The sequence below is a fragment of the Tauraco erythrolophus genome, chromosome 1, assembly GCF_009769465.1.
Source record: "Tauraco erythrolophus isolate bTauEry1 chromosome 1, bTauEry1.pri, whole genome shotgun sequence".
Taxonomy (NCBI): Eukaryota; Metazoa; Chordata; class Aves; order Musophagiformes; family Musophagidae; genus Tauraco; species Tauraco erythrolophus.
In genome coordinates this window covers 73,939,832-74,083,436 of record NC_141465.1, presented here as the reverse complement: position 1 = coordinate 74,083,436, position 143,605 = coordinate 73,939,832, and the positions used below count along the sequence as shown (strand labels likewise).

Here is a 143,605-nt window from a genome sequence, read left to right as displayed (position 1 = left end):
TTATTTGGTTTTGATTATCACCTGTTCTGCAATGCAGCGCTTCTAAAGAATGTGGTTAGCAGTAGTGCCATGTGAGCTGAGGAGTTTTTCCCTGCAACAACTGCCAGCTACAAAGACTTTAAAAATAAACAAATAAGAACTGAGCTTTGCAGCATCGGACTTGTTTACAATAACGTGTCTTCTTTAGCCCATGCCTTTGTTCTAGCATTTCACAGGCTCCAGACAGTCATCTCGGTTCAGTCGGTAGCAGCTCAATCTTCAAAAAAGTCTGTCTTAACTGTGATCTAGCCAAAAGGAAAGAACAGGAGCAGAAACAAAAGATGTTGTCTACTATGAACAAGGCTTGTTGTAATTAATATGGCTCAACTTTTTGAAAAACGGGTAATTGTAACTTGCATAACTCTGTGTGGTAACACTGGCTTTCGAATATATTATTTCTGTAATATTAATTATGGTGGGTATGTCCAATATCTGTGTGAGTTAAGGCAGCTGTACCCTCTTTAGCCGCAGTCTCCTGTTGTTCCTGTCCTGAGATGCCTGCAGTGGGTGCTTGAGGCATCACTGATCTATCACTCAGATTTAGACATGATCAGTGCTGGACCCTGCATGTCCCCATCAGTAAAGGTCCTCCGCTGCTGGAAGCTGGGGCTTCCTCTTGCATCTGCGGGTTTCGGGAGACAGCAAGCAGCCTGCCCTGCCCTGCCTGTTGCTGGAGGACGTAATTCTCGCCCAGCTGTTGATCCTCCTGCTGTGCCCTTGTGAAGGTACCTATCGCAAAGGGACTTGGAGAATCTTTTTCAGGTTCTTGCTGACCAGATCCTGCGCTGTCAGGCAAGTGCTGGGGAGGTCGTGAGAGTGTTCCCATCTTGCTGATTCTGTGCCAGGTTTGCAGGTTGGTGACAAGAGCGGCTGTTCTTGTCCCCCCAGGCTGGGCCTTTTTTTAGGCATTTGTTGGTAACCTACAGTGACAGGAGGAACTGGATGCTCTTCAGGGACCACTCCAATTGGCCTCGGGGCAGTACATGGTGCTCTCATTTCTTAAACCGATATTTAAGTGCCACCAACAAAGAAATTCAATATCTTAACACTGTGAGCAGACTCATCCCACTGGAAGTCAAGTATGTGCTGAACACAGATCGTTTGGTGTCAGAGAGCACCAGGGAATGAGGATGGTCCGGACTCATGCCTGGGGCTCTGGAAGCATCCATACTAGTATGCTGTCTGTGTATAAACCCTGCTGTCTCTATCTCCTTCCTACAACTTAAAGAGGAAAGGGAACCCTTTACAAGTATCTCGCTATAGCTATATAAATTTTCTGAAACACCAAATGAAGAATTTTTTTTCTTTTTTTTTTTCTAAATGAGTTGTTACTTCTTTCTTCCCTAACCAGTGATAACTGTGAACTGGTTCAATTCAAGTACCAGGGAAAGGCAATTTGCTCTCCCAGAAAGCCTGCACATATGCAGGGTGTTTCTGTGCTTTTAGCCTCTTGGTTTGCACTAAAACTGCTCTTTTTTTTAAAAAAAAATGATGCTTCTGAATTTTGATGCTACAGAATCCCTTGGATTATAGACAGTGAGTTGAGTTTGAAAGCTGTCTAAGGGGGAGCAGGATTTATCCCCTTTTAGTGAGAGAGAAGATAAGTTTGCATTTATCTGCAAATATAAAAATGCTCTAGATGTTTACTGCGTGTCCCTGTGCAAGCTGTTAATTTAAAGCTTCCATTTTTGAAACCTCTGAGATGGGGTTCAGGGATCTCAAATAACAGGTTTACACAAACCTATCTGAGTTTGGGTGTTGTTTTTGCTCTCCTGTATCACTCACGTGGTTATGCCTGGAGCTGACAATGGAAACCTTTCATCATCTCAGCACTGAGCTTTCCTTTTATCCCTGCTACTCCTCACCTGACAAAATGGCAATGTGATATTAAGGGTCTGTCGGAAGGCAATTTGTTATCCTTACACCTGCTCACTGAGATGACATAAGAGATCGGAACGACTTGAATTGCTGTCTCACCATGGAAAGACATGCTCACAAACAAGAGTATCTAAGAGTGCTTACATGCAAAGACAATTCTGTATATTCACCAGGTGAATCTCTTTGCAGTCAGAGAAGACATTGTAAACAAATATGTCCAGACATTTGCTCTCTCCTCCTGTGCCTGGGGATGATCCCCATTAATTTCTTAGTTTAGCCCCTCCTGTCATGGCTCCAGTGCATGTAAGATTTCTCTCACTGTCTGCTGTCCCTACCCCTTTACTACTGTGCACCGAGGCTAAAGTTTGTTCTCACCTGAAAAGGCCAGCAGACAAAGCCTGTGTACTCCAATGATAAATTTTACCCAAATTATTCAGACTCTCAGTGCACATGGTACCACTCTGCAAAGTCTATCCTGATACCAAAAAATAATTTCAAAACACTGAATATTGAAGTAAAATTCACAAAAGTCTCCTGGAGAGACTGAGTTGGCAGTAAAAACAGAAACCTTGCAGCACAGCTCTAACTAGTAAGACAGTGCTGGGGGACCCTTGATGGGTGCTGTCAGTGTGAGAGGGCACAGCTTGTATTACTTTGCTAGGGTCACCAGGTCAGAGAACTGCAGGGTAAAAAATGGGAATACACTTTTCAAGCCAGAAAGTGGCACGTAGCACAAAATCAGCACGGAGTGAATCAATGCTGCCCCTGCGAGACGGCAGCGAAGCCGCCACAGGCAGCAGACGTGGTAAAAGCCTTGTGAACAAATATCAGTGCAGACTTTGGCTCTCCCCTGCCCAGAGACATCAGAGTGCCCTTGGTGCCGAGCATACTGACAGCGTTCTCCCAGACATCTTCAGGACACTAAGGGTAGGATGCAGTGGCCTAAATACAGGTGCCCAAAGCCCTCTGCGACACCTCGGTGTGTCCAGAGTAATTGTGTGGGACTGATGGAGGAGACACGGCACTGCTAGGAGACCCTCACCCTCCTGCAGCAGCAGCTGGAGTCCTGGTGGGGCACCCGAGGTTGTAAGACACCCATATTTAGGCCACTTAATCCTGCTGGTTGGGGGGGAGATGTGATTCCAGATGAGAACACCTAAATTCAGGCATCAATGTGGGAGTTTGGTTCACTCCAGTTCATGGAGATACATTCTGTGCAATGGATGAAAGCTGACATAATTAATCTCCCTAAAACCAGGATTCAGTTGCCTAAAAAAAGGTGTTTAATGCTATTTTAGGTGGTGTGGAGTATCCCGGTTGGCATCCCGTTGCTGCATCAAAAAGAACATGGGCTTCCTCCGTCTTGCGTCATGTCTGCCAACCCCGTGTCGATGTCTCATCTGCCCTGGAGTATCGAATGGCCAGAGGAGCCAATGTTAAGGGAATGGAAGACCATCTGTGCTGGTAGGGCATCTGACTCATCCTCCAGGCTCCCTTGACTGCATCAGCCAGATCTCTGCTGATTATAGTAGGAGCCAAGATACTGAATTTTAAGAGAAGTCATAAGCCTGCCTCTCCAAAATAAAGCTATCTCGCTGACAAAATCACAAAACTCGGGACACTGAAAGCCTCCTTTTATCGACAGTTCGATGATTTATGGGTGCAACTGTCTCTTACGTCCCAAGACGGCAGTCCAGCTTACAGGCTGATGGTTATTTTTAAGTCAGTTTTTTCACAGTCCCTCCTGTTGCAACTGAACATCCGGTATGAAGAGGCTTAAGCATCCCCTGTTGCCTAGAGAGGGTGCCACAGATGTGTTCAAGTAGGCATTCAGCAGCAAAGTATGACATGATGCAAGGGGTAGACTTAAACTTAGGTCTTCCCCTTGCAAGGTGAAATAGGTGGGAAAGTGTTCTCCTTGGGAAATCCACCAAGTGTTGTGCTTGGACAAAAGCATTTGGATTTGACTAATTGTAACTATGGCCAGCAGCTGATGAGAAGGGGATTTTACCATGGAAACAGAGCTACAGGGTAGATTTTGCCAGAACCAAGCAGCAGATTAGGGTGGGATTCACAGGATATGCATTTTGGACTTAGCTACCCAAGTGAGGCTTACAATTCCCGTTTGTGATCTAGACCTTTTTTCTGTCTGTGTCAACCCTTGGGAGAAACAACAGGTAAAATGAGATGGAAAGTATGTCTTCTAAATCAGTAAATTGAAAAGGATTCTCTTCCCAGAAGAAAACATTCTCTTTCCTCCCGTCTTCTCTTCTTGGGGAAGATATCTAGGTAAACTTAGAAAGGTTTAACAGCCACAGAAAATCTGCGTAGTTAATAGGATTGGCTTTAATTTTGCCTACTAACTAGCAGCTGTACTCGTTGTCCATGTAATAGTCTAACCATGATGTAGCATAATTTCCTAGAAGTCTCAGAAAATTGGGTTGCAATTGCTTGTAGAAGGCTATTCTTCTAGCCCAGGCAGGAGCAACTATACCTACACCATTTGTGCCAGTTTATCTAACCCGCTTTTCAAGACCACCTAAGAGGTGCAGTCTTCATTTTACTAAGGTATGTGATGAGCAGTGCATTGCAGATGCAGGGCCTGGGTGCAAGGGTGAGAGCAGGTTTGTACGGTTTGTTTTTGTGCAGCCAGTGGTTGAAGTCCCAAGCCAGAAGATCACTCAGCTGTAGCACAGTCATTAAGGGCATTCCAGATCCCATTGAATCTAATAAGATTAAATGGGAAAATGTACAGAAGCACTTTGCTGAGTGACACCTGCAAATGTCATGGAATCATGAAATGGTTTGGGTTGGAAGGGACCTTAAAGGATCACCTAGTTCCAACTCCCCTGCCATGGGCAGGGACACCTTCCACTAGATCAGGTTGCTCAAAGCCTCATCCAATCTGGCCTTGAACACCTCCAGGGATGGGGCATCCACAACTCCTCTGGGCAACCTATTCCAGTGTCTCATTATCCTCATTGTAAAAAATTTCTTCCTTAGATCTACTCAAAATATCCCCTCTTTCAGTTTAAAGCCATTGCCCCTTGTCCTATCACTACATGCCCTTGTCAAAAGTCCCTCTCCATCTTTCTTGTAGGCCCCCTTTAAGTACTGGAAGACTGTTACAAGATCTCCCTGGAGCCTTCTCTTCTCCCGGCTGAACTCTCAGCCTGTCTTCATAGCAGAGGTGCTCCAGCCCTCAGATCATCTTCGTGGCCCTCCTCTAGACTCACACCAACAGCTCCATGTCCTTCTTATGTTGGGAATAATATACATGCTCATACTTCGAGCTCACGCTCAAATACATACAAATGTGTTTAAGCATGAGCTGGGATTACTTGCCACCTTACTGTTATCACTTGATGCCTCGCTAGACTGAGACTCACATGGCAAGAAATTGCTCCAGCCCCTTATGAGCCAACAAGTCTCACAGGAACAGTGAGAGCTGAGTGTCCTCTAAGTTAAACTGTGCTTCTTAGTGAGATTACGGACCAAATACTCATTTAAAAAGAATAAATATCATAGGTAGACAGATACGCTGCTCTACTCCCACCCTCACTAAAATTTCAAAACTATTTCTAAACTGAAAAGTGTGTATGTCACCCAGGGGTGCAGACATCTATGCTGACAGAGGACTACATGGAAGGAACTTCTGCTTTGGCATGGTGTTTTCTTTTCCAAACCACATCAGTCTGAAGACCGGACAAGAATGTACTCACTCTTCTAACCTGGAATGAGATCCTGCAAATGGAGCTATATCCAGCAAAGTTTTATAGACTCAGAATTATCTCTAGCATCTCTGCAGGAAACATGAGAAAGGACATTCTCTCTCTGTGGTTTAAGATGTTGCTAATGAGGGTAAGGTTGCCTCCACTACCTCTTGTTGACTCCCGCATGCACAGCCAAGCTATTCCATCATTTCAAGCCCTCCGCTTCAACAGTGAACTGCTAAGGGCTCTTTTCTAAAGGCTACCATCTAATGGGTCTCATGTGCTGCAGTACACCTCTAAAAGCAAGACGACTTCCCTAAGGGCGTTCTCTGTGGCACCTGCCACTCTTCTTCTGCAGAAAGCTGTATCACCAGTTAGCGTGTTGTCTGAGTAGAAAACGTGTCTCAAACGTTTCCCTGCTGCTTGACTGACGGGAGAACTTGGGACCAGTTAGTCATTGCCTCAGTTCTTGGTGATAACATGCATCTTCAAAGAGCAATGCTGGCATGACTATTTCTAGGGCTGCAGCACAGCTCTTTTCAGTCAGCTGCTATCCGGGACCAGGACAGCAATAGCCAAAGCCATCAGAGTCAACTGGAAGTAGTCAAAGCAGCATAAAATCCCTTGGGGAAAAAAATAGCACTTTCAATTTTTTGAAATGATTGATAAAATGAATATAGTCTCAGTTGAAGGAGACAGTTTCTGCAAACATACTACTTAACTCCCAGAGTTTTAAAGATTTACTTCTGCGCTTCTAATTTAACGTCTGGTTATGCTACTCTGAATAGGAGACCTGCTTCTGTGCTCAGAAGCTTCTTTAATAAGGATCTTTGATTTGTTGGTTTTAAATTACTGTTCACAAAAAAAATCAAAACTCTGCTACTAAGAAATATGTAATAAACAGCAGAGGAAAAGTATGCATACAGCTAAGCTTGTTGTGTGTAATATTTATGTTTTTGTTTAAATTCACCAGTGAGTAATAGTGACCTATTATTTAGGAGGATGCCTTGCCAGTGTTTGCTAATCACTTTTTCCAACAGATATCTTGCATGGTTCTACAAATTTTAGGTCAATCTTCAGGTTCAGTGCAAGGCAATATCCTGAAAGAAAAATGTCTTTGGCAGTTTGCGATCAGCAACTTGAATTACAGCCTTGGTACTCCAAGCATCACGTTGTTTCATTTAAGAAGCATGACCACATGTTTGCAAAGCGCGGACTGGTTTTTTATTTCATTGCAGAAGCCAAGTTAGAAATCACAAAGATAGCATGATAGCAACAGCCTGCCTCATCTAGAGGAGGAAAAATCAGAAACTAACTGTTAAGTATAAGAGGGAAATAAAGATACATAATATATGCAATGCTTTATATAATACTAGTTATAACATTGGGCTGATGATTGTTTAACAAGAGAGCTTCTGTGCTTGTTCCATTGCTCCAATCTCTGAATACAAATGTGGTATTCATTTTTTCCATTGTGAGTACTAATTCTTACCAATTTATTGGAAGCATTTAAATGACTGGTGTCCCCAGTCTTGAGAAAGGTCCCTTTGATATAATTTGGGCTCTTCAGCATTGCTGAAAGGTGGGACGGAAGAGAAGCAAAGGCCAGGGGCTGGCTTGCTTTCTGTCCCCATTGGTGATATGGAGGACGAGGCTATAACCTTGCACACTCTGCCCTTGCTGCCAGAGCTCACCTTGGCTGAGCATGTGAGGTTAACCCAAATGGTGCCCAGCATGTGCAGGGAGAACCTGCTCTGGTTATTAATTCAGAGGAACAGTGACAGGAGCTGAACGCAAAGCAACAGGCCTTTTGGCAGGACCAATATAAATCAGGAGGAAGCATTCAGGAAATCCTTCCTCCGTTGCCCCTCACCAGACAAGGCAGTGTTGGGCAGAGGGACACCTGGACGGGGCTCGAGCCAGCTAACACAAACCTTGTGGTGTGTGCCAGGTGAGGAGCTGCCCAAGCACAGAAGAGGGAGAGGTGAGCTTTCCTGGTCCTGGTCTCCTGCCATGCTACCCAGAGCCAGACAGGATATTTCTGAACTGCTGTCTTCAAGGCCTAATTAGCTCAGGCTTGGTTTCAACTGAGCCATGAGACCCTCCTGAATCAAGCATCACAACACCGATCACTCGATCCTAGGTCTGACCTACTCAACCCTCTGTGGGGTGGGAGGGAATAGCCTGCACGGGCACCTGAGCTGCTTCCCAGTAGGTCAAGCGGTTCTCCAGGAGGGGGGCCACCAGCAAGCCAGGGATTGGGAAGCTTGGCATCGTAGCACCCACCTGCTCACCCACCTCCACATCAAGAAGTGGACACCCTCAAGGCAGACGTCCAGCAGCAACCCGCCACCACAAGGAGAAGGTTTTACTCCTCACCACTGTCCCTACCTCCCCAGCCAGCTCCCAGGCTTTAGGTGACCCTGGCACGCTCTGGCTGTGACACCACTGAGCTTTGTAACCCTCACTCACAGAAGGGGGTCTTCTCATGCTGGAAAAGGTTTGCGTGTGCCACAGTGGCCAACCATTGATCGAGTGAGGGCAAGGAGACAGTGGCATTGCATGGTGCAAAGTGGTGGGAAGAGGAACAGAAGTGAAGGAAGAGGAGCAACATTCTCGCTTCCATTCACCATCCTGTGCTGGCACAGAGACTCCCACCCTGCCAAGAATCCTATAGCTAACTCGTTTAAAGAAGTTTAATTGGATATTTGCACACTAGGAATGAAGCCTGTGTTTTGAGGGCTTGTCATCTGCAGGTGTGCTGCAGCCCCTTTTCCAGCCAGATTCAGGAGTATCCAGATCCAGCACATTTGCGTTGTACATGAAGAGCAATGGAGATGTTGAGAAGTCATAGAACGGTTTGGATTGGAAGGGAATTTAAAGATCATCTAGTTCCAACCCTCCTGCCATGGGCAAGGACGCCTTCCACTACATCAGGTTACTCAAAGTCTCATCCAGCCACCTCTCTTGCTCGTGTTTTCCCCATCCTCCTTCTTACCATGCTGTGTTTCCAGGACACTCTCCTCACTTCTTGGCTAGAAAAGTCCACTGGCACTGTTTCACGTGAGCAAAGACTCCTTTCATAGAAATAGGAGCTTTTCTAATCTTGTCCTCTCCCTGCTTTAAAGACCTGCATTTAGACCTCTGACCATGTGCCTAATTAGTTGTCGTGGCTATTATGGCATTTCTTGTTCAAGAGGCCACCTTTTCTGCTGGGCTGCTGGACCAGGGAGAGAAGCAGTCACACCACTTACCCAGGCACCTCTGTCAGGTGGCTTGAGAATCCAGGCACCAGGACTATTGGTTTCTTACGGAAAGAGAACTGTGGTTCTCTGATGGAAAGCCATGACCAAGAACTAGTCTAAATGTAATTTAAACACATCTAAGAAGTGCCCAAGTGCACTACTTACTGCATCTACAATGTAGCATGGCCTCAGCAGACCAGAGACTCTGGCCCTTCCAAACCAGCTGAATTGGCACCAAAGCAATTGCATTATTTATTTTCACCTTTCTACTGTCAGTTACTTTCTCTTATTGACTCAAGTCTACTGTTGAGTTTTCCACAGTGAGGACCATGTCTGTTTGCCTGTAAAGCACTCAGCACAATGTGCTTTCGATGGCTGGATGTCCTTTCATCCCATGCAGTCGCAGATGTCCCATCTGGACAGGGATTTCACCACCTTCACACAGGGAAGGAGAGTAGGGAGGCCATTAATCTTTTGAATTACAGACTTTAATATACATGCACTGTAATGTCTCTGATTCAAAGCTGCCTAGCGCAATCAGACATGTTTCTGCAGGAATGGAAACACAATCCTGTTTGTCAGAATGAACTTCACTATACAAACTAAGCCTCCTAATTCAATGATTTTATTTCACTAAGCACCCCAAATTCTAATTCAATAAAGTTCATGGTGGTACAGATCTGGTTTATCACTCGGGCATGTGTAGCTTCAAGCATCAAGTAACACGTGGCATGCTGAAGTTATGGATGTGCTTAAGAGTTTATGTTTGACTTCGCACCCCAGCAGCAAACTCCTTTGGATCTGATGTGGATGTGATGTGGTTCTAAGTAACCTCTCCTTCAGTTAAATATGGCCTGGAAAGCAGCTGTTTAATAAGCTGTGTATGCATTTAGGAGTCTTCATATTTAAGATTGCCCCATATTTTCAAAGAGCCTGGGAGTGTTTATTGCTATCAGAGGGTGCAACTCTTCACAAGTAATTGGTCTTGTAACCTGGAGCTTCCCAGCCTCCCTCAGCAACTTTTCCTAAAGCCCTTTGTCTTTACTGTATAGGAGGATCCTGAAAGTGTCGGGAATGACCTGTTCCCTTATCTCAGTGCGTTTGAGATGTATCATCCCCCTGGAACAGCCCTGCTACCCCATTCAATGACTATACATACACCTAAGAGAAGTTAAGTTTAGGTTGAAAGATATATATCCATATGTGTGTACATGGACTCTACGCACATTTCTTTAAAAAAAGACCTCACAAAGCCTTTGACATACGTATATTTAAAAACCTGCAGTGAGCTTTCTGAACCTAGGTGAACACATCTCACTTTAAGCACTCCCAAACTCATCTAGATCTTTAACTCTGCAGCTGGATCCCCGTGCCACCAGGAAATATGCTGAAGATGGACACCTGACATGGCCGGACACCTGACACGGCCAGGCACTCTCAGGCCAGCGCTCCCCTGATTCTGCTCCCCACACCTCTGAGGAAAGAGGAAATACCCTGGCATGGTCCTTCCCCAGGAAACTGAAACCTGAAGTCAGAAGCACACATTACAGCCCTGCCGTTGCCTCAACTACCGATCCGTCGGGATGGTGCCAGAGCGTTGCCTCTGATATCTGTCACAGTGTCAGAGCTGTTAACATCCAATTACAGGGAAAAATGAGCTTTGCAACCAAGGGAGAAACTGATGCTGCCTCTCTGTTGTCCTCAGAGATTTTTGTTCCTATGAAATAAATAAAATGACTGTGAGATGTGTTTCCACTACATTGAAAACGAGGGCTTCTTTTAACGTGTAGCTATTCTTCCAAAGTACAAGGGACATTATATACGGAAAGATTTTTCTGATGTATGAGAGTGGGAAAATCTAACTGTCTAGCACTATCAAAGACTAAAGTTATCTTGATCAATATCTGAGACCTCCCTATGTTTCAGAAACACAATTTACCTTTCTCCATTTTTATTCTCTTCAATTTACATGTCCATTGGCATAGTTTTTTGTTCTTGCGGTTTTCAGGGTCCATGGCGAGCTCTTACGTGTCTTAAAAGGGCTGATGCAGAGAATGACACCAGATATTACCCTCTGCACATCAGTATTTAGGATCTCCCTGCCTCTGTGGGGATTAGGTTACTGGTGAGCAAGAAGGCCTTCATGGTCAAAAATACCCAGGGGACAGTCCACTTCCCGGCTTTCCATAATAAGCAGCAATGAAAGAAAAGCTGCAGACCTAGCTGCTCTCTTCACTTTCTCGCACAGGTTTGGGGTGTCCCTGCCTCGGAGAGCTGCAAGTTCCTTCCCTTGTCCCAGGAGGAGCTGGGAGACTCTCTGTCTTTAGACACTCTCCCCAAGAGTGACGGAGGCTGAGCTGGCTCTTTGCAACCCTTTGAGGTGGTGAAGCATCACCTGTGGGGCCAGGCTGGTCCCACTGCTCCCATCACCCCACAGCAAGCTGATGCAGAAAACAGAGTGAGCAGGAAACTAACTCCATAGGGGCAAAGCAAGGAATAATTTTCTTTACCTTTTTGCCCATTCAGTTCCCTGAATGCAACAAAACTTTTGATGGGAGCATCGCAAAGCAACTCGTTGAAGGAATACAGGAGACAGCAGGAGGAGGGCTGGGCAGATATTGATGGAGGAAGGAGCGAGGTTAAAGGGAGTATAACCTCTCATGTCCACCTTTAGTGGGATGTGGACATCTTGTCTCATAGTGGGGGCCAAACCACATGCTTGTCACTTCTGGCAGTGAAAAGAAAATGGAAAGAAGATGAACCTTTGAAGACTTGCTTTAGTAAGGTCCGGCCCTGCTCACGGCCTGTCCATGATCTCGCTGCCTGGTCCTCAGGAGGATGCAGGCATTCTCTCCCGCGACTGAAACAAAGACAAAACCAGCCATCATCTCTTCCCCTGCAGCCTAGCTCAGATGCCTCTAGGCATGCCGGCGCTGCCTCCTGCTGCCAAAAGGACTATCTCCTCTCCTGACGGACTGGTAATGGCACTTTGGGCTGCTGAGGACAAGACGGTGGTGCCCACTTGCCCAGAAAAGGAGACTCAGTCCAGGGAATGGGAGCTGTGAGGCACAACCCAGCTGGGTGTTTGTGGGTATCTCTCTGCTGCCTGAAGAGACACCTGGGCACAGCCACAAGGGAGGTAACCTCCAACATTCCCAGCACTGCCTTCCTTGCCCTTCCCGCAGGCACCAGGCAGTTTCTTGATCATATCCAGGCATCAATTAAGGCTCACCACTCTGCTGGGCTGAGCAGCCTCAAATGACTGTTTGGGACATCGTGACAGTGGAGTGAGAGGCTCCTCAAGAGCGAGCCATTGCAAGCAGTTAGGGAAGCAGGTTCTGAGAAGAGCTTTGTGCTGCACCCAGACCACCCCTGGCTCAAATACAGCCTCAGACGGGGTCTCGTATCAACAGAGTAAACTCCCTGACCTGCCCACTTCTTGCTGACAGAGCTGCCTCGTGCAACATGCCTACAAATGCTACGTGCATCAAGCACGGCCTGAGGAGCATATCTAAAAAATCCTGTTCCCCAGGGGACATAGATCTTGAAGCATCTGAATGCTAAAAGCAAGGAGGACACTGCTGCCCTTCCCAGATGCAGGTGTTTTCCGAGGTTACTTGTGAGCCCCATGGCAGGCACGCAGAAGTGCTGCCCTCACCTCCACAGCATTAGCCATGCACGTTCAGCCTAAGCTGTGCACCAGATGCCTTCCATAAACGTCATGTCCCTCGCACAAAGACTTATTTATTGATATGTTGTGGACTGATTGATCTCAAAGGACCGGGACGTCAGGGACATACACAATATGTGTTTCTGTCCCGTGGATGTGCCTTCAAGCTCATTACCCTAAGCGCTGGTGGTAAGCTTCCCGCGGCAGCACGGCGTTCAGCCCAGGCTTCAGACCCTGCCCCACAAATGAACAAAATGGCTCAAGCTGAGCTCCGCGCCGCAATGTTTTACCGGTTTGATGCCACCGACCCAGAAGTGGTTTTGACAGGCTTATCTGAAATGAGTACCTCAGGCTGTTTTTGCAGCACCGCTGCTCTTTCCCTTCTGATGGATGTTTTGATGGGGATTTCTGCCATCTGGAGAATATCTGGAGCAGAATTTTCTGAAGGGAGCAGCTGACCAGCAAGAGATCTAGCCGTCCTCAAAGCCATCATGTGAGATTTTTCACAGGATGCCACAGAGGGCACCGAAATCAGCAAGATCACAGGTTTTCCAGGCATGGATTCCCAGTCACCCTACCTGTAACTATTAACATAAGCATTACTTCACAGTGAATGAACTCTACCCGCTCCCCTTGTAGAGACATGGCATAAGAGTCCTGCAACATTTAATACTATTTACGCTCTCAAAATAGGGCTTTAACGAGGCTTAAATGCTGAGTTTGTGCTACATCTTCCAGAAAGAAGTTTATTTCATCCTGCAGGCCTAATATTTATGAGCTTGAAAGCAACTCTCGTATAAGTAAAAAAAAAAAAGTGGTTTTACATGTGCATAAGCATATCTGCATTTTTTTGTGGGTATTCCCATGTGCTGGCATTTGAAAATGCACCGCATGAAGTTTCCAGCCAAAGATTAAATGGTATAACTATAAACATGAGGAGACTTGTTGTTTTTTTTCTGCAATATTTTATTGTCTGCAACAAGCACAACATTAGCTCTGCAAATGAAGAATGTAGCCCACCAATGTGTACATACTGCAAGTCTCCAACTGTACCCACAGTGCACAGGAGAGAAAGTGTTACCAATGATCCCTGTGATCCCTTGAGGCTCAAGATGCTCTAACCAGTCCCTGTGACTTGGAAAATCCTTTTATCAATTGCCTGCAGGTTAGTCAAGACTTGCCTGCTGTCATATAAATGGTGTAATTAATGTACATGTATCTTCCAAAGATGTAGTCTTATTTTTACAGCTGCTTTGGGACTAGAAAAAGTAAACTGGAAAATGGAAGACCTTTTTTATTAGTATTTCTGTCATTTTCTTCCATTGCTTTTCTCAGCAGTTTTTCACCATCTCTACAATGAAGATGGAAGAAGCCTACGATTACTATGCTCCCGCAGTTCTGGCTAAGACAGGAACTCAGTAGGCTCCAGGAGAACCATGTACTTCAGCCTGCAGAGCCAGGATGAACACCTAACCTGCAATACATATTAGCTTTACCACCACAGCTACTACTTTGGTGGCTTCAGAGCTTCTGCTGCTGAACCAATATCCCGTGGTACATGCAAGTACAGCAAAGGCCAAGCTGCCTGCATTTAGTATGAGAAACTGTTAGCACAAGTAAAACATGACTAAACCTTCCTGAAGTTGATTAAAAAAAAAAAAAAAAAGCCACAGCTACTGGATGATTTAAGGTTCTCCAAGAAGAACAGAAAGAAAGAAGGAAAAATTGAGGAAGTGACCTTGGAAAGGTAAAGAAAGGGATGTAACTGCTGGAGGGGAAAAAGCAACACTTGATGTATTTGAGGTACTATCAGCCTCAAACAATAAACTAGAAAACTTGTAAAAGGTGGCCAGAACAAGAACCCATAAGCACAGGAACTTAAAGGAGCCAATCTTCATGAAACTGTGAAGTCTCTGTCTTCAGGTTCCCTGCAGGCTCTTGGGTGTTTAGCCGGCAGACTGGTGATGAGACCTCAGCAGGGTCTGCAAGTCACCACTCAGATTCAGACAGTTATGAGAGTTCCCAGTAGAGCGGGCTGGCCGAAGAGACACTCAGCTGCTGATTGTTCAGCTAGCCAGTTTCACCACTTTGGTAACAAACAACACTGAGACATACCTGAGAGATGACGATGTGGCATTTCTGACCACTCTGCTACCCTGAAACGCAGAGGTGGGTCTGCAAGGGTTGAATAATGGTAGAGTTGCAGAAAACAAACTCTAGAACCCTCCACCAAAACAAATCAGAAAGAGGACAGAGAGAGGTCAGTCCAGGAAAGAGAAGGCCCCAAAATGGCATGTGGCATCCTCCAACTTCTTCTGGATGGATTCACCTGTAGTTATCTGAGACCCCTGCTTGGTTTTAAGTCAACACAATCTGTTCAGGCCAAGCCACTCCCTGTGCCCACAAACTGCCAATTTGCGGAAAATTTGCCTACCCTGCCAAAAGAAAGGAGAAACATTCTGGGGAGTAGCTGAATAAAGACAGTGTGAAACTGTCATTATTAAACATTGTCAGTATTAAACATTATGAGACAGTATCCAGTATTATGCAGGCAAGCCCTGGGACTGGGACTTTGCACATAAATACTTTGTCATATGAACATTTATTTTAATGTGCACTAACCTGCACTGTGTGTGCAAATAGAAAACAAGCAATTCGTTTCAAAAGAAGATAGGTAGTTGCTTGCACACTCCCCTAAGCAGAGGGTAGGAGGACAAACATCTGATGATAATCTTTAATATAGGTACAACATGGAAGAGAGAGGGCTGAAGGGACTAAATAGATTACCTGCTATGGCTGTACTGGCAGAGCCTCTTCCTCCTCCTATTTGGGGCTGTGTCAATGCAAACACAGTGACAGCTGCCATAATGTCATCTTAAAAGTTCTCAACAGCTACCACAGCAAATGTCACACAACTTTGCACTGGCAGGGATAAGACTAGAAGACATAGCTGGCTTCTGATTCTCTAATTTCCTAGGAAAACACCCTACCGCTTACAAGATATTTAACCGCAGTGATGTCAAATCACCTATTGACATACATTTCTGCTGCATCTCCTTCTGTGGGATCCCACTAATATATATGAAAAGAAAGATTTTATGTATTTTAATAGATTGATGCATTAATGTAAAACTGATAAAAAAATCATTATTTTCTTCCAACTCTTATTTGACAAATCAACTGACCGATCGCACCAATCAACTAAGCTAACCTCCTTTGCTGACACAGGTTCATACCTGACTTCTGGTTTAGATGATAGGGTACAGACCACATGACGGTCTATAATATCAGCATTTAGATAAGGCCAAGAGCTCAAAGTGAACCGAGCATCCAAGAGAATGACAGGGTAAAAAACACGACTGATCACCTGGGACTGATCTGGCCACAGTACAACACTGGGCTGAATCTGATCTTGATCCAAACCGAGGGCTGATAGATCTCCCTTAATCTGGAAGTGATTCATTTTCTTAAGGGTCAAAATTGTAAACTCACTGCCCAGAAACCCTGCAGTTATTCCATCTGGAAAACAAACAAACAAACAAACAACCCACAAAATACAGAAGAAAAAAAGGTCAAAGGGAGCAAATATTCCCTTTGGAGTTATAGAATTGGAAGGACTGAAAGCAGCAATAAAACTACAAAACAAATAGCAGCATAAGTTCTATCCTGCAGATGATTTTTCCTTAGGTCCCCTTTTCACCATCCCTCTCATCAGCTCTGCCCCGTCCATTGCACTGTAAAGCACAAGGCCAAAACTTCACCGTGTGCACCAGCACAACCTGGCAAAGGTGTGACACAGTTTGCCAAGGCTGCCTTCTTCTGACTTTGTCACCAATTTGCCTCTTGACTCCAGGGACAGTGTGCCTGATGTCATTGCTCAGACATCCTCCGCCTGATTTGCTGCCATTGGCAAAGACCTACAAATTCCATATGGAAACAAGTCCTCCAACTTCTGAGTATAATGTTACTCTCCTTAGCATTTTCCCAGAAGGCTAAAGTGCGATGAGCTTTTTTTTTTTCAGTTGTTTTTCAGCTAATGTGATTAATTGCAGAACAGACATGTGAGAGATCTGTGATCTTAGATCCAATCTCCAAAGTAAATCATTGGGCTTTGCTTGTTGAAGTAACCAGGTGATTAAAGCAAGGCTGTGTGTCCCAAAGTTCAAAGGTTAAAACTGGGACGACCAGTCCCACATAAATAAAAGTCATGTGATGCTACAGGATCTTTGAAGTACTCACTGTTGATGAAATCCTGTGCTTCATCTTTCTTCTGAACTTATTCATGTCATATAATCTATTGATTTACAAGTGCTGAGAAAAAGAAGTGCCAAACACATCTGAGGCTAAAAGCTGTCATGTGGACTCCAGCTATTTGTTGCCCCTGCAGCATCTCATGGAAGATTTTCCACTTGGCGCTAAATGAGTCCTTGTAAAAGGAAGGTAGATATTGTGAAATGCAACCCATAACTTCAAGTGGAGGCCAGGATATTTGACATGGTTAACTTAATGTAGCAAGAAGCTCAGAGAAGAAATAGGTCAGGACGCATTTCATGGTGTATCAGAAAAGCTCTTATGAGGCTCAGCTTTATTTAAAATCTGAACTTTAAATGAGCCACACGCACACATGTACAACGTGAGTGTTACTACCTCTCAATCGTCCACCAAAGGTCTTGGGAGTCTGGGGAGGTCCTTGCTGACTGCCAGCTAGGCAATGTTATTCCAATCTACAAAAAGGGCACGAGGGAAGACCCAGGGAAATACAGACCTGTTAGTCTGATCCGTTCCCGGAAAAATTACAGAGATGATTATACTGCGTATTATTGAAAGGCATGTAAAGGACAATGCAATCATCAGGCACAGACAACATGGGTTTGCAAAGGGAAAGTCCTGTGTAGTTAATTTGATATCCTTCTATGATAAGGTCCGCTGCCTAGTGGATGAAAGGAAGGCGGTAAGTGCAGTTTTTCTGGATTTTAGTAAGGCTTTTGATACTGTCCCTCACAAGCATCCTTCTGGACAAGTTGTCCAGCTGTGGGATGAGGGGCTTCATGGTGTGCTGGGTGAAGAACAGGTTGAAGGGCAGAGCTCAAAGGGTTGTAGTGAATGGAGCTACATGTGACTGGTGACCGGTTACCAGCGGTGTTCCTCAGGGTTCAATCCTAGGCCCAGTCCCGTTGAATATCTTTACCAATGATCTGGATGCAGGAGTTGAATGCACCATTAGCAAGTTTGCTGAAGATAATAAACTGGGAGGTGCTGTTGACTCTCTCGAGGGCCAGGAGACCTTGCAGAAGGATCTAGATAGATTGGAGCATTGGGCTCTGATTAATGGGATTAAATTTAACAAGTCAAAATGATGGATTCTGCACCTAGGATGGAGTAACACCTGGCACAAAGATGGACTGGGAGAGGAGGGGCTGGAGAGCAGCCCTGCAGAAAGGGATCTGGGGGTGCTGGTCGGCAACAGGCTCAAAGGGAGTCAGCAGTGTGCCCTGGCAGCCAAGAGGGCAAACCACAACCTGGGGTGCATCAAACACAGTATAACCAGCTGGTAAAAAGGGGTGATTATCCCACTGTTTTCAGCGTTGGTACAGCCTCACCTTGAGTGCTGTGTGCAGTTGTGGGCCTCACAATTTAAGAAAGATGTGAAGGTCCTTGAATGTGTCCAGAGGAGGATTACAAAGCTGGTAAAAGGGCTGGAAGGCACGTCCTGTGAGGAGCAGCTAAGGACTTTGGGCTTGTCTAGTTTGGAGAAAAGGAGGCTGAGGGGTGACCTCATTGCTCTCTGCAGCTTCCTGAGGAGGGGAAATGGAGAGGGAGGTGCTGCTCTCTTCTCCCTGGGATCCAGTGATAGGATGTGTGGGAATGATTCAAAGCTGCACCAGAGGAGGTTTAGACTGGACATGAGGAAGCATTTTTTTACCAAGAGGGTTGTCAAACAGTGGAACAGGCTTTCTAGAGAGGAGGTGGATGACCCAAGCCTGTCAGTGTTTAAGAGGCATTTGGACAATGCCCTTAATAATATGCTCTAATTTAGTCAGCCCTGGATTGGTCAGGCAGTTGGCCTAGGTGACTATTTTAAGACCCTTCCAACTGAAATAGTTTATTAGACTATCAAACTGTTCTGTTATATATGTCGATTTATGACAATGTGTAAATTAAAAGAGGAAAATGCGAAGCCAGTAACTAGACTTTTCAGTTTAACTTCAGTTCCTAGCCACTATTAAAGCAAATACACACTCTTTGTGTAAACTGGAATCTATTTAAAGATGAACAGTATCCAGAATGGATTTGCTAAGTTGTGTCAAACCAAATTATTTTTCCTCCTACTCCAACGTAGCACATTTTGTGAACAGCAGTAGATGTTGACTTCAGTAAACTTTGCCACTGCTTCTTTCTATCAGACTAGAGAATCACAATATAAATTACACTTTGAAGAGCAAACGTGCAAAGCCAGAAAACACTTCTCAGTGATGCAAGTCATATCCTATCGGAACAGAAAACAAATCAAAGAGAGTTCCACGCGCTCCTTTCTGGAACTCACTATGTTTAGAAATATCTTGGATTATAGAGTAGATAATCTACTTCTTAAATGTACAGGTAATATGAGACCGAGAGGGATTACTGAAATGCTTTGGAGAACAGGGTTAGAAGGCGAACGTCTGCATAAATGAAAGAAATGACCTGGAGGAATCATAGCTGAGGAAGGTATGACAGACATCTGCAGAGCCTCAGGGTTACTCTGCAGTTACCCATGCTCTGACAAGTTACGGATAAGCAAAGGGCTTCATTTTCTAATTTGTGGTAATTTGTGTGAGTTAAAGGTAAAGAGAGGCACAATGTCATTTTCTGCATCTTAGAATGAATCAATTTATTAATGGAAGTGAAAATGGCCCAGGATGCCATTGCAAAATGCACCAAGTTCCTGTTATTTAAGGGCTGTAACACGGTGTTTATGATTATAAATAGCAGTAGTCTCCAGATAAGTAACTCGCTTGGATGACTGACAACGTGACTGCAGAGGGTATCAGTTTTTTGAACTGCGAATTAGAGTCTCAGATCTTAAAATAATGTTCACAATAAAGGTAATCCTAGCAGTGGCAATAACGTTCTTTACCACCCCTAACCATGCTAATCTTTTGAAGAAGCAACAGACAGAAACAGAGTGAGACTTCAGAGCGAAAACACACATGGAATTGAGTTAAGCATTCAAAAATGTACGAACATGCCAAAACTATTAATTCTTCCCTTGCAGCAATGGGAGCAGAAAGGTTTGTTCCACTGGCTCCTGGCCAGGTCGGTTCACGATCAGCCAAGGGGAGAGAATAGCCAGAGGGACCTCCTGCCAGCAGTCCCCGGTGCAGTCCCAGCACACGAACGAATTGTAACAGCTGCCACTGGAAAACAAAGTGGTTGCATTTATCAAGAACAATGAGGGAATACAAAATCCCTAACAAAGACCTTGAGAAATGTATCGCATCCAAAGTTGCAATCCAGAAGGACGCATTCCTCTTCAACATCTTTGTCGGTGAAGTGGACAGTGGTATGGAGTGCACCCTCAGCAAGTTCGCCGATGACACCAAGCTGTGCGGTGCCGTCGACATGCTGGAAGGGAGGGATGCCATCCAGAGGGACCTCGACAGGCTGGAGAGATGGGCCTGTGTCAACCTTATGAAGTTCAACCAGGCCAAATGCAAGGTCCTACATCTGGGTCGTGGCAATCCCAGGCACAAATACAGACTGGGTGGTGAATGGATCAAGAGCAGCCCTGAGGAGAAGGACTTGGGAGTACTGGTGGACGAGAAGCTCAATATGAGCCGGCAATGTGCTCTTGCGGCCCAGAAGGCCAACCGCATCCTGGGCTGCATCAAGAGGAGCGTGGCCAGCAGGTCGAGAGAGGTGATTCTTCCCCTCTACTCTGCCCTCGTGAGACCTCACCTGGAGTACTGCGTCCAGTTCTGGAGCCCCCAACATAAGAAGGACATGGACTAGTTGGAGAGGGTCCAGAGGAGGGCCACGAAGATGATAAGAGGGCTGGAGCACCTTTCCTATGAGGATAGGCTGAAAGAGTTGGGGCTGTTCAGCCTGGAGAAGAGGAGGCTCTGGGGTGACCTTATAGCGGTCTTCCAGTACCCCAAGGGGGCCTACAAGAAAGATGGGGAGAGGCTGTTCAGGAGGGCCAGTTGTGATAGGACAAGGGGTAATGGTTTTAAAATAGAGGGAGGTAGATTCAGATTGAATATTAGGAAAAAATTTTTTACCATGAGAGTCGTAGAACACTGGAACAGGTTGCCCAGAGAGGTGGTGGATGCTCCATCCCTGGAGACGTTCAAGGCCCGGTTGGACGAGGCCCTGAGCAACCTGATCTAGTTGGAGATATCCCTGTTCCTTGCAGGGGGGTTGGACTAGATGACCTTTGAAGGTCCCTTCCAGCCCTAACCATTCTATGATTCTATGATTCTATGATTATGATGACACCTTACTTAATTAAAGTAGGGGCCTTCCATTTAGCACCACAATTACAAAGCCAGAAACATTCCCAAAGAATCTCGTGCAGTTTGAAAGGGAGAGAAAGTTTTTATGCATTGCACGCTTGTTACCCTACATTAACCGTGCTCCCAGAGTCTGTGACCAAAATGATGCTACAAAAGACACCAGTTCTCTGTACAGGTCATAGTTTCACAAAAATCAATATCTAACAAATACACATTACAGTGTGTTACTGGTACATTACAGTAAGAATAGGCTAATTAACGATGGATGGACACTACGAGAAAGCTGAGATCACAGGAAAAACTAGAATTAAAAAAAATTATACTGTTATCAATGTCAAATGAACAAATATCCTAATAAATACATTTTATCAGCCTAAATTACAGAATTACCACTGATAGAAATGGTTTCAGTTTGGTTTGAGTAATTCACCTTCTGATTAGCCTTAGGTCCCAAGGCAAGTTACAGCCAAGACAGTTTCTGACCTCGCTGGTGATCGACATCTGTATCTGCAGAATGTGAGCATCTGGCTTGCTCTTTCACCCTGCTCAGAGAAAGTTGTCCAATGCAAACGTCTGACTTCTCTGGTTCATCGTAAAGACATGGAGATTTACACATGCCATGCTAAAATCCTATACTTTTCTGCACGATATACAGGTTCTGCTTATCGCCTGCCCATCTCTTCCTCCTTCACAGAGGACCTCAAAATCTTTCCAGATGACACAATAGTTAAAATGAGTCAGTGTTATGGATATCACCACGTTTTAACTTAGGAAACTATGCTGGCTAATCAAACAATAGTTTGCTGATCACTTTCAGAAAATGAATAAATGTGCTTTTGATACCTGTGCACATAGCATGTGCATGTGTTGCTGTGTATCCACATCCTCAGGAAAAGAAAAAATGAAGGGTCTTGGTCACGAGTTTCTAATTTAGAGTGAGAGCTGAACTTTTCAAACAAGTTGTGTATGTCTCCAGTCTAAAACAAAAAAAATATTTTGATGGTCTTTTATTAAGAAGTTTGAGAAAAGAAAAAGATGGTCTGTCACTGATCTACACATGCCTTTCATCCTTTAGTTATGTTTTTTTTTTTTTATTTTGCACTGAAACACAGAAAAAAAAAACATATTATGTTATACTTCTATAATTATTTTTATGCATTTTTCTAGCTAAATTATTCCAACACAAGATCAGTGGGAAAGGTCATCCCTGTTGTTCCTGTTGCGTACAAATCTAAGTCTCTGGTATGAAAAGCTATATTTGTAATCCAGGGAAAAGAACAGGGATTGTCTGGTGTGCTACCAAAAGTTAACAGGTCCCAAGTTTAAATTGGAGATAATGTCATTCTTTGATAAACAACATTGTTTCTTCAAACTCAGCTGTCTTTGGCATATCAAATCTGTCAGAGGTGCTTACAGCAGTGTATAGGTTATTACAACACACAACATATATTCTCGCTGAGACATATCAAATCACATGCCTTCCATAATTTTCATATTTGATAACAAATTTAGATTATCATGTACCATATACTGTTTTCAGACTAAACTTCTATTTCCAGAAGTGATGTAAGGTTAAAGTTATAAAATGATGCCATGCATCTAAAAACCGTGTTTTCTTAGATGATTAATTAAAAACATTCATTCAAAAGTTCAGATAAGATTTATAATCAGTATTTTCAAAGGTGGGAGCTTAAACTTACACTCTTAATTCCTATTCAAGCACGTAAAGAAAAATATGATTTGCAATGACTCTTGGCAGTGAATACTTCTGGATTTCAGAAGAGTACTCAGCACACTTGAAAATCAATGAGAATCTAGTTAGAAGTCATCCTAAAACCATTTTGAGTAGCTAGATATGAGAATTGCCTCATGTTGCAAATTAAAACCCAATTAATTCACATTTTAATCAACGTATTTTATTACATATGCAGAAATTAATAAAACCAGAATTTAGCCATCAAAAAAAATACATCCATGAGCTGGAATCTAATACATACATTTATATCTAAAGTTCCAAGCTTCTGACATATTAGCAGTACTTGGGCCACTATAAAGGACCCTTATCTTCCAGAAGGAAAGCTATTGCAGAAAAGTATGGTAAAAATAGACTGGTCTGACCCTATTCCCATGGACCAGAGGATTAAAGAAGAACAGAGTCTCTCCTTCCTCTGCACATTCACACGTTCATTTGCATTGCTCAGGACTCTACCAGGTATTAGCTAGCCTGTCTCAAATGTGCTTACGCAGAGAAGAGTTTTAAGTATTGAAAGGAGACTGAGGCTAAGAAAATGAACTGAAAAAAACAGGAAGTAAACTGGTAGCAGCTTGCTGTATGCAGAAAACACAACAAAATAGTTTGTCAGTGAGAAGAGGTTAAACATGGATAGATTTAATAGGATACATGTTCCAGAAGGCCTGCTCTGGAAACAGCATGTGAATAACCAAAAGCAGAAGAAATACAGGAGGTGGACTAAAGAGGGAGACAATGCAAAAATCAGACCAAGAAAGAAGTAACACAGCACCAAAAATACGAACTATGTAGCAGAGAACATAAGCATCCATTAAGTATACAAAAGAAAGCAATGAAGAAGAAAAAATCGAAAATTAGTACAAAGTTTTCCTTAACTTTCTCTCTTCTTTCTCGCATTCCTTTGCTCTGAATTGAGGTTGAGGCTGGAGGTTGTAACTGCTTCAAGGATAACAAACCTTCTCCGTCCTCTTTTGCTAAGTATCTCATTTACAAAGGCTTAATTGGTGTTAGGTATTAACTGGAATAGCATCATCTCCACCCAAGATAAGTTCATCTGCCATTACTCTGAAGCATTTTCGTTCCCCTAGTGTGTTGCATTCCCTGAATGTGTATGGCTCCAGGAGCTGCTGCCTCAGCACCGTCCGCAGCTCCGCTCCCAGCGAGCTGAAACACGCACAGCTCACACAGGCTGGCGGGTCCCTTTCACTCAGCTTCACGCCCCCACATCTCGCTTTAGCTTCCTGTCTTTTTCCACTTGATTACAGCTAAACTTCTCCACTTCTGTCCTTAACATTTTATGGTAATAAGGCCGAGGCTGGGATATTGCCTGTGAAGCTGGCAGACCTCAGACGGCAGGGTGGTCACTGAGAAAGCGGGTACATCCCAGCGTCCCTGCGGGGTCTGCTTCTCAGAGGGCTGCAGTATTTGGATTCCAGTGTTGGACCATAGTGATGGAGAGACACTTGGAACACAAGCCAAAGCACGTTTATTTTCCAGCAGGTGAACATGTGAAAAACAAGTTCTACTTGGTGATGGCATCTTCAATCAGCTAAGTAACAGGGTATCCTCATTTATATATGTTTCATACACTGATAATGGAAGAAAACATGACCTCTGGCTAAATACCTTGCTACAGAAGATTTTAGAAACTGTTTTTTTTGACATTATTTGTGACATACTCAGTATATAAGTACCATAAAGCATTGTTGTAGATCATTGGTGGAGTCTTCCATCAGTTAAAGGCTGTTTATTGAACACACCAGTTTTCCTATTGTGCAATAAAGCACAGCCCAAGGGATAGCTGTTTTTCACCACGTAGTCTGTCTCTCCCGTTCGTGTGCACCACGTAGACACAGTGCGCCGGCAGCTGCCAGAAAAATTACCGGATGCCGCTCTGGACACCCAACTCACAGTAAGGATCATATCCGTACTCCTCGAAGTCAGCAGGAACCTGTTTTTCCAACCAACTGCTAAGCAATTGTCTTTATTTCTCCTGAATTATCACTAGCCATCTGCGTTTGCCACATGCGGTCGAATGAAAACTAAGGGGAGCGGCGTGAGCTCCCCAAACAGCGTCATTCAGACTTCATTAACTCAGCGACCAAATAACCACCATTTTTGAAATTCCCTCTCTAGCCCCTACGATTATTACGACGTGTTTCTCCTTGACAGACCAACAGCTTTTTAACAAAAATAGCTACCGGAGCCCGACGGCCGGGCTATCTGCACGCCCCGCCGCCGAGCTACAGCCCCATCCCTCGACGGCCGCCATCTTGCGCGTCCTCCCCGCCTCCCGTTGCGGGCCGACTGCCTGACCCCGCCCTTCGGGGCGGGGCTTCGCACACTTGCGGCCAATCAAGCACCGCGGCAGCCAGCCCGCCCCGCCCCCCCGGGAGGCACCTTCCAGGGGCGGGGCGGTGATGGGGCGGGGCGGCGATGGGGCGGGGCGGCTGTCAGTCGCGTGACGTCACGAGGCCGGGAGCGGCCATGAGCGGGCAGGCGGAGGTATGGCTGCCCGTTATCTTCGCTCCCCTGGGAGTGCTGAACTCAGTTGCTCCCTCACCCGCGGAGGAGGCCGGCGCTTCCGCGTGTCTCACAGGCCGAGCAGCGGGCCGCTCACCTCGGCCGCGGGCTGCCGAGGGGTCCGTGAGGGCCCAGGCCCGTGGGGGAGCCCCGCGGGGTTACGGGCACCCGCGGCTGGGGGCGGCCCCGGGCTGCGCTGGGGCGGCGGCAGCGCTTGCTGCGGCTGACGGCGGAGCAACCGCCTGGAGGGTCCCTGTGCCTGTTCTGTCTTTAGACATGGAAGCTCCTGCAGCCCCGGGCGACTGCCTTTCCCCTCTGAGGAGCCTCCAGAGCTGGGGAGGGGCGGTAGAGAGGTCCCCTCTGTGTCCCCCCCGGCAGTGCTGTCCCTTCTGCCTTCCCAGGAGAGGTGTAAAGATGGCTTACACCCACTTCAGCTGGGGAGAGGCTGTTCAGGCAGCTCTGCGAGGCCGCTGACAACCCCCTTTCCCTTGGCACTTCCCTCTGTAGTGTTACCCAACAAAAAAGGGGTTAACTTGGACCACTGCCAAGGAGAGCCTTTGGGAGGCAGCGATGGCAAGAAATAAGTGTTCCATCCCTGCCCCGGGGTGTTTCCCTTTTTGCTTTCAGAAGCTGCAGCACGTACAGGTGCACACGTGCTGTCCGGTCCCCTTTCGTTCTGCTCAACATCAGCTGGTCGTGTGTCCTGTTCACCTCCTCCAGATGTCTGTCACGACTGGAGGCCCTCTGCCAGCCTGACACTGGCTTTGTCGGAACCTGGGATCACTCTCTTCTGTCCTTGGGGAAAGTTCAGGCTTTGAGTATATGCAGGCTGCTGCTCCACTGAGTGGTTTCCACTGTCTAACTCGGAAATGTTTACTGGGCTCTGTCTTCATGTCTTATTTCTGTGGCTTAGGCTGCTAGTAAGAAACTAAGTGCCTTGCTTATCTTAGAATATAAATTACACAAATACATCAAATATGTCTTGTGACATCTACCATCAGTTATTATTGAACATTTAATGGAAAAAAGTAATTCCTGTGGGGTTTTTATTGTAGTTGTGTGTAATGTCTAAAACTAGTGTATTCAAATCCATTTTTCGTGATACTCTGGTTTGGTCTTTTCCCTATGTCATGAAGCTTGTACATGGATCCTGCAGTTACAGGATTAAATAGTTGCTGCCAGCATGGAGTTCTTTTAATCCTATGTACCTCATATGGTTCTACAAACCCAAAGTGATTTGTTGTAACTATTTAGGGGCTTCCTTAAATCTTTTATTTAATAATGTCTGTGAGAGATGGGAGATAAAAATACTTTTTCCACTGTAGGAAACTAATTATAGAAGAGTTCATATCTCCTATTTATTTTTAAGTCATTGTGGAAGACTTAATACTCAAGTCAATTATGGCAGCTTGCTCTTGAATAGCTAGATATAGATATGTAGAGAAGGTATTTCATTTTATGCCTTAAAGCATCCTTTGAAGCTAGAGATGCTTCATTTTCTAATGGAGAAAATAAGGTATGGAGTGCCCATTATTGCATGGAAAATTTTTGAGCCAGAGGTAGAGTTAATAATTTAGTACTCTTAAGCAAAATGGAAAGGGGACTTGCAATTTTGGTTTCTTTCTTAATTGTCTAATTTTTCTTCATCATAATGTATAGATTGGAATCATGCTGCTTTTTTTTTTTTTTCTTTTTTAATTATATTGGGGTTTGTTTCATTTCTAGGTTAAAGTGAAAATACCTTTTGGAAACAAATACCTTGATGCTGTCTTTTCTGTCCCAGAGAAGAAATCAACATATGGAGTGATTCTTACCCATGGAGCTGGAGGAGATATGAATTTCCCTCACTTAGTGTCTTTGGCAGCCTATCTTGCATGCCATGGAGTTCTGTGCCTGCGGTTTACTTGTAAAGGCCTTAACATTGCTTATAGGACTAAGGCCTTCAAAACAGTTGTGGTAAGAAATGACCAAATTCTGCCAAAGCTTAGATCCATGGGTGTTGTCTTCTGGGTTTCTTAAATTATGTCCAGAGATTAGTCAAGCAACAGTTGGAAAATTAGAAGTGATGTTAGCTAGATGGAGCACTGTCTGTGAACAGAAACAACAGGAGCAATTTTTGTATGGGCGGTAGCTGGAACAGCTGCAGCAAGTATGTGGGTTTGAGTTCAGGGAGAGAAAGAAAAGCTTGAGAAAAGGATGTGAAGAAAGCAAGGGTCTGTTGTGGGAAAACTTACAGCTTGAAAAAAATGGAAATATTTAGGATGGAAACAAGACGTAGGTGTTCAGGGAGGGCTTGGGGAGGGGGATTAAGGGATACAGCATTTGGAGCAGTTTTGAGAGGAAAGAAGCTGAGCTGGGAATTGGGCTGGGTCTCTGAGGGTTGGCAGCTGGGAGAACAAGACTTTGGGGAAAGAGCAAGGGACTCTCGGTTGCAGGAGGAGTTGAAGCAGAAGAGATTTGGAGCAGCATATGAGAGCCTTAGAACCTAAATAGTCTTTGATTTCAATGTGTTTCTGCTGCTGCGACATTAATTAAAATGTTCTTGTGTACCTAGATTTCATTAAAATGAGCAACCTTTTGTTACAGTATCTTCCCATTCTGGAGCGCGTAGGAAGGAGTGGAAATTTTCTTCTGATTACCCAGCTACTTTTACTGGGGCATGGGAAGGTAGCATGAGCACTTTGCACTGAGCATCAGATATTTTTATAGGGGAACTAAGTCCAGTTCTGAAGGAATTCATTTGTATGATGTCTTTATGATTATATGTACATTAATTCGAAATTAGACTTTGCTAGCTTTAATGTGGATATGCTCTCTGTTCTTTTTTGTAGAAGCATAATGTTGTTAGTGAGTTTATATTAATATATTGCTGTGTAAAGGTAATTTAAAGGCCTCTGCTAAGATAGCATCTGATTAGTTGTCTCCTAAAAACTGAAAAATCTGTTGCTGAATCTTATCTTTTGTCAGACATAACTGATTGTGTCTTGAACTTTTATTTGGAAATACTTGATCTCAGTGAAGGGCGTTTTTGCTACTTTGTTTTGCTTTTTCATGGGCCAAGAGTGTGCATGCGGTCTGTTACTATAACTAAGTTAGAATCATAGAATCATAGAATGGTTAGGGCTGGAAGAGACCTTCAAAGGTCATCTAGTCCAACCCCCCTGCAAGGAACAGGGAAAAAAAAGTTGATATACAATAATCATTTACGTTTTGGTCACTTGATAGGGCATCTGATATTTTAGACTTGCTGAGAGCTAATGTGAAATTACTTAATGTTTATTATGTTGCTTTGTTGCTGCAAAATGTTATGAAAGCATTTGTGTGAAAAACAAGAGAGTACCTGCTATGTATCTGTTCTTTGTTAATCTGCAGTGCTGAAAGAGCTTCCTGTTTTGTGTTTAGTAGCTACAAACAAAAAAGTCCCCAGTCTCTCAGCTGTCTTAATTCTGACTTGTAATGTTTCTCTTTATCTTATTTCTTTAGGAATACTTAAAGCTTTCTGATGATTATAAACTTTCGGGTGTCTTCCTTGCAGGTATTGTTTTAGTATCCATAATTTTCTTTCTCATACTGCCTCTAACGTTACCAGCCTGTAATTACTCCGGTTTTCAACTCTCCCACTTTGGTAAGACGTGAATGAACAGATGTGGATGACAGGTTTCAGTCTGAGGTGGGCACTGAAAGCTTGCTGTCTAATGTGGGAACAAGCTGAATGAACTCTGACTAGTCAGTATTTCCTGGGGAGAGCAATCCAGCTCTCTGCTGGGAGCTACCTCCTTGTAGGTGGTGGGTGTGTGGGGCGGGCGTGCAGCTCGGCTCTCTCATGGCTGGTGTGAGCAGCGCCGCTGCTCAGGTCGCAAATGGGACATCCAGCCTGCAGCTGTCACCAGATTCTCTCGGGAGCATGGCTGTCGAGACCTCTTCACCTTCCTCATGGTGCCACAGATCTCGCTCCAGAAGGAGGAAGGAAATAGATAGATAGACCATGTTTTCCAAGTACTTTGGGAGAAAATGTCCTTGTCACTTTTAAGTGACAGGGCACAAGTTCTCTGATAGTCCATGTGTACTTTTTAACTGTGGGTCATGAAGAATTCTGGTTACTGGTAAATGGCAAACCATTTTCCCAAAGCAGCTTTTGGTAGATAAAACCTAGTGGCAGATAGAAAATGAGTAATATTATGTGGAAAAGGGAAGTAGATGGGTGTGATTAGGAATAACTTGATACGGGAAACCCTGAATGCTCTCTGACTAAGCGAAACCAAATCTGCGTTGATGCAAGCTAATCCCACTGGAATCAGCCACTTCTAACGCTCCATTACAGAGCATTGTCAGCTCATGTGCTTCTTCTTTGAGGAGACACTTTGATACACTCTTGCTGTTACTGCCTGACCTCAGGCTACAAGTTCACAGTTTATTTTTTTTTTCCCCTCTACTTTTACTTTTAGGCTGAAGTTTGAGGTGAGCATAAACACTTACTGGATTTGTTTTGGGAGTAAGGAGTGTAAAATTTTGGTTTTAATTTGAGCACATTAAGGTTGCATGAAAAAAAAAAAAGACAGTAATAATATTGGTATCTGGAATTTTGAGGGTCTGGAGCATAGGACCTTCCTCCAGGATGGGCTGTTGTTACTTCTAGTATTGCAAAGGATCCCTTTCCATTTTTTTTTCCTTTTTTAAGTGGGGATGTGAAATCATAATATAACCAGACAAATATTTTAGCAGAAAATATTGAAATTAGGATTATTATTTTTCACAAAGCAGATGAATGAAAGCATCCCTGCCATTTTGTACTATTTAGTGTTATGTTGAAATACACTCAGTTGGATTGGTTTTAGGAGTTGTTTACTTGAACACGATGTAGATGATGTGACAGCAGATACACTTTTTTCCTTTATTTTAACATGGGAGAAAGGCCGTTCCATGGGCTCACGAGCTGCTGCCTCTGTGATACGTCACCTTAGCCAGGAGGATGATGATGACTTCATTCAAGGTCTAGTATGTTTATCTTACCCGTTGCATCGACCAAACCTTCAGTCCAAGCTCCGGGATGAAGATTTATTATTTATCAGGTGCCCGGTGCTGTTTGTCTCAGGATCAGCAGATGAGATGTGTGAAAAAGTGAGTACCCCATAAATCCTGCTGTGAAGGGGCAGCATGGAGGAGCAGGAATGAGTCTGAGTGATGTCTGTACTGGTGTACACAGCTGTGACTTTGATTAACAGCCTTTCTAAATATATATCTATCTTCTGAAGGAAGCCTCAGGTAGGAAACTTCAACGGAAGAAAGGAAACCTGGGGGTGCTTTCTTTTGCTGCTGAAAACTTCTGGATCATGTTTGATCGTCCGCTTTAGCAAACTCATCTTTGGGGAACTAAAATACTGCTGATTTAGATGTTTTGTCTTTTTTGGATAGGATTGTACAAACTAAAAGTGGCCTGTTCAAGGAGTGAGTTATTTGCTGTTCTGTTTTAACCATTTCAGGTTACAAAACATGAACACTGTGCTGTGCTTCTAATTTCACATTCATCACATTTTCATGACAGATTCTTGTAGCGAAGCAGCTCTACCCGCAAGTCACACTTCTGTGGTAGAAAGTGGTACTTTTGTAGAGATGGAAACAGGTGGGCAGAGATGAGAACACAGAGGGTTTCTGCCTTGTTTTCTTGCAAATAGGTATCTTTCATTCCTGAACTGCTCTGCTTGAATTTGGGACTGTGTGCAATTAGCATTTTCCATGCTTGGACAGTTTCTAAGGAGTCATAATGTTTTCATGAGGAGTTGTCACCAAAATAAGCCAGGCTAGAAACCAGCAGATCTTTGGCGTGCCCTTGTAATGGGAAAAACATTAAGACTTTCCGGGCTGGTTCTTAGATCTGTTTGCTGAGAAAGCTGAACGGAGTCAAAGCTAGTCTCTAGAGAAATATGTTGGTACTCTAGTGGCAGAGTACCAATATATTTTTGTAGACAAATCTGACATTTTATGGGTAGCACTACCCTCTGGCAATGAAACTGGATTCCTTCATCAGAGTGAGGAAGGAGCCTGCACAGGGCTGTGACCTTTGCGGTTTTTGAAGTTCTAATTTTCTGCTGTTCTGTGTTTGAGTGAGGCCAAACCTTTGAGCAAATGCCATTACTGGAGACACTGTCATCTCATCTTTTCTATCAACATGTTTTTAATGTGTAGCCGGATCCATTTGGGTTTTAAGAGCTCCCTGTTGTGTGTTGCACTGGCAAACCGAGAGACATTGGTGAGTTGCACAGTCTGTAGCAGCTGATTCTCTTAACTTTTTCATTCTTATTTTCTCTGCAGCGATTGCTTGAAGGTGTGGTAAGCAAAATGAAGGCCCCTAAAAAAATCCACTGGATTGATAAAGCAAACCATGGGATGGCAGTCAAAGGACGAACAGCAGATGATGTCATGGAAGAAATAAATACACAAGTTTTTTCTTGGCTTAGAGAGAATATTGAACTGGAACCCAAATGATTTGCAGTGCTTAAGCAGTATCTTCATTTAGCTTTCCCCAAGTGCAGCAAATTAGAGTTTCTTACTTCTGAGAGATGTATTTTTTAAAAACAGATATTCAGAAGTCTAAGTTTAAATGCAAGTAAAACTTTTTTTGTGTGAATGAAAAGAATTATGCAAAACAATAAAACTTTTTAAAGGAAGGACAGAAAATGTACCAAATATTTCATAGCATGGCAGCATTCTTTTCTGTATTTCTGTGCGCATAACTGTATATAACACGTAGTGCTCTGCGTTAGCAAGTGAATGCTTTTGACTGATATTTGACGTAATACACTGGAAAGAATCTATTTTGACAGCAAATCTTTAGATGCGTTTCGTTTCTGAGTGTATTACTGATGCTATATGTACTTGTTTGAAATTAACACCTGCTGATTTGTAGAATTCTGCGAGCACAGCCCCTGAGGCTGGCCACCACGGGTTGTACTGCTCTGCCTTGGTGCCGTATGGTGGCATTCCAATGTGCTTCAAAGCCTGTGATGCAGGTAGGGGAATCTCTTGTCATTTACAATGACACTGCCCTAAGGAGCCAAATTTTCAGCCTGTGTGAGGAGGAGGAGGAGGGGCACAGGTATGGGCATGTGGTGATGCAAGCAGGGTTGTGGACCAGGACCAAAGAACATGAGTCACAGTTTGGAAAAGTGACCCTCCAGCAACTTCCCTTGTGTAAAGGACTGGTCACGCAGGCCCTTTGGAGAGACTTATTAAATAAAAACTGATGAAAGATGAATTGTGTTTATAGTGGTGGAAGAACTCCTGGGGGAGGAAGCAGTTCTGCCTCTGGCATGACATGTTGTACAAGGCTTCTGTCAGGAGGGCTCCGAAGAGGCATGTGAGGGGTGTGGGGGGGAGAGTTACAACACTTAGCTGTTCTTTTTTGCAGAATACGCTTGTGAATAGACTCACACGCATGAGTAAAAAGTACCTGCATCTCCAAGGTATCTCAGGACAGTAACACATGACTGATACAAACATGGGGTTTATTTTTAAAAAAAACTACAAAAATGTTTTTGAACAAGGCACCTACTACATGATAAAAAGGAAACAGGAGGTGCTTGTTTTTCTTCCATACATAGATCATGATACAGTAAACTTCATAAAATCCACTGACATTATCCATTGGCATTCGAATCCAAATTTTTCTTTCCTTAAGAAGGCATTCTGAATGTAGGTAAACATTCAAAAAATTATTTTCTTTCTTTCTGTCAGAGTTCATCTTTGGCCTGCAGTCGAGAAAGAAGAAACATTTTTCAGCTAATTGGAAACCCAATTTTTAACTGTCTGGTCTTGCAAATACACAAAGAAACGTTTCTGAGTTCAACAGACGTTAATGCTCTGGTAACCGACACTGTGGGGTGTTGATCAAGGGCTGTTCCAGTTTGGTCGAGGAAGAGCTGAAGACAGCCAGCACTTTACATTTCACAGTGTTTTTACTCTACCTGTTTTCTGTGGCAAGTACATGGAAAAAGGTCATCATCAGGCTGCTGCACCTTCTCCATCCCATCCCTGATTTTTGGCTCGCTCACTTGCAAGCTGGCATATTCCTAGTTTTGTTTTTTTTTAAAAAAAGGAAGGTATTGTTAATTCATAAGCTTGTTAAGATTGTACATGTGGTTGTAAATGCTGCACCAACTCAGCTGAGTAATTAATTCCGTAAAAACTCGGGGGCTACACAATCTGTTACTCCATACTGCGTCACAGAGAGGGTAAGCAGATACCTAACTGTAGGCAGGAGCCCCTTTGGGTGCCTCACTGGAGTTCTGACATCTTGGTGCTAATGCACAGATATTTTCAGCTGTGACTCACAGGGTGTACGTCTGATGTGGAATTCTTGCAGGTCAGATCAAGGTTTACGGGATCCAATGGCTTCTCTCAAACCACCAGCATAGTCTTAAGGGGTTTCATAGGAAATAACTGCCTGCAATGTTGTTTATAAACCAAATGAAGGTCTTAATTGCTGCTGCTTGCTTTGTGGCTGCGAGGACTGGACTGGCCAATTTGCAGCAGCTCCATTGCCCTGAATTCGTTCTGTGGGATTTCTATTTTTGTGATAGTAGCTGTTAAAAAATACTAACCTGGAAAAGTTTGAAATAGTAACAAAAACGTGATCTCCCATGAGATTGTTTCTTGCAAATTCTTGTCCAGATTTAGCAATATTTTTTGCCTGTCAAAGAGAAGAAAAGTTTTTGTAAATTCTGAAAAAAATAGTAGTTATTTCAGGATGCCAGCATTGGTTCTAGAGTTAAGTTTACTGTTGACAGTTTTATACTAAACTTACTTATTTTTATTTAAGCATTCTTAATCTTAAAAGTAAGGCATTCTTCTGAAAATACTCTTACTTTTTCCAAAGTTCAATTTAATGTCAAATCAAGGGTAGTATTATCTATTTTTTAAAAAGTGGGGTTTTTTATTTGTAGAGTTGATGACAAGAATTTCTAAGTCCTTCTAATAGATTTCTTTTAAAGAAATGCACGTTTTGCTCTCCGTTGTCTAGAAACATTGCTGAGTACTTCTAAATGGATATTTACCTCCTCATCGTGCTCTTTTGCCCACTGTAGTTTTTCTAGTAGATCACTCAGGTCACTTTTAAATGGAATATAATGTTTCCATGGCTGCAGATCGTTATAAAAATGCTCATAGTAGATGGAATCTTGCTTTAGCACCACACTGTTTCCTGCTAGTAGATAAGGCAATCTGTACGCTGCCACTGTGCCATCAATATTAATTTGGTATTTATACTGGAAAGAAAATGACCGTAAGTTATTAACAGAAGATCCAAGTAGGTTGGTTAGGTTACATTATTCCGAGGGCATTGGTATTACTGACTTGCCGAAAATTGAGAAATGTAGGATTGGCTAGGCAAGCATCAATGTTTAAGTAGATTTTATTATTTAGTTTGGAATTCATCGCAGTGCAGGGTACACAGAGATGCCCTCTTCATCAGTTAAGTTCTCCGGAAATTCTTAGACGCTCATCCTCGGATGTGAGGGTAGATGTGCCACTTCATCCACTGATTTTCCCACTATGTTAGTTATGTTAGTAGTCCTGATCGCTGAATCAGGAAAAAGAAATAAAAAGGAACTTGGAGTTATATAGATTACACAAGGTTCTACAGAACCTTTAGATGTAAATCAAACATTATTATCCTCAGCGTTAAGAGCTACATGGCAGTTAATCCCACTGGAGGGATGCCTATTCCTGCTTGTTGGTGGTGGTGGTGTGCTGAAAAACTAAAAATCACTTTCTTATCAATAATATATACAAAGTTATTTGATAATGGAAAACACTGAAAATATGTTTCCATATGAAAAATGGTTAGTGGCTTACCTTAAAAAAATCAAAAAATGAAATGTGCTTAACAATGGGGCCATAGAGGCTTTCATCATGTTTAAAAAAAAAGAAGTTTGTGAAAGCAGCATCTATGATCTCTGGGTACTTTCTGCTCAGTTTTACAAGTTCAAGCCTCTCTTTGCGGCTGTCACGTCCTCTCCAGAATGCTGTGGTATTCTTGTCTTCCCATGACGGGCCAGTGTTTGCTTGAACTGACATCATATCCAGACTGACTCTGGAGGAGAAAGAAGTGATTCAATAGTGAAGCCAACTGGAAATCATTTAAAGTGCAATTACTTAAAGGAATTTACAGTACCAGTAGGCAAATACCAAGGACGAAAGTAAGTCACGAGCACACCCGTATATGTATTGTGTCAGTATTTTCACAGTGATAAAAATAGATAAGGAAAACACCACAGTGTGTGTGAAGTAGTTTCTGTCAGATGTCATGGGAAAAAGTGGCTAAAAGTAGATGTGATTGCCAGAAAAATGAAGGTGATCCAGGGTAATGCAACAACTGATAACGATGATGACGCAGTCACGATAGTCCAAAGCAAGGTTTTTATGTAACTTAAGCTTAATAAAACATATTTCACTTCCTTTGCTAAATTAAAACACACAAATTGGGGAGGGCAAAAGGGAGCAAATTTAGGAAAAGTCTTGCTAATAAAGACAGGGAACCTGTCCTGAACGCAGTGAAATGATGAACAGGTTCAAAGTGGGTAACAAAGATCTCCTAGAAGCCGGCTTTGCAGCATTTCGAGACAGCAACAGAGCAGTTACGAGGGCCAGTTATCATCAGTGGGAGATGGCAGGTCCCAGGTTGAGAGTTCTGGCTACGCTGGGCTTTAAAAGGTACAGAAAAAAGCCTCTAGGGAAAAAAACAGACCTGGACAGTTGTAAACATGTTCATGGGTTGGGGGAACAAGGCAGACAAAGAAAATACCTACCCTCGAAACATTCCATCTAAGTGCTGTTTTCAGTGACTTCACCATGTTTAGATTAATTTTAATTTTTTAAATGAAACAGTGAAGTATTTTAATATATGTCATTTATCTTAGCATTAACCAAGACACGTATATTATGCACGATATTGATTACGCAGTTATTGCCTACCTGTTGGGTGCCAATGTCTCAATGAACAAATATAGTAAAACAGCATTAATACACTGCCAATACAAGTATCTTTTTGGAAGATCATTCACTGTGCATTTTGTTAAAATTTTAAGCAACTTCTTACCGTCCCATAGTCTCCAAAACTGAGTCTGTTAAGTCATATGTTGGCATGACAATGTCTTTTGACTCACTGGACCCACACCACGAGAAAATGGGGTGCAGGTTCTGAGGGGACTTCTTTTTCTCCAGAGGCCAGTCACCCAAATTAACAAAAAACTCTACGTCTGGCATTTTCACCTAAACAGAAGTAAAGTAGGCACAAAAGCATTTTAATACAAAGCAGTATTCTTCTGCTGGCATCCTGCATTTTGAAAACAACCTCACTAAGAGAAAAAAACAGCCAGGTCTCTAATATACTTGGTGTACCTGTAATAAATAGTTAAAAGTTTAGAAACATGCTAGAAGTACTGACACCACAGAGTAAAGCCTACAAGATAAATATTTTTTTTTTTAAGATTTTGCACAAAGTCACATAAATGCACTCTTTTTTTTTTTTTTTTTTTTTTTTACAGGCTAGGAACACCCGAGTTTAGAGGATGGTTTCTTGTTATGGTCTCCATGATTGGCCACACAATCTTTGTACCAGGCTAGCACTGGGATCTAGTAAGCAATTGTATAGTTTTAAGGTAAACTGAACCACCTTGTTGACTGCACAGAAAATTGCTGTTGGGTAGCAAATAGGTTTTCTGTGACATCAGTGAACTGGTTTGCCCTCTGTCTGCATGATGACTAAATCCAACAGAAAAGAAGTAACAGAAATGAACAGCCACGATGGGAAGACCACGTTTAGTCGGCAGTGGGGTTAATTACTAAGCATAACATCCTCAGTTATTTAAAAATAATCTGAAATCACCATCGCAGCCAAAAAGCAAGCAAAATACTGTTGATGGACATGAAACACTGTAACATCAGGACAGAGGGCATAATTTTGCTGCTATATGAAACTTTGATGCACCCCCAGGCATCTACTATGCCAGGGACGGAGCAGCTGCCTTGTGAAGAGAAACTGAGAACAGTGGGACGCTTCAATTTGCAGAGCAGAAGGCTGAAGGTGACATATGGTTGAGTTTTACAGAACCCTGAAGGCATGTGTAATGTCAGTGCAGAACTGATGTTGTATCTGTTCTTAGGTCATCCTCTCCATTACATTAATATTTTTAAAATATGAATTTCCACTACATGCCGCTCAGTTGCCTCTTTCAGAGCAAAAGAATCCTAGTCCAACTAGCTTGTCTTTGCATGCCCAAACAGCCTCCTTGCTGGGCAGTTCTTTTTAAGAAAGTGAAATGAGAATGGCACCCTTTTCACAACATAGGCGTGTCACAAGTTTTACACTGTGACATAATCTTTTTTCCTTTTGTTTTTGCCTCCCTCCTTGATAAGTCTTAATCGGTTATTTGACTATTACAAAAATCTGAGTGTTATACTGGCATTTTTGGAAAACTGTTGGAATATCTCCAAGATCTCTGTCCTGACTACTAACAAATAATTTAGAGATCATGATTATGTGTCTGTCATTAGGATGTTTTGTTCAAGTGTTATCATCAACTATCTTAATACCTACATGCGGAAGTATCTTTTCTGAAGAAAGAACAATTATGAATGTAATTCTCAAATTAAAATATACATATACATGTAAAAGTAGAGTTTAAACATATTGCTGACTCATCATATATACACATACATGTATATGCATTTTTCCTCTCAAACCCTGTATTCTTCAGATTAGAATGACTGGTCACAGGCTAAGATTTCAGGATTCTTCTGTGGCCCAAATAGGTTTCATTAAGTTTCTAACTGAGTTTATCTTTCTGGACAGAGAAGTTAATAATTTACTAAATATCAAACACCCTCCTAAACGGTTGAAGACATGCTTTTCTAACTTGATACCATGGGAAAATCTTTGGCAGAGACATCCAGAAATTCTGAAGAGAGAGACCCAAAGCAGTACTGCTTGTTTTCAGCATACAGATGGCCAGAACAGGTGTCACCGACAACCTTCATTGCAGAAGTTTGGGTTTGGCTACACATTCTTATCTTCAGCGCTGAACTTTGTTGGTACAGTGCCACCCAATGGTTACAACGCATATAGAAAAGCTACAAAATATATTTTATCTATGTCAATGGCAGAATCATTTGACAGGTTACATCTTCTTCTCCAACTCAATGGATCTATTGTCTTTCAGTGACGCTGCCTTACAGAAATTCCTGCAGTATTTAATGAAGATGAGACAAATTGTGTTTTCTAGATCTGTAAACAGTTTCTGTCCTTGGAGTTAGCAAATCTTTTCCAATATTTAGCCTAAGTATCTTTGATGCAATTTAATTCCATTATTTCTTGTCCAGTACTACTGGCACCGAGAACAGCTCACTCCATCTTCCATAATTAATTAAAGGCCACATTCGTGACTCCCCTTAGACACTGTCAGATCAAACAATGCTCACTTAAATTAAATCTTCGTTTGTATGTCTAGTCATTCTGACCACTTTCCTGTGCAATGTCAGTAACTGAACAATCTTTCTTGAAGCGTGACACCCAAAGGCAGACACAGTAGCATAACTCATCCATTACTAATCCTGAGTACAGTGGAAAGGTTACTTTGCATTTCTTTCATGTGTTTGTTCTGTTAATGTGTGTGTTTAACTTTTCGCAACAGCATGCCACTGCTGACTCGTGTTAAATTTGTGACACTGTGACCTTCACACATATCTGCAGAAAATAACCGCTCACTCCCTGTTTTGAGTAGGTGCCATAACTATATGACTTATCCAGCCTTTGTGTAGTATCCTGCCCTTGTTGCTTTCTTTTATCCATTTTTCCATTTTCTCTTATTTGTTAAAAGAATTTTTAATTATGATGCTGTACCATGAGGTGCTTGCAGGTTCTTTGATTTTTGTTACCTGAAAAGTCAATACGCATATTCTCTAGCCCATCATTCAGTCAAAACACAACTAAGGTATCAAATGGGTCTGAACCTAGGGCAAATCACTGAAGAATACATTTGTGACACCTTTCGCCTCTCTGGAGACATTGGCAACTATTTAAGTAAGGCTTTCCAAGCAGGTTACAGTAGTTTCTTCTTGGTAAAGTTCTCCATCTTGTTCATGAGAACATTGTGAGACTTACCCTCAAAAGCCTAACTAAAATTAAGATACTTGACATTCATACAGGAAGCCTATTATCTTTTTATAGAAAGAAATTATATAGTTATGACTTTATTTTATTTATAGTTATGACATCTGAAGGCGGCCTACAAGAAAGCTGGAGAGGGGCTTTTTAGAAAGGCATGTAGTGATAGGACAAGGGGCAATGGCTTTAAACTGAAAGAGGGCAGATTTAGATTAGATATAAGGAAGACATTTTTTACACTGAGGGTGGTGAGGCACTGGAACAGGTTGCCCAGAGAAGTTGTGGATGCCCCATCCCTGGAAGTGTTCAAGGCCAGGTTGGATGAGGCTTTGAGCAACCTGGTGTAGTGGAGGGTGTCCCTGCCCATGGCAGGGGCGTTGGAACTAGATGATCTTTGAGGTCCCTTCCAACTGAAACCATTCTATGATTCTATTTTTTTATGATAAATCCATGTTGTTTCATATCAATCACCTTATCTTTCAGCTGCTTATAAATAATCTGTTTATTTTTTATTAGATTTTAAAGGATTTTTTTTTTTAGGTGAACAACTCCATACTTCAGAAGCTCCTGTCTCTCTTTCATTTTTAAAAGACAAAGTGCTTTGTCTTTTCACAGTCAAAAATAGGTATTAACTCAGAAATCGTCATAATTCTCTTACTACTCTCTTTACATAATAATTACATATTTGTGCGTCCTGAAACTTCAGCCCTGATATATTCTATCACTATGCGCATAATGTCAGCTTTTTCCAAAGCTTCCCTAGGAAAGAGCCTGTGTGGTGCTTTTTGCTTGTACATGAAAGGAGTTTCCCCACATGCTACCTGTTGGGCTTTTGGGGCTCTTTCTCAATCCTTCCCATCTTGTTTTTGACATCTGGAATTTAATGGAGAATGATATATGTTCCCTGTTTTTTTCAGTCACCCTGTAAAATGTACTAGCAGAGACAGAATTTTCTATTAGATGCTACAAGATGATTTACTCAATAGAAAAAAAAAAACACGCACATGTTCTGTCCAAATCTATCAATTCTCCTATAAAACCCTGCTATTCAATTAACATTTCTGATACTCCCTACACTGATCAGATAGCCTTCTAGAACATACCAACTTCAAACAAGGAAATTCCGTCTGATCTTCCCATTACTAATCAAGGAGCAAGAAGGGCTTTTTAACAGAAATAGCAACAAATATGCTGAAGTGTATTTGTTAACCCCAGGCTTCTTTAAATTAGGACATACAGAATAAATGACTGTATAGAAGTACTCACTTTTCTTGTCAAAGAAAGCAGTATGGCATCCATGAAAATTCTGAAGCCAACATGTTCCCCGTACGTCTTTATATAAACCTGAAAGTAAACAAAGGTTTCACTGGGCTGGTGTTTTCTTTTCAGAGAATAGCTGGCACAATTTGGAGCTCTTTTAATCACTTAGTAAGTAACTAGTCACACAGACTCTACGGCTGTACAGATTTTCAAATCAGCTGGGAAGCTTTAGAAACCTCATCTCTCTATCTCATCACAGAAAAGTGGCCACAAAAAGGGACAAACTTTGCTTGTTTTTGCAGACGTTTTAGGTCTGTCTCATGGGAATAGAAACTGGTTGCCTGTTTCTGTTGTGTTCCATTGTTCTCATTTCCATATGAAACTCTACTGAAGTCAGTACAATTTTGTTAAAAAGAATTGTAGCTCTGATCCTCAGTGGAGGTAAAAGTGGTGTTTCTTTACCGTAGAATTATGCACAACGTAATTTATTGATGCATGTCAAATTAGATGATCGTGACACTCCACAGCAATATTGCTCAGAAAACAGGAAACAGAATTATCGTTTAAGAGACTTGGGTCTGTGCCCAGTACTCATATTGATTGCTTGGAAAGTAATTTGCCTTCGCTGTGCTTCAGTTGCTACGTGGACAAAAGCACTTTACAAAGTAAGACGGATACTACTGAGCTCATATACAAACTGCAAAGTATTCAAGGACAGAGAAGCAAGCAATGGAAGTTTCTTAAAGAACAAACAAGAAACCTTTCAACTGGGAAGAGCTAAGCAGCCTAGTTGTATGACTTGCCACCAAATCCCTGTATGGACTTCAGATCAACCCATTCCATACCTCATTATCTTTGATGGTGTAATGACACAAACTCTGTCTTTGTCCAAACCTCTGCGGAATTTCTTCTGCAATCTTATCTGGATCAACAATTGGAAAATTTGCTAGGTCTCTTTGAATTTGTGGAATGATTTGAGGGCAGTTCATCTCTTCCAGCCATACACTACTCTCCTCCTGAGGGCAGTCACAGTTTTCATGGTAAACAGGTCCTATCAGGAACACAATTATTACTTTATTAAAAATAAGTCACACTATTAAACTGTTGAGATCAGAAAAGAGGGTCAAGCACTAAGCATTCATTGCTTAGGGCCAAATCTTCAGCAACTCTACATGGGCATGTTTGTACTTTTTTTTAAGCCAACGGAGTCATGCGTAGCTACATCAGCTTCTGTGCGAGCCCCCAACCTGTACTGGCTATGCAACAGCTTCAACAGCATTCCATTCTTTTATCCTGGTTTTGGCTGGGACAGAGTCAGGTTTTAGTAGGTAGAATACCTCTGTGTTTTGGATTTAGTGCGGGATTTGTTATGAGAAGAATGTTGATAACACACTGATGTTTATAGTTGGTGCTGATATATCAAAGACCTTTCAGCTTTTGACATCTTGTCAGTGTGCAGGAGCGCAACAGGCTGGCGGGAGCATGGCCAGGACAAAGGGCCCACAACTTCTAGCTTGGAATTACAATTTAGATTTAGGATTGAGGGCCAAATCAGCCAATGGAATATTCTGTATCATGCAATGTCATGCCTAGTATATAGACGAGGGCTGGCCGGGAAGTTTGGGGGCTTTCTCGGTCTCTTTTCAGACTCTCGGAGTTCTGTCTTTCTCTTGCTCTCTTTTTGGGCCTCTCACTCCTCTGGGATTGCAGTGTTGGGACTTACCTGTTTTGAGATCACTCGCCAGGACAGGCATTGGTCATGATGTGGTAAGCAGTTATACTGTGTGCTTCTTTATATGTATTATTATCATACTATATATATACTAATATATTATTATTTTATCATCATTGCTTTTAATTTTATATTATTATTAAATTGTTCTTATCTCAACCCATGAGTCTCCTTCCCTTTTCTCCTTTAATTCTCTTCCTCATTCCCCTGGGGGTGGGGGAGAGTGAGCGAGCAGCTGCATGGTATTTAGTTACCGGCCAGGTTAAACCATGACATCTTTTCCCCTATTTTGAACAGTAAATGCAGGACACTCATAATGAATTCATCATTCCAATGGGATTTGATAGTCCAGAGAAGTACTGAGGTCCCACAGACTCCTACACTAATCCTAGAACACAGTCTAGGACACAACTTGTGAGAAAAAGCCACAATAGGAAATCTGTGTGTAGCGCTGCTTCTTACCTTTTAAAATGTACGGGGACTTTGCGACATGTTTATCTCCAGCTTTGACTTCTATCTTCAGGTTTTTGTAGCTCGCATACATCCTGTATCTCACAAGGAAGGAACCATCTTTCCTGTCTAATACTTGCACACCAACCCGAGTGAACTGTTCGTCAGGAGCAGTGATCCTCACCTGGAATGCATTTTCACCGGGTGATGAAGTGAACCTACCCAGAGAATAAGTGGGAACTTAACAAAAAAAGGAAGCACACAACAGCTTTCTAGTCTGATCAATTCCTTTTCAAGTTGACAGACCTCAAGTGACTTCACCAAGCCACCCTGGGTCTTTATAAGCACATCCTAATGTTCACAAGCAAGGCATGATTTTTCCGAAGAGAATTTTGTTAGGCTGTTTAAAACATCTCATGCTGCCAAAAGCACTAGGTAACGAGAAGGTTCCACTCAGACACTCATGAACACACTTCCAAAATTACTTGGTGCCCTACATGTTGAACAGTATTGGAAATCCAGTCTTTGATTATATGGGAATAGAGCAGGTTTAAAAATCCAGCATAGCTCTTGATTAGTAGTAACTCAAGTGTAAAATGATGAGAAGGTAGAGAGCATGCAGATAAATGGATCTTGCTGGACAGATCCAGCTAGGTATGTCCCTACAGGACAGGACAAGGGACAACAGTTTTAAACTGAGAGTAGATTTAGATTAGATCTACGGAAGAAATTCTTCACTCTGAGGGTGGTGAGGCACTGGAACAGGTTGCCCAGAGAAGCTGTGGATGCCCCATCCAGCCAGGCTGGATGAGGCTTTGAGCAACCTGATCTAGGGGGAGGTGTCCCTGTTCATGGCAGGGGGATTGGACTAGATGACCTTTAAAAGTCTCTTCCAACCCAAACCATTCTATTAAAAGAAACCCCACACCACTAAAACAAGCTTCACTTTAGCAGCTTAATAAGTCTATTATTTTACATACAGAAGCAAAAAGTTTCCAGCTTACTTTATTTTCCAGGTATTATTTAAGGAAGTGAAGAACAAAGCTAAACTTCTTAATCATTACGGTAGCTCATACAAGGGGAAAAAAAAAAGAGATATTACAAATCCCAGTGTCTTGGTAGGGAAAAAATCTTACAGCGAGATCATGTAATTCCATGAGTACTTATGACATTTTGGTAAAATTCACCATATGCCAATCACAGAAAAATCTCCATAAACCCAAATAAAATAACTTGAAAAATCATGAAGTTATCACATAACATAGAGGTATTAACAAAGTTGGCACGGTCAAAATGCCGCATCTGCCAATTTTCTTCCACCTCTTTAAACATGGTCCCAAATACATAGGGAGAGCTTGGGATAGAGAGGGAGGTGGTAGGAGTGGCTGGACTAACAGATTACAGCCCAGCAGCCTGGTCACCTTTCCTGAAACTTGTCCAGACACACTAGAGAGCTGCCAGTTCAACTAAATTCAGGAAGTATTTACTCTCCACGATAAGCTGAACTGGCAGCTTCCAGATTTGTGTGTGCCACAGCGCATCTGATCTGGACAACCTGGATGAAGCTCTCTGAGCTCCTATCTAGCTTGTATGGTCAGGGTTTCTTTCCTGCAGAAATAGAAAGCCATGAGTGCCCTCTGAAAACCAGGTTTACCTATTCCATTCTTACGAAGTTTACCTAATGGCCTACAGAGTAATTCCTGAATGACTCTACTGATCTCGTGCCCATGCATTTAGGAGAAATAATGATGTTCTTAACAGTGGAAAGAAGCAGGACACCTGAGCAGGGGTATAATAGATTATATTAGTTACTGTTGAGGTTTTGACAAAGCAGAATAAATCACAAATTGTTGGCTGGACCAATACGTGTGTTTTGCTGTTGAACATTTTCATTGTCTTTTCTCACTTCATCCCCTTATGCAGTTACTGGATACCTCTAAAAAGATCAGTCAGCTTTTCCTAAACGATATACAGAAAGAGTCACGGAGGGAGCCTTCGGCCTTCCCTCTCTACAAGAAAATCCCACGTAAATTTCTGCCTAGAAGGTGGAAGCGGTTCGGCTGGGGCACGGGCAGGCAAGGTCAGCCTGGCCGCGGCTGGGGCACCGCTGCCACTCGAGGGGGCAGGGGCGGGGAGCGCGGGAAGCTTCGCTCTCCCACAAGAAATCCAGTAATTACGGTTTGGACCCAGCTGCCCGACGTGGGAAAAGCGGCACAGCCACGCACCCGGGGAGGGGTGGCGATGCCCGGGCCAGGGCGCGCGGGAGGCTCCGCCGCTCCCGCCTAATTCCCTTCACCCTCCGGACCCGGCGGGGGGAGGCGGGCAGGGATCGACCCCCGCTGGGCCAGAGCGTGACTTGCAACCGATCTGTCGGTGTTTTCTCCTGCCCACAGCCGGAGCCTCCGCCTCGCTTACCTCTGCCCTTCAGCGTCCACGGCCTGCACGTAAAAATAGCGAGCGGGGAGGGCGGCCTCCGCCCGCAGCCCGGGCCCCCATACCGCGCTGCGCTCGGGGCTCAGCCGGCCGCCCCCTGCCGCGGCGGCGGCAGCCGCAGCGACTCCCAGGGCGACGCAGAGTGACCACAAGGCACGCATTTACGGCGCTTCCCCCGACGGAGAATCACCGCCGGGGCGCGGGAGGGAACGCAGCCGGGACCGTCCTCCTTCCCTCACCGCGGCACCGGGGCGTCCCGCCTTCGGGGCGGCTGTGCATGGGGCGGGGGGAAAATCGCGGGGCCGCTGCCGCCCTGTCCCTGCGCCCAGCCGCCGGCTCGGCTCCTCAGGGCACCATCCCCTCGGCGCCTCAGGGCGCTCGGGCGGGGCGATCGGCCGCCACACCCACCCGCTTCCGCGGGGGCGGGACCGGCGGCCGCCGCACTTCCCGGGCGGAGCGGCACTCCTGGGAGACGCGGTCCGGGCCGGGTTAGCGCAGGGCTGCTGCGGCCCCGGAGCGGCTCGGGGCCTTTGCGGGGACTCGGCTCAGAGGAACGGGGCTGAGGAAAGCTGCCTCTGCCCGTGTCTCTGATTTGTGCATTCGGACATGGCGGTGTCACTGTTTTCTCCGTGTCGTGATCTCGCGTCTGTCCCGTTGACTCTATTTCTGGAACATTACGGTGAGAAATAAAGAATTCTTCTCCAGAGCAGCAGAGGCAGGTGTGTGATGTCCAGTAGCTCAGATTGCCTGGAGAAGTGGTGAAGGGGCACCTCGCCTGCCTGCTGCCACAGGCGTAATCGCCCCACATGCACCTTGAACGATTCAACGGCCCTTTCTTTGTCAAACGATGTACATATAGAACCATGGAATTGTTTAGGTTGGAAAAGACCCTTAAGATCATGAAGTCCAACCATTAACCTCACACTGCCAAGTCCACCACTAAACCATGTCCCTAAGCACCTCAGCTACACGTCTTTTAAAATACCCACAGGGATGGTGACTCAACCACTTCCCTGGGCAGCCTGTTCCAATGCTTGACAGCCCTTTCAGTGAAGAAATTTTTCCTAATACCCAATGTAAGCCTGCCCTGGCGTAACTTGAGGCCCTTTCCTCTCATCCTATCGCTTGTTACTTGGGAGAAGAGACCAACACTCACTTCACTACAACCTCCTTTTAGGTAGGCTGCGCACGCGCATACCTAAATGCTTTGACATCTAGCTATAGAAACCTCACCAAAACTAAGGCTTCTTCATGGGAGAACTTCAGTCCTAAAAGATACTTTCAGTTTTGTTCTTTATTGCTTTTCTCTTGTTAAGGCAAACAATATGGAAAATTGAATCTCATCCTCAAGGAGTCACGAATTTTGAAGAGATTTTGTATTTTGCGTTTTGAAATACTGCAAATATGTTTACAGAAAAGCACACTAAAAAGAAAATCAATTGTTTTGAGGAAATCACAAGCTGGGAAAGGACCACTTGGGTCAATAAACTTAAGTCTTTTCTGACAAAGAAATTCATCACAAAATGTTTTAAAAAATTATCAAGCACCATTTTTGTCTCCTGCTGTTCCCATTGGCACGATTTTTCAGGACATTCAGCTGTTGGAAGACTTGCAATTTCCAGTCTAAAAATTCATGCAGGCCCTATTTTATGTCCATGTGATCCTTTAGCTCCTCTCCTTTCCCCATCTTTACTCAGCTGATGTATTTTACAGGCTGAAATCACGCTCCTTCTCAGCTTATGTTTTGCTGCATGAGACAAGTTTGTCTCCTTTAGTGGAAGAGAACTTTAAAGATGTTTTATCTAAAAAGAAATTCCATAGCTACAGAATTCACAGAAAGTCCTTCCCAGCCGGGCGGCATTGGCACGTTAAAAAAAGCACAGCAGCAATGAAGTAAAGGTGACGCACTTCTACCCTCCTGCCTTTCTCTCCTCCAGCTTTTCTTCCCCCACATAAGCGCAGCTTGGAGAATCCACGTACAGATCCGGCACTATTTGTCAGCACCCAAACAAGTTGTAAAACGAACCATGCAACCTAATTTTAGTCCTGGCTGGCAAAGACAACGATGCTGCTATCCTAATGCCTATTAATTTGGCTCAGAGAAAAATGCTTTGGAAGCAAAGTTGTTTAATTGCTTCAAAGGCTGTTGGCCGATGAAGGCTCAACAGGCTTCCAGCTGGCAAAGGCATAAGGGATGCTCTCCATTACGAGAGGCAGGTTGCCTCAAGATGAAGCCACATCAAATTCTGAATCTGATCTAGATCTTGTCTTACTCGTGTCCAGGGGATGGTAAACTTGGCCGTGCCCACAATCGCTACAGGACTTGTGCAACTTTGCTCCGCCTAACCACTGAAAACTATCAAATAACTAACATTTGAGGAGAGATTTGATTCTTCTTTCCGTTACTCGCAGCACCTCTCACAGAAACTATTGCTGGGAGTAGGGGCTCTGTGGGCTGAGGGCACTATGCTGTAATCACTAGCGTTGAATCCTCCAACAGCAGGACACCATATAACTTTTTGATCTTTCTCTGTTTTGTTTTTTATTGTAAATTTTATAACTACTTTGTTATAAAAGCAATCATTTAATATTACAAACCTGAAATTTTAAGTAATTGTGGCAGTACCAAAAGTGCTCCACTCATGTCTTCAGCGTCACAGTGTTTGTTCACGTTGAAAATATGCTGACTGCAGTGAAGATGAGAGAGGAAATATTGTCAGGAGTTCTAGACACTATTATCAGAAATAACATTTTGTCCTTTTATACAGATCCTGAAGCATTTCTGTCAAATGTGTTCTTACAATAGGCAGAGGGAAAACAAGAAAAACCTGGTGCAAATAAAAGGTCCAGACGCCTGTCCCTCGCTCCCCAGGGTGAACCCAGCGCCCACTTTTATGCTCCTACACCTTCCCCACCCTGAACAGGAATATTTAGCTGTGTTAGAAGCGCGACACCAAAGCTGAGCCAAGACTTGCTGTGAGCCGAGCTGAGTCGAGCCTACTTTAACCTAATGGCAGCTGGAGGCAGAAGGGACGGGCACCCTACTGCCCTCGGAGCACCGGGCACCAAAGAGCAGCCTCTAGCCTCGCCACCTGCCTGCACCCTGCACCTGCGCCGGGGCTCCCGTGAGCCACGAACCCCAGCCCCGGGTAAGCCGGAGCGCCCGCATTCGAAGGGGATGTGGTGAGGGCAGCGGGGTGACCCCAAGCCGGCCGAGGTCGGAGTTTCGGAGGTCGGCTGTTCCGGAGCCGGGCAGCTGCACTCAGCAGGCACAACGCTACGGATGACCATCGGCGATAGGCAGTTTGTATCGCGATTTTCTGCAGCCACGCAGCCATTAGTCAACATTGCTTTAATTTCTCAAAGGCACTTGGAGCTTCCCGCCCCGAGCAGGTAAAGCCACCTGCCTGCCTTCTCCCCCAATTCGCACCTGCCACTCGCTCTCCCATTATAGCCCTGCCTTTCCCGAAACCCCCATGCAGCACCTCGGCGGGCAGGTGAGAGCTCTTCCCAGCCTCAGTCAAGCCAGGGAGGAGCGCAGCCGCCACCGAGCCCACACACGGCTGCTCGCCCGGCCCAGCCCCGCACTGCCCAGCCCCGTCGCCATCCCCGAGCTGCTCCTCCCCTCCTCCGCCCGCCCACGGGCCAGCAGCGGACGAGACCATGAGGGCGCAGACGGGGGGGGGACACGGCCAAAGAGGTGCCTCTCGCGGCGCCAAGGCGCAGCCGCCGCCCCACCGAGACGCGCAGCCCGTTCCTCTAAGACACTGTGAAGGCCCGCAGGGAGACTGCGGCCGCCGCCGCCACCGCCGAGCCGCCCCGCCCCGGCGTCCCCCCGGCCGGCGGCGGGAGGTGGTGCCGGCCTGCGGCGGCGCGGGGCGGCGGGGGCGCAGGTGAGCCCGCGGCGCGGCGCCCTCCCCCCCCGCGCGCCGTGTCTGCTTCCGGCGCGCTGCCGTCCCCGCTCAGCCGCGGCTCGGGGAGGCGACGCAGGCGGGCGCCGCGCCGCGCAGGTAACGGGCCGGGAGCGGCCGCCCTCCCCCTCTCCCCCCGCTGCGCCGCCGGGCGCCCCCGCCCCGCCGGCCCTCGCCGGCGCTGCGGAAGGCGGCGGGCCCACTCTCCCGCCGAGCCGCCGGCCCTTCCCCCAACCCGCGGCTGTTCACTCTGGAACCGACTGGCGGCAGCGTGGGGGCGGGGCCGTAGAGCCGCGCCGCGGCCACGATTGGCGGCGCCGCAGCCTTCCCGCCCCTCCCCGGTGCCGGGGCCGGGTGTCCCCCGCCCCGCGGGGGAGCTGTGCGGGCGTCCCCGGTGGGCGAGTCCCTACGGGGCTGGTGGGCACGGTCGGGGCTGGGCGCCGCTCGGCCGCGTTCGTTGCCGGCAGCCGCGGCGAACGTGCGTGTGTTTTGATGATTCCTTGCAATCTTCCGAGCGGAGCCCTGCGCGCGTTTGAGTGCTAGGCACGCTTCTGGCAGACGAAGGCTCCTGCGCTCTTGGTTCAGTTCAGTTCGGTGACCAGAAGTCGGTGTCGCAGGAGCCTGTTTCCCAGAGAAGCTCCGGCCTCCTGCGTGCCAGCTTTCCCATCTGCGGGATGTGTCTTCGCACCGCAGACGTGCTGGCTGCTGAGATGGTAGATAACGCATGCTGTCGATTTGCTTTGCCGAAAAAGATCATTAAAACCAAGCCAGCCTTCTAATTTTGTTTTTGGTGATTCTTAGCTGCTGTAAACAAAATCTGACGCTTTTCTTTCTCACATCTTGAAACATAGGAGGCGTGTAAAAATAAAAGGGAACCCTTAACAGCCGTACGAGGAAAGCAGTGGAACAGATTGAGGGTGGTGGTGTCAGTTTACATTCAACAGGGGTAATAGTTACTGTAATTTTCTGTAAACTTGAACTTGTAGCAAAAGTATGCAGGATTCTACAGAACTAAGTGACCTTAAGTTGCTGTCTCTCTGATTTACTGGTTTGCATAAAGTATTTTGTGCTCCACATACGCAAGGTGTTGTGACTATAAAGAAATAGAAGTGGTCAACCACAACTGTGTAAATGTAGGAAGGCTTTTTTTTTTTTTTAACTCCTGTACTCGGTTACAGGAGTAATTACTCATGGTATCTTCACCATGGTATGACTGTGGTGTATGCTGTTGGCACCTCACAAATAATAAAAAGTGCTCTTTGTAGTTGCTTAGGAGAAGACATGGTGTATGTTGTGGTGTACTTTGAAGTGTATTTCAGCTTTTATTGGATATGACTTCAAAGATAAGCTTTGTGTATATTTTATGTTGGTTGAGACACCTGTACTAACTTGTCATTTTCTTTCAGGTACCTGGTTGATATCTTGCAGAGGCAATGGAGGCAATGATGCAAACTCTGTTGTAATTAAAACATAAAGAAAAACATATTTTTAGCTGTACCATACTCTTTCAGTATCATTCAATGCCTAACATTTCAGAAGATGAAAAGGAGAATGGTTCTGGAAATAATGGAAACACTGGAAACAAACCTGGGAAGGAATCCCCAGAAGTTTGTCTTCATGATCCGGTGAAGCAATACTGCATGTCAGACGCCTCCACTGCGTCCCTGGTGTCTAGGGGAGATGGGCATTATCCATGGGGATGTCCTGTGACTCATACACGAGAGAAATTTTATACCATCTGCTCAGACTATGCTTTTTTAAACAGAGTAACATCTATTTGTAAAAGCTCAAGTGCTCCAGTTAGTGCCTGTCTGTCAGGCAGTGCTGCCTTAAATGTTGGAAATAACACACCTAGCTTACTCAGCATTCAAACTGGTGCTTCGGAGATAATCTATGGTGAGGATGCTAACTTGGAAAGCTTGCCTGGCGATCTTGGAAAGCTTCCACTGGCATGGGAAATCGACAAATCCGAATTCAATGGGGTGAGCACAAATCTGAGGAGCAAAGCAGGTGAGGTGGTGAAGATTTGATGTTGGGATAGGAAAACGCTTCATGTTTATAACTTGTTTGTGGAGGGGGCTGGTGGGCACATGTATTTCTTGAGGAAATGCTATAGAAGAGCCTGTACGTCATTTCAAACAACCTGCTCATGGGGAAGGGAGAGAGTGAGGTAGGAGGAGTGAAAGTCAGGTGTAGCTGCCCGGGAAGTGGCTCTAAAGCAAGGCTGGCTTCTGCTTAACTATCTGGGTTTTTTTGGTATTGTTCAGGGTGGCTTCTGATTTGGATTTGATTGAGTTTTTTTCCCTTGGGTTTTTGGGGTGTGTTTTTCTTTCTTCTTTTTTTCTTTTAGTAGGACCTAGTGCATTGTGCATGTTTACCTGTAAAGTACAGGTTTGTCACTTGAATAAACGTTTCAAGGTACTTCAGAGATGTATTACAAAACTAAAGACATGGTTTCTTTATGACAAGAAGTAAATGAAATCGTTATTCCAGTTACTTAGGAAAGCAGTTGGTTTCTGTGACAGATTTGTATTTATTTTGACTTGTTATGTGTACACAGTGTTAGGAACCTCATTTCTTTAAAAGTGGCTTCTTTGCTCTCTCCTATGTTCTTTCTCTGACTAGTCACAGATTGCAACTGTGAATCCGGGGCTTGCATACGCGCTTGGTTTTCTTTGTCCTGTAATCCCTCTGCTTATGTAGAGCAGGCTGTAGATTTTTTTTTTTTTTGTAATAGCTTGGCTAGCTAGTCAAATTGCTGTTTTCTCTACTTTACTATGAAACTAGTTTAGCAAAACTTAAAAACACGTTTGGCAAATTGCCATTGCCTTTTCATGTGTACGTGTTGTGTGCTTAAGTAAAAATAAGAAACAAATGATAATATCTTACAGGATGGTAATTTTTGCTAAAATATTTGTGATATGTTTCATTTGGATATGATGGCTTCAAAATGGGACAGAAACACTCCTGTTCCAGCATGTGGCCCAGCTCTACGTTAGCCACTGCCTCAGTGGCTTACAAAAGGGAAAAGACCTTGGGGGTATATTATTCTTACTGGATTTGCATATAAGTTTTAATCAGAAAGTGTATCTGGTTACAGAGCTTGGCCATGAAAAACAAGCGTTTCATTATATTTTCCTGTGCAATTAACGTTAGGAGATGGGAAGTCCATGTTGATCTGAGAGTCTATTTCTGGGATGCCTGATTTAGCGCATTAGGATAAGCAGATTGACTGCTCTCTCTGAACAGTCAGGCAGGTCATCGTTCATTCTATTCAGAAAAACCCGATGCTGTTTACAGAGCTAATGGTAGCTGTACAAACCTGTTGACAATCTTTATTATGCATTTGAGCTTTTTCCTTCTGTCGTGGTCTAGGCCAGCAACTAAACGCCACACAGCGGCTTGCTCACCCTTCCCCACCCCCAGGGGACAAGGAAAAGGGAGAGAGACCTGTGGGTTGAGATAAGAACAATTTGACACTACTACTACTATACAATATATGAATGTATATATGTATAATAATATATACAGACAAGTGATACACAGCGTAGTTGCTCACCACTCGGTGACCAAGGCCTGTCCTGTACCAGCCAAAGGATCCTGAAACAGGTAAGTCCCAACACCACAATCCTGGATGGGCGAGAGGCCCGAAAAAAGAGCGAGGGAGAGAGAGAGAGCACTGAGAGTGAGAGCCCGGAAGAGCAAAGGCTCTTCTTTCCGGTCAACCCTCATTTTTATACTGGGCATGACGCTGCATGATATGGAATGCATTGGCCAGTTTGGCCCTCAATCCTAAGTCTAAGTACAAATCACAAGGGGAGTCGTGGACCCTCTGTCCTGGCCATGCTCCCCCCTGTCCTGTTGTACTCCTGCACACTGGCAAGAACACAGCAAACTGAAGGATCCTTGATGTATCAGTGCCATCTATAAACATCAATGCGCTATCAACATTCTTCTCCTAACGAATCTCAGGCTAAAACCAAAACACAGAGGTCTTCTAGCTGCTAAAAAGAAGAACTAACTCTGTCCCAGCTGAAACCAGGACACCTTTAATTAATGTTTAGTCCCAGTTTGCACTTACCAACACAACCAGTGTCTCTATTTGGGGTGTATACTAGTACTAAAAATATTTAAGAAGAAAGATATAAAAGGTAAACTAGGCATTCATTTGCTTCTGAAATCTGTTTTGCAGGCAACATGAAGAAACAAGTGACAAAGAAAAAATCTGTAGACAAAAAAAGCAAACAATACAGGGAGTGTCCTCAGCATTCTGCTCTTGAAGACGTGAAGGAGAGGAAGGTGTTGGACCTCCGGAGATGGTAGTATCTAGGAACTGTATTTAAGGCTAGCGCCCTACAGTTTGTCAGTGAACACTGTTGCTTCTTATCTGATTTCAAACTTCTTAATAATATCTTCATGCTTTTTTTTCCTTTTTAGTAGAAATGGGGATATGTTAAGCATACATACACTGTCTTATACTTTCTACAAGAAGACTGAGAGTTTCTCTCACCTCTGTTGAAATTCTAAAAATATTTTTCTTTCTAGACTTTTTTTTTTTTTTCAATAAGAAAAAAAATTATGTGGGCATTCTTTGCTTAAAAAAAAAGCAAGTTCAGTTTATTAGCATGGTCAGGCAAAGAGTAACCTTAAACATAGTACTGATATGTCTTACTCCTAATATTTCTTTTCACTGGGAAATACTTGATCAGAAGCTATCAGTTCTATACAACCTGTATCACATAAATGGAGTTGACTAAATTCACTTAGTAAGAACCAAACAGATTCATTAAACTATATGTCTGTGACATCAGAAAGTTTGAGTTAGCCTAGGGAATCTGTGACCTGAAATAACATTCATTAATAAATCGGTAGAGACGCAGTTTACTGCAAGTTCTTGTGTTAGAAGAGACGAGATCAAACTATACATTATATTAATACATTATATTAGTCGAGAACTGTTTTTTCCTGCAGGGTCATTTGTGCAGAACTCCCATAAGACTGTTAGAAATTTGACTGATTTGTGGGAAATAGGGTAGTAGTATCTGAGAAACTTTAAGGAAGTTGGTTAACATATATGCTCCATTTTTTATACATTTTTTAAAAGAATGCAGCATAAAAACATTTACTACATGGCATTTCAAAGGCGTGGCACACAAAAAGTAGTTCAGGTGGCTCCTGTAACTAAATCAAGAATGCTTTACTAATGTGTTTGGGTTTTTGTTTGCTTTAGGTATTGTGTTAGCAGACCTCAGTACAAGACTTCCTGTGGAATTTCATCCTTAGTGTCTTGCTGGAATTTCTTATTTAGTACTCTGGGAGCTGGAAGGTAAGTCATACATAGGCTGCTTTTCCTCTAGAGAGTCTAAAATATCTGACTAATTAGTTTATTGAACAATACTTTCTTCTTCTTTCTTTTTTTTTTTTTTTTTCCCAGTTTACCACCTATTACTCAAGAAGAAGCTTTGCATATACTGGGCTTTCAGCCTCCATTTGAGGAAATTAGGTTTGGTCCTTTCACTGGAAATACAACTTTAATGAGGTAAGTTTGGTTCTTTTGATGCAGCTAAATTGTTAATGTATGCAAAAATAACATAAAACTAAGAGATAGAACCTTTGAAAATAAAGTAGTAGTTCATTTATTTTGGAAAAAAAAAGTAACTGCTGCAAGTTAGTCCTCTTAAGTTTTAGAATAATGAAGCATACTTAGGTACTCTTGACAGTGCCCAAAGAAACTTCTCAAAGAGTTTTTTTCACTAGCCATTTTGTATATTGCAATGTTGGTACACAGATCAGGTGAACATGAAATTCTATTTGATTTTTGGTTTAGTTTGTTTAATGATTGTATAACACTCTAATGGATCCAGTCTCCTTGTTAGGAAATCTTTTCCTTACCTTCATCTTCCTGTTTTTGAAAATGCATTTAAAATGCTCGTTAATGTCACTGAAACAGCCTGAAAAGGCAATTGATATACTAGTAGCTTTATGTAAAAAATAATTTAAGAATAGAAAATGAGATAGTGAGTGCTGCACCTTTACTGCAATGGAGCTGTTTAGACGGAGGGGGGTAGGGGGAGCGGGGAAGAAAAGATGGGACTGGAGTCCCAGAACACTTGAACTTTCAAATTCTGTTTCCCTTCTGCTCTCCTGTTTCCTAATCTTGATGAGTTGGATCTAAAATCTTTGTCCTTTTTCTTAGTTCTATTAAGCTCATAAGGAATTCTAGGATTAAACAGGGCCAGGAGCGTATTGTATTCTAGTGCTGCACATCTTGAGAGGGCTTTGGTGTGTTACCCTTCTGTGAGATTTAAAATTTTTTCAGTGTTCTTGCCTGTTACATGAGTTGCATTTGGACTACTTAGTATTTTTTGAAGGCAATATATGGGGTTTGGCACAGAATGTGGATTTGTTGGATTTGAAAATGTGGTAGCAGTCTGTTCTTTAACGGTAGCATACTGGCTAGATCATTGAAGAGTGTCATGAAAACTTTCTTCTCTGCCTTAGGAGACTCGAATCCAGATTTTATATCCCTCTAAGAGTATGTCAGGGTGTAGCAACCCTTATAGACCAAGCTGATAAAATGTTCTGTCTCTTCCGTTTCGCCTGTGAGTGCCCTATGCACTACAGAAAAGTTACACTTAGTAGGTTTTTTTTTCTGCCTGGTCAAATAATTTTTAAGTACTCAGCAGACTGTAAAACAGGAGGGCTGAGGGCCAACCCCACCGCCCAACAGAGCTTTATAAGTGAGGTATTATCTTTAATACCAGAGCTATATCTTTAGAGATGTGAATTTGAATCTTCTAGTGTGGAAAAGTGAATAACTGAGACAGGATCTTCTTTGCAGACCTGTCCTCACTTACTGCTGCTGTGAGGAGTTGCAGTATGGGACTCCTGTAACGCTTGGGCATTGAGCAACTCATATGACAGAAGCCCAACGTGATATGCAGAAAGTCTCACTTGACAGGTCTTGCCTTCTGGTGTCTTAGAGGATTCCCTTCATGTAGCTTACGAATCACAATTGAAGCTCGGCACTTCACAATTTGAGTGTCTTTCTAAAGGCTGAGTAACTGAAACTTTGAGGTGACTGGGCTGAACAGAACAGGACCAACATGTCACCATCCAGCCCTTTGGTTATTATGGATCTATGTTGGGTCTGAAAATGCATAATGAAGGAAAAGGCTCTGAGTATATATTTACCTGTCTGGGATATGTTAAGTTTTGTTTGCATTACAGTACTGTGGTCATCTACAATCCAGATACTAGTGTGGTAGGTACTTAGCACACTGAGGCTTTTTTCCTAAACTGTCAAGCAGAGGAAAAGTAGGAGGAAAGACAATTGCATTTGATAACTCTTGAGTTACTACAATCTTTAAGCTTATTGTTTCAGATGGTTTAGGCAAATAAATGATCACTTCCATATCAAGGGATGCTCATATGTTCTGTATAAGCCTCATGGGAAGAACAAGACAGCTGGAGAAACTGGTACGTAGCTAATACTAAAGCATTCATCTTACAGTATATAAACTGAAAAATCCTGCAATGTGTAGCATTTAACAGGACATGATCCGTAAGTAGTACTTCCAGTTTGAGAGAAGCTATCAGATAGCTCCAAGTTGTCTGATTTTTTCTGATTCTACTTTTTCTCTTATTTTGCTAAAACTTTTATTAGTACTTTTATTTTGATAAAATATATTCTGCTATCACAGAACTGGAATTTTAAGGTATCCAGGTGGACACTGCACTTCCAGTTGTGTGTTGGTGTCCTGAACGGTGTGTTTGCTGTAATACACTGAGGGAGCAACACATTTTTATTTCAGGGTTTTAGAAATCTGCATTGTATAAAAATTTAGAACAGCACAAAAGTATTAATGTCTTTAATAAATATTTTATACTTTTAAAAAATTGCAATTTTAAATTTTTTAAATTAATTTTTTTTAATAATCCGTTCCGCCTGACTTTAGCTAACATCTCTTTCTAAAAGCTAAGTGATTATTTTCAATTAGCTATGAAGCTGCATTTTTATGTCTGCTTTTAAGTGTGCTAACTAAGGAAAAAAATGTACTTTCATACACAGTTCATTAGTCTTTGATATAGTCTGGGTAATTATCTTCTAACTGGAAGCTTCTTTAAAAGGATAAAACCACACTAAAAAGTTTTGGGGGAGATTGTTAAAGCAGAAATAATTTTTTTTGTTCTTGATATTCCATTTGAGAATTCTGTCATGTTTCAGTGCCTTTTCTAGTCTTTTCCTGAAACTGAGCGCTGCAGTCACATTACAAAATATTGCGCGCCCAAGTGTGGAATGTGTCCCTGAGACTTGGAAGCTCAGGATACCAAAATGTTTGAAAGATTTCAGGGGTTTCGGTAGTAGTGTTGATGTTTGCTGCATCTGACTTGGGGCAGTGGGACTACATTGTGTTGCAGTGTGTATTTCGTAGATTAAGAGATATTTTTCGTTCTTGGTTTTTTTTTTTTTTTTTGCAGAACAAGTAATTTTTATTATGACTTTGATCTAAATACAGTGCGTACTTTGTATTGCGTTTCCCTCGTACAGACTCTGTGGCAGATGTTATTTCTCTGTAGCAGGCAGGAAATGAAATACTAAGAAGTTTGAAATCAAAACTGTATTTTGTGCATGCCTGTCAGGTCATGTCCTCTAATTTAAAAACCAGCATGACTGTTTTATGTTACTAAATAGGTCTTTTTTGCTGAATATGTTATACAGGATCCAAAGCACTCTGGATTGTAACCTGGTCTGTCTTTGTAGCTGCAGGGGCCCTTGCGAAGCTAACACGTGGACTGAAAGACGAATCAATGGCCTACATCTACCATTGCCAAAACCATTATTTTTGCCCAATTGGATTTGAAGCAACCCCAGTAAAAGCTAGTAAAGCCTATAGGTATGATACTATGTTTATGCTTATTTTAATGGAGGAAAGGTACAGAAAAATTTACTGCAAGTTGATACTGTTTTTCTCCGTGAACAGTATTATCAGTGTATGTTGTAGAAACATTTATGTCTGAACTAGCGACACACTAATTGTGTGATTTGAAAGGATTGACTTAAAATTAAACACAACTAAGCAGGCTAGATTGAGAGAGTTTAATCAGAAGACTATGAATGGTACCAAGAAGTTGTTTAAAGACATTTTAGCCAGATATAGAGAGGGTACTTGTTTACTTGAAGGACAAGTGAAGGTAACTAGTCTGAAAAATAAAACCATATGGGCTGAAAAAAGCCAGATGTTTTTTAAGTAAAACCAATAAAAATCCAGCTAATTATGGGGGGAGTCTGTTCCCAGAGAACTTGGAGGCAAACGAAGTAAATGTATGTGTGTGTGTGTGTTGGGATTTTTTCTTTATGAACGAGAAGCAAAAAGCCTACAGAGCTATTAATCCATTATGAAGTTGACATGACAAAACCTGCACTTACAGAAACCAGTGCGTGTGTATGGTGAGAACAGGGGCTGTGTACATTTTGCAGGAAGATGGTTACATACATTTTTTGCAGTGTTGACTAATACTGATGATAAACTGCAACTACTGGAGTGTAAAGCTTAGAAAAGTAAAGATATTTGTCGCCAAGAATTGGCAGGGGTCCAGTGGGAGAGAAGCTAGGAGAGATCGCTGGACTATCAAATAATGTTTGGCTTTTTTAAACAACACTTGGAATGCTGGGGCACTTCTCAAAGACCAGGAGAAATTTAATATGCCAGTTGATTTAGAACACAAATACAATTACCTGAATAATTTCAGAATTGTCAGAGTGACATTACTCAGCATAAAATAATGGAATAGTTGATATAGGTTTCAATTAAATAAAGGTTTTAAAAGAGGATGATAGCGTTGATACTCATATTCATCTCACAAATTTTAATCTTGAAAAATTTCATAATCTCGAGGCAATTCATCTTATTTTTGTAAGGCATTTAACTTGCTGCTGTACGATATGCTGAGAGTAGTTTGTTTTAGCTCATTCACAGAATCATATTAAACCAAACTTTTTCCTCTCTCAAAGTAGTTGCAAACACAGGTATGTATTGGAGGTTTCTGTTGGACTTTCTCAAAAGTTCAACTGTTGGTCAATATTTGTTAGTATTATCATTGAGCATAAGAAGACAATCCCTGGCAAAATTAGCAGATACCAATAGCTGAGAATGCTAGACAGTTTTGAAAGGAGTAGGTCACTGGTGTAAGGTGAGACTCAGTCCTGCACTTTGCTTCCCAAGCAGTCTACCTTTTGGCTGAGTTGAAGATGTGGAGTCACGTCAAGGAATGGAGAATGCTATCTCTACTTTTAGAGTTCAAAATGGTAACTGTTTGGAGGTAATAAAGTATAATCATCTGAATCTAATTTGTTCTCGATGTGAGTCTGACCACAGGGTGAATGAAAGCTTTTAGTATATGAACAAAAGAATACAGAAGTTTTTTATTGAGAGTGCATTCACTGACATGCCATGTGAGTGAGAAGAGTGTGGAAAATACACCCCAAATAGAATTCCAACAGGGAATCTACCACAGATTAGGGTAGGGTTACCACAGATTAATGGCTTATATACTTGATTAGTTACTAAGAATTGGCACTGGAAGAGCAAAGTAAAAAAACCAACAACACGTTACTAGATCAAAATGCAATTTGAGAAATAATATGGTCCAATGTGTGGAAACTTAACATGCTTTATATCTGGTTTGAATTTATATTGTTTAGTAATGAGCAAGAATGACAATTTCAGTACTTCACTTGTGGTTGAAATGGCTTCTCAGTCACTAGGGATGTTATTTTTAAGTAAATACTAGATTTTTCTTCTTAACAACAGATCTCTTCTAACAATTTAACATGAACTAATGAGTTCAAGGAGCTTTTATAGCCTTATTTTGGGCTGGAGGTCAGACCAGAAGAGCATCCTGTTCTCTTCATATCTTCTAATATCTTACTGGGAAAAAATATGTTTAGGTTCCAGAAGCATTATCAATAGATTCGGCAGCAGTTCTTGTCTACCTGTTTTTGCATTCTAGTTACACAGGAAAGCTTTTTTTTTAAAAATCATTAATCTAAGAAACAAACGTTTACAAAACAGATAGGTAGATAGGTTGCTAGGCTGAGCTTAGGAGACAGTTCTTAGGTCACCCACAGACTTCCTGTATGATCTTAGGTTGCTGGATTTGGACTCGGGAGACCTGGGTTCAGTTCCCAGTTCAACCACAGACTTCCAGTGTGACCTTAGGTAAGTCAATTAATCTATCCTGTGTCTTGGTTTCCCATCTGTAAAATGATGGTATACGTTATTATTTTACAGGAAATTTTTTATAAGTAAAGACATTATTGCAAGCGGTAAGGCCATATACTGTCTAATACTCTAGGTAGAAAAATCTCAGGTTCTGTCACAGTTGAAACTGAAGTAGTTTTTCCCCAGATAATTACACACAGGAAGTCACAGAACAATCCTCTGTATGTCATCAGTCTGCCTTGATGTCTGTCCCAGATTTTCCTTTTCAAGGTTACTGCAGGCTTTGAGTTTCTTGGAAGTTGCTCACAAACTTGAACAACTGTCGGTTGAGGGTTTTGATTTTTAATATGTGGTATTGGATGCTTAGGAGGAAGCAGCTGAAGTTACCAGTTGTTTTCATACAGGTTACCCTACAGCTGTTGGTAACAGCTGTCAGCTGGGGGGTATAGCTTAAAAATAGTGGAAGGGGCTCCTTCTTGACTCTGTTAGACATCACAGATAGGAAGGAAGATGTTTGTTCCACCCTCGTGTGGCTTTCCACAACTCTTATTTTCATTGTTACATATATATTTATATTTGAATCTTATACTAGACTGCCTTTTATCCAATTAACACTATTTTTTGTGAAGATCTGTCTTTTTATAAGGAATAGCTTCTATCTTGTTTCCAGGCCTTGTGAAATAAAAAGTTTCGCTGTATGCAATTGCAAATAATATTTACAGCAGAGGACCTGTTTTTTAGTTTGACTGAGGAAACAATTTTAAATTTAGAAAATCCTAAAAAGAGCAATAGAATGTTAATCTCTCTCTTTCTTTTTAGTATGCACAATAAATCTTACTAGGATTGTATCTTCTATTGAACAGAGGTCGTGTCTTGCAGCAAGAAGTAGAATATTGGATCTTAATTGGAGAGCCCAGCAGAAAACATCCAACAATACACTGTAAAAGGTATGTTGCTTGGTAAGAATATAAAACAAAATGTTTTCTTTCAAAATACTTTGTCTTTTTCTACTAAGAGTCACCAAGTGACTTTTTAGTTCTTTTGAATGACTATACTATAATTCTAACAGAAACAGGCACTTTAGTGAGAAACTTCATATTTTGACCTTAAGGCCGGCTCTTCAGCTTTATATCATGCGTCAGGACACATGTGGGCTGCTGAAAGCCAAAACTTAAGTTTTAGCAAATATCTTTACTGCCACCCCTGAGTTAATTATGGAGTGATTTTTCTTGGTACATTAGAAAAAGAGCTGGAGGAAAAAAAAAACAAAAACGAAACAAGCAAAAAAACCCAACCAAAAACTCTACAACTTCTGTACTTCTCTAGTATTCTTCTTTATTCTCTAATTATTAAAAAAAAAATTGTTTCAAAGGGTTTATCTAACAGTTTCATAGCCAGTCAGATCTAACCTAGTAGCTAAAATCCAGATACCTTTTTTGCTTTGTCAGTGATGTGACCATGTCAGTAACTTGTAAATAGCTGGATATTTTGGACTAAAGAGATTAAGCGCAACAAAATAAAAATCACATTATGCATGTGGTTACTATGCTGAGAAATGATGTACTATACATCCCACTGACAAGATTCTGTCCTGTGGTATATAAGCTACGAATGGCACAGGCAAAGGTTTCTCAATATAGAACACAAACCTCTGTACTAATATTTTTGATTGTGGAAACATTCTTCCTCCTGCTACCATCCCAATGAGAGCTAGCAGAAAGTTCTGTGCTTAAGGTAGGAGGGCAAAGTTTGGGATAGAAATGGATTTTCTGAACTTGGAGGGTGGTGTTAGAGAGAAGCAGGTAATTAGACATTGACAGAAATGAAAAGGTGATGTGTAGGCTTAAAGAGGTCTGGAATATGGGGATATTTGTTTCAGTTGAGCTAGAAGGAGCTATGAAACTCTGAAGAGCTCAGTGAATGGGGAATGATTGAATTGGTAGTTTATTACAGATGGGAATTAAAATGGAGAAGTGAGTTATAGTGAGAACTGTCTGGTAAAAACAGGCAAAAAACCCAAATAAGGGTTTGATAAAGAGTAAGAGGATTAAATAAAGTGAAAACTAGTGTTTCCCCTTGCCTAAACTGCACTTTGCTTCTTCCTTTCACAGACTGATGAATTGGTAAGGGTAAACAACGCAACTAATGACTCATGGTGCTCTTAGTCATTTTGGAAGGCGTTTTCCAAGAGCAGAAATAATCATTGTGAATGCTTTCATTAAAAGTGACACTTTTATGTCTAGCTTGGTGTCTCTAATACTGAGGCTTTTCTATCTTTACATGTTTATTTATCTTTAAATCACTGCTAAGACTATTTAAAGCTGCAGATTTGTATTTGATTGCGTGTGTACATGAGTCTTAGTGGTGCTGAGGTTTCATAAATGTCAACTGAGTTGTAACAATCTTATTCTGTAGGTGGGCAGATATTGTCACTGACCTCAACACCCAAAATCCAGAATATCTGGATATTCGACACTTAGAGAGAGGATTGCAGCATCGAAAAACAAAGAAGGTGAGATAAACTTACTAAGATGGGAGGAAATTCATGGTAGGTTTTATGCAAACTTATTCATACTTCAGCAGTGTAAGATAACTTCACCAAAGGAATTTGTTATGTAGTGTTGCTGAAGGCAAAAGTCAAGTGTAGGTACTTGGATACCAGAGTCCTTTATATGTACTTGCAGGACAAGATACAAAACAGCAATATCCTGGCATATGCTCAGATGAACCAGGATATCTGGGTATACAGATCAGAATATTGTGTATTTGGTCACAGTATTTAACGTTGTTGGCTTAAAATGTAGCTGCAGCAAGTATAGAAATACTCTACAAACAAATAACAAGATGGATCCTTTTGGTGCATGACCTTCTAGCTACATGTAAGTGGGAAGGAAAGTACCGTCGAGTAGGATCTAACATAAAAGAATGCACGTGCCTCGCTTCTGTGGACTTACTGGCATTACGTACAGCTTTATGTCCTATAGATAGGGCTATATTTTGTGGATGGGGATGTATTTTTGATTTGCAGATTGAAAGTCTATGAGAAATAATAGGATGAAGAGATGATTTCAAATGTGGAAATGCTATGGAAAACCCTATCAGCAAGATGAGAAGGGACCAGAACAGATAATTTGTGTGAAAGTGGCTGAAGAGTAAAACAGACTAGCAGAAGATAAGTTATACTAGCCCATGAAAGATAAAAAAGGTGACTTAGAAAGATAAGAAAGCAATAATTGAATCTGGGAAACAGTCAAAATTGATTGAGCTGAGTTGTTTGTTTGTAGATACGGTTTTGTGGGCTTTTTTTTGTGTGTGGTGGTGTGCAGGGTGTGTGGTTTTTTTTTTTTTTTACGGAATTCTGTTGCCCGCCAAGAAGTTTATTTCAAATATCTATGTCTGTTAGAAATGCCAGCAAACCTCTCAGCCAGCAAACAATTCAACCTTCTTCAGGTGTCCATGTACTGTCTCTTTTTTTTTTCCCCTTCTCCAAACACATCTCAACAGTTGTAACTTTCTGTGTACAAATTTAACAAAGAACCTTCTTACTTTGATTAGGTTGGAGGAAATCTTCATTGCATCATTGCCTTTCAGAGACTTAACTGGCAAAGATTTGGTCCTTGGAATTTTCCATTTGGAAACGTTAGGCAGGATAAACAATCTCAAACACAAGGACAAGGAATTTCCAAATCTGAGAGTGAAGACAATATCTCTAAGAAACAACACGGACGACTGGGTCGATCTTTCAGTGCTGGCTTTCATCAAGAATCCACGTGGAAGAAATCTAATCTTCGTGAGAGGAGGAACAGTGGGTATCAGAGTTATAATGATTATGATGGAAATGATTAAAATTAACTTTAGATAATAGATATGTTAAAGTTAGTTTTAATCAAGACATATTAGGGATCTATTAGTCCTAGAATACATACGAATAGAAATTATGGTATAAGATACAGCTTCATAATTATTAAATAAATCTGGTGATGTCGTTGCAATGAATGAGATCTGAGGTATAAACTGACAGATAAGCACAGATTATTGTACTTTTGCAATCAAAAGTAAATACGACAGCAAAATCAATCATTTCTTTTGAAATAATTGTACTACGTCCTGATCTGTAAAAACAAAAGAGCAGATTGAAATTAGTCAATGTAATAAACAGACTTCATTGAAAATACTTAGTATTCAAAAGCATGATAATTTATGATACGACTTTATAAAAATGGTTGTTCTGCAAGTGGTGTAAGGATAAAAGTCAACATTACCTTCCTTTTTAACACTCCATTTTATTAAGGCTGCCCATATCCAGTGAACAGGAAAAAACCCACATAGGTTAGAAAACCATGTCAGATTTACGAACTGAAGGTACATTCTCCGTTTAGTTCCCAGTAGACTTCTGTCAGTCAGATAATGATATTTTGTCAAGCAGGTCTCAGTTCTTTTCCTTAGCTGGGTGCCTGTTTTAGACTGAGCGGAATCGCCCGTGGCAGGGAAAGGTATTGCTTTTGCTCTGTGGGTACAGCGGCTGAATTCTTATCCTGGAGCCTCTTGAGAGCACGGACTCGCTTAACCCAAGCTTGTGAAATTCGGTATTAAAAAGCTGCATTTACCGTTAGCCAGATGAGCTAGCTGAACACTGCGTTCTGTTGTCAGTTCTTTTTTCCTTGTTCAGTCTTAAAACCTCTGCCGTTTTTCTGCTGCTCTTTTCGTTCTGTATGAAAGGGATGCAAGTGCTGAAAACTGCTGGCAGCCCTGATGATATACCTCTCAGCCAGCAAACAATTCAACCTTCTTCAGGTGTCCATGTACTGTCTCTTTTTTTTTTTTTCCTTCTCCAAACACATCTCAACAGTTGTAACTTTCTGTGTACAAATGTTCATACTTGCTCATATTTTTTTTGACATAAAAAGATTTGTCATGGAATGCAGGGGTTTTGTAGGTTGCTGCTTTTGTTAACCAAAAATGGGAGACTTTTAGACTTTTGTTCATTCAATAAAATTTGTTTTCTATTTTGTTGTTTGCTTTTCATTTGTCTTGGGAATGGTGACCCTACCTTTTAGCCAAAGTTTTCAGGAGAGCAGGTAAACAAAGGATCAGAATTGCAACCCCTGCTCAGCAAAGTAATCCTGGAGGTGGGATCTCTTTGCATATAAGCCTGTGCAGCCACCGTGACTGAACCTGTAATATTTAGTTCCCTGACATCTGCAGGCTCACGACTGAACAAAACCCATAGGTTTTGAAAATTTATTTTCCAGATAAACTATTTTCAGACTTTATTTTTACAAGTTGAATTTGGGCTGGAGACTCAGTTCTCAGAACACTTGAGCTGTGTTTTTTAGGATACTTCAGGCTTCAATGAGTTATGTAAATGTCTCTTTAAGTTTTGCTTAATAATGATAGTTGTACTGAGGAACAGGGAGTCTCCTCTCTGACAGTATCCAGCCGCTATTCTTAAGTGAGCGTGTTGTGATGGGACTTCTGTCTTTACAGTTGTTTTCCTCTTGGGTTGGAGACTCGCACTTCATCAATAAAGTACACAGTACATTTGATTCTTCCCACGTTATCAGAAAGAAGATGCATGTACTTGAGGACCTGCTGCTGGGAGCTTTCCCTAGGGATTCCCGGGTGGGATGTGGTGGGAGTGGAGCCGGGGAGACAGACTTCCGGAAAAATCATGTTTAGGGAAAAAACAATATGACGTTTTCTCTTTTTGCGACGTGGTGCTTGGCCCGCCACTCTCCTCCGGGCAGACTGGGACCCCCGCGAGTGGCCGCCAGCCTCCTCGGCGCAGCCCGCCCGCCTCAGGCGACAGCGCGGCGCTGCGGTCCCTCCGCCGGGGGTTCCGCACGGGCGGCGGCCGCCGAGGAGCTCCATCGGAAAGGGCAGCGGGAACCGCACGCTGGTGCCAGCCAGAACCAAAGCGGGCGATGCCGGGGCGAGCGGGGCGCCTTCTGGAAACCGCCTCCTCACCACCGGCCACCGCCACGGCGCCCCGCTCCGCCCCGCGCACTGCGCTTCCCGGCGGGCAGCGGGGCAGGGCGAGGGGGGCGCATGCGCACGCTGCGCCGGGCGGCCGCGGGGCTGCGAGGGACCGCTCGGCCTCAGGCGGTGCTTCCCCGTCCTCGTCCCCGCCCCCCGGGCGCCGCCCGCCCCGCCGCAGGTGAGCCCCGCCCGCGCGCCCCGCCGGACGGTCCGCCTTCCCCGGCCCCGCCGCCGCCTGGCGGGGCCTTCCCATTCCTTCCCTTCCCCTCCCCCTCCCCCTCCCCTTCCCCTCCCCTTCCCCTCCCCTCGGGCTGGGCCCCCCTGCGCCGCCCGCGGTTGCCGCTGCCCCGCGAAGCGCCTCATCGCGTCCCCGGGGCGGGAGGCGGTTGTCTGGGACCGTGGTGGACTCTGCAGACCCCCCTGGAGCTGCTCCCGGCCGGCCAGCAGCTGTGACGCTGAGCCTGCCCGGATTTTTTAAAGGTTTTTCCTGTATGGCGAGCTGAGAGAATCGTCCGGAACCGACTCGAGCGGCTGCCGTGGCGCCCTCCTGTCCCCTCCCTAGCCCCGCCTGCCTCGGTAGTTCCGTTTGCAGTAATAACGCATTCGCTTTAATAAAGCATACGCGGATCGTGTAATCTTTGGGTTATTCCTTCTTTTCTTCCTCATAGAGTCTTCTCTCGCAAAGTAGCTAAGAAAGGAGGATGGGAGTTCAAGGACTTTGGAAACTGCTTGAGTGCGCTGGGAGACCTATAAACCCAGAAACGCTAGAAGGAAAAATTCTTGCTGTTGGTATCCTTTAAAAGTAGAACTGAGGAACCGAAATTGTGAGGGAGGATATTTTAACTATTTCTCTTATTTCTACGCGATTAGCTTTTTTATTTTGTTTTAAATCATAACATTTTGATAAATATGTTTTATGCTTTATATATGGAATGCTACACCTTTTTTTTATTTTAAAAAATATTTTTTAATAGGTTCCTTACGCAAGTGTTGGACTATAGTATTTTGTGCTTTATAATGTGCTGCTCTCAGTAGGACTATACAATGAAAAAGTGTAAATACTTTTGCATCAACTTTGCTATCATATATACTTGGTTAAATGCTGGAAAGATGCGGAAAGAAGTTACACGTTGTTTATTTGTAAAAATAACTGAGGAAGTGCTGCTTGTTTCAACTCTGCTTTTTGTCCAGGGCAATAGGGGCAAGAATTTATTCTCTGAAATTTGCAAGTATTTGGATAACCTTGGCTTCGATAAGCCAAGCTTGGAACAGTGGGCAAAAGCCATTCAGTCAAATATGTGCGCTTCACAGAAACTATTATTATGGTATATGTGTAAGATAGCACATCTTTTCCTCTTAGCAGTTCTTTTAAGATATCAGTATTTGGTTGAACCAAGCAATAAAGGGAGCCAGAGATCGTGGTGGTAATTCCATACGAAACGCTCACCTCCTCACTCTGTTTCATCGACTCTGCAAGTTACTGTTTTTCCGAATTCGGCCTGTCTTTGTTTTTGATGGAGAGGCACCACTTCTGAAGAGACAAACCTTGGTGAGTACCTTTGCTGAGTCGTTGCAATGCGAAATAGGATGTAACTCTGTGGATATTAAGTAGCCATTTTCAATTTCCTTCTTATTCTGCTTATGATCCTGACCCATGAGGATGGAAGGCTTGAAATGCACTACTGTGCAGGTGTTCTTTGCAATTCCAGGCTTGATTAGCTGTTGGAGCATGCAGCAGCTCGCTTCTGATATATTTGGGTTTGATTTGCATAGAAACCAGATTGCAGAGAGGTAGATGATGGCATAAGCCTGAGTCTTGCTCCAGAGTGGACGTGAACGCAACTCTTTCAAGCATTTGTACCCAGAAGCTGAAAACTGTTCCTGAGTCCTACAGAGGAAAATGACAGATTTAGAGGAGCTGAAGGCTATGTTGCCATTGATGTAGGGTGAGTTAGGAGTTGCTTGTAGACTCAGCGTACAGAATTGTAACATTATTTCACTAGATAAGTATCTTCAGCATCCAGCAAAATCTCATTGGTGTTAATCTTATTTTCACAGGCTAAGCGAAGACAGAGAAAGGATATTGCTGCCAGTGATTCTAGGAAAACTACAGAGAAACTCTTGAAAACATTTTTGAAGAGACAAGTAATCAAAACTGCTCTTACAGGCAAAAGGCAAGAATAAAAATTATTTTCCCCTTGTTTGTGAGTGGCAAGTAAATTTTTATGTAGCTATTAATCACTGTTGTGTTTTTTTTTTTCTTTCCCTAAGCAATGAAGCTTTCCCTAGCATTACACAAGTTCGAAGAGAAGAAATTGATGATATGTATGTGTTGCCTACTTTAGAGAATGAAGAGAAGAACAGGTAGGTAGAATTAAGAAAAATAGCTTAAATAGCTATAGTAAACTCAGATAAAAATATAAACCACGTTTTTTGGCACTGCTGGCAGGCCTTAGACCCATGAGATTCCATAATATATAAAGTATATCTCTTGAATTTCTATTTTATTTCAGTTTCTTTATGGAGAGTTTGGTTTATGGCTCTGGATACAGAAGCCTTCTAGTTATTTATGGGAAAGTAGCTGAAAGCCTCTTCTTTTCACAGATTAGTTTTCTACACTGGATTCAAGTTTAAGGGTGAAAGTGCCACCTCCATCTCTGTGGCCATATCTATACAACTAAATAGAATTGATTGTTCAGGCTTGGGGAGCTGGTGTGGGGCAGCTTGATTCTGGTTTGTGTCCCTTCCTTCAGTGTTCAGCAGAAGTAGGCTTTGTATGAACTTGTCAAAATTGTGACATCTTCTTAAATAACACTAAGTGGGAATGTGGAGCTATCAGTTAAATCACTCTTTGCATGTTTTATATATACTGTTATATACTTCACATGCTGACCAAATAAGAATTGGGTAATGATTTAAACAGCAGCAGTTGTCTCAGTCTAGTTTTAACTGTGATAGGTCTGCCTTCTTGCTTTCTGTTCAGGTCTTTTTGGCTTGTGTATGTATTTATATGTGTGTTTGTGTGTATTTGAATAGATATATGTGTATGCTTTGATGCTGTGTGTCAATTTTTGTACTTACCGGTGAAGGGACGACTAATGTCCTTTTCCTTGAAATAGGAATTTTCCTAGGTAAATATCTACATCCTTTTTTTCTCTTTGTGATTTTTAGCTCAGAGGAGGAAGATGAAAAAGAATGGGAAGTGAGAATGAGCCAAAAAAAGATGTTGCAGGTAAGTGCATCCTAATTGCCCTGTAACTGTGAACAATCCCATCATTCATGTGCTATGCTAGAAAAATAAACAAAAAGGTTAAAAAAAAATGTTTAGAGATATAGGTCTTACTATAGCATTACTTATCAAATAAACAAGTTATTTTTAAGCACTCTTTGAATTCCTACTGATGAGGAAATACAAATGTAATTTTGTCCACTAGAGTACAGCAGAATAGGAGTTTCTTATAGTATCTTTTTTTTTTTTCTTTTCTTCTGTCTACTTTCTTGGGACATGTGAAGAAGAAATTGTTTTTTATAATGATATAAGTGAAATACATGCATTTGTGCACACATGTATGCACGTGTAAGACAGCATATTTAACAAAATTTCCATGCTTCTCCAAATATGAATTGATGTTGAAGCACTTAGGTCCTTGAGTTTTCACAGATAAATTCTGTATTCCCTTCTGATGTGCTGATCTCATGGGAAGAGGAGAAAAGAAATATATAACCTGAGCAGAAGGCATAATGAATTGTAAAATTATCTGCTTTCATCAAAGTTAAACAGTATTTCCAAGAATTTTTTTTTTATCTCTGAAGTAGTTCGCATTCAGAAGGAGATTGTCTTTGAAAGGATAAAATCAGACTAGCTGAGGCTGTAGGACTTGCTTCTGTGATTTATAGTAAATATCTTTTTATAAAAGGAACAATATAGTGTGTATCAATAATTATGTACTTTATTTTATTAGGTAGTGGTTACCCTTTTTTTCCTTAACTGTTTTCTTCTCAGTGTAGGAAATATCAACAAAGATTTTTGTGGGATTTTTTTGTTGTTTGAAATGATACTCTAAATATTTTCTTGTTCTTGCTGTGCTGTAATATAAAATACATGTCTGTGTTGTTTTTCATCTTTATAGGAAGAGTTATGTGAAAATCCTCATTCTGTAGATATTGAATCAGAAGATTTCAACAAACTGCCTCCAGAAATAAAACATGAGATCTTGACTGACATGAAAGAATTTACAAAGCGAAAAAGAACATTATTTGAAGCAATGCCAGAGGTAATATTTAAAATAGTTTTCAAGCCGTCAGACTGGAGTTTTTGCTGTTAACGCAGATGAAGACTACACAGGAGTACCACATCTGGAAAGCTTTACCCTCCCAGGCCTATGTAATAAGAGATGTTATGTCGAGAGGGAATAAACCCCAACGAGATAATGACTCTTAACAGAGCCTTCCCGTGTGTGTATTCAGAGTCCTATCTCTTGATTTTGACTAAAATTGACAGAGCTAATACAGTTTGGCAAGAATGGAAAAAATCATGCTATGTCTTATACCTCATCAGCATTATGCCCAAGATTTCAATTGCAAGAACGGGCTGCTGGTGCGGATAAAGGAGGCAGAATGAAGGAAGCTTGCATTCCAAACCCTCAGGTCGTTAGGGCAGCTGGCAGCTGGGAAGAGGCTTTTGTAGCTTAGGCTGTGTTTTACTAAAGCCATTGGGAGACAATGGGGGAATCCTATAGTGTCACTTCTACAATAGCTTTTCAGAGCACGGTTAGATTTTTGAAGTACAATACATGTCAGATCAAATGATGGCTTGTGCCCAAGTGTAAGCTAAGAGCTATCATTTTAAAACCATCCACATGTGGATTCTGTTAGAATTGCATTGTTTTTAAGGTGGGGACCAGCTCTGTTTAGGCAGCTAAGTTTTGTTGGTCACGTCACTGAGATCTCCTGTTTAGCCAGCGTTCAGAGCTAAATGGTACCTTTTAGAATTGTTGTGTGTTACTGGGCTAGTGTTGCTGTGGCTTGAGAGTTTGAGAGTGCAGCAGTCAGTAAAAGACACCCCTTACCTGCTTAAAGGAAACTCTTGAAAGACTCTCCAGAGCGTGGTAAATGAACTTGCTTAAAAGATGCAGCTAATGGCATTTGATTTAAATCGACTTGCTTGTTTGTTTTGGTTTTTTTTTAAGGAGTCTGATGACTTTTCCCAGTACCAGCTTAGGGGTTTGCTTAAGAAAAGCAACCTCAATCGGTGCATAGAAAACGTAGAAAAAGAATTGAATCAACAGCACTCGGGTGAAATCCAAACACAATATGAAAATGAAGGTGGTTTTGTGAAAGAAGTGGAATCTAGGAGGGTAGTCTCTGAAGATACTTCTCACTATATCCTAATAAAAGGTATGTCAGGTCTTAGTTTTGTAAAACCTCTTGTTCAGTGTGTGCAGTCTGCAGCTGTCAGTTTTAAGAAAAACCTGTTTACAGGTGCAGGTAGCTGATAGTTTGTATGAAATGTGTGTTACTGTTAGACATGATTAACTGGTCTGTAAACATGTAGAAAACTAGTTTGTTAATCTTTAAATAATGGTGTTCATTATGTAAAATTCAATGTTAGTATAAGGCAGTTTCTTACTAAAAAAAAAAAAAAAATAGTAATCAGTTAACAAAAAACTTTCTTTCAGGTATCCAAGCAAAAGAAGCTACAAGTGGAGACTTGGAAACAACTGCAGGACCCTCATCAAAAATGCTTGAATTTACTAAATCGAATAAAATCAATGAATCTCCTGCTCATGCAAAGCTGGTTGCATTTGACAAGTTGCAGGCAGAGAAAGATAACAATGTGGTGACAGCACCACCTTCTCCTCGGACTTTGCTTGCTATCCAGGCAGCTATGGTAGAAAGCAGCTCAGAAGAAGAACTGGGGGATGAAGATGCAGGACAATTGAAAAAAGTGGACCAATCTGTAACAGAGGAAGGCAGCGTGTCTCCAAGAACACTACAGGCAATTCGGCAAGCTCTGAGTGATGACGATAAAAGGGAGGAAGTTGTTACTGTTAGAACTGATGGAGTGCTACCACAAAGATCAGAAGTGAAGGATTTTCTGCTTAGCAGCTCAGATGAGGAAGATCAGATTCCTGAAGTTAAGGAGGGAAAAAAAATACCTACATCTACAATTCATTCGTCAGACCAAGTGATTACGCAAGGTGCTGAATTTGAACTGAAGAGTCAGGAGTTGGAAAAAAAAAAAGTTACACCCAAGGACACCAGTATATCCAGAGTTGACAATTATTCTTGTGTTGATAATACTAGAAAAGGCAAAGAAGACGTGGGCAAAGAAGACGTGGGCAAAGAAGACGTGGGCAAAGAAGACGTGGGCAAAGAAGAAAATGGTTCCAAAATTCACTTAATTTCTTTGGGAGATAGGGATGCAAACTTGTGCAGGCAGAAGCCATGCTGTTCCCCTATACAAACTAGTATAGGGGCTTTGATTCATGCTGAAACATCAGACCTTTCTAAAAATGAGGAAAACTTGAAAATTTCCGAAAATACAGAGGACGTAATTTCAAAAACGGAAGAGAATGTGTCTGAGGTACAAAAGGATATTAGATTTTTTCCAGAAGCAAAAGGTCGTGAGGAGGAAAGAGGAGGGATATCACAGTCTGAAGACAGTGATTCTGATGGTATGTGCGTTTTAATTGTGTAAAAAGATCAGAAAATAGGACCTTATTGTATTTGTAGTCAGTTAAAGTTAACCTTTTCTCCTACTAAGAAATGCTTTAAAATGTGTCTATTCCTGTGTATGTAGGAGGTGGGAAGAGAATCTGATCTATGTTTTTCCTCTTGTTACGTTTTTTCATTGAAACCTGGGTGTACAATTCGGAGAGTCAGCAAAGGATGCTGCTGTGTACATTAGACTTAACTGGTGTATTAATGGTCAACCACTTGGTTTCTGTAATTTCACAATCCTTATATCTATTTACTGCATGTAGCAAAAAAAGTAAATCATTGCCCAAGTTAAAACCACATAATAATACCTGTTTTTAAACAAGCAGCAGGAAGTTGAAATCTTTGTTTTCCTTTAATAGGAAGCTTTATTGAAGTGGATACTGAAATCAGAAATGAGGCCAAGTTCCTTACTAAATATGATGAAAAACTGGGTGATGAAACAGCACTTCCAGAAATGGAGACAGGCAGACATGATATTGTCACACAGGACTTGCTGAAGGAGTCTGATGAAGTGCAGTTGGCAAACGATCAGAATGTTCAGAGAGAAGATGGTGCTAAAGATGCAGCGGACGAGTGGCAGGACATCAGTTTGGTAACTCCTTGCTGTTTGTCTTGAGCTGGTAATGAAGTGCTCTGTTCTCAAGTCGTTCTTAAAGAAAACTATTGGACAGCTTCTTACTGTTTCACTGCTTTCTCATACACGTATTTAATTCTATGGGAACTGATTTTTCTTTAAAAATGATGGTTAACCATAACCTCTCTGAAATCAGAGGGAAACTTTAAGGTTTGAGCACTCTGATGAATAGACCTGTCTCTGGTCTCATAATTTACTGCATTAGAGACACTATGACAACTTCCAAGTGTGAATTAATGGAGCATATACTACTAGAATAATTATAGTTGGAGACTTAGCTCTTTACTTAACTAAATGTACCTGAATTGTTGAAATGATGAAAATCTTGTTTTATTTTTCAGGAAGAACTAGAAGAGTTAGAAAATGACCTTTCTGCTGAGCAGAATGTGCTTCAGGCTCAAAAACAGCAGCAGGAACGTGTTGCTGCTTCTGTGACAGGACAGATGTTCTTGGAAAGCCAGGTAGTATTTGTTGAATCATTTCGATCTGATGTGGGATGATGTGGTCCCTCCCTCCACCCCAGTAAAACATTTTATCAAAAGCTGGTAGTAATTTTGCTTGATTATAGGTAGGGCATATTTAACTGAGGTTAAAAGCAAATTGTGTAAATGCATCAAAATACATGTATATCAAAACACCATCCAAAGGATGACTAGTCTGCCCACTGTTTCCTGCTTGGTATGAATGTTTCTCATATGCTTTCATACTTTTTTCTGAGCTCAGGCGATGACTGATTTTTTTTTTGTTTTGTTTGCTTATTTTTTTTAATTTGTTTTTAACTTACATCTTTATTACATGGAGCCCACGTAATTGTAACACATGGACTTTTCTCCACGTTGAAGTAGCAGTACTTCAGTGTGCTTGTGTAATTAAGGTGGCAGATTCTCCAACTGTGTAGTAGTAATGGGATCAAGTAGTGCTTGACTTCTGTGCCGCTGTCTGCCTGCGAGTAGTAAGTGGGATTTCCCCCTTGACTTAGCTGTGCTCGGCACTTGTTAGCAGAAATTAAGATTTGCTGTGAAATATTAAACACCTCACAAGTGTGAATCTAGCAGTTCCGAGTCAAGCAGAACTATAATAGAAATCCGTTTTTCAGATGAAATACAAAGTGATTTCTCTCCGTCCTACAGGAGCTTCTCCGTCTGTTTGGCATTCCATATATTGAAGCTCCAATGGAGGCAGAGGCACAGTGTGCTATACTGGACCTTACGGATCAGACCTCTGGGACAATCACCGATGACAGTGATGTTTGGTTATTCGGCGCACGACATGTTTATAAAAATTTCTTCAGTCAAAACAAATATGTGGAATATTATCAGTATGTTGATTTTCAGAACCAGCTAGGTAAGCCTCAGGTATTGATTTGTTAGATACAGTTTTGAATAAGACAGCGCTGCCATGTATCTTTCTGAAGTTGTGCTTCCTACAGAATTTTGTGTGCCTGTTACTACAATGCCTGTTCCTTGGAGAGTTTCTAAAGACGTTCAGTGGAGTTGCTCTTTTTACTGTCAGGTGACTCCTCTGAATTTACAGCTATTAGTAGCACTTGCATTTAATACAGAGTTAGTGCGACGATCATCAAAGCTGGAGATAGGAGCTATGGTACCAGTTTTGGGGTAAATATAAGCATGACTTTTCTGACATGATGGGAAAATTATCTTGTGATGTCATCAGATTTATAGTCTGGAAGTGGAAGTTAATTTTGGACATGTTGACACATAATGTATTAGAAGAGGATTCAGTGTATGTATATGCTCTATAAAAGGCTTTTCATTTAGTTAATACCGACAGCATTTTTCTTCTTTCAGATTGCTCTTGTACCAGTCTAATCAAGTTGTTTCTAGTTAGGTTGAGCTATTAAACTTCAGTGTCACGTAGTGTATTAAGGGAAATACAAGCCAATTTTAACTTCTGCTTAAACAAGTCATAAGAAAAACTCTGTTAAAGTCAGTTTTGACATTTTCAAAGTCGAGAGAGGCTGTAGGCTTTGAAATGATATTTTAATGTTGTCAGCATGTGAAATTTCTCAACGTTTTTATGTGGTGAAAAATACGTCGTTGGTTTCTTCTCCCAGCAAATGCAATGAAATATTTTTTCTCCTACTTAAACCTACTTAGATATGCTACTGCAGCTGACTTGGAAAGGATTGTTGTAATAGCATGTGTGTGATTTTTAGCTGTTATTAATGTAATAAACCAGAGCATTTATTTATTGGGGAAAAATAGTGATCATAAGTCTTCCTGTCATATTCTTCTGCAGTCTTGTACTTCTGCTGCTTTTCCATGCATTGCACAATTCTTCTTTCTTGACAGTTGATGGATATCCTGACTGGCATGCTGATGGTCTTGCTTTGTGTGATTAGACACACGTTCCTTCTTTTCTCCACTGAATTGTTTTATTTTTTTATTATAATTTTAAAAATCTAGAGTCCTGAGGTTAGTCACTGAAAATCAGTCTGGTTGGCTCAGATCTTTTAGCGTAGCAAGTAGAAGTGGTCAGCTGAGTTCTTCTTTCTTTCTAGCTGTTTCACAGGCTCTTTTGGTGTGCTTAGTAACTGCAGTAGCACAGAGCAAAAGACTTCCAGTTTGGGAACGCTTTTAAGAAGCGGAGGCATTGTTACTGGAGTTCAAAACTGAGGAAATAAATGTGTTTACTTCTGATTCGGGAGTTAGTAAATTCAGGTCAGCATTAGATGAAAATAGAACAGTAACTGGAGAAATATATGTAAAATAATATCTCTTAACTCTTAAAACCCAGAACTTCACAATTTTAAAAACCTCAGGTTTAATTTTGACAAGATGTATTTGCCAGGTTAGTAGTTTAGCACAACTACTGGTGCTTGAGCCAGCAGTAGCATCTTGAGGCCGCTTTAGAATACAATTTCGCAAATTCTGATGTCGAGTTAAATGTAATTTTACAGAGTTAGTGGCTTCGTGTTCCTTTTGATTGTTGCCTTTCAGATAATATATTTTTTTAATTTGTAAGAGAACAGATGCTGAATCCACTGATTTTACTTGGTTTACGCACTTTTCTTTTGCAGGGTTGGATCGAAGCAAGCTAATTAATTTGGCATACTTGCTTGGAAGTGACTACACTGAGGGCATCCCAAACGTTGGCTTTGTAACAGCAATGGAGATTTTAAATGAATTTCCTGGACACGGATTGGAACCTCTCTTAAAATTCGCGTATGCTTTGTCATATTTTGCTTTTTTTGTCTCCGTAACATGAATATTAGCGAGTATTTTCTGCTGCTTAAGCACACACCAAAACACACGACCATCATTAAGGAGACTAAGTTAACTGTAAAATATGTGACTCCATTGTATCACTGTTTGAAATGACAGGTAAATAAGGTGACATGTTGACACAGCAATTACAGTGAGACTAACGAAGACAATAGAACAGCTGTAGAACTGTGCGACTGCCTCTGAGTTCCTTGCAGAGCTGGATCCCTAGTGGAGCGGAGATTGTTTCTCCCTGAGTTTGTGAGAAGGTGCTGTAGCTTGCTCGTAGAGAAAGAGAGACTTGATGACTTGATGAGTGAGGAGTGGATGACCTGGAGAGAGACAGACAGGTAGGCTGTGGGGAAGAACAAGATTTGAAGAGGGCCAAGCCAGTTGAATTGGCAATGGCGAGGATGGTTAGAAGCTTTCTTTTGTTTTGGTTTTTTTTTTTTTTTTTAACCAAAAAACCTCCAAATGTGTGGAACATCCTTCCAAAGTTAGGCTGAATTTAGGGCCTTCTGAATTGCTTCTGGCAGCTCATGGGGAATCCAGGTGATGTTTGCTACTGAGGCTTACAATGGCTATGTTTACCGTATAGGTTTTGTCTTTCCTACTTTCAGATTATATGTCCATTTGGCCATTTTTATTTGAAAGCTTCCTACCTCATCTCATGCAGAAACTGAAGTAGGGAGACTAGTTAAGGCTATTGAAATTAGCATGGTGGCTCTTGATATTCTAAATTATATTTTATGGAGGCAACTGAATACTTTCCTCTGTTTTTCAGTGAGTGGTGGAATGAGGCTCAGAAGAATAAGAAATTGAGACCGAATCCACATGATACCAAAGTCAAGAAGAAGCTGCGAGAGCTACAACTTTCTTCAGGTTTTCCAAATCCAGCAGTGGCAGAAGCATACCTGAAGCCTGTGGTGGATGAGACAAGGGGTTCATTCACCTGGGGGAAGCCTGATATAGAGCAGATCAGAGAATATCCTTTTACTATATGGCAGGACTTGGTCGCTAAAAGCATTTGGATTAAAGTTTATAAGGCTAGTTAGTGAGTCAGTAACACTGTCAAATTCTTCACGTCATTGGTGTAAGGGGCCCCCCCGCCCCGTCTGCATGTGCTCCTCTAAGACACCAGCTCTGAATGGAAGGAAATGCAGCTGTGTATGTGTGGCACTCGGGGCTGCTCTGCCTTCGTGGGAGAGTGGGCTGCTTCACTTCGCATGCAGAGAGAGTCTCGTAGCTGGACTGACTAGTCTGATGCCATGTTATGCTCTGTAACTGTGCTGTGCCTATTTCTAGGCTTAGAGTGGGATTGTTTGCACGCTCCTGGTGTATGTTTGCCATCTTTCACAAAATTTCAAAACCTAGTCAGGAATGGGGGTTCAGTCTGTGCTTTATCCCTAGTTATTCACTGCATTTCTTGTGCATCTGTTGCAGATTGGGCTGCAGTGAATTGTTGAAAAGTAGATGGCAATGCAAGCAGAGCTGCTAGTGTTTTATGCAGTAAATGAAACTTCCAGCGTGTGCAGGTGTGAAAATAAAGTTTATTTATAGGCATTTTGTCTTACGAAAATTATCATTGTATAGCCAAATCGAGCTCTGTCTTCACTGAGGCACGCTTTTGGAAACGTTGATATTAGAAAAGAAATTCTGTAACTAATAGAGATGTAACAGCGTGATTAAGATTTGTAGCGTAATACTGGAACCATCTGCCTAAGTCAGCTGTAATAACTCAGAGTATTTTCTCTGGTTTTGTAGCAGAAAAAGCTTTGAAGTGGAGTTACTTTCCTCCAGACATTGTTTATTTGAGGAATTTTCATCTTACGTGTTTACACCGTATTAGTTGTAAGAGCCATTTTGTAAAGTTCCTTAACTTTCTGCACATTCTGTCAGGACCACTTTGGCTGGACTAGGACAAAGATAGATGAAATCCTTTTGCCTGTGATAAAACAGCTGAACTTGCAGCAGGTAAAGTATAAAACTATGTATAGTTTGAGGGTAACTGGAAGATTGTAGGAGAAGCATTTTAAAATGAACGGCAAGGCTTTAATCTAAAATACATTTCTCAGAAACTGAGATTTGGCTGGGTTTTTCTTTGATCATAATACATATTTTTGAAAGTCGTGAAACTTACTTCTCTAGACTTCATTTCTGTGTGATTTCGATGTGCTGTGAGGCACAATACATAATTTCAATTGTTGGTTTCAAATTTTGTCACCTGTCAAGCACCTATCTCAAGTCTAGGTTGCTGTTTTTTCTGGATGCAGCTGAAACTACAGGTACTTCAAGCACCTTCAGTACTTTTAAAAGACAGCGTGCTGTCTCTAAAAATGGTTTGTAAAAATGTCCCTAAGATTTTGGTGAAGTGAGACTGACCATTGGCTACCATCCATATTCTTAGAGGAGGAGTGCAGGCTGAACTGTTGATTGAGTGTCCACTAATAATACTACTCTGATACCAAATAAATGTACTGTCAACTTTAATAAAACTTAAAAGTGAGTAGAGGTGCATGCTGTGATACTGTGAAAGTCAGTTGTAAAACTGATCACTTAAGGTCAGATTTTTTTTTCTGTTTGCCATAAGCAAGATAGATATGTAGTATAAACCAGTCTTCTAGGTTCTCCCTGTCACTCAAAGGTGTGAAAGGTACCAAAACACGTAGTTAAATCTATATACTTTCAGGTTGACTGGAACATTATTTGGAAGTGTCTGTCTCTTGGACAATTTTAGGAAGCTTAGTCTATACAGCAAGCTTAGCTGTGGCTGAATAACGCAGACGGTTCTAGTTCTGCTCTTAAATCTTTATACTGTAGCAGCATGTGTTACAGTGAACTTGAGTCAAATGACTGCGTTTTGTTGCACTGGCATATGCAAATGTAAAGTGCACTTAAAACATTTGCTTAGTAAACAATCTGTTGTTTTAACAGCTTGAAGCTAAGGATGTGTTTGTAAAGACATACTTACGAGCACTACAGAGATTCTTTGTGTTAGGGTTGAAAGTACCAACAGATGTCTAATCATCAGCAGCACTGTGTTTATAAAATTTCATTGGAGTTCGCTTATTATTTAGTTTCTGTAAGGGTTCTTGCTGCATCATTTATAATAAAGTATAGATGTTACTATAATAATGCATCTTATTGTTCACATCTGTTTGTATGCATATTAATTTTGTTAGTCCTTTGTCCTGCTTTAATTTGGGATGCTTTATGGTATAGCTGAGATAACAACTGAATTCCCATCACAGAATATCTGAAGGTGCTTCTCTGTTTTATTTTTGATAGACTCAGCTTCGAATTGATTCATTCTTCAGACTAGCACAGCATGAAAAACAAGCTATTAAAAGTCAGAGACTACGCAGAGCTGTGACTTGTCTGAAGAGGAAGGAAAAAGAAGCTGCCGATGAAATTCAGGAGGCCGCCGCTATTATGGAGTTGGAACTTAAACAGCACGAGGAAAGGAAAGGGGAAAGTACGGCAGGCAGCACAAACCATCAAGCTGTGGCAACAGAAGTCCGAAGTGGAAAGAGAAGAAAACATGCAGATTCCAGAAAAGAACAGCTATATGGAGGTGGTTTTATTGGCAATTTGCATCTTTCAGAAACTTCTAGTGACTCCTCAGTAGAGGAATCAGAAAGTAGAGGTTTAGGAATGAGTAAAAGGAGGAAGAACGTCTCTGCGATGGAGACAGCAGACCATAAAGAGAAGAAAGGGTGCAGCAGCTCAAGTGGTGAGGATGAAGAACTGGGAAATGTAGTCATGGTGACTGCCAAACCTGTGTTTGAGGGTAGAAAAAAGAAATCACGGAGTAAGAGAGGAATAAAAAAGAAAAAACCTTAAAGAAAAGAAGTCTTAAAATTAAGAGACTCCGTGCGTGCACGGTTTTTGTGATTTAAAGCTTGTAAATATTCTAATGAATTTTTGATAAAAAAGAATAAATTATCCCTATTTGTCATGTATTCGTTGTGCATTTTGTATCTAGAACTTAAATAGGAGATATTTTAAACAATGAAAAAAATAATTTTAGCATATTTACTCCCTAAAGACCTAGATTGGACTAGATACAGGTTTTCTGGTTTGAGATTTTAAAATTGAGCCAAAATGGGATGTCCGTTCGTCCTCCAACTGAGGAGAGGGAGTTGTTAAAATCACACGCAATCTATTTCTTCCTTAGCTTCAAACATCAATGAGATTTTGAAAACTACTTGAGAGAAGGAAAATCAGTTCAGTTGGTGTTTTCCTTATTCCCTTCACTATGCCTGTCTCGAAAGTTTTGTGCTTGAAGTAATGTTGCTTATTGAACCATTCATGGGGCGATGTAAGCCCTCGTAAAATCTCATGGAAAATCACACAATACAGTAAGTCCTTGTATGGTCCGAGGTGCAGTAACTGTTTATGTTCTGAATGTAAATGTCACATTTCTAGACTTGGAGTTACACGACCATGTCCAAAGACAGAATTTGCCTGCAAAAGTGATGTTCAGAGGTACCCACTGCTTGCATCACTGATGTTGGATTAATTTGTGAGAAAAACAAGGTTTTAGGTTCAGATTTCTCCCTAACCTCACCTTTCTTTCTGGATGGTCGTAGAATTTATTTATAGCTTCTGTGGATTAAAGTGGAAAAAGCACCGAATGCTGCCGGTCATACTTGTGTACGTACATTACATTTTAGTTCTCCTCTGTGCTTTTCTCTTGTCATTTAATATTTCTGCTTCATTTCTCATTGTTTCATTGTTTGAAAGTCCAAGTTCATACAATGAAGTTTCGTGTGAAACATTAGCCTCCTGTAAAGGATGGAGGGCTGAGGTGGATCTGGCCGTTATGGTTGCAGAGAGTCCAATACTTCATGTATAGTGTTTACTGGGCAAAAACTATCCCTTTTGATACTACATTTGTTAAAGATTATTGTATTTTAAGCAAATTCTCAGCCTGGACAGACAGTGTACAGCAATGTCTTGCAGATCATTCATTAGCATTGCTAAATTTTTCTTTAAAGGTGTAGATGAGGTCTCGATGATGTGTTTGGGCTCCTGTTAATCTCTTCTGCCAAGTATGGTAAAGTACGGAGACCTTCAGTTCTCTCTAGGACTTGTTTAGTATTCTTGTACAGTAACTTGTGGGTTTTTTTTTTTTTTTTTGCAATGACACCTACAAACCCCAGTGGAAGTTGGAGTCTAACTTTCTAAAACCTGGGTGAAGTAAGAGACAGTTCCTGTCCTGGATTGGTTGCAGTCTAAATAAGAGAAGTCTTAAAGGTAGCTGTATCTGTTGTTCCCGTGCAGGAAGTGGTGGCGATCTGTTGAGCGAATGTACGCCTCTTACATGCGTGTACATGTGAGAAGTGAGGTGTTTATGCACGTTGGCAGCTGTCTCTTGCATGTTTGTTTGGCTGTAAAGTGGGGTAGGATTTTGGGAGTCGTGTACCCTGTTACAGTTCTGCAATCTGACGCGAGCATGCGTTGCTATGCCCCTGCCACAAACACGCTCCTGCCCCATCGGAAATTGCCCTCTGTGCTTGGAAGACCCCTTCGACTCTGAAGAATGACTTTTTGCTCTTTGGTCACTTTTTAGTAACGGTGAGCAGTTACTAACACTGTCCCCCTATATCTTATTTGTGTAAAAAATACTCCAAAGTTGGTTACTTCCTTGGCCGGAACTCCTTTGAGCGGATGCTCGCTGCCGTTATGAAATCTTCTCCCTTACGTAAGGGACGCGGTGTGCGGTGCCCACTTTGCGTTCGTGCCGCAGCTGTCGGGATTTATTATTGCTTCTGGTGTGGGGGTGTTGGCAACGTGGGACACACACTTTGGAGTGCGCTTCTGCCTGGGAGGGAAACAGCCGGGCAGATAAGGACTTATCTGTTTGAGTACCATCTTTGGAAAGCTGCAGGGGATTCAGGTAATGACGGAAAAAAAGGAGTGGGTGCCAGTGGTATTTCAGTTGTTTGTGAAAATTACCCTAAAGCACTTTGTATCGTTTACTTTGAACAGTGTTACTCAGCAGCTGAGCTGTTCTGCCCTGCTCAGAAGACTCCTGAATTCGTGTGTTAAAGTCATACAGCTTCTGGTGTAGTTCAGTGTGCCTCCGAGGATATTTTTAGAAGAAAAAAAAAAAAGAGGACCACAAAATACAAAGGTTTTCCCTTTTAGGGTGATTTTATAGTGCAATGTTGCTTGCTCTTCAGAATGCAAAGGGACTGTTTATTTACCTGTTATCTTTATCTTCTAATGGGAAGAAAATTTGTCTTTTTTTTTGTACTTCTGAGGTAGATGACAAGCTGATGGATGTGTGTAACATTTACTGCTTAATGTCCCAGTAGTTTCTAATGCTGCTTGTTGTTCTGAAGAGGCATACAAAGTCTTTGAATCCCATTGAATCTCTTTTCTGTTCCTCATGTGATGATGTTTTTATTACTAAGTTCATACAGATGTAAACATAACAACAGTATTTTTGTTCTACAAGTTACAGTGTTGTGAGAAGCCCCTAAGTTATTTTTAACCTTTGAATGGATTGATGGCTTCTGGTTTTGTGATGATAAGGTTAAACATTAAACCTGTAAGCCTTCCGCAGGGTGAAGGTGAGAGAGAATGGTGCATCCTTGCTAACATGACACAGCTGTTCTATACTGTCCTCTTTGTCTGAAGCCTTGAGAGGAAAACCTGCTTAAGGCTTTGCACTGTGAGGAATTTTTCTCAGTATTCACTGTATGTTTTTACTTTGATTTTTTTTTTTTTTTTAAACTAGATAGAGATACTCCTTCACCTATTGCCTTATTTAATTGTATCCCTTTTGGATGTTTCGATGTCTGTAGATTATTAACTGTATGCTGCCATTCCTGCAAAAATCAGTCAAATTTCTGTATAACAGTGCAAGAGCTTTACAAATTATCAGAGCACGGATTATTTGTTTTCTTTTTTTTTTTTTTTTCCCCCTGTGAACTCAGGGTTCTTCTGATTGTAAGATATCAAGGACTGGAGACTATTGGTTGTTTGTCTGCTTTTCTGTGGACAGCTGCAAATTGTTTTGTCCTCTATCATCCTTTTCCTACTACTTTTTTGTCCCGAGTCTACATGTTCTGTGTCTATATAGGCACACACACACATTCTTTTCTGCGTATTGTCTATAGCTCCTGCTTCCTACTTATGTGTAACTTTTACTAATAGGTTGTTTCCTTCCCTTCCAAGCCAATTAATTCAAACAAGATTAGATCCTTTTGGTGCAATTTTTCTTCTCTTTCAGGCATTTGTTGCTACCTTTCCTTTCAATCTTTTATAAGCCTACCAACTCTGATTTGAATTGACTCTAATTTTAGATTTTCGTAACATTGTTTTAAATGTTTATCAAAGCTCTTTTTTTTTGGTTTTTATATCTATTTGCTTTTTCCTCTCTTTGAGAGTTTAACAGTTGAACTAGTTTGCTACTTCTGGTTCTTTTATGTTTTGAATACTGATATTTATGTGTCTACGTGTCTTTATTATCAACAGAAGTAAATTATAGCACAATACATGTAAAAATAATTTTTTGTGAAGTGTGGGAAAAAGAAACAAAGTCATTTTATTCAGGCAGGCTTGTGTTTATCTGTCCCAGGTATTGCAACATAGTATGGATTTGACATCATCACAACATAATCATCTACAAAAAGAACAGATAAGAGAATTGGGAAGACAAGAAGGTAAAATGTTTATTATTTTACTATGTTTTCTTGTTGCCCTTAGGAATATTGTTAAGGAACAGGGTGTCTTGCTGACAATGAGTTATCTTCTCATTCATTTTTTCTGAAGAATTTTATTCATGGCACTTGTACAGAAAATACAGCAGATAACACTGTTGTAGTATTCTAGCTATGCGGTAAGCGTCTGCTATGCCGGCATACTCTGGTCCCGGCAGTTTCCTACCAGTGCCTGGCATCTTGCCTACATCTGGTTCCAGGGAATGAAGCTATGACTATGATCAAGCTATTTGGGAGAGGTTTGTTTGCGAGATGTCAATTAGGAAGGATTGGTTATTACAAGCTTGGTTTCTGTCTAGACAGCCTCACTCCTAATCTTCAAATACCTTCAGGGGCTCTTGGCATCTTTTTCTCTTAAGCAAGTTCATGGCTGCACGTTTTTCAAGATCCGAAAGTGTAAAGGGTAATCTCCCTTGCAGGGGTCACCAGGAGTATTCCAGTTTTTAGGGCAAGCACATGCGTTGTTTTGGGATGGTGTGTTATGTTCTACGGTTGAATGTGAAAGAAGGAGGGTTGGGTTTTTTTATATTATTTTGTTTTTCCCAATATTTTTATTTAAAATCTCAGCTGAGTCCTGGTCCATGTAGAGCCAGGCTTTTGGGCTTCTGCTTTTTCAAGACAGCTCAGCATCTGGTTTTGCTTTGCTACCTGATCAGCAAGGCAAGGTGGAGCTTTGGGCTGTAATACTTAAAACTAATGCTTTACTTACTGAAACTAATGTTTGTTATTTTGCTTCTGAATACTTTTTTTAAAGTATCCCAGATTGACGACCTACTTTGGAAAGCTGACATTGCACAAGAAGATGGCTGACAGGGATTGCTATAGATTGCTGTTCCACAAAGCACTGTTCAAGTGCCTTAATCTGGAGATTTTCTTTAATGCAGTTATCTTTCTTGTCATATAGTTCTAAGGTGAACAAAGAGCTCAAGTTGATCCTGTGCAATGAAGTGTGACTGTTGGGGGAAGAAATATCTAGAAGTATAAATATTAAAGATAGAACTACTAAAGACTGAAATATTGATGACTGTCATTATGTATTCTGTAGTACACGAGGGCTGACCTAAAGTCGCACAGGCATTTCTATGCTTCTGCCAGCTTGGCTTTCGTATATTGATACTCTCTTCATGCAGGATTCAGGGTGAGGAGGAGTAGTGTGCATGTTATTTTTTTAGCTTTTGAATTATGAAAATAAATTGAGTTATGAAACATTAGGTCAATGTATGAAAATTAGTCAGTAGGGCAGAGTCTTTAGATCAAATGCAGAAATATATTCCATTTAGCTAACAGAGTAATAGCAGGTGGTTGTCTTCCATGTCTAGAAACACTAGTTTAAGAGGATGAAAAGACACAAATGGAAAATGGGATATCTTTACAGTTTCATCTGACGCCAGCCTTTGGCATATTAAATTCTATGCCAGGTTTCTGGAGGTGAAGGATGCTGAGCCTGCTGCGCGGAGACTTACCTCCGCGATCACCCTGAGCCTGTGCCTTCTTGTTCTCATCTTTTTCCTCTAGCACCTTCCCCATTCCCATTTCATGAACTTTACCTACCTTGTCTCGATCTCTGTTTTCAGAGTTCTTATTCCAGTTCAGTTTCTCTGCAAGTTTCAGACTGAGTTTTTTATATTTGGTGCCTTCCCCTTTCCTTCTTAATTGGCACAAGTTCTCCAGGTTAAAACTCCTTATTCTTGTTCATAATTCCAAGTACTACTGGTTCTTAGCTTACAGGTAAGTCCTCACCCACTCTGATCTTTCCTCTGGTGTCTTTATCCAATCAGTTCTCCATCACACCTGCATTGTTAGATGTCTCTTTCCTTTCCTCGCATGATTTTTCTCGATAGTTAGCTTTAACTCTCCTTGGCAAAAATTTTATGAGATTGGATTCTGCCACTTCCATCTTCATTTCTTGGGATACTAAATTACTTTACTGTGGTTGCATTATTTAAATTCACTCCAGAATAATTTTCTCTCTGAGACAAAAGGAGGAGAGCAAGTTTGCAAGGCATACTTGTCCTTGACACTCCATCGTCTCACTTCACTTGGCCAGGGCTCAGTTTTTAATCCATAAATATCTGAGAAAATGCTGACCTGGTAACCTTCACATCTCTCCTGGCATTTCAGAAGGGACATGCTCCTTCCACTCACCCGGCTTGACAGATGTCCTCTAATTGATGGCAATTCCTGTCATCATTTCAAGTCTCTGGGTGGAGTTCAGAAAGGTGCCTTAAATGGGACATAGTTGGAATGGAGGCAAGTGAGAAGCAATCTAACCCTGTAACTTAGAAGTTAAGATATTCAGCTGGAAGAGGGAGTGACTTAGTGTCCCATTCCTATTTCCTAGGTTACTTCTAAAGACACTTCTTTCCTTTCTCAGTCCCTTCCCCACTCACGCTTTTCCATTGACTTCAAAGACTTTGCTATAAAATGTGACAAACATCCTGGGACCAAAGCATGGAGCCCAAGTCTACCTCTTCACAACTGTGCCCAATTCATAGCTAGGCTTTTCCTTGCTTGTTGTTTTTCTAACATGATTCTTGCAATTCTGGTTTCTTGATGGCCCAGCTCTGGTGGTGATGGAGGGGAGAGCAAGCACCTGGCTCTGTAGGGTGGCTCGGACACACCCCTTGGGTGAGTGAGTTGTGACTTTGAATTCTTCTGAGGAAGGTCTAGCACCCAGTTCCTCCATTTTCTGAGTGTTTAAGTTGCTGAACCATTCTTTATATAGTGGACTTTGCAATTAACAGTGCCAGTTAAAAAATTAGCCTATTTATACTATATATAAATGACACTTTTGCTGTATCTTCCCACCACCTGCCTTCCCTTTCATCTTCCTCTTTTTTGTTTCTTAGCTTTGAAATATGTTTCTATCTTTAAAAAATAAGACAACCATACAACCTCTTCCATTAATGCTCACCTCAAAAGCATTAAAATAACTCTCAAACTCATGAAAGTGACACTATTAGTTACTTACATTTTGTTTCTTTGCTGCAGGATTGACCTGAAATATCAGAACTCAAATTCTACTCCTCTTAGGCAAAAAGCTGTCTCCAAACAAACAAAAAAACCCAAACACCCCTGAAACAGGTAGTGTGGAATAACATTTGAGTATAACCCAACTGAGGAGTGACTAGAGCTAAATTGCACCTTCACAGCAAATCATAGTACTCTAAAAATACTTATTCTCTGAACTTACCTCTTCACTATCTTTTAGTAACATGTCTGAGCTCTTTTGTTTGAAAGTGATAGCATTCAAATACTATAGTAAACATCAGGTGTACTAATTTGAATTAAAACTTCTCTGTTTCTTTTCCCTCTCCCCAACAAGTAGACCTGCTCTTACTGAAGACATTGCTAAACTTATATGGAAACTTTTTGTGTATGGGTAGAACAGAAGTTGGAGGCAACATTCAAATAATCAAAGCATGCATTAACTCTGTAGAGAAGTCTGTAACATATTCTTCCCTCTCAGCCATGTGCCTGCCTTTCCTGTTTTCACATCTTTCCCCTTTGCAGTAGCTGCATTTCAACAATAAATTAAATATTTCTCAACTGCCACTCAAGAAGGGTGGTATATTTGCATGTATTGACGGTGTTAAGTTATTTTCAGGTCCTTTCCTCAAAGAAATATTTTAGAAATCCAGAATTACTGGTAGGGGAAAATTGGCAGGCATTTTGTTCAATCCCTTTTGTTCAGCTGGCTGTGATACCTGGCGTATTCTGGCATGTCATTACATGGGAGTAAGAGCTCTCAGTGGCACAAAGCCCTCTTGACCAGGCAAGGTAAGACATGTGAAAGATTAGACTAGACAATGATTTACAGTGTCTAAACCGCTCATCCAGAGCCTTCTTATACATCAAGAAATTGTCTGTCGGCCTTATTATAATGTACATTAGACCATATAATTTAAGAACACAGTCTGCTTTTGTAGTCAAAGAGAAATCATTTAGTCATTTTCAGAGGTTAAATAGCTGCTTAGCCTGGAGCTGAAAATGTTTTCAATGACAGACAAACATGATGAAGTAACAAGGGAAGTACTTTGCACATTTGAATTCGTTATGTGTTCATGAGATAATCTGACTGCGATACTTCTATTTTCAGGCTTCTAATGATTTTGGATGACCAGTGACTTGGCTGGGGCTTGGATATCAGTGGTGTGAATTTCAAATTGAAAATGCACCTCTGAAGCCTGAGTAAATACATAGACTGGATACTGTGAGCATACCCCTCTCCTGTTTTTGTCTCCTCATGGTCTGAGCTAAGTGCGTCTTGTCTCTTGGCTGAGAAGAGGCTGCCCATGGGTGGTGGTTTTGTATTTCTGCATTTCCAAGTATAAAGTTTCAAGCATTATATTACCCTGACGTAGTATCTCAGATTAATCGATATAATATACCCCGTCATTGCCATCACTTCAGCAGATTGAGCTTGTAATGAATGTACTGGAATGCCTACACTTGGTTACATGTCATCTCTCTCTTTGTAGGTAGGGATAAAGTAAGGAAGAATCAACTGTGTAGTTTAGATAAGTACTGGAACTGTACTTTGCTTCATATTCTTAGAAACATGTAGGTTACACCTGACTTCTGGAAAGTCAAGAACATGATTAGATCTCACTTCTAACCCCTTCATTTAGTGGTCTTTAGGCTGTAATAGAATGCAATGAAATAAAAACAAGTGGAATGAAATAAAGATACTAAAGTGATACCACCTGGAATTTGGGGGCTATTCTGTGGTTCAGGATTGTGTATGTTTCTATGGAGCCATCTGTAGGGCTTGCAAGACCAGGGCTCTGATCTTGAGATGTCAGTAGCTCAGTAAAAATGGTGAAACTCCAGAGTCCTTTAGAATTGAGACCTAATGTAGATTTGGGGTAAACTTCTGAGCCATAGGAATTACCCAGATGATTCACAGGGGTACCTTCTGATGATTCCTGTCAGTGCAGTAAAGTAACTCTTCTCCACTCATCTCTTACAGTTACAGAACTGGTTGCAGATCTGTTCCATTACTGACCTTTCTGCAGATATCTTCTTGACATTGATACATATAGATATCTTTTTGAAAAAAATAATATATATGTATATATAGTATATGTTATGTGTATTATATAGTGTGTGATTATTATATATAAAATACATCTTGAAACTTTGATATATATAAAATATATCTTGAATCTTTTCTTTGAATGACTCCAGTTCCATGTGTCCAGAGTGGGGAGATCTGAAGTCCTGACTATTATGAATTCTTGAAACTTTCTCTTGTGGGTTACTCAGTCAGTAATGTCAGCACAGGTAGTCCTCCAGTATTCATCAAAGTCAGAGGCAATTGCTGAGAAGTCTTAAAGGAACGATGTTCGTCTTCACAGCTGTTGATACATGGATCTTAAAATATTTTTAAGTACAAGCCTGAATGTTAAATTTTAAATCTGAACTCTACAGGTGAGAGTATACTGCTTCTGAAGAAGGGAGAATATGTTGCTGTAAGGCTGAACTTTGTCAGGTCAAGTTCATGCTGAAGGCTTGGATTTCATTTTGCCAGTTGGAGAAGATCCATCGAAGCAGAAGATGGCTGGGTCTTATTTCCTTATCACCTTGGGCTGTGACACTGTTTGACCTCAAGAGATTAAGTAGGGTCAGGCCAGCACTTGAAAGAGACTAATCTGTATTTCTCCCCCTTGGTTGTTTTGGTGAATCATTGGGTGAAACTATTGCTTCTAAATTAATGCCGTTCTAATCCATTAGCAAAGTACTTGGAGGATGTTTTGTGACTCTATGTGCTGTTTGTGAATGAGTCTGAAAATGGACATGCTGACTGCTAGTATATTCTTCACAGCTTTTATGTGGAAGGGTCATTTTACTTCCTTTTTTAGTCACATTTTAATTCAGGTATCTAGACAGGGATGGGGTTTTGATTGTTTTTTAATTTTTTTTTAATTGTAATTTTAATTCAGCCCCCTTGTCTTTGCTGCTTTTCCTGCATTTTAAGTGCTGTTTAACAGTGCCTGTCTCTGTTCTCTTTTTATTCAGTGGAGAATGCATTAATGTAGTCAGTATCATTAGTTACGCAGTGAGAGTTTTAACGTATGCTATTAATTGATGGAAAATACCTAATGTAATTTTAAGTTTACCCTTTCCTGATGGAGCTGTATACTCCCAAGCATGATTTTATGTGACAGTTGGTGTAATGGGAACAGCTGATCGTGTAGAGCATGCTTCTTAGCAGATACTATATTTGTTCATTCCAAGCAAATTGTGTGCAGATAAAGATAGCCTAAAGCACGGTCATGTGATTTGCTTCATTGTTAAAGAAAAAGATGCTGCAGTTGTTTCATTCTGACCTGATCTATCTCCTGTTATTTTTCTTCTGCCTTCCCTTCTCCACTTGAAGGACTTCTCCAACTCTGTCTCAGCAGAACTGACATCCTTTTTTTTTCTTTAGTTTTTGTTCTAATACAAAATATTTCATCTGACATTGGAATGTGTCTGCAAAATCCTCTGGTTCCCTACACAAGATTTTGCAAGCCATCCACGGGGAATGGAGGGGAACGGGTTGCAGGTCAGTTCATCACGTGCTGTTTCTGCCACTTTTTCCTCCTTAGGGGGGAGGACTCTTCACACTCTTCTCCTGCTCCAGAGTCAGGCTCCTCCTCATGGCAGACAGTCCTCCACAAACTTCTCTGACATGAGTCCTCCTCACAGGATGCAATCCTGACCCATCAGATTGCTCTTTTGCCGGCTTCTATCCACAGCATCACAGCTTCTTAGGGTGTAGCCACCTGCTCCTGCATGGAGTCCCTTCTCACGGAATGCAGATGCATCTCTGCTCCACTGTCAGTCTCTAGCAGCGTGGGGAGTCCTTCCCATGGAGACAGTCCTCTACGAGCTCCTTTGGGCACAGCCATCTCTGCTACAGTGTCGGGTCCTCCATGGCTGCGGGTGGATCTCTCCACCATTTATCTCCACAGGCTGCAGGGGGGCCACTGCCGTCTCACCACAGGCTGCAGGGGAATCTCAGCTCCATCACATCTCCTCCCACTCCATCTTCACTGACTGTGGTGTCTGCATGGCTGTTTCTCTCAGATCTCACTCCTCTCTCCACTGCAGCTGCTCTGGGCCCGATGAACCCTGGCAGTCCCGGCAGGATGAACTCCGCCCAGCAGGCGCTCCGGGAGCTGAGCGCTCCAGAGCTCTCCAAGCCGTGCTGCTGCGACCATCTTCACTTGAGTGGCAGTGGCCCAGTGTGGCCTGCCCGGGAAGTTGAGGGGGGAGACCGGCACCCTGCCTCCCCCCTCTTCAGTGTAGGTCCCGCCTGGTTTGGGTTCCTTTTCCGCTTTCTTAAATAGGGCATTTGCAGCGGCGCTAACTGGCTCAGTCCCGGCCAGAGGGCATGGGAGAAGAGGTCTAACCAGTTTTGGAGCCAAGGAAGCTTCTCGCATCTCCTTACAGGGACTATCTTTGCATCCCCTTCCTTACTACCAAAACCCTACCACCTAAACCTAGGATAGACTTTTATGATAAGACTTTCTGCCTATCATGTAAAGTAATTTTTAAGAAACTTAAAGGTATTAAAATTCTATTTCAAGAAGAATTTGGGGCATATATAGATGGGAACTTCTTTGTGAACATAAGTTCAAGACCAAAGAGGCACCGTCTGTTTCACTAACAAGAATTATTTCAATTTCTGTGTTACCTGAACAGAATCAGACTGTCTCATCTTAATGTAAATAAAGTTCTAGCACCTGAAACTCCAGTGGTTTCTGTGTATACATGCTTGTGCAAAGAGATGAATAGGCTGAAGAAAGTAATTCTATGTGTATGCAACTTCCATGCCTCTCCAAATCACAGGAGAGAGGAGTGAGGGCAAACCTACCTGGTCAAACCCAAGCAATGAAGAAGGGAGGAACCAGTCCTAACAAACTTTCAAGTTCTGACAGTTTAGTATGGGTGCTTGAGTAGTATTGCTGGAAATGTTCATTATGCACTTCCATTCTTACAGAATTGACAGCCAGGTCAGTCAAGCCTCCTCTTCTCTTGTCTGATCCTATTCTACTCATGAGTCAGCTCTTGTTGTCTTAAAACATCATTAAAATCCATTCATTGAGTCATAATTTCAAGAATTTTTCTTCCTGAATAAGAGAACAAAGACTAATACAGAGATAAACACTTCCAGGAGGATAACTTCCTATCAAATTTTTACATCTGTTATCAAGAAACTAGTTTGATCAAAGTACCAGCAGAACTTTTTGATATTTGCAGGTATTAAGAGACTTAATCTCACTTGGATTTTGCTTACTGTGATAACAAGTTCCTTGTTGCTGGAAAGATTTCCCACTAGTTTGATATTTTTCTGTTCTGACTGCTCTGAAGGCAGTTACAGAAAAATTAACTTCTTTCCTTTTGTGCAGTCACACAAGAAGTTTACTTATTCTGAAAGATAGAAAGCAGAAAATAGAAGAGTGCCTTTTCCAGTATGAAGGGAAACTCGTATGTAGGTAAGCAAATCTGACTAAAAGTCTGCACTCTTTATTTTGTCAGCGCTTGTCATCATGATCATTAGCATCCTGGTCCTGATAAAATTTCTCATTAGGGTTTTGAAGCCTGTCTACCATATGATGTCTTTGATGAAACAAATACTCTTGTTGATTCTCCACAATAGTGAGATTTTTCTTAAGAGGAAGACAAAAATATAAAAATTATGTAAACTTCTCCATATAACCCACCTGGGGGATTACCAAGGGATAAGATGGCCAAAGACTGAAGTGGTGTTATTAGTCAGCAGCTTTGAGATTCATCTTTCAGGAGTGTGGACAGTTTAGCTCAGGTGGGGAGCAGTGGCCTACAGACTCTGTTAGCGTAGGTGCTGTGCAAGACTTAAGTAGAAAGATTGCTGATAGTGTAGGGAATAGGTGGAAAATGTTTATTGGGCACTAGAGGGGTAGCTGTAATACTGCTAAAGTTTTATAGTTCTTCTCACAGAAGCTTTATAAGTTAAGACTTAATAAGTTATGGCTTCCCAACAAAATTGGATCCAAACCAGATGTCAAGGGAGGAAGGATCAAGAAAAATGGTTGTAATTGGGAGGTAATAGAAGGAAGGCACTTTACTTCCACAGCTAGTACTGACTGCAGAACAAGATGAGACTGCTCAAAGCAATCAGAGAAGACTAAAAGCAGACTGTATCTGGTATGCCTGGAAACAGAATAATACATTAAATATACTTAACAATATTTGTAATAAGACATCTTCATATTAATTCTTTCATAAGAAAAGACTAATTTTGACTGGAAGCAGCATTTTTCTCGCACTTAACTCATGTTTGTGTAGAGTTCTCTGCTTTCAGGCACAATGATGCATGTGTTTTCTCTAAACTGAATGTTAGAGGCTTGCAGAAGAGGTAATGGGCTGCCCCATACCACTTGTTTTCTGAGATCTTAAAATATCAAAGTTTCAATGTTAAGACTATTTTATTTATACTACCTTTACAAAATTATACTGTTTATATGTCTTTCCAGTAGTATATGCATTACATAATTTTTAATTTTGCCGTGTCCTATGATAGTATTTTTTCCCCCAGTCAGTTCTTGGAGTACCATGTGTTGGTTGGTTTGGTGTTTTTTTTTGGTTTATTTTTGTTTTGCTTTAACTTCCAGATTATGTTTTAGTGTCAATCTGCTAAGATTGAACTTGAACATTTTTGCTTTTTTTTCCTTGTGTTTGTTGTTATTTTCTAGTTTTGTCTGATGCTTAAAGTAAGTTAAGTTACAGGCTTCGAGCACTGACTAAGGAGCTGGTGCATCTTCCTGGTGTGTTTTTGTTTGGTATCATCTCTTTCTCTGTTCACCCATGCATTTGTTCCTTGGTCCTTCTATCACAAGGAAGGGAGAGAGACTTTGTCAATAGGATATGGTGATAAAAATTACTGAGGCATATGGCAAAGCAAATGAAAACACTTGAGGCCATCACGTCCTGTGACTGCAGTGATTTGAGGGGGAAGAAATCATGAAGAATCTTTGGTAGACCAATGTGTTCTATGTTGATGAAAAAGCAAATATTTCCATTTTTAATAGACATTGAGGCTGCAGTTTCTTTGCTATGTAATCCCGATCTTGGTATCTGTGATTTTGATGGTAACTGCAGGCTTGATACAGAAACTCTGCTTTGGACAAGACTGTAATCCAGTTATCTAAACCTCTGGTGTGCTTTCCAGGAGGTTTAGCTTGTGAACGTGTTTTACTTTAGCTTATTTGCCAAGAGATCATAGTTGACTGTGAAAGCAAATTTCCTGTGAAAACTTGGAATGATTCTAGACTTTGCTAAGAACATACTCTGGACAGCTTCACTTATGTATTATTTTATAACATTGCGATGCAGCTTTGTGTGATGATGGCAAAACTGAAACTGGCTTGATATTCAGCTAAAAAAGAATTAATCCTCTTCTGTTAGAAGAGTTATCCGGGATTATGTTAGCTATCATAAATATCCTTTGCCTAGCAACAGGAATGGCATTCAGGATATCAAGCCAACTGGAAAGAATCCCTTTGACAGTGCTCTGTTGGGGTGGGTGGATAAGCTTTCCTGACAACACTGGTGCTTTCACTCCTGTCTGTCATAATCTGTGTTGCTAGGATCTGTTTCACAAGTTTTGTGACAGACTTATAAATGATACTGTGGCTCCTTTTGTTTACTGTCAAAAAGAACTGTAATGTGGGGAATGTGAACAGTAAAAGGATATGGAAAATAATAAAAAATCTGGACACATTAGACCGTGAGCATCTATACTAGGGCAGCTGTTCTTGAAGTGAAAAAGAAGTTAAAAAAATTTATTTGGATTGCTGAAATGGAAAGCAATATAGGGTAACATTCCACTTCTTTACTTTTTATGAACTTGGCTTCTTCAGCAAAACAGGAAAGAAATTACTTGGTCATAAACTGAAAACTTCAATCAGAATTCAGTAGACTTCCCATGTATCATGCTAGCCATTAATAGTGGAATGCATTTTTATTCACAAATGTAATTCGCATTCTTGCTTCCAAATAAGCTTTTCAATATAAATTGGTAGTTTCATTATCAGTCCACTCAGCCTGTTTGACCTTTTGTACTTTTGCTTCCAGGGGAAAAAGAAGATGAACAGATAGTTGCAGAAATCATGGGAAGGCGTTTTTTTTCCTGCTCTTATAACTCATAAGGCCTGGGAAGGCTTTCACTTTGCTGGCCATGAGATAAGAATAACAGAAGCCACTGATTGTTACGGGGCAGTCGTCTGGCCATCGGTACAATGTTTATGCATTATTGTCATTTTTTTTAGTTTCAGAATCTTCTAGCACTTTTGTTTTGCATGATAAATATGTTATGTTGTATGTTGTAAACACCAGGAAAAGATTCTATGCTTCTCTGTCTCCATTCTGCAAATCCTAAACTTGAATTTATCGTGATTTCATATGGATTCCTGGTTCTCAAAGCTTGAATATTATCTCTTGTTCATGCCCCTGACACACAATATGTACAATTTTGTATCGCCTCCTCACCTACCAGTAACTTTTGATCCTGTATCAATTGGCCAATTACAAGCATATTTTGCAGGAAATATGGTAGTCTTATGATGATTACATTTCTGTATGTTTTATAAATACAGACAGCTGTCTAGCAGGCAGGTCCATGTTGCACAAAACAGCTGTGATACAAGCTCAGAAGATATTAGCTGTTATAGAAGCTACTCAACCTACTCGTGTGAGAAACAATTTTACCTTCTAAATATGCAGACATGAGAGAAGGTTCAACTGGAGCTTTCAGTTTCTTAAAGAGCCAGAAATCTAGTGAGAGAACACCCTTGTCCTTGGCTCTTGACATGAGAACCATCAGCATGGCCACCATACAAAGAGCCTTCTGTAGGGTTTTGAATCTGTGTGATGCAGCTAACTGACTGTTATTAAGAGTGGATAATTAAGAGTGAAAGAAACCACTGTGGTCAGGGAGGTGCCATGATGCACTGTTGACACTTGTGGCATTCAGAGAACATCCCTGAAACAGAACTATCTACAGGAACCCCTACAGGAGAGAGAAGACTAAAACCCAAGAGGCTCCATTTCTGTCCCAGCTGTATTAGCCTCCTAGGATTGTACTGATTTTAAGAAATACTGCCATAGTTAAGCTGAGGAGAGTTAGCATACTTTGCTGTTTTGAACTCCAAACAATTTTCCTTGTTTTAACAGACCTGGACGAGTCATTTATAGTATATCTCGTTGGCCTCAGTGCACATCTTCGAGGAAAGGGTGACTGACTGCCAATTGTTCTCACAAAACCATGGGCTGTACTGGAAAACATAGTTGCTTTTTTTTTAATGGAAAGGTTTAGCCAGTTTTGATGTGGAAGGCAGGCAACCCTCCTGTCTGTATCTCTTCATGTTCTTCCTTCCTGGTTTATCCAGCAGTATTTGAACTCTTCCGAAAAACGTCACCCAAATTTGTCAAGGGTGGAAACTTCAAGGAAAATAAAGGTTCTGCATGTTTCGTGGAAAGGAATCCAGATTCAAAAGTTTCCCTAATTTAACCCACAGTTTCTACAACAGAATATGACAAAACTCTGAGGGAAGAAATCACAGGAATACGTGGAACTAACAAGAAATGTTAATATAGCGTGTTTTTAAAAGTCAGTCAAACATCAGACTCAATCTTTAAGAACGTGACTTTAATTAGTCCTGGTGTTTTCAGACTTGTTTCTATATCAAAGCTTTATTGATTAGGAGATATATGTAAGTTTGCATAAAAGATCTTGCTCTTTTTGCTCTGAATTAAGAGGTGGAAAACAAAAACTTTGAATTTCGAGCATATTGACATTGAATCAACATCCCTCCTGCTCCATTCCTTCTACTTCTTAATTGATTAGAAGTAAAACTAAGAGCATAATTTTGTTGTGCCAGACCGAGCCCCTAATAATTGTTGTTCCAAATGGTCATCTGTATTGCAAGAGGATGTGGCAACTGTCATGTATTTGTCAATGGAGACTATAAAGTTGTCTAAGTCTGGGAAAAAATGTGGGAGACAAGCTGGAAACTAACTTTGTCAGAGAAATAAAATTATAAATTTCTATTTCAACAGTGGACTAAAACACACTGATCAGTGTGAGACAGGACAGAAAAGCTGAAGAAGCTTCTTAATCACAGTTTATAAATGCATCTATAAGGAGTTTGTTGTAGAGGGCTTGGTGGCTTTGTTTGCTCTACAGGTTTGCTATGCTTAAGAAGGTAAGCAGAGGGAACATGAAAACGAACTGAACTGAAAGAGAAGGGGTAAATCTATTGATACCTTTTGAATCATTATGGTAATTAATTATTGTTAGAAATAATTAGCTATTGGAAGAGCTTAACGAGAGTTGCTGTGGATTTTCTCTCACAAGCAGTCATTAAATCAAGATGTCTTTGTGAAGGACACACCTTAGCTCAACCAGAAGTAAGTGCAGTTATAAGCAGGAATTGCTGACTGGAATTTTATAGCTCATGTTATGCAGCGTGACACATTAGATAATTGCAGTTGTTCCTTCTGGCTCTAATGCTTTGCAAGGCTATATTGAGGCATGTTGTGGCATTTATTTTGTCAGCCTATAGAGCTCAAAGATCATAGTGAGCCGTGATCCTTTAGAGACAGGCTTGAATGAATATTGCTCATTTGAACAGACAGGAAATTACAAAAGACTTTTTCTCTTTTTGCATGCTTTTAAATGATAATGCATATTTAGTGAAGGGGTTTATTTCATTTATTTGTTCAGTATGTTCATGGATTCCCTCCCCTACAGGCTCTTGTTCTGTGTTACATTTTGGAAACTAATTCTAAACAATACAATTTGGTTGACAAAAATGTGATTGAAATTGGAGCTGGAACTGGATTGGTCTCCATAGTAGCCAGTTTACTGGGTGAGTACATGCCATTGCTCTTATGCTCTTGGAAACATCTCTCAGATGAATAGTGGAGGACAAAGGAAGTGGATCGGTTCCTCTAAAATGCTGTTTGAAAACTTCCAAGAGCAAGGAAAAGTAAATTCCAAAAGGCTTGTTTGGAAACCTGTTCTGTTATTTTTTTTTTCTGTAAAGCTGTGGTGTATTGATACAATAAAGAAGGTCCCAGTAGATGTTGTTGTCATTAACAGTGTTAAACAGGGGACCAAAATAGGAAACTAGCGGCCTCACGGGTTGTCAGTGGCAACCAGATGAAGCCAAATGTAGACATCCGCGGGTCCTGAAGGAACTGGCGGATGAAGTTGCCACTCCACTGGCCATTGTATTTGAGAAGTCGTGGCGGTCTGGCGAGGTCCCCGATGACTGGAAGAGAGGGAACATAACCCCCATTTTTAAAAAGGGGAACAAGGAGGACCCGGGCAACTACAGGCCGGTCAGCCTCACCTCTGTGCCTGGCAAGGTCATGGAGCAGATTCTCCTGGGAACCATGCTAAGGCACATGGAGAGCAAGGAGGTGGTGGGTGACAGCCAACATGGCTTCACCAAAGGCAGATCGTGCCTGACCAACTTGGTGGCCTTTTATGATGGGGTGACAACATCGGTGGACAAGGGTCGACCAATGGATGTCATCTACCTGGACTTGTGCAAAGCTTTTGACACTGTCCCGCACGACATTCTTCTCTCTAAACTAGAGAGGCATGGGTTTGATGGATGGACCACTCGGTGGATAAGGAATTGGCTCAATGGCCGTACTCAGAGAGTAGTGGTCAACGGCTCGATGTCCATGTGGAGACCGGTCACGAGTGGCGTCCCTCAGGGGTCCGTGTTGGGCCCGGCCCTCTTCAACATCTTTGTCGGTGACGTGGACAGTGGCATGGAGTGCACCCTCAGCAAGTTCGCCGACGACACCAAGCTGTGTGGTGCCGTCGACACGCTGGAAGGGAGGGATGCCATCCAGAGGGACCTCGACAGGCTGGAGAGGTGGGCCCGTACCAACCTCATGAAGTTTAACCAGGCCAAGTGCAAGGTCCTACATCTGGGTCGTGGCAATCCCAGGCACAAATACAGACTGGATGGTGAATGGATCATGAGCAGCCCTGAGGAGAAGGACTTGGGAGTACTGGTGGACGAGAAGCTCAATATGAGCCGGCAATGTGCTCTTGCGGCCCAGAAGGCCAACCGCGTCCTGGGCTGCATCAAGAGGAGCGTGGCCAGCAGGTCAAGGGAGGTGATTCTTCCCCTCTACTCTGCCCTCATGAGACCTCACTTGGAGTATTGCGTCCAGTTCTGGAGTCCCCAACATAAGAAGGACATGGACCAGTTGGAGAGGGTCCAGAGGAGGGCCACGAAGATGATAAGAGGGCTGGAGCACCTTTCCTATGAGGACAGGCTGAAAGAGTTGGGGCTGTTCAGCCTGGAGAAGAGGAGGCTCCGAGGTGACCGTATAGCGGTCTTCCAGTACCTCAAGGGGGCCTACATGAAAGATGGGGAGAGGCTGTTCAGGAGGGCCAGTTGTGATAGGACAAGGGGTAATGGTTTTAAAATAGAGGGAGGTAGATTCAGGTTGGATATTAGGAAAAAATTTTTTACCATGAGAGTTGTAGAACACTGGAACAGGTTGCCCAGAGAGGTGGTGGATGCTCCATCCCTGGAGACGTTCAAGGCCCGGTTGGATGAGGCCCTGAGCAACCTGATCTAGTTGGAGATATCCCTGTTCCTTGCAGGGGGGTTGGACTAGATGACCTTTGAAGGTCCCTTCCAGCCCTAACGATTCTATGATTCTATGATCACCATCCATTGACCAAAGAGCTCTTGGATGCCAGGTTGCTTTCTTTCTGTTTATGTTCAAGATGTTCTTTCCGGAACTGATCCTTGATTTTTCTGCTACAGTCCGTGTTGTGTTTTCTCTCCTGGTAGCCTATTTTTCCTCAAGAGTAATCCATATCAGTAACTTCTGCATTTTAACAGAACCTTAGCCTTTTGTAGTCTGAGAAATCTTCTTACTATGTGAAAAGGAAAGAACCTGAGGCAATGCTTAAATCTCATGCTGACTTATTTTTGGAGTCAATAAATGGTATTCTTCAATCCCTAGTTGCTCACTGTACTGTACTTTTAGCCAATATGATATCAAGACACAGTAAGTATCTGATTTCTCCCCACCCATCCCCAGCTGCATTTAGATAGCGATCTGTAGAGTAGAACTATTGGGAACCAAATATTTATTTGAAGCGTGATGGCTATTGGGAGCATTTGCAGTTTTCTGTTCCCCTAAGTGAGAGCTATCTGGTAAAATCAGTTCCTTGTGCAGTAGCTTTTGTGAATGGGCTTTTACTCAAGTCTTGAAGTATATTCAAAGATTATGTTTGTTTTCTCCCTGTCACAGGTGCCCTTGTGACTGCCACGGATTTGCCAGAACTGCTGGGCAACCTTCAGCACAATGTTCTCCAAAATACAAAACTGAAATGCAAACACCAGCCTCGTGTCAAGGAATTGTCTTGGGGAATTGATCTAGAAAAGAACTTTCCTAGGTCTTCCTGTCACTTTGACTACATTATGGCTGCTGATGTGGTTTACCACCATCCTTTTCTGGATGAACTTCTCCTAACTTTTGATCACTTGTGCAATAATGACACTGTTATTCTGTGGGCTATGAAATTTAGGTTGGACAAAGAGAATCAATTTGTGGAAAGATTTCAGACACTGTTTGACTTAGAGGTGATTTCTAATTTCCCCAGTTTGAACATAACCTTGTATAAGGCAATGAGGAAAGGCAGGATGGAAGTCAGACCTTCCAAAGTGACAGTCTGAAAGAGGTACAGGGGGGTGACAGTCTCAACTGTTCTGCAGCTTGTTCTCTTTTTAATAATTTCCATGTAGTAGCTGCTAACACCTGCATGAATGACGTGTTTAGAGACAACTAAAACAAAACATCACATTCCTAGTGCATCTCCAATGAATTCCTAAATTCAATTTGCTATTAGTTTTATACACAGAAGGAATGCATCTTTGATGTTTTCTTGACTTTTGTGTGCTAAGTTGACAACGCCAATAATTTCCACGTCTTACCATTATTGTTATGAGAAGTGTAATATTTCCAATAGCTTTCAATCGCAGCTTTGAACAGTGTCTTATAAGATCAATCAGTCGTTTAAAACTTAAGACTATGATAAATCTGTGTATTTAAAAGTTGTGGTGTTAAACTCAACTTTCCCCATTCCCACTATCAGGTAAATCCTTCCTTTCAGTAGTCTTTATAGGACATTAAATTAGCTGAAAATACCTCACCTGGGAAACATACTGTCATAATAAAGGGACAGAATATATTAGTTACTCTTTGATTTAATCATTGTGCCTTTTTCCCCTTTCATTTTTCATGTAGATTGAGGGATTCTTCAACAGACAGCCACACATATGAGGCAAGAGGGAGTTAAATGTTTTGTTCCTTGAACAAAGATCTTGAATAAGAAGAGTACAGCATATCACCAACTGCCCTTTGCAAAGACCTTAAATTCTTGGAGATCTGCCCCTCCAAAAATAGACGATTATCTGGACACCAGGGAACAACAATGGAAAAATGACAGTGGCTCTCAAGAGAGGAGGTTTACGTCGCTGCTTGGTGGTGACTAAAGGTAGAAAACTAAACCAGCCTGACACGGTGTGGCTGAGACATGGACAGGCTTAGGTATTCTTATTTTATTATATGGATAAACAAAATACTTTTCTTCTAGCTGTTCAGTACTGCGTGTTCCTTTTTTTTTTTTTTTTTAAGAGGTCAGATTAATATCCTTGAAAGCCTATCAGAGAACTGTCTTTTGGGAAGATTAATAAAGTGATTCATTGGACACTCCAAGTTTTCTGATTCTTTGTCATTTTGTGTGAGAGAACTTTGAGTTCCTTGTGGGCTAGAAAAGAAGCAAACCCAGCTCATATGCTAATGACCATGCAGGGCTTTACCACCTCTGCTGTAGCAGGCAATTGTTTTAGTAATATGAGGGCTCTGGGGGCTGGCAGTCTCTACGTTTTAGCTCCTCTTTGTACTCCCTCCAGGAATTTTTAATGTATTGTCAAATCCGTGCATTTTTTTTATGGTGGCTTCCAGAACATACCTCTTCTTGTGACAGATGCATGTCTGCTGCCAGGCACAAGTATGGGGCAGAACGATGATAAATGACTGGTATAAGCAGATCATACTCTTACTCCCAGTCAAACATTTAGTTTTCTTGGGTCAAAGGTTCCCACTGTTAGAGACGAAGTGGTGCAGAGAGGAGAATCTGAGCTGCCAAGCTTTTCCAGTGGGAACTGGGGATCTCATGCGTGAAATAAGGTGGTGAAGAGAATTTTGGGAAGAGGATGGATGAGGATGTGGCTGTAGGGATCTGGAGATGGAGGGAGGATTGCAGAGAAAAGGTAGCTACAGGGAGAAGGTGAGATGGAGGAAGACAAAGATAAGACGTGGCAACAGCAAGACTGACTTCATAAAAGGTGAAGAACCCCGTAGCACAGGGGTAGACTATATTTCTTGCTACTGGGTGTAAGGAGGGCATCCTTGGTGTACCTCTGAGGGTGACTGTATGATAATACTAAAGTAATCAATATTTCCCAGGCTAGGACAGCAAAATTGTAGAATCAGAATAGTTTGAGTTGGAAAGGACATTTAAAGGTCATCTAGTCCAACCCCTGTGCAGTGGGAAGGGACATCTTCGACTAGATCAGGTTGCTCAAAGCCCTGTCCAACCTGACCTTGAATGTTTCCAGGGATGGAACATCTACTACCTCTTTGGGCAATCTGTTCCAGTGTTCCACCACACTCATTGTAAAAAAATTCTTCCTTATATCCAGTCTGAATCTACCCTCTTTTAGTTTAAAAAAATTACCCCTTGTCCTATCACAATGGGCCCTGCTGAAAAGTTTGTCCCCATCTTTCTTATAAGCCCCCTTTAAGTACTGAAAGGCTGCAAAATCATCTCCCTGAAGCCTTCTCTTTTCCAGGCTAATAAACCCCAACTTTCTCAGCCTTTCTTCATAGGAAAGGTGCTCCAGCCCTCATATCATCTTCGTGGCCCTCCTCTGGACCCACTCCAACAGGTCCGTGTTCTCACTGTGTTGAGGAATCCAGAGACAAATGCAATACTGCAGGTGGGGTCTTACAAGAGCAGAGTAGAGTGGCAGAATCACCTTGCTCGACCTGCTGGCCACGCTTCTTTTGATACAGCCCAGGATATGGCTGGCCTTCTGGGCTGCAAAATGAGAAGAAAGGAAGCCAAGTACATTGTCTCTCTGGGTCTCCTGCTAGGAGATCACATGTGAGATTTTTGGTTTAGAGTTTATTAAAGAAAATCTTCTAATCCTCATCAGCACAATTCTTGTGACAAGTTTTGTAGGCAGAGGAAGTATCTTTAGTTGGATCAACCAGTATAGCTAGAAAATTAGGCTTTATACCAGCTGGTATGGAGTATTATCTCTACTTACAGATGTTATTATGCTTATATCCTTAGATCATTACAGCTGTAGAAAAATATAACTAAAGAATGGAAATATTTTTTCCCACACTGTGTAATAGAAGTAGTTCAGTTTGAGTAAAGAAGCAAACATGGATCTCTGCCTTTTCTAGATTTCCTCTCCTTACTTTTTTCCTCCTAAGACACTTGGCAATCATCAAATCCACTGCAATTGAAACCCTAATCCTTGCATCCCAAAAGACATCTCTGTTTACAAATGTTTCATGGATAAATGGATAGACACTGTATTTAATGGGTAACAGCAAAAATATCTTGTGAACTTCAAAGTGATTAAGGCTAAAAAGGAAAAGGAACACTGCAACAAAATAGTTGAGTGCGATCGCTTTTGAATAGCTGTTCTGCTGATTATCGCTCCTATTTGGGCTGCAGGCTGTCCCCTGCTGAGCTCCTGCTAAAGTCAACAGGAGACGTGTTCATAGAGAGGATTCAGAATTAGGCCCTTTAGGTCCAATATCTTGTTGATATTTACTGTACTGTAACATTAGTCCTCTTTCTCACAAGTCTGTCTAGCACAGCTGTGTGAAGCTTCCTGGGAAAGCTCTGGGGACTGGCTTCTCCATTGTACAGCCACCTTTTGTTCTTTGGTATGATGGGCAGGTTATTAGCCATGACCAATGGAGGATGGAGGTTCTATGTGGCATTTGCCTATGGAGTTTATTTCTGCTCTTTGGGAACAAGTCTTACATGAATGTCAACTATCATTGACTCCTAAAGTAATTCAGAATTTTAATAATCAGTTATTGTTTGTTCTAATATTTCAAATAAAGTATCAAGTTGTCATTCGGTGCATTATGTTGCTAATACATATGGCATTTGCATCTGTAGTTTGTGAAGGGTGAAGCAAAAAAATGGTCAGTTAAATTTGTGAATGAAAAAGCTCCACCTACGAGGAACACCAGAGAGGCTGCCTAAGTTGGCAGGCCTTTGCAGTGCCTTGTAGAGTGTTACGGTAAGAGATAAATTGGGATGTATAGTATGGGTTCGATCAATTACTTGGATTTTCTGTATTCCAACCCCAAAATAATTTATTGAGAAACAATATATTTAAGCAACTTGACAGTATTTGATAGATTTGCTACAAACAATACACTTTTCAAATGCTGATATTTTCAGGAAGGGTTTGTTTTTTTTTTGTATAGAGTATATGTAAAATCATTACAGTGATTTACTTTGCTGCTTATTATATAACATCTTCATCAAGATCTTCTACTATTCATTGCCTTTTGCCTTTTCCTTCTCAACATTAAAATAACCAATACTTTCAAAATTGTACGGTTTCCATGTGGTCATATTGAGGTTTTGGCTCTGTCTTGCCGAATTGCGATGTTGCAGCTCTAAGTGATTGGGTTGAATTTGCATTATTAAACCCACAAATGTGGGCTTTTGCTTTCTATTACAACAGTAAGAAAAAACTGTAGTTGCTGAATGTTCAGAAAAAGCATTAAAGTGACAGTACAGATCTTCTGTGCAAACCCTGTTTTCATTGAGAAACAGTAATAGAGGCCCAGCCTAAGGAAGACAACTGCCAAAAAATACTCAAATAACTACCCATGGCAAAAATGGCAGATAAATGACGAACAACTTAGATTAACTGTTGTACAAGCAGTAGTCAGCGTTAGCTGACCAAAGAAGACTAGCTGCCATATGTGTCCTCCTTAATGGTGACTGGTATTAAAAGATCCATGGAGTATGTCAGCATATGTGACACAATCATCTGAAGAAATACTGCATTTACCAAACAACAGAGGATCCTGAAACCTGAATGGATTTAGAAGACCCAGATTCAGCTAACCACTCATAGCCGCTGATACTGCATTGGTAACCATGAGGTGATCTCAAATAAGTTCAGTGAAAAAGAAAGATAGATGCTGTCAAGATGTCATTGCTCCATGAATGTGTTTCAGAAATTGATACATTCATTGCTATAATAGCTGTGTGATGTCGGGGAAATATTGTTATACAGGTGTAAAGCAAAGAGGGAACTGAGCTAAGTGTCAAGTGAGACGATCACAGTGAAGAGTGCAGTACAAAAGTTCTTTCCCAGTGAATATAACATTTTCTGTGCTCTATCTTGTTAGAATTTGGTCACATTAAGGAAAATAATTAAATTAATTTTATGTTTTCTTAGATAAATATTTTTCCATTCCACTCCATAAATAAATTATAAAACCCCTAAGAGTATAAGCACTTGGCAATAGTCGAGAATAAAATCTCAAATTTCCCCTTCATGTTGTTATGCCAACCAGCCACATCATACACAGACTGTATTGGCTACCGTGGCATTTCAGAATTGTTCAGGTTGGAAGGCACCTCTGAAAGTTACCTAGTCCTACTGCCTGCTCAAATCTGGGCCAGATTCAAAGTCTGGACAGGCTGCTCAGGTTCTTCAGTTGATATATGAAAATCTCCAAGGAAAGAGATTCCACACCATCTCTGAGCAGACTATTAATTTCAAATTTTTTTTCCACATATCCAAAAGGAATTTCTCTTTCAACTGGGCATCAGTCTGTTGTCATTTTGCGGTGTACTTCTGGCTTCACCTTCTCTATAGTCCTCCTGCTAGGTAATAGAAGACAGCCACTAAATCCACCCCTAATCTTCCCTTCGGGCCGAACAAACCCAGTACTCTCAGCCTCTGCTTCCTCCAGCGTTTTAACCATTTTGGTCCTCCTCCTCCAGATTATCCCTAGTTTGTTATGATCTCTATTACTAGTGGCTTCACAACCAGCAACTGTAGTGCAGGTGGGCCATCATGATAGCACAGAGAGGGGTAATAATCTGTTTGAATTATCTGCTAGCTACACTCTTGCCAATACGGTTAGCTTACATCAACTGCAAGGCCACACCACTGTCTTTGTTCCTGTTGCATCGGGACCTCCAAGTCCTCTTCTGCAGAGTTGGTCCCTAGCCAGTCAACTCATGGCCTGTGCTGATGCATGATGTTAATCTGTTGGACTTCACGCAGATTTTGTTGGCTTACTCCTTCAGCCTGTCAAAGTCTCTCTGAGCAGCTCTGCCCTTACCCCAGTTTGATGCTTTTACAGCATTTCATTTCAATATATTTTATCCATTGGCCAGGTCACTGATGGAAACACTTAATGATACCAGTCCCTGTCCTGACTTCACCTGCATCACTCCTATAGGCTGCTAGCTGGGCTTTGAACTTTTTTTCACTACCTTTTGAGTCTAATGTTCCACTCATTTTTCTCAGCCACTTTGTAGTCCTTTCATCCAGTCTGCATCTCTACAATTGAGCTACAAAGCCTCTATGGGAAAAAAATGTGATAAACTTTATCAAAGAAAAAGCAAATTATATCCATTGTGTTATACTTATCTGCAGAACCAGTCATAGAAAGTAATTAGGTTGTTCAGGTCCTTAGCAAATTTATATTGGCTGTTTGCAAACATACGTGCTTGGAAATGTCTTCCAGGAGGGTTTGTTGCATAGTCTTTCTGGGGGCTGAGATGAAGTAGACTGGACTGTAGTCCTTTTGAGCCTCTCTCTAGTTCTTTTTGAGTTTTTCTTTCATTGGGAGCTGTCTCTGACTGTCACCTTTCAGAGCTGATAGATATTAATCTTACAGTGGCATCAGCCAGCAACCTTGGCATCCTCAGAAGCATTCTGCCCAGTTCTATGGACTGCTATGTGCTCAGTTTACTTAAATGGACCCCAACTTGATTGTCCTACCCTACTACTATGTCTTTCACCAAACTCTGTCACTAAGCAGAGAGATAAGGCAATCCTGAGAGCTGACCTTGCCAGTAAAGACCAAGGCAAAAAAGGAAGGGATTAGCTCAGGCTTTTTCATGTCCTGTGTCATTCAATTCCGTTCCCCATTCAGTAGTGGATTCTGATTTTCCATGTCTTCCTTTTGTCATTGACAAAGCCCTTCGCATCCCTGCCTTCTAATCTGCTGAATCTTGGCTTTCCTAACTCTACCACTGCATGTTTGAGCAACAGCTCTGTATTCCTCCTGGGTAACCCATCTCCACTTCCACTTTCCAAGTACTTCCTTTTTTCCATTTGAGCTCAGTCAGGACATATCTCTTTTTCATACTATCTTTCTGCAGAGCTTGCTTGACTTTCTACATGAAGGGATAGCCCAACCGTCTTTGAGGAGATGTTTGCTGAAGATCAGTCAACCTCTTGGCACCTTTGCTCTCCAGGACAGTCCACAGTCAGATCCCACTTACTGGTTCCTTGAGCAGTCTGAAGTCTCGTCTCCTGAAATCTGATGTCTTTATTCTGCTACTTGCCTTCCTCACATTTCTCAACATCTCCAGCTGCCATCTCAGGGTTCCTACAGTCAAGGCAGCCACAGACTATCATATCCCTGACCATTATTTATGAGTAGCAGATTGTTGTGGGTTAGGCCGATCCGGTGACTAAACTCCACGCAGCTCTCCCACTCCAGTAAACTGGAGAGGAGAAAAATACAATAAAAGAGCTGAGGGTCGAGACAAGAACAGAGGAGCATCCACCAACCATGGTCCCGAGCAAAAGCAATACTCGGCTTTCTTAAAGCAAAGCAATTTATTAACAGCTACCTAAAAAGAGAAAAGCAAACAAAAACAGTTACTTGAGAGGATAACAAGAAAACAAGGCCAGAACTTAAAATCAACACCACTCCCCCCTGTGCCTTTTCTTCCCGGCCCTACCTCCTCCCCCCAGCAGCGCAGGGGGCAGGGAATGGGGGAGTGCAGGTCAGTTCATTCTGTGTTGTTACTGCCGCTTCTCTTAAAGGAGAAGGAGTCCTTACACCATTGTCCCTTGCTCCAGTGGATCCCCTGCTCACGAGGAAAACGTGAGTCCTACCCGCAGGAGGCAATCCTTACCCCATCGAACTGCCCCAAGTGCGGGCTTTACCACAGTCTCGGGTTCCTAGGGAGTTGTTGCCGCTCGCTCTGGCGTGGGTCGTCATATCGACCTTAAATGCATCTCCATACAGATTTTAAATGCGTAAATTTACACATCGACCTGTGTCCATGATTCACAATAGTCTCAGGCTCAGACATCTCCTTTAAACAGAACACCTCCCCATCGGCGGGGGTTATCGCATGGACTCTAGATGCGTACCGTGCTCAGGCTCAGGCATCTCTTCTTGACGTGGATCCTCCACGGTCTGCGAGTGGGTCTCTGCTTGCTCCACCGAGGACTGGTTGCAAAGGGGCCGCTTGCAAGGAGGACTCAACCGCGGCACACGTTGTCCCATTCCATCTTCACTGACCTGGTGTCAGCGAGGCCGTTTGTCTCAGATCTCAGTCTTTTCTGGGTGAACTCGGCTCGGTGGGCACTGCGGGAGTGGAGCTCTCCCCGAGTTCCCCGAGCGGCTCTGCTGCGGCCATCCTCAGCGGGTGGCACCGGCCCGGTGTGGGCCACCATCTGTCCCGGCACCGGGAGCGAAGGCTGCCACCCCCTCCCCTCTCCTCGCTCCTGGGCACCGGCACACCTTTCCGGTTCCTTTGTCCCAACGTAAATACAGCAATTCGCAGAGGCGCCGATTGGCTCAAGCCCCAAGGGGGATGGGAGTTTGTTCTGATGGGCAGCTCCTGCCCCAGAACCTCCCCCCCCCATATCAAACCAGGACACAGATTCAGCAGAGCACTTTCCCTATCTGGCCAGTCCAGCTCCTTCATCAAAAGAATTGGCTCCAAAGCACTCCGAAAGCTTCTTGAACTGCTTGCAGCATTGCAAGTTGCCTTTCTAAGGTGCATCAGAGTTGGTTAAAGTTCTTCATGAGAACCAGGGACCATGATCCTGATGCTTCCTCAGACTGTTTAAAGTCTATTACCTTGTCTCTAGTAGATGGTCTGTAGCAGATGTCCTTATTGGTCTACCCTCTGATCCTCCCCATAAGCTCTTGGCTAGCCCATTGCCTCATAGATACCAGAGTGCCGTGCATTTGAACCTCCACCTCACATAGAGTGCAAATCCTGCCCCGTATTTGTCCTCTCTTCCTGTCCTTCTTAAAGACCTGTGAACCACCGCACTGCAATTGTGCTGTTTATCTGAAAGACAAGACTCTAAAATATACCAATATGATGCTATCACTGTCTCCGAGGAAGAATGGAAATTGGAAATTGAGAGACAAGTAAATCAGGATTACTTAAGAGATGCTGCAGACTCTTAGGAGCTATCCAGACATAAAGTCTGAATGCACCAAAATCCTAAGTGCTCATGTTCTAGGAGGTCTGTAATTACATGAGTTTTCTACAGAATATTATTCCTTGATTGTTAGATATGATTAATCGCTAGTATTAGATTATTGCATTACTGAAATACCCAGATTATATATTATCAGATTATTATTATGAATTAGCTATAGGCCATCTGTTCTCTGTGTTATTGACTCTGCTTGCATTCCTTTTAGGCTTGAAAGCAGTTCATGAAAACAGAAAATGTTGTTGCTCTCCCGATGCTGTGATTATTACACCCATGTGTACAGCAATGACTGTTGCGCTCCGAGGTGCTCAGCCTTGGCAGCAGACTAAAAGGGTCATTAGACATTGCCTGTGTTCCTGCCAGGAGGCAATCAGCTTACAGCAGTATTAGCACTCCTGTATTAATTAGTAGAAGTGTATGCACACTCCGGGTAAATGAATGGATTTCTTGATGGTGGAGACCATCTTTGTTTGGAACACATGATTTCTCATGATTTCTTCTACTGATCTCTCAAAAGAAAACTGTTAACAATGTTCCCCAAGTGGCCTGAACAATTGCAAAAAGTGGTCCCGATGCCCTGACAGTGAAACCTTGGAAGGTTCTGTTGTCGTGTTTGTGTAAACGGTAAGAAAGACACATGGCTCCATTCCAGTTTGTTGAATCTTGGACAGTGTTGTTTTGCTTTGCAATGGGAAGACACAGATGGGGAGAGATGGTAGGTCTGATTTAGCAAATCAGAGACTACAAGCAGAAAGAATACTTTCTTGTCCATTTCTGCCTGATATGGATAATTATTAAAATATTTTAAAGTGCATTCTATAGGCACAATCTGCCTTTTTCCAGACTGCAGTCCTTAATCAAAGAAAGGAAGGTTTTGAGGAGTGTTTTAGTCTCATTAAGATGAACAGCCTCACAGTTTCAGAGAGTCATCTGGGATGTGGTTGGTGACAGTGAATGTCTGAGGAGCCCTGTTAGTGCCCTGTCTTCCAAGATGGGTGGTACCCAACGCTCTAGTACAGGTGCCTGAAACACTTTGGCTCAGACTACATGGTGGATACAACTCTTCAACTTTTGACATCTGATTTTCCTAGCAGCATGATAGGCAAATAAATAATTTCAGTCAAACTGTGTTCTCTGAAACTGATATGTTCTGCAAAACCGATGTTTTGTACTGTAAGCCAGCTTTGTCAGAAGAGTCCCAGCTAATTCTAATTAGGAAAATGCAGTGGGAAGAAATCTGTTGAACAAGCTGTGCAGAAGGTTGCAGAGGTAAGAAATCATATGGAAATTATCGCTGAGCTATGTAAAATATCCCATCTTTATTCAATACTTGTTTTCAGTCTAGTGCCCATTTTTCAGTAAACTCATAGCAGATAGTCCATATAGTAGCCATAAGCAGCTGAATAATAGAGGTAGGAAAAAGTACATATAAGAAAAAATTGTCTGACACAGCCTGTGAAGAGGAATCTGCTTTTTAGCAAGTATATAAGGATGCTCACTTGTAATCTCATCATGTTTAGAGGCTGTCTGGGGTGTAGCTGCAATTTAGTCAGGGAGAACAAAGATCTCTGTTTTGAGACTGTCATTGTTGGTCTCACATCAAGACCAAATACAGAAATTCTGTTTTGAACCTTTCTCCATATATGTAGTTGGTCCCCCATATTTTTTTTATCTCTTCCTCTCAGGTTGTAATGGTTGGGGAAAAAAAGAATCACACAGTATAGAAAGAGGAGGAAATAATAGATCTGGGATTCTTTTTCATGCATATGACATTATTCATTTTCTTCTGTCTCATAAAAGTTTGATGTAAAGTGTATATGCATTTGAGAGAGTGGTCTGAAAGCCACTTGCTGCATCTTCCCAGCTGAAAGCCCTTTGTCATTCATGCAGGGTTAATCTTACCCTTGGGTCTTTGGGGTCTGGCTCCATGACTCATATGTTCCTGGATGCGGAGCAGTCCAGTCTCAAAAATAAAGTGGAAATTGTTCCCACCTAGCTCCAGGATGAAAAGAGAACTCGAACTTCAGTCTTCATCTTCTTGAATAAGTGTTGTAACCACTAGGCAATTACACAGAATTATGTACCACTACTCCCCAGTCAGGATCAAGAGACACTTTCCATTTCTCTCTGTAGTATTAGAAAGTATTTAACTGCGCAGTGTATGCATTTCTGCATTCTTCTTCTGCCACACATTAGCTGTTCATTCTTCTAACTTGAATTTTGCTTTTCCATATTTTACAATATTTTTTTTATAACTTGTGATGTTTGTCATGTTTCATAAGGAGACATGAAATTTGTCCCACTAGACTCTAAATGCAGAGCTGCTGCTAGAAGGATTTATAGATAGATAAATAAGTCATTTAATTAAAGGCATACCAGATTAAGAAATGGTTAGATAATAAATTCTTTAAACTTCTCCTTTGTTAGATAATCTGAGATAACATGGTTAGTTAGTCTTCAGCTTTGCTGCAGGAGTACATGGATTCAATTTCTGTCTCCCAGACCCCCCTGTCACACACAGATAGTAGTATCAGGGCTAGTTGTACCTTTCCTAAAATAAGTTTAGAAGTGTGAAAGGCTCATGTTGGCCGCTGGAGGTCACTGTAGCTCTACATAAAAAGGAGACCCATTAATTAACAACTGACTAGGAAAAGGCTTAAAGATTGAGCGTTCTGGGACTTTCTGTGTTTACGCTGTGAAAACTACGGAATAAAAACAATAAAACCCTATTGCAAAATGTGACATTTTTTTGGCACATATTTTTTCAAATTGTGCGTGTTTAAGATTTATTTTGAGCAAATAGTGTAGGACTCCACTTCCCATGTGCTCCTTCTTTACATGCTGTGAAAATTTCAAGTGCTCAGTGTGAGAGAGGAAGCACCAGGCTAGTGCCCATCCGCTCATCTTTACATAGGGATTTTCCTATCAAGAAATATTTCCAGCCTCATGTAAGTGTTATCAGAAACCTCTGTCTCCTTTAGCTGACCAGATCTTTAGGAGACCTAAACTGTGAGGATATAGGAAACACGATAGAATCAATGTTTTTTGTGATTTTTTGAAATTTCACCTTTGCTCTTCTCTGTCCTCTCCAGACAGTAAAGTCCAACATCTGCCTTTCATCAGGCACATGCCATGCTCAGCCACAGCGAGCCCTGCTGCACCCAGGCTCTTGGGGCAGGACCCGAAAGCAGCTCTCGTTAGTCCTAGTCACTGACGTATAAGCAAGCACCATAACTGGCTACAGCTGCCCTGTCACCAAACTGCCTTCATATAAACTTGTTACCTGTATAGCAGCGACACCAAGGAAGGCTGCAAAACCTATATGAAAAGGTGGTTAGACTTTCTGGCCTTTATCTTGTCCAGAGTTCCTTGCTGCTACAGCAGTACTGCCATCAGCTGTTGAGCCAGTCAGTTTAAAACTGGCTCAGGAAGGATGAAATTTTGGCAGTAATACACAAAGTGCTTTCCTGCAGCAAAGCACTTTAGCATATGCTTGTGCTCAGGCATAGTGATGTCCCTGACTTCAAATGGTGCATAAGAATGGGGTTGGAGAATGTAAAAACTTTTTAAAAGATGCAGAATCAGTTAAGTTCCTGTACCAGGGTGCTTGTGAAGCTTCCTGTCTTGTGTACTCTAATAGCTGCTCTTCGGGGATCTCTCACAGGAAGACACAGATGTTGCCTCAAAAAAGCTTTCAGCTAAAGGCAATCAGTCAACAGTTAATGTGAAAAATACAAGTGAAGGAAAATGCAGAGGCGCTGAGATTCTGCTCCAATAGATCCACATCTACTAAAAGCACTGAGGTCGAGGTTTTTTTCTACTCAAGGTACAAGCCTCAGTTTCCTTTTACAATTTAGCTCTGAGGGGATTCCCCCTCTCTGCCTCCTTTGAACTGTGAGGAAGAAAATGTATGAGTGAGCGAGGGTTGACACCTCCCCGGTACAAAGTACCCACAGTTAGGTGACAGTCATGCCCAGTGGTGAGTAAGATGAGTCGTGCTATCAGCAGCATGAGAGACTCGGCTTGGAGCAACCAGGAACAGGCTTGTTGCAAGTGAGGCAAGCTGGCAAACCAAATGGCAGAAAAGGTCCCAAATGTAGTGTGTTGCAGAGAGAAGTCACGGTCATTCACATCTTGTTCTCTGAAGGAGGAAGTAACAAGCCAGTTTAGTAGAAAATTCATGCATGCTTAAGTGTTGTTTTTTTATTATGTGTATTGACATCTGATAGTTTGTGCAAATAACCCTCATCCACCTGTCTGGACACTAATAATGCAAAGAGTGGCTAACAGGCTTTGAAGACAAGAGTGTTGTGGATTAAGAGAAAAGATGATCAAATCATGGAGTGGAAGCCTATAGATTTATCTATCTGCATATATACTTACACAACATGCAGTCAGCAAGTCATGCCTGTAGTGGGCTTACGCAGAGAGCAACAGCCCTGCAAGATATGTGGGGTAGGCATGTAATATGTCCGTTACTGTACTGCAGCTGCTGGTTTTAGGTCTGCCTCTCAATAAAGAGGCAACACATTTGGAAAGGGCTTGAGATTTTGATGTTTCCATTTCAGATCATGTGTTGCTTCATTTTCCTTGGTGACAGATTGTCCAAAAAGCCTTTTCGTTTCCTGTTAGAAATGCTCAAAATGGTTATCAATGGGACCTTCATGACTGTCCCATCAATCCTACCTTAGGGGTATTGCCACTTAGGCTACATATTTTTAAGGCTGATGTTATCTATTAGAGTTGTTCGATGTCTTTGCGGACTTGCACAGCAACTCTCGCTCATCTAAGGAGCTATTAGGACATTAGTATTGACATATTTGACTTCACTATGTATGTAAATACAATCGATATGTCATTAGAATTTAGTCCTGAGCTGGAGTTTGAAGGAGGATTGAGAAATGCTATTCCAGGACAGTTCATTGCATGTGTCCCAGGCACAAAAGATGGCTAGTGTAAAAACACCTATGAAGACATCTGGTGAAAACAGGAGAACAGAGGAATAGGCTCATGGCTGGTGTCATTGCTGGGCAAGGGTACCACAAGATGTACGGACCCTCTGGCACAACAGGGTTACTAAATCTCTGCCTGTCACAAGGCTTGACTCGACAGGATTATAGACAGAAGGGAGAGGCTGGTACAAAGGACACCATGTGAGGGTCAAGGTGTGTGCTCTGCTGCTTACAGCTGGCAGAAAACAGAGAGGTTTAAAATGCTGACTTTGAAGTTTGATCTGATTTACTAGCCTCCTGAGATTGTTTCTTTGAAAGTCAAGTGTGGGAAAAGAACTTATTTGAGGACTGCAATTTTCCTTCCACCATGTTAGCGTACGTTTGAGTCCCATCAGAGACAAGCAGAGAGCAGTGGCACCAGGTTTGCTTGGAGGGGCCTGACGAAGACTGCCAGGAAAAGGAGTCTGGGCTGGATGCGGAAGGCAAGCTGAGTTTGGATGTTCTACCTGGGCTTCCTGGACAGACCTGGAGAAGAAGGGACAAAGAAGCCTCCAGGTGTATCGGTGATCCCTGGAGAGAGGGAGCATGTCTGTGCACAGGTCTGGGGGGCATGCACAGAAGGGAGAGTCCCAAGGGAAGGTGGGTGCTGGTGCCCCTGCTCACTGTTTTGAAACCTCCTTCCTTCCTCCTCAGAGAGGAAACGGAAACCATACACTTCATAACTCATTAGTCAACTTGGTTGCTTTCAAAATGTTTTGTGTTTACATTCTTTTCCTACCACTCAGCTTGAATATCAGACAGGGAGAAGGATTTCAGAGGAATAGAAGGTAGTTTCCAAGGGATTTGCAGCAGGGATTTAACTGCAGGACTGCTTCTCAAAGGGGAATTTTTTAGAAAAGTTAACATATGATCCTGACCTCCAGTGTCATTTGGAAAGCCAGCTCACTAGCTGCTGATTAGAAAGTGTGGCTGACAACTCTATAAAAACCAGCCATGCTTTAAACAGGAGACCTGGCATCTGAAAAGCATTATCCATCAGTCTATCCTTAACACCACATCAGCATCTTTGGAAGAAGCAGGACCAAACACAGGACGATGTACTTGGAGCTCAACTTCTCTAATTATTTGCAACTGACTGAGTGATTTTGGGCAAACCTCTGTGCTCCTGCCTCTGTTTTCCTATCAGTCAAATATAGTTTTCCTGCTGTATATTACGATGTCTGCCTTCTCTCAGACACTTCAGTATTCCCAGTCTGTTTACCAGTTCCTTCCTTTGTCTTTCCAGGACCACTTCTTGATCTGTTACTGTATGTTTGACACGGATACCTGACAGCCATGGCATATGCTGTCTTTCCCTCCTGGAGCTCCCTAAGGAACCTATAACGCGTCTCGTAAGGCTGTGTGGCACCTCCTGTTTCACATAGCCTCATGTCCAACATGGTGGCATGTCTGAGAGCAATAACCAAAACTTACTGAGTCTGTGGTTTCAACCTACTCATGATCTCCCTGCTCTCTCTGTCAATACCAATCCTAACAAAACAGTAGCTGTAACTTCTACCCAACCTCTAGCCTGAGGGGATGAGCAGATCAGAGCAAGTCATCTTTGCATACACTTGTGAGCCTGGTTCAGTGAAAAGCTCGAGCTATTATGGGTCATGAAACATAAGAGAGGGAGGTGGCAGTGATAACTGGATGTGTCAATCCATGCCAACAATTTCACCAAGTCCTTTCTTGGCTCCTTTGTGGCAGGTTACCTTCAGAGGAACAATTAAGTCTCTTGTGTTCTGTTCCTCTTTAGTAGTCTCAGTCCTATGTAACCTGATTTGTTGTTTCCTTTTATTCCTCTGAACTTTCTGAGAGTATGTTGTCTTCACTGGGATGATATGGAAGCTCAGGCGTGTTGTGGGGGTGTCGCTGTTGTCCAGGATATGTCATGGTCAGAGCCCTGCGCAGCTCCAGGGCTCAGGCACATCTGTCGCACAGGCTGCATGAAGTCCTCTTATCAAAACAGGTGAGCCTTATCTGCTAGCTGCTGCAGACGCTCAAAGCATTGCCAACAAATGCCAGAACAATGTAATGGTCTTTACCAGGACATCTCTGTGGTAAAAGTGAACCTTTTTCCGTGCATCATGCTCACACAGAGATGGAAGGATTGCCCTCACTGTCTAACAGAGCAACTGTGTACGAGACAAGGAAAGGGAAAGTGTCCCTGCTCCCCAAGCCTGGCTCCCTTTCTGCCAGGATGGACATGACTGGACAGACTGCCAACCTCCCTGTTCTCCTCCTTTTCCCTGCCTACGGGTGTTGTCCTGAGGGTCCAGGCTTTTTCCCAGCCAGCAAATGCTCTGTTGCATTTGGACCTTGCTCTGCTGGAACTTGTTCTGCTGTGAGCTTGGAGATGTGGCCGTCCTCTGCAGCAAGTTGCACATTCCTATTTTTAACGTTACAAATTGAAAAAAAAAAAAAAAGCCACCCCCAAATGAACAGTTTCTCAGGTCTGAGCTATCCACCAGCGAAGACACATCATTCCCACCGCCTCTCAGCTTGATGAGATTTGGCCATGCAGCAGTGGGTGTGACAAATACCCAGAAACAGGGTGCAGACAGACACGTACGTGCAGTCATTCACGTGCATATGTTGTGAGTAGCTCATTGCTTTAGTAGAAGTTCACTTCCCTCGTTTACTTATCCTGTGTGGGCAATGGAGGCATTTTCTCTGATTGCTCATGGAACTGTGTGTTCTTAAGTCACCGAGGGTGGGCGATTAGCAGGGTTTGTTTCTAGCTGTTGGGATTTTGGTTGCAAGATGCACAATTTTGGACATGCTTCTGAAAGGTACTGTCTCAAATTGACAAGGAAATGACATCTTTTATCTTTATTTTTTTTCTCAAAAACAAAGAAACAAAAAAAATCTTTCTGTGTTTTGTTAAAAAATTGCAGAGAGACATAACCTGGACTAGTATTCTCACTTTCCCGTGATAGATACTACAGTAACACATGATCATACACATCCAGCCTATCTTTCACTGCACATTGTACAGGGTGAATAATAATGTCTGACTGTGGGCCACAGTTTAGAGAACATAAAGTTGGGCTATTTGCAGTAAAATTTAGATTTAGACGCATTACTGCTAGTCTCCATCATTCCCAGTATAACAGACGGTGGAAAAAGGCATTAAAATAATAAATTGTCCACTGAAAAAGCTGTAAATCCAGACTCTACTATGAATTTAGCACTGCAGAACTGCCTTAATGAGCCATGGGCTGCCACCACCTACTGACATGCTGTTCGGCAGGAGACTGAAAGCAAGAAGGCTGTAATGTTAGAAATGTTGCAGGATTCACTGGCAAGCTGCAGAGGTATAAAGAAACAGGTAAGGAGAAAAATCATTAGTCTGTGCATGTTCAGAGTGGGCAATAACAGCTGCAGCTCAGGGAGATGATGTTGTCATACTGTAACTGCTTAAACATCACGTAACTTTGTGAGAAGGTTTATCCTTAGGATTTATTTGCCACTGCCCTTCAACTTGCAAAACAGACATGGTGTTTAGTCGGTGCAGTCACACCAGAGGAATGAGTACTGCAAAGAAAGGAGACAGGTAGGCATTAATTTGGCCCAGCACAACTTGAAAGGATTCGAGTCTGAGTCAATATGCTCAAAGGCAGAAAACAAGAAGAGCCACCACTTTTGCTTTTTAGACAAGTCTCAAGATTGTGAGGGCTTGATTTAGTACTGCTGAAATCTTCAAATTATCAATACTGTTACTGTCCAAACAATGGAGATGCAATCAGAATTGTTGAAGAAGTTATACTCTGAACTGGAAGTCATAAATGGATATAGTATTAAGGGAATTATTATTTAACATTATAGATGTAATTACCTTAATAAAGGAATAATTATATAACATAAAATATCATTTTGATTTTAAGAAAAGTTTATATTTTAATATTTAGATATTAAAAGAAAAGCAAAGTTCCCCTGTTGAATGGGCAGTTTAAAGAATTACACTGGTTATGTCACCAGGAGAATTCAGCTTTTGCATGAAAGAATCAGAGCATTAAACAGCACAGCAAAGAGGTTTAAAATGAAGGTGAAGGTAAATTATTTTTCACTTCCATTTTACACCTGCCATTATGGGATGTACCAATGAATGTATATTTCCTGAAACATTTGTACAGTGTTTGCAGGAAAGGGTGAGAACACTGTCTCTGGACTGGGATTTATCTTGCATAGTTTCAAGACACTTATGTTGTCATCTTCTACATTTTCTGCTAGATAGCAGACTTCCTGAGTGCCTTAAAACAGACGCTTGAAAACGCGATTCACCGGTCCTGCTTTAAATGTCTACGTACGGATGAGATGAGCCCTGTTCCTTGCCGTCGGCGGTGAAGGGAACTGATGCAGCAAGTTCAGACGAGCCCATCGCTTCTTTCCTCCGAGTCCCAGAGCGGAGACATGGTTGGAAATGACAGCAGAACATTTCCCCAAGTACCCTACCACTTCCTCCTGCCCTTGATTTAGAAAAGCTATGCAGAGAGAAGAGAAATTCAATTTCTCTAACCAGATCTACGTGATGTCTGACGAGCAGCTGTGAGACCATTTGCCAGCACAAGGTGCCTGTTGGTGCCCAAAAGCTTTGCCTACTTTTGAGCATGTGTCGTGGGTTAGGCTGAGTCCGGCAACCAAACCCACGCAGCTCTCCCAGTCCAGTAAAATGGAGAGGAGAGAAAAATGTAATAAAAGAGCTGAGGATCGAGACAGGAACAGAAGAGCACCCACCAACCACGGTCCCGGGCAAAAGAGGCTTTTTCTTAATGCAAAACTATTTATTAACAGCTACCTAGAAAGAGAAAAGCACACAAAAACGGTTACTTAAGAGAATAACGAGAAAACAAGGCCAGGTCTTAAAACCAACACCACTCCCCCCCACCTTTGCCTCTTCTTCCCAGCTCTACCTCCTCCCCCCAGCGGCGCAGGGGGGCAGGGAATGGGGGAGTGCAGGTCAGTTCATTCCAAGTTGTTACTGCCGCTTCTCTTAAAGGAAAAGGAGTCCTTACACCATTGTCCCTTGCTCCAGCGGATCCCCTACTCACGGCGAAGGCGTGAATCCTGCCCGCTGGGGGGCAAATCCTTACCCCATCGGATTTGCCCCAAGTGCGGGCTTTACCAGTCCTGGGCTTTTAAGGAGCTGCAGCCACTCGCTCTGGCGTGGGTCATCAACAAACTTTAAATGTGCTCCGGCGTGGGTCGTCATGCCGACCTTAAATGCGTCTCCGTACAGACTCTGAATGCGTAAAATGCGTAAAAGTGTCTCTACCTGTGCCCATGATTCACAATAGTCTCAGGCTTAGGCATCTCTTTCCAACGTGGGTCATCCACTGGTTGCGAGTGGGTTTTCTGCTTGCTCCACCGAGGACTGTTTGTTAGAAGGGGCCGCTCACAAGGGGGACTCAGCCGCGGCACACGTTGTTCCGTTCCATCTTCACTGACCTCTTAGCTGTGTGGCCGTTTCTCTTAGATTTCAGTCCTGTCTGGGTGAACTCGGCCCGGTGGGCGCCCCGGCAGCGGGGCTCTCCCCGAGTTCCCCAAGTGGCTCCGCCGCCGCCATCCTCGACGGAGCGGGCACCGGCATGGAGCGGGCCCGGCCCGGACCAGGCCAGGCCGCCGGCCCGGCCGGGAGCCGGGAGCGGGGGCCGTGCCCCCCTCTCCCCTCTCCTCGCTCCTGGGCACAGGCACACCTTTCCGGTTCCTTTGTCCGACGTAAATAGGGCAATTCGCAGAGGCGCCGATTGGCTCAAGCCCCGAGGGGGACGGGAGTCCGGTCTGATGGGCAGCTTGTGCCACCCGGACCTCCCCCCCCCACTTCAAACCATAACAGCATGCAACCTGCTCATCGGGGTGGTGGGCATCTCACTGTCTGCTCTCCTCGTGGAGTGACCTTTGCATGCACCCAGGCAGTGCTGGCAGCTTTTGCCAGTGCAGACTTTGGCTCTTGGTTTAGCGTGGCGGTGGGCCAGCTCTCAAAAGCTGTACAGTCATATTTCTCCTTCTTCCAATTCTTGGCTTTTCTGTTGTCAGGAGGATCAAAAAAGACCAACTGGGGTGATAGTTCTTGTGAGGAGAACACACATTAACCAAGATCCCGACTGAAACAAGCAATTATTTCCCAGGTGAGAGCATTTCAATGACAAGCTGCCTTACAATAAGAGAGCAACAGGAGCAGAATGAGGGGGGACAGTCTGTCTAGAAGAGAATATGCTTCAGAAACTTGCAAATTTTAATGAAAAACTAATGAAAATTTAGCAGTAATTTTTTTCCCTATAACCATCCCCCTCGCATCTTACAGCTGATCAATAACTTGCTTTGACATTTGAGTTGCAAAAAGAAGGGGAGAAAAGGGAAACTCATGGCAATATGCCACCTAATTATATCTACAACACAAAATCACTGCCTCAGCTGTATCTGACAAACATCAGGGAAGCTTTAAACCTAACTATGCATGAAATTTCTAACAGACTTACCACATGTGTGAAAATTGCCTGCAAAATGTTGAAAAGGATAAATTCTACACTTTATTGTGTTCTAATTAAATAGACAATGAGGCACCGTATCTGGTGGTTTTTTTTCTTAAAAGGCTTAGATTCTTGCATATCTCATTATAATAATTAACAATACCACTGCAAGTGAAAATCAGTTTTGAGAGAGCTAATGCCCGACTTGTCATGAAAGAGAATAGTGAGGAGAATTGCTTTCTACTTGGAGAAAAGCAAGCTGTGAGATTTCAAAAATAATTATCATGACTGTGAAAAATCTGCTTGGCAGCTCATTTCATTTGTGTCTCAGGGTTGCCATTCTTTCTTTTCAATGATTTCTTGCTAGTCTAAATACAGACCTCCAGCCTGAAGTTAATTCCCCACTCAACTTTTAAATTCACTTTTGAGGATAACTGGGAAAGAATTCTGTTTGGTGACTTCCATGATACTCGACATTTAACTGCACTTCATTTTCATTCCCGGATCTAGACTTCAAAGTGTCACAGAGCTATTAATCCATCCCCCAGTGTCTGCCATTTATTCCTACTGTAAGTTCTTGTTTTGCTGCGGTTGGCATCAGAAAATGAAGGCTAGCCTTAGCAGAGACAGCACGAGCATGTGTCCAAGGACTTCACAGTCTAAGGTCTTGTTTTTGTGACTGTTTGTGCACATGCTTAATTATACTCTCTTTAACAGTCCCAATGTATGCATTAAGGTATATTATTTTTTAATAAAAAAGAAAAAATGAGGAACCTCTATAAAGACTTTCAAATGTAAAGCGTTGTTGTAAAGAATTCCTCCATGTTTTATAAGGTAGAAAGAGTGCTCTGTTGATCATATATAGTGTTTGTCTACTTCGTTTTTAATGTGCTGCCATGGGGAGTGTCAAGGGTATTCCTGTAAGGGGAACTGGAATGAGAAGTGCTTGTTATGGGCTCCTGTTAGGACTACAGACTTGAAACAAAACTAAACTATGCTCTATTAAGTTTTTTCTTGGCTCTGCCTTCTGGAAAAAAAAAAAGAACAAAAAACCACGGAGGGTTGTAAGTCCCCAGAAAGTATGGGCTTGAAGGGAGATGTTGCTAGTATTTTTCTAATCTAATTGAAAATATGTTGTTTTGTGAAAGACATGACAGTAAGCAATTTTTTTCTCCCATGCTCGCTATTTTGCTTGCAAGGTTGCTTTTTGAAAGGTAATCCTTGATGCCAAATCTCTCTGAAAACACACTGTAAGCATGTGCATGGCTAGGAGCATGGCAAAACATGGTCAAAAGGAAGCACAGGCAGGTGGGGAAGAAAGTCTCCCTTCCTCCAGGGAGGAAGATGGGCAGAAAAACATCCGGAAAGATGGGGGTTTGGAACAAAAATTGTCTCTTTAAAGCTTTGAAGAACATGACACTTGTCAAAAGAGAGTCTCTTTCTTTTGTTATGCTCCTTGGTGCAACCTGTTTGCTGCCTTCATTTGTCTTTTGCTACCTTGATGGTGAGCTCTTAGTGACACAACACTTCTTGTGTAGATGTGGGGGTTTTACGCACATAAGCAGAGAGGGATGTGATATTTTCTGTCTTAGCATAACAGTAGTTAATATTGAGATGACTCTGGCACTGAATGCAGCAGAGATTCTGCCTTTATTTGAAAAAGCATATTGACAATTTTAGAAATATATCTGCAGATATTGTATAATGACAAATTTGAGAGTATATACAAGACTGGTTACATCCGTTCACCTGCCCATAACTGCTCCATGTGTTTTTTTATATTTATATTTGCATAGATTTATACTGTTTATTTTGGGGGGTGTTTTTAAGAGATGTGACATTACCCTGTTTTCTCTCCACTTACGGACAGAACTTCAAAGGAAGTTTTCTCTGTAAGCATTAATGTGGGATAATGCTCAGCTTTTCCACATCTAACAAGAAGAACAGGGAAGATATGACTCTGAACTCTTTGTCCTGGAGACAAAATATCCCACATCCTGGGGAAGTGCTCAGACTGCCAGGCTGTGATATAAAATGAGGGCACTGATCCTTCCCTCCTTGTGGCTGTGACTCTGGGTGGCTGATATGTGAGGTCTAGGGTTTGCTGTCAGCTGTGGGGTCCAAATTCCTCCTTGGTGCCCTAGGACTGTCCTGCACCAAGTTATCTGAATGGTGACACATAACAAGTGCTGTTTTGAAGCAAAGCAAATTAAATGTCACAGTGAACAAAATTCTCTTTAGAAAACTTTTTATTCCAATGAATATGTCCTAAATGCTTGCTAGTGGACACGAATGCACTGAAAGGAGACCCTGCTTATAATATCTGAAGGATGAAAGCCATCCCTGGTGCTCAAACAGCACTGAAACATGGTTTTCCTTGCTTGCAGCTCTGCACTGCTCTCCTGTCCTGCTACTGTATTTATTGTTTAACTGAGACTAGTCCATTATTTACCAAAGCAACTTGGGAGGCAGTTTTTAGTAAAAGATACCATATGAATTAAAGTATATTGTATTATAAAGCTGCGTGTTGCAACCTGAATGTTACTACTGGCAAATCAACAACAAAACCCAAGTGATTATTTGTACATTCTGTTCTTATCTTCAGAAAATGATTTTTGCTCTTTAAGTGTTATATACCAATTTTCTTTCTCATCACATGCTAGTCAAAAGTAGCAGACCACAAAGGCACTGCCATTTCTTTCCCTGGACACTAGAGAAAACTCTGCTTATCTACGTGCTTCTGTGCAAAGGGTATATTGAGGTGTTAATGGCCACTGCATGAGTTTGACCGATCCCTTGATGACTGACTCTCTCCATTTGTGGAAAGCAGAATTATCTCTGTCTCTTCATTTCTCCAGCAATAGCTCTGGCTCACCTCTCAGACTTCTGTCACACCATGCCAATCACCAGCTTTGGTTATATGAGTCTGTCACTTCAGTTAAGTGCAGGGGAAAGAGCTGAAATGATAGCAAAACTCTTGAAAATGAAAACCACACTTTTGATTTCAGCTGTTTAGAATCTGTCCTCTATCAGCAAAATAAAATGACCCTTCTGTAACTGATACAATAATTACTGATTCTTTAACCAAAACCTTCACAACATTTTAAGCACTTGAAACATAAATACATTTATTATCCATGATTTTCAAAGTAAATGTGCATCTTAGGCCACGGGAAGAGTGAAGAGGCCTGCCTCATACTGCTGGAAAAAAAAAAGATAAAGACCATTTTGGACGTTTTTACCACACGGAAGGCTTTTATCTTCCTTACAAGCCTATAGACATTGTGTGACCACTAAATATTTGTTTATTGCTTTTATTTCCCTTATTTTGCTGCAGCCACGTGGATACTGCCACCCCCAATTTTGCTGCCTCAGCTGGGCTGCATGGACTGCTGTTGAGCCCTGGGCTAGCTCTCAGGACAGATGACTGCACTGAGTTTATACAAACAGCGAGGCATCCCAGGAACCTCCTCGGATCCTCCAGCTCTGCTACTTGGCTTCCAGTGTCTGGCCTTTAATTATTTGCATTTAAAATGCATTGCTTTCCGGTCCCTACTGAAACAGGGCAAACAGATACACGATTTGGTCCCGAGTTGGAGTCTGAAATACTTTTAGCAGCCTAGGATATAAATCCTTGGGCTGGATGAAGGGAGAGTTTATCAGGGAAAAGATTAAGTTTAAACCCAGCGTTTCCATGCTGATAACAGCATTATTATTGCCATCAAGCGCATGCACTGCATATCTCACTAGAAAGTAGCTCTAGCATATCATTCAGCTTCAAGGTCTGTTCAAAGGATTTTTTTTTTTTTGTGCTCTTGTTAGCTTTGGATTGACCTTGCTTTCTTTCTCTTTAGATTTTTTTGTTTGTTTGTTTAAGGGACGAGTTTTAGAATAAAGACAAAGCTAAATCTACTCAGGCCGTATCATATCATGGAGCACAAACACTCCAGCTGAAAATTAAGGTATGTTATACAGTTATATTTTAAGAATATATATATTGATATCTCAGAAGGTTAATATTTAACATTTACTTTGTCTTATTTAGATGTGGCCATTGCAAGGGGAAGAAGAGCACCAATTCTCATTGGTTGAAAATTCAATGCAAGCAGATACTTATGCAATCATTCTTACTTTCTTAGGAGAAAGCGTACAGTTAACCTCTGCAGTTAACCTGATCCAGTTGCCACGGTGCTGTTTGGTGGCCAGCCAAAGCCTTGGGGTGTAGGGATAGGCTTCTGTCCAACGATCTGTTTGGATGATCTGTGGATGCACATGCAAAGAATATCTGCAAAATCATTCCTTTTTTTTTGAGATTATACAGTCTGACATCTTCAAGGATTTACATCATGTCCTCTTTTTCGGCCTCCAACAGTGCTGCTCTTTCTGAGACTTCTCAGCAGTGTCTCTCTCCATTATCCTTATCAAAGGTGACACTCTTTCTTAGTCTTACCTGCAGTGTCTCTGTTGTTCAAGACCAGCTGTGCACTGCAGCTATTTCTTTTATCACATGCTGAAGGTTGAAACGACTGGACCTCTACAAACCTATTATTCTTCAGCTGATTCCACAGATTGTACCTGATCAATATCATGCACAAATGATCTTCCTGCCACTTGTTCAATACGATGCACAAACGATCTTCCACGCACCTTGTGAACAAAGCACATTGACCTTCATCAGCTGCATGGTGGTCCTAACAAGTAGAACATGCTAGAGCATTTGTTGCATAATGAAGTTGTTTTAAACATAACACCTGGGTGGTGTTTTGGTATTCCTGAGCATTGGAGACTGAAACGATATATTTGCTTGAAGCAAATGAATGAAAGTCTTCTCAGTCTGTTGTCTTAATTCCTAGTCAATCTTGGTTGGTCTTGAAAAAGAGTTTGAAGAATATTAGCATCTTTTATAATCTGGCATCCTTAAATGACGTACTATATACTTTTAAAATATTGTTATTCTTGCTTGTTTACAGCCCTCCAGCCATGGAAAACCTAGATTTCCAACCCAGGAATCTGCCTCAGACTCCTTAAGATGGATTGTGTTGCAGCAGGGTGGGACTGTTCACTGTATGTTTTGAAATTATTCAGTGGTTAAACATGTTCGGCTACACATCATTTTCTACTGAGTGTAAATCAGATAATTTTCAGTCATGCAAATGATGTGTCCTATCTTGTGCATTTGTTTAAATGAAAACCTGCAATTAGGATGGGAGACTGTTGCATTTTCTTGGCAAATTCTTGATGATAAACTTTGGTGGCCAGTGTTACAAATATTATTGCAGAATTATACAGAATCATAAATTACCACTTGAATTGAAACTATATTTGCTGAATGATTTTTCTTCAATACATCGACTTTCTTCAATACATCCACCCAGTGGGTGGATGATGGTAGAGCAGTGGATGTGGTCTATCTTGACTTCAGTAAAGCATTTGACACAGTCTCCCATGGCATCCTCACAGCTAAACTGAGGAAGTGTGGTCTGGATGATGGGGTAGTGAGGTGGATTGTGAACTGGCTGAAGGACAGAAGCCAGAGAGTAGTGGTCAATGGGACAGAGTCCAGTCAGAGGTCTGTATCCAGTGGAGTCCCTCAAGGGTAGGTACTGGGACCAGTATTGTTCAACATATTCATCAATGACTTGGATGAGGGAATAGAGTGCATGGTCAGCAAGTTTGCTGATGACACTAAACTGGGAGGAGTGGCTGACACACCTGAAGGCTGTGCTGCCATTCAGAGAGACCTGGACAGGCTGGAGAGTTGCGCGGGGAGAAATTTAATGAATTACAATAAGGGCAAGAGTATAGTCTTACATTTGGATAAGAACAACCCCATGTACCAGTACAAGTTGGGGACTGAACTGTTGGGGAACAGTTTCAACAGGACAAAGAGACCTGGGGGTCCTGGTGGACAGCAGGATGACCATGAGCCAGCAATATGCCCTTGTGGCCAAGAAGGCCAATGGCATCCTGAGATATATTAGAAGGGGTGTGGTTAGTAGGTCGAGAGAGGTTCTCCTCCCCCTCTACTCTGCCCTGGTGAGGCCGCATCTGGAATATTGTGTCCAGTTCTGGCCCCCTCAGTTCAAGAAGGACAAGGAACGGCTTGAGACAGTCCAGCGCAGGGCCACAAAGATGATTAAGGGAGTGGAGCATCTCCCTTATGAGGAAAGGCTGAGGGAGCTGGGTCTCTTTAGCTTGGAGAAGAGGAGACTTAGGGGGGACCTCATTAATGTTTATAAATATGTAAAGGATGACTGTCATGAGGATGGAGCCAGGCTCTTCTCAGTGGCATCCAATGATAGGACAAGGGAAATGGATATAAGCTGGAACATAGGAGGTTCTGCTTAAACACGAGGAAGAACTTCTTCCCAGTAAGGGTAACAGAACACTGGAACAGGCTGCCCGGAGAGGTTGTTGAGTCTACTTCTCTGGAGATGTTCAAAACCCACCTGGACGCGTTCTTGTGTGATCTGATCTAGGTGGTCCTACTCTGGCAGGAGGATTGGACTATATGATCCTTTAAGGTCCCTTCCAATCCCTAACATTCTGTGATTCTGTGATTCTGTGACTTCAGATGGTTTGAAAAACGGACTGAAATTGCCCTTGGTTATACAACAAAATTGAACCTCATAAGATGAAAAACCTCTCCTATCTCCTTTTAAAAGCCTAGTGTGTTGTCATAAAATGAATTGTTTCGTATGAATGTCTTAGTTCTACAATTAATGATAAAACTGAAGAATTATTTTTTTTTAATGATACAGGAAAACATTTAGCTCTCTCCAAAGAAAACATCAAAAACACAAGATGGAAGTTCATCAAATGGGCAGGAAAATTTGAGAGAGAAGAACTTCGTGGTGACCAAAGATCACAGTTTTGCAAATTCTATCTTTTGTTTTGGTTGCCTGTATCAATATAACACTCCTGTTATGTGTAATTTGTATAACTGTGATAATGTCGATGGGAGTAGAATGAAAAGTCCTGAGGAAAAGTGGGTTTTGTGCATATATATCTGTGATGGCTTTACGACTTCATATATGTTGAGAGTGGATTCAGGCAAGGAGTTTGAGACATAAGCTTTATAACCATGGTGTCTGAGCAATCCCCTTGTAACACAGTGGTGCCTCACCCAAGAACAAACGGAACTCCGCACTCCTGGCTTGCTCTGCAGCAGCTCCCTCGCTCCTTGGCTCTCTCAGCCTAGCCATGGCTTCAGCTTTTGCCACTCCTGCTCCTTTTCGCTCATAGCTACAGCAGTGCCCCAGCTACCCTGGCTCATCTTTTATGCCTTCAGACTCTACCTGAAACATGCAGAAGTGGCTAAGGTGCAACTCTTAGGTGCCATCTGGGATTCTCCAGAGTACCTGAGACACCTGCCTGGGCCTAGCAGATATGCTGTGCGACTTAGGAGAGATCTGTGTTCTTCCAAAGGGGCAGGTGCAGGCCAGGTGGGTAGTCTGGGACAGCCGCAATAGTGCTGGCTATCAGTGCTCAGGCGACTAAATCACACTCTCAGATCCCTTCTATAATCAAGGGGCAGCAATAATCATTTTTGGAGGATGGTTCAAGATACTAAGTTGAATCATGCTGCTATTTCTTTTTCTGTTGACTGCAGAAGACTCTTCAGATGATAATGCTCCCAATGCTAAGCATCTCAGTTTGATTAGGTCTGGGTTTGTATATCTAGCTGTTCCAGATGACATGGTAACTGTGCAGAAAAGCATATGCTGATTCTAATTAGTTTCTGATTAGACTCAGGCAAAGTGTTTTTCTCTGAATAACGTATTTACAAAAAACCCCCTACCGTTTCAAGGTGATTGAAAATAATTCACGACATTTGCCTCAGTTTTGCCAAAAGACTGAGTTGCACAAAAGTAACAGCAAGCTGTAAGGAAAAATAAGAAGATTTTACTTTGATCTTTTTCAAAATGGTTGTTCCCACATTTGTCTGCTGGGTGAGGTTCTCTTACTGACAGGAGCAAAAGGCGACAGACACCACGTTGCCAGAGAAGGAAACACGTGCTGCCTCTTCTTCCTCATACCCTCGTGGCTTGCCTGCTAATGGTCATTGAAACCATTATTCTCTTTAGTCTTCAAATCTTGACTAGAAGCCTGTTAGTCCTTGATGATGGTGGATTGGCTGGTGGACTGAAGCTGTGGTACATCATGCCACTTAACACTGCTTCTTTGTCCTGCTGGTTTGTTTTTGTTCCCTCACAGCCCCGAAGCAGCTGGCAGCCTGGGGGGCTGCCTTGCTCAGGGAGCTGCAGACGAGGGTTCACCTTCTTCCCCTGCCTAAAGATTATCTCTTCTTGTCCTTCCCAGGGACGTGGGGCGAACATGAGGGTCCCCTGATAATGTTGCCTCAGCCTCTTCTGCTGACATTGCAACCTCTGTACATTTAAGGTGAGAAAGACCTGGCTTAGAAAGGGGATTGGGGCTTAAGTTTCCCTCTTACTGAGTCATTCTTGCTCTGCATTCAGTATTTCAGAATATTACATAAAGCAGAGAGGCATGGAGGGGTGGGATTACAACCCCATTGAGAGCAGCCCACACCTTGGGTGCTAGGAAGCTCTCCTGGAGCACAGAGATCCCTTACGTGGGACACACATATCCCTAGCGTGGGTGCTGTGACCGTCGGGCTGCTGGCCAAAAGACATGCAGCCTCCATTTGTTCTCATTCCATTTCCCTTTTTTTTTTTCCTCCAGAGAGCCAATGTCAGGATGACAGCACATTTTTCAGGGATATTGTTTCGCTGGCTTGTTTTGACAAGGATTGGCGCGTAGCACGTCTCCATCCCTGGGAACGTGTCTGTGTGCGAAATAATGAGCAGCAGTCACCACAGAGCTTTCAAATTCCACTCACAAAAGGCAGGAGTAACCCAAGATATCTCAACCTAAGCAGCCAGGACTGCTGAGGCTTTAAGAAGCACCTAATTCTCTCTGTTAGCTACACAGGGAATAAAGGACAAGTCTAGGGGAGAAGGACTGCTTCCCTCAGTGCTGATCCTATCTAGCTGCAAGATGAATGTCTGAGGAGGGAGGGCCAAACATTCTCCCCCCAACTTCGCTATATGCATTGGCAAACACCAGAAAAAGCAAATGCAGTGACACTAAGATACAGTAACAAAGTATTAGTAAGAGATCTTGGGGATTGAATTCACTTGGGAACTTGAGTAAATTGACTTTTAAAGGCTTTCTGTGTATCAACAGGGATTGCTGTAGAGGGGATGTTTAATTTATTTACTTGCTGTATTAAATTAGATAATTTACGCAAATTATTAGTCATAAATTGGCCATGGAGAAAATCAACCTGATCTCAACGAATTAGCTTATGTGTGACCTGTTTTAAGCTACCTGATAGGATTTTGATGCGTAATTAATTAATTATACAGGACAAATGTTGTCACTCTGAATGAGGTTCCAGCTTACTCATCTTACAAATCACAGCTGTAGATGTTCATCTCATTGGTCGTGCATTACTCCATGATATACTCATCTGAAAGACTGCTCGCTCTCTCAAAAAAATCTATAAAATATTCTATTTGATACCCATCGACTCAGTTGCTTATTTCTATACTACTGAACTCATTTCCTCTGAGGTAATTGAGTCAATCAGTTTCTCATTATTTAGCTGATCCAGCTTTGGCATTTTAATTTTAGATATTCAATAATTTCTAGTCTGTCATCTTCTAACTTTGATATACACATCTGTTTATTACTGTATATTAACAATTTCCTTATTATTAATTTTGATGCAGTGGATATTTTATCACTAAGAAACACCTAACTATTACTTGTGAAATTTGCCTTTGGTTTGAATTAGTTTTATAATGAATTCATTATTAATACATATAAATAACCTGAATTGTATAATAGATGTACAGACATTTATATACAAAATTACGGACACTAAAACTCAGTTTAGTGGAAAGTTCAAATAGGTATTTGACAGTTGTTATGGCTAAAGAATAGTCAGATATTTAAATGTCTGTATACGATGACATTTACAAAAAATATTTGTAATTATTAACATATGTATTCAGCAACTAGAAGAGGGAGAGGTACTTAGCAGTAAGGAGAGAAGATCGTGATATATCATATTTACTATATAATTTTAGACATAAAATTAAGCATGTGTAAGAAGTTGGTGTGAAAGAGAGAAGGGAGTGTGAAGAGAAAAACATTCCTACCACACAGTGTCCTCATTTTTCAAAATACTTTCTTTTGACAAGGATGTTGTTCTGCCTCTTTTTTTCCTCTCCATTTAACTGTGGAAACTTTCAGCATGGAATCCCAGAAAATCTCTTTGCAAATCTGTATAAAAATTCCTGTACTTCCAGCACGTCTAGAATGCCATCTTTCGAGTTCTCTGGCTTTTGACACTTTAATCCCCTTGTCTTCCAGGATGTGGCTGGGATAAACTAGCACTGAAAAGATAACCTTCAAGGCAACCTCGAGCTAGTGCCAGCTTGCTAACTTGGGCCCTGAAGCTGTCCTTTAGCTGGAGCTATATAGAATTACTTCACTCTGCTTGGAAGCTGTTTCATGGTGACTCGTGATATAAACATATTTTTGTTTAAGCACTTTGATCATGCTGTTTTCCTTAAGACACAATTACCTGTAACTTTGGTGTTATGGGCCAACTTGCATGTGTGACACAATTATATCCTGATTGCACAATGATTGAGAGGCACGTGCAGCTAATGCTTCTTTACCACCGTTTCCTGGGAAAGAAAACCCCTTCCTGTGCTCTAGCAAGCAGTATCCTCATGACTGCAATGTTCTAGGGGCTGAGGCTTGCCCTAGCCTGACACGATCCTGAGATGAAGGTTGTTACAGTAGACATTTCCCACTGAGGTTCTGCCCACACGGCTGGCCTTTGCTGCGGAACCGCAAGCATTTATTGACTTTATCTGACAACCTGATGTTCGTACTTTACCCTTCTGAGTGCTAAGAATCTGCTTGTGAATTTAATGCAGGGGGTGAGTCTGCTGCTGGAACCAGAAACGTGGTGAAAAATACAGCTGCAGCATGAAAAACTAGAAAATCAAGGAGGCAGTGACGACAACAGGCATAAGTCAAGCCAGCTTCTGGGAAAGGTCAGTCCAGTGCATACAAGAGGGGAAGAAACCTTGGGCCAGTGAACTCGCATAAATTAACTTTTGGCACTCGGTTCCCTCTTGGGACTTTAGATACTGTAACACTAGCAGAATGCAGACAGAAGCTTCGGTTCGTGGTGTCTTTGTTCAAAAAAGAAAAAGAAAAAATTGAATAGAGAAAAAAGCCACCTGGTGTGCGTAAAAGGGAAGAGATAATGACTGCTGAGGAATTCTTTCCTCTGTCTTGCTTCTCTCTTGTGTGTTGGAAATTTCGTCCCAGTAAGCCATACTTTCTCATTACAGGCTTTACTTTGATGCCAACCCCCTTGAAGATGGGCTCTGTGGACAATAACCTGATAGAGTACCTTCTGAAAAAAGAGGACACTATTCTCAGACAAAATCTCCTCCACCGCTGTTCTTCAGACTTAGGAGATCTTACATGATCATCAAACCCTTTCCAGAGCAATTTCTACCCTTGCAAAGTGCCGATTATCTTCCAGCTCCCTGATCAAACATAATGCAGTTGTTGCCTCCCCTGGTTTTCTACAGTTCTTACCTGCAGTAAGTAGTACCTAGGTACTACTACTACTACTACTACTACTACTACTACTACTACTACTACTAAGTAGCACCTAGTAGTAGCTAGTAAGTACTGCTAGGTACTTAGTAGTACCTAGTACTTAGGATGGAAGTAAATAATGAGCTTCAGGTCTACAAACCAAGTCTCAGAGCTTGGAAGCTCTCAGGTGTTGAAAAGTCTCTTATTCATATGCATTCTTGTTTTTGTTGGTAAGCATAAAATACATTGATTAGCAGACACTTCCAGAGTGCTCCTCTCCTACCTGTTAAGGAACAAGGCAAATTAAAAGTTAAATTGGGCTTCATGTATTGTATATTAATAGATCAATTCTCAACTAGTACTGGTGGAACAGAGACAGCACTCAGATTGTGTGTTAATGTGTTTCTAATATGAGGCAGCCCTTGAAATGTGACATTGTCATGGTTTGATGTGGAGGGGGGGGTGGTTCTGGTGGCAGGAGAGGGGTTTTGGTCCCTGTGACCTCCCCGGTCTTGGAACCGGGTTAGGCTTAGTTCCGGCCACCAGATCAGACTGCCATCCCCCTCGGGGTTGAGCCAATAGGGCGCCTCTGCGAATTGCCCTATTTAAGTCAGGACAAAGGGACCGGAAAAGGTGCTTCGCCCAGGATCGAGCAGAGAAGGGAGGAGGGCACTGCCCCCGCTCCCTGGCTCCCGGCCGGGCAGCTGCCTGCGTCAGGCTGCCGCCGCCCACGGAGAATGGCGGCGGCGGAGCCAGCTGGGGAACTCGGGGGCACCCCACTCCCGGGGTGCCCACTGGGCTGAGTTCACCTGGAGAGGACTGAGACCTGAGAGAAACAGTCGCATCGACAGCAGGTCAGTGAGGATGGAGCAGGAGGAGATGTGCCGGAGCCGAGTTTCCCCTGCGGCTGATGGTGAGACAGCAGGCGGCCCCCCTGCAACCAGGACGGCCTCGGTGGAGCAGAGACCCACTCGCAGACCATGGGGAGAAGATGCCTGAGCCTGAGGATGGTCGTGTTGGGGTGCACGACGAGGCAGAGCGGCATCTGGAGTCTTCGTGACAACCCACGCCGGAGCGAGTGGCTACAGCTCCTTAAGTACCCGAGACTGTGGTAAAGCCCACACCGGAGCAATCTGTGGGGAAGGATTGTTTCCAGTGGGCTGGACTCACGCTGGAGAAGTTTGTGGATTTTTCCTCGTGGGTAGGGGATCCATTGGAGCAGGGGAAAAGGGTGTAAGGACTCCTTCTCCTTTAAGAAAGAAGCAGCAGTAACAGCACGGAATGAACTGACCTGCACCCCCCAGTCCCTGCCCCCTGCGCTGCTGGGGGGAGGAGGTAGAGCCGGGAGGAAAAGGAAGGTGGGGGGGGGAAGGTGTCGGTTTTAAGATCTGGTTTTGTTTCTTTCTGTCCTCTCAAGTAATCGGTTTTTGTTTCCCTTTGTCCTTCTAAGTAATCATTAATAAACTGTTTTGCTTTGAGAAAAGCTCTGCCTGTTTTGCCCAGGACCATGGTTGGTGGGTGCTCCCTCTGTTCTTGTCTCAACCCTCAGTCCCTTTGGTTTTTTTTTCTCTCCTCTCTACTTTACTGGAGAAGGAGAGACTGTGTGAGTTTTAGTTGCTGGATCAGCCTAAAACCACTACACATTATATTTAAAAGTGACTTAAAAGCCATTTAGAGAAAATTTCAGATGGGATAAAAACGCTGATGAAGTGTGTATAAATATTCATATGTTTGTTAAGAAGATGAAATTCAGCACAAATTTTAGCACTTTGGTGACACCAAACAGGGCAGGATAGTTTTATGGTTATTCTGAACTTTATTTTGAGTGAACATATGGTAAGCATCACTGAGCTCCAGGTCTTCAACTTTCATTGGAGAAAGGTGTACGTAAATATGAGATTTGTGATCCTGCGAACCGCTCTGTGCTGACAGACTGTGTCACTGGCAAATTGTCACCAAAGACCCAAGATGAAATGTCTTCCCAAATTGCCATTCTCTCTGCGCTTTGCATATTTTCAAGAGTACTGCCTGTGAGAAGGCAAGAATGTCTGTCAAATCAAAACATGCAGAGTAACTTAAATTCAGCATCATGAAAGGACTGGGTATACATGTGTACCATGGAGACATTTGTGGCTGGGTTCCTCAGGTCAACTTTGTAGGCAACAGGGAGGAATAAGCAACTCCAGGCTAAACAAGGGGACAACAATCATCTCCCATCCTAAACAATATTTCAAGCATAGATAGGACAGATCATATCTGAAAATGCATCTGCTAACTAGGCACTTGGGTTGACTAGCTTAGATGTAAATCGTAGACGTTGGAAAAATCAGGTGAGGATGAATCCCTCTATGTCTGACCTCTTGTTTTTCAGACTCTGTACATTATGGCAATACTTATTGCTCTAGGTGATTTTGATCAGTCCCAAAAGTCGTTTACTTCTGGCCCTGTCTTTTCTGCTGCATGAGCATATGTGTGGTTTTTCTGTTTTCAATCCACTTTAAGTATATAAATGTTGCACCATTCCAGTGTTGTCCCTTACTGCATTAAAATTTGTCATTTTCCTTGCGGAGACAACTGAGCATACAGTGTAGAATTTCATTTCATTACACTTCTAGATGTGTGTATCAGCAAAAGCTTGTTTTATAGAGCATACTTTATGCAGAGTTGAGGGTCATGAAATATGAGATGGTTTAGCATTTCAGTGGAAACCATATACCACATTTACTATGTCATTATGCTGCTGAAGGAGAATAAGAGAAATTAGCTCACCTACTTACTGTTTATCAGGTATAAAAATGCTGTACTCTTTACAGCTTTTCTGAGCTAGTTTCTACATCTTTAGAAAAAAAAAGAGTTGAATCTTAATGAAACTTCTTAGTTTCTCAAGTCAGGTGAAATGTGAGTTTGTGGCAAGCTACAAAAATATTATTAGAGGAGGCAATACACAACATTACTGGGAAGTTTAGATCCTTCGTCTACAAAGACATGCATTTTTGTTACAATAGACAAATCTCTTTATAATGAAAGCAGAGTAGTCACAAAACAATTCAGATGCATTTCTGTAGCAATGATAGAAACATCATATGGCCCACTCAAATTTTGTCGCATGCAAGATATCAGTGCATTTTCACCCAACAGAAAATAATTTTGTTTCATGCTGTTTATCAGTGTCATGCAATCTATCAGTCTCAGTGTCTCATATTTTCCAGCACCAATTATGTGAGGACTTCAAAGCTCAGGTCTCCAATATTTCCTAGGAGCAAGAAGCTTGGGGAGAAAATTGTTTGATGAGGAGTCAGGACTCCAAGTTTGATGATGACTCCAAGATGAAATCCTTCCATCGTAAGCCTACACAGCTCACTCCCGTTCTTGTGTTATCCTGCACTTAAACAGGGACCTTGAACTCCTGACAGGATTATGAAGCAATGTCCATCAGTTGTTTGCTCTGGGCAGCACCTGTTTTGCTAACTTGAAGTACCTCGAAATTAAGTATCTGGTCTCCCTTTTTAGTTAATGAAGAGAAATTGCCACTTTCACAGTGTGATTCATCTTTGCTGGTTTAGACATCTTGACTGGGGCTTGTGCTCCACCCACTTGTTTCTATGGGATCTGTGTCTAAGTAAAAGACATCAGTGTACTCATGTGTGTAGGTAACTGCTCTGCAACCTTTCGCGAAGAATAAATGTTCACCTCTTCTCAAAAAAAAAAAAAAAAGAAGAGAAATGGAGATTTTTTTTTTCTTGAGTGAGACAAGAAGAGCACGTGTGAGAGAGAGAGAGAGAAGATGGCTGAAGTGAAGAAAAAAGTAAATGTTACCTAACATACTAGAGAGCAATTTCACTCTGGATCTGCTTCCATTTAGTTTAATGGTAACGCTCCTTAAATAGGATGAAGCCAAAGGCAAAAACAGCATTCCCAATGAACATATATCAATTAGGGAATTAAAGACCACTGTGATAAGAGTGTTTAGAAGACTGAAAAATAAGGGCAGATTTAAATATCAAAATTTAACTTTAGTAAATATATTATTTTTGATAATAGCTAAATCTTACTCAATGTTAATAATCATAATTATGTATACAAACCTGTCAGTCTTTAAGGCTTATCCTGAATCAGCTGTGAGTATGCAATATCAAGGAGCTGATGCTGTGTAGTTAGTATGGATGGCTATGGTCACTGATGGTCCTTTATCATCAAGGTTGAAGTGACAAGAGATGTCAGGGCTGAAGTAGGCTTGTCTTCTACAATTTAGCTTGCTTATGCCTCATATTTTTCTACTATTACCCCCTCTGTCCCCCCAAAAAGGGATCTGCTCTGCTCTTGATACTGTTTATCTTGTTTTATGTTTCACCAGTAATCCTTCTTGTGTGTTCAGGAGGATGTCCTGCCTACTTGCTGTCCCTTTTTGTCACATATTCATCCTACATACAATGACACCCATCTTTCTTTGTCCCTACAGCGATCTTCTTGCTTGCATATTTGAGGTAAAATGGTTGCACATTCTGTATGCCTTTGCCATCATCATGTTAGAAAACACTTAAATATATAAATATAATTAAGATATATAGAATAGAATAGAATAGAATTTAGAATCATAGAATCATAGAATTTCTAGGTTGGAAAAGACCTTAGAGATCATCCAGTCCAACCGTCCCTAATCCCCCATTAAACCATGTCCCTAAGCAGTACATCCACCCTTTTCTTAAAACACATCCAGGGATGGGGACTCAACCACCTCCCTGGGCAGCCTATTCCAGTGGCTGACAACCCTTTCAGAGAAGAAATTCTTTCTAACATTCAAACTGAACCTCCCCTGACTAAGCTTATAACCATTTCCTCTTGTCCTGTCACCCATCACTAATGTAAAGAGCCCTTCCCCCACCTCCCCACCATCCCTTCTCAAGTATTTGTAGGCTGTAATCAGGTCTCCCCTCAGCCTCCTCTTCTTTAGGCTAAACAGCCCCAACTCCCTCAGCCGCTCCCCATAAGTTTTATTTTCCAGCCCCTTGACCAGTTTAGTCTCCCTTCTTTGGACCCGCTCCAGGAGCTCAATATCTCTCTTAAAGCGAGGGGCCCAAAACTGGATGCAATATTCCAGGTGTGGCCTCACCAAATCGAATCGAATCGAATCAAATTGAATCGAATCGAATCGAAACGAATAGAATAGAATAATCTATATATTTATAAATAGTATAACTGTTGCCAGTTATTCTGTTTTAGTGCTTATATTCATGATCAAGGCAAGTTAATATTCACTATACCCAGATTGGTACATTTATAGCTTGTAGGGGTCACAGACCTCTTTACTGGCTACCAAAGAGTGTCTGAAAGGCATCAGTTACAGTTAGGGATTCTTACTGTGATGATAAAAAGTTACAGAGATGAGAGGAGAGTCAGAGTTCAAGTATAGAGATGTCTGGTTTATCACCTAAAACTACTGTGTGAGCATCTAGGTTCAAAATAAAAGTCAGGAAAGTCTCAGGAAGGAAGCTCACATATTAAGGCCTTAAAGGAAGAGACGCATTTCTGACATACACTAAAGTTGTTGCTTACCCCAGTCCAAATGAAAACTTGGAGTCCTGACTCCTCATCAAATCAGAGGTACTTTGGACACTGTATGGCTTTCTATAAAATCTCAAATCTAACCCAAAGTCTGAGGTTTTATTTTGAAGGAGCTTTGAACTTGCTTCTTGACCTAGCAACCTCTCTGTTAAGGACCGTGGTTAATAGGCAGGAGGATCATTTTTCCCTAGAATCTCCAGATCATTTCATGAAAGTCTTATGCAACAGTGACCTTCTCCTATTCTTACTAATTTGGAAATACCGTAATGTTACAGACTCCTTGTTAGTTCCTCTCGATGTGTATCAATGTGCCTGGCATGAGAAGAACACCCGGATTACACTACGATTACCCGGGAATCCAGAGCCTGTCTCTTCTTCCCTTGTTCTGCTCCATGATTACCTAGGTGTCAGCTGGGTCTAAACCAATCCACACAACAAGATGTTAGTTTTCATCCCAGGGGCTGATGCATCGAGTTCCAGATCTTGTGAGGATGAAAGTCAACCCATAAGGTAGGACTGTTCTGTTTGACTAGATCATTTAAAGCACTTTTTGATGAGTTTAGGGGACTGGGGTGCTGTGTTCGTAACTACCTGATGTGCGGTGAGGCTAAATTAAGATTCTTGTGCTTTTTAACTGCTCACCACTGTGAATGGTACGAACTGATGAAGTCCCTAAGAGTTTTAGTTGGATCGAAGGCAATGCCTGCAATGTATCTGAGAACATAAACCTTGTGCAGTTCTGACCTCTAAATTCTCTAAATTCAGATGAACAGTAGCTATAGGACTATTTTATTTCATGATGCAATACTCATTTATCAGAGATTATCTTGAACTTTATCCCTTTTTGATTTTATAGAGTTAACAGTTGATGAAATCAGAATAGTAGAGTGCAGGCAGTATTGCTGGAACTTGTGTAATGGTTAACTTGACAACGTATCCTTAAAGTGAACAGCAGAAATTTGCTCAAAAACATATTCCTGTTTTTCATGCATCCATGAGAGGAAGAAGTAATAATAAGTAAAGGATAATTTTGTGAAAAGAAGCTTCAAATTAATTTTAAACTTTAAAATTTCTGAGTGGGCTCTGTGAAAATCTCTCGTGAAACTCAGGAACAGTTCACACTTTCTAACTTTGAGTGCTAAAACTTTAGGTACTCAGCCTAGCTTTGGAAGTAGTCTCCCTCTCAGCCTAAATATAAGCTCTCTCTAGAGAGAGGCGCTACTTTAGGTTGTGATTTAAACCAGAAATATAGGTTTTAGTGCTCTGAGATTGCATACAGCTGTCTCATGGTATCTCACTGTGGCTTGTTTACTGAGCAAGGGAGCCACTTGACATGTACAAAAGCAGAGCCTATGGCAGTCAGCAACACAGGTATTGCTCCCACCAACTAGGGCTCTGGAGTGAAACTGGATGAGCTTCAACGTGGCAGTACCTTTATCTCCCCATTGTGAATACAGGGAGCTTAGGAAAACCAGGCTTGGTTGGAAATACTAAGGAGCGCCTAAAAGTAGGTGGTGGGAAAGCCCTCCACTATGTTCATTGTTAGTTAGTGATTTTCCAGGATGTCAATGTAAGTGTTTGTACCATGCCTGTTTTTCTGGCATCTGATGCTTCATACATCCCTGTACAAGTTTTAAAAGGAGCAACAATATCTGCTGAATGAAACTGCAGCCTTTTGCAATCACTTTACCCTCTATTTGTAGAAAACTAGACGGTTGCATCAAAAAAAGCCATCTTTGTCACAATGGGATATTTTGGAGGGTGCTGTGAACTGTTACAATTACTGTGAGATAGAGGTGTAGCAGCAGAAGGTTTCAGTTTGAACATACTTACATACGATTCTCTCTTATACCAGTAAGAGATCAAGATTAAATCTGGCATGTTTTCTCTGTGTCAATACTGTTATCTAATTTTCCTTTTTCTTTGGTACACATATGTATACTAATAGTACATTACATGTTAGTCTTTAACTTTTTTGTATTTTATTTGAAGATGAATATAGTTTCACAAAAAGTATCATCAAATTAAAAACAATTTAGTGCTATAACTTTCTTCTAAGTACCAGAATTCATTACTTAAATGGCTGTTGGCATCCCTATTATGTAAGGAGGTCCCATATATTCAGTTTTGGGAAAGAGCATGAAGGAAGACGGTTTATGGAAAAGCCAACCTGTTGCACTGTCATATGCAAACACCTGATCACACCTGATATGACGTCAGCAAAATTCAAGGCATAGGAGAAAACACAAAAGATTGTGAATGCCAGAACAGGCTTACAGTATCTAGAGAGAATGGAAAGTCTATATGAGACTGAGAATAAAAATGCGCTAAAATGCTCATATTTAGAAGGCTGGGAGTGCACTAATTCATGTGGTTCATTTTGGCTGGGATGTGAGAATGTGGCAATTGATGCATTTGCTGCTTTCAAACTGTCACTGCACCACGAAAAAGCAATTCTTTGCTTCCCTGACAATTAAGAACCATAAAAGGTGCTACGTACAATTCAGAGGTTCACTGAGAAATGCGAGACAGGTTCTTGTGTGACAGCAGGCTCTGGAGGCATCCCCTGCCCATCGCACTGTGAGGTTAGGGCTAGCTCCTCATGCTAAATCCCCCTGGGGATTTTCTGTCCATCCTTTTGCATGTTGCTGGGCAATGTGGTTGTACAGAGGTCCAACACGAATGCCTGATGTGATTCGACACCTGCAAATGGGATCGAGGAGGAGAGCACAGAGTCTCTGGGAGCCAAAGACCTGCCCCCAGGCAGCCATCCATCAGCCTGCCCTGTCTCTGCCCAGACCTGGTGCACAGCCTTGATCCCATCCTTGCAGAAAGGTGGTGACGGACTTTCTTTCAGATAAAAAAGTTTCACTCTGAGAATAGCAAGTGCTGTAGTTCTCCTTTTAAACTATTTTCTTACCTTTTAACTCCTTCTTTTACTTGTCTTACTCTGGTAACCTTTATTAGACTTACAGACAGAAATTTCAAACCTGTTAACTAAGTTGAATAAATTGATGTTTCTATTTGTTGCTGTTTGAACATTCAACTTGCATTTGCATGTGTAAATGCCTAAATATGATCAGCATATTTTTAAAAATTACTATTGATTTTCATGGTGACAATGTACCATCTTAGAGCCAGTAGTTGAGTAGTAAAGATTTTTAATGACAGAACAAGAGTGGAATTAGACTTGAATAATATCTGGAAATTATTTTTTTGCTTCTTTTTGCTTTTGTATGCTTACTCATGGGTTCACTTTTAAACTATTCATAGGCAAAAGAGAAATGAAGAAAGAGCTAGAGTAGAAAAAGACCATAGGCCTTTATAATTCATATTTTAAAAACTATTAAAAAGCATCTCCAAGCCTTCTAGACTTCAAAAAATGGTTCCTTCATTAAATAAGATACACAGACTAGATGTGATGCTTCTTGCAGTGGATACAAAATTTTAAAAATACCCGGTAATAGTAAAATTCAAGAGCTGTGAAAAAAGGATTTGAAGAAAGTAAGACACGAGTAATATTTATTCCTAAAAATGATTTCGAAAGTCTTAAACTAGAAGTGAAAATGAGCTTACTGTGTAAAATCTTTAGAGACTTACTCCAGATGAACGACCAGTAGAAAAGTCCAAAATATTTCAAAGTTTAACTTTTTTGGACTACATGGGCAAAATTAAGAGAGCATTCTGTGAAATATATTAAGTACGTGGTCAGAAAATCTAAACATAACTCCTGTTTTCATCTGAATAAACAGGCAAAGATGTTTTACTCTTGTAATATGTAAATGCTTATATTCAAGCTGAAACTGTGGGGTTTTTTTAATAATAAATAAAATATCAGAAAATTCAATGATGAATGAAATAATTTAGGAACTCTGTTCTTAGTTCAAGAGTGATGCAGATCTTTCTGAATTGAAGAAGAAAGATTATCTGCAAAGTCTTATAGAATTAAATGTTTTCTAGTACATTGAAGACTGTTTGCACACTGTACACTGGGTTGTGCTTGGCAGGAAATCCTTGGTGAATTTACAATAACAAGGTAACTAATTCAGGAGATTATTTTAAAATGTCATTTAGACTTGTTACTTCAAGGGTACAGTATGAAAAGCTAAACTGGTTATTAAACAATTCAGTACAATGAACTTGACTTAAAAAATGTCCTGCAAGTTTCAAAAGAACTATATATAGCATTGTGAGAGTACTGTAGCACAATTCAGGATGATTTATTAGGATCACCAGTTCTAAGGCTTATGGGCAGAAAGACAAAAACTTTGGTACTGACGCCTTGAAAGCCTTCTGAGACATAGACAATTATCCCTGTAGAAGTTATAAAAAGAAGCATGGGTCAGGAAAATGCTTTAATGAGAATGCTGTCCAGTCATCTTCTTTTGAAAAGAGAAAACGTGAGCTTTGAAAATGAACGTGCTAAGAAATGTCCTAAGAAAAAAATACTGTTTTCTCTGCCTTAAGGTTAAGCACTATAGCCTTGCTAACTATAGTGGAAGGAAGGGGACACAGTTGTAG

At 41.9% G+C, this 143,605-nt stretch overlaps 5 protein-coding genes across 9 annotated transcripts; 4 read left to right on the top strand and 1 right to left on the bottom strand.

The window, feature by feature from the left end:
• The first annotated feature begins 25,264 nt into the window (after positions 1-25,264).
• Positions 25,265-31,998, top strand: TEX30 (testis expressed 30). Its single transcript, XM_086610960.1, has 5 exons — positions 25,265-25,295; positions 27,039-27,269; positions 28,797-28,848; positions 30,226-30,431; positions 31,623-31,998. The coding sequence occupies exons 1-5, from the start codon at positions 25,278-25,280 to the stop codon at positions 31,794-31,796; spliced, it is 681 nt and encodes a 226-aa protein (XP_086467086.1). The 5' UTR covers positions 25,265-25,277; the 3' UTR covers positions 31,797-31,998.
• Positions 31,999-32,913: 915 nt separating this feature from the next.
• On the bottom strand, positions 32,914-45,522 carry POGLUT2 (protein O-glucosyltransferase 2). Its single transcript, XM_086610946.1, is given in 11 exon segments — positions 32,914-33,058; positions 33,275-33,379; positions 33,911-33,939; positions 33,942-33,999; positions 34,364-34,573; positions 35,163-35,400; positions 36,406-36,578; positions 40,738-40,815; positions 41,577-41,782; positions 42,926-43,131; positions 45,329-45,522. Coding segments are annotated over 11 exon segments (1,500 nt in total). The 5' UTR covers positions 45,508-45,522; the 3' UTR covers positions 32,914-33,040.
• Positions 45,523-50,699: 5,177 nt separating this feature from the next.
• On the top strand, positions 50,700-65,488 carry BIVM (basic, immunoglobulin-like variable motif containing). Of its 3 annotated transcripts, none has more exons than XM_086619983.1 (10): positions 50,700-51,267; positions 53,450-53,576; positions 54,488-54,583; positions 54,692-54,796; positions 56,642-56,736; positions 58,022-58,154; positions 60,408-60,479; positions 61,346-61,429; positions 62,898-62,994; positions 64,038-65,488. In XM_086619983.1, exons 1-10 carry the CDS (start codon positions 50,778-50,780, stop codon positions 64,326-64,328), a joined length of 1,590 nt encoding a protein of 529 aa, XP_086476109.1. In that variant the 5' UTR covers positions 50,700-50,777; the 3' UTR covers positions 64,329-65,488. The 3 variants fall into 3 exon arrangements, with proteins under 3 accessions (XP_086476109.1, XP_086476128.1, XP_086476119.1); XM_086620002.1 differs by lacking the exon at positions 60,408-60,479 and adding an exon at positions 59,435-59,437; XM_086619993.1 differs by lacking the exon at positions 60,408-60,479.
• Positions 65,489-67,133: 1,645 nt separating this feature from the next.
• Positions 67,134-80,982, top strand: ERCC5 (ERCC excision repair 5, endonuclease). 3 transcript variants are annotated; one of them, XM_086619965.1, is made up of 15 exons: positions 67,134-67,250; positions 67,835-68,010; positions 68,520-68,635; positions 68,733-68,825; positions 69,633-69,693; positions 70,592-70,735; positions 71,651-71,858; positions 72,140-73,138; positions 73,544-73,776; positions 74,160-74,279; positions 74,949-75,162; positions 76,859-77,003; positions 77,827-78,027; positions 78,932-79,016; positions 80,331-80,982. In XM_086619965.1, exons 1-15 carry the CDS (start codon positions 67,163-67,165, stop codon positions 80,883-80,885), a joined length of 3,438 nt encoding a protein of 1,145 aa, XP_086476091.1. In that variant the 5' UTR covers positions 67,134-67,162; the 3' UTR covers positions 80,886-80,982. The 3 variants fall into 3 exon arrangements, 1 of the variants encoding a protein (XP_086476091.1); XR_015222530.1 differs by lacking the exons at positions 78,932-79,016; positions 80,331-80,982 and adding an exon at positions 77,163-77,392 and having other exon boundaries at positions 77,827-77,858; XR_015222529.1 differs by lacking the exons at positions 78,932-79,016; positions 80,331-80,982 and having other exon boundaries at positions 76,859-77,392; positions 77,827-77,858.
• A 14,904-nt stretch (positions 80,983-95,886) lies between these two features.
• Positions 95,887-101,526, top strand: LOC104381324 (methyltransferase-like protein 21E). Its single transcript, XM_086610932.1, is given in 4 exon segments — positions 95,887-95,928; positions 95,930-96,040; positions 98,559-98,676; positions 101,102-101,526. Coding segments are annotated over 4 exon segments (666 nt in total). The 5' UTR covers positions 95,887-95,916.
• Positions 101,527-143,605: the final 42,079 nt, after the last annotated feature.

Bases quoted from the DNA above. Each gene is read 5' to 3' on its own strand.
- TEX30 (XM_086610960.1), top strand. The intron at 27,270-28,796 runs GTAAGAAATGAC...TTATTTCTTTAG, and splicing joins AGGCCTTCAAAACAGTTGTG to GAATACTTAAAGCTTTCTGA. The intron at 30,432-31,622 runs GTGAGTACCCCA...TTTTCTCTGCAG, and splicing joins CAGATGAGATGTGTGAAAAA to CGATTGCTTGAAGGTGTGGT.
- BIVM (XM_086619983.1), top strand. From the start codon at position 50,778: ATGCCTAACATTTCAGAAGATGAAAAGGAGAATGGTTCTGGAAATAAT. The intron at 51,268-53,449 runs GTGAGGTGGTGA...TCTGTTTTGCAG, and splicing joins AAATCTGAGGAGCAAAGCAG to GCAACATGAAGAAACAAGTG. The intron at 61,430-62,897 runs GTATGTTGCTTG...CTTATTCTGTAG, and splicing joins CCAACAATACACTGTAAAAG to GTGGGCAGATATTGTCACTG.
- ERCC5 (XM_086619965.1), top strand. From the start codon at position 67,163: ATGGGAGTTCAAGGACTTTGGAAACTGCTTGAGTGCGCTGGGAGACCT. The intron at 68,636-68,732 runs GCAAGAATAAAA...TCTTTCCCTAAG, and splicing joins ACTGCTCTTACAGGCAAAAG to CAATGAAGCTTTCCCTAGCA. The intron at 71,859-72,139 runs GTATGTCAGGTC...ACTTTCTTTCAG, and splicing joins TCACTATATCCTAATAAAAG to GTATCCAAGCAAAAGAAGCT.